Source organism: Oryza sativa, chromosome 12 (genome assembly GCF_034140825.1).
Source record: "Oryza sativa Japonica Group chromosome 12, ASM3414082v1".
Classification (NCBI taxonomy): domain Eukaryota; kingdom Viridiplantae; phylum Streptophyta; class Magnoliopsida; order Poales; family Poaceae; genus Oryza; species Oryza sativa.
The window spans coordinates 9,609,192-9,743,006 of NC_089046.1; the positions used below are offsets into that span (position 1 = coordinate 9,609,192).

Consider the following 133,815-nt stretch of genomic DNA (forward strand, 5'->3'; position numbering starts at 1 on the left):
GAAGCAATGGCTTATCTATAAATTTTATATGAATGGTCCAACTTATATAATTTTTTTAAACACCTTAAATATAACTAAGTTAGAAATATCTATTGATTAAATATGTATCATAATATATTTATAAAATATTTATAAAGGAGCTTTTTTCTCCTTTTTTTCAAAAGTTTATTTTCATATATCTATACTTTCTATATTGTTAGTACCCACTGATAATTATTACTTCATCTGTCCCTAAATATAAGGGATTTTAATAGGATGTGATATATTCTGTCCAGATTCGCTGTACTAAGATATGTCACATTCCACCAAAATCCCTTATATTTAGAGACGGAGGTAGTAAAAGCTAAACCTCAACATCCAAACATGTCACCTCATCAGCTACTAACAATGAGCATCTAAAATTTTATACGAGCATGACACATCATCTTCTCCCCCATATTATTTTCATAGCATTTTAACATCATCATTTGTACAATATTTTACATATATTCATGCATCAATTCCGTAGCAAAGCGTGAAATACCACCTAGGTATATATATGCATTTGGCTATGATTTTTGAGTAAAGTCCATCACCGGTCCCTAAACTTGTACCGCCGTGTCATCCCGGTCCCTAAACTCGCAAATCGACCGTTCAGGTCCTCAAACTTGTTCGACTGTGTCATCCGGTCCCTAAACTTACAGATCACTCGTTTAGATCCTCCAACTTGTTCAGTTGTGTCACCCCGGTTCTTAAACTTGGATTTGAATATCATCTAGGTCAAATAGGATGGTCTAAAGACTTTATATTTAAAAATAATTCATAACTTTTTCATGTGAATTCTAATGAAGACAAACTTTATATCAAACTTGTAGCCCTCGACGCGATCTACAATTTTGTAGTTGAATTTTTTTTATTTTAAGTCATTTTTTGTCCCAAAATGTAATTTTAAAATTAAAATTTTAAAATCTATAAACATGCAACATTATTTTGGGACCCTAAACAGTTTTAATTCAAAAACTTTTCAACTACAAAGTTGTAGGTCACGTCGAGGGCTACAATTTTGATATAAAGTTTGTCTTCATTAGAGTTCACATGAAAAAGTTATGAATTATTTTTTGATATAAAGTTTTTAGACCGTCCTGTTTAGGGACCGGGGTGACACAACTGAACAAGTTGGAGGATCTAAATGACTGATCTGCAAGTTTAGGGACCGGGATGACACAGTTGAATAAGTTTAAGAACCTAATCGATCGATTTGCGAGTTTAGGGACCGGAATGACACAGCGGTACAAGTTTAGATGGACTTTACTCTTTTTTTTATTACCCCCAGATCCGTCTATGTGAGGAACCACCGGCACTGTCGTCTTCTGACCGCGCCGTGGATTCCTCACCCTCCTGAAGCTCGAGACGACGTTGTTGTTCCCTCCACAGCAAGGTCAAGGTCATGCATGCGCACTATATAAATTTGTACGTACTATATGATTGACGTGCTCGCTTATCGCCTGTATACCATGTGGAACTATGTTTTCTTATATACAATAGTTCAATTTTCATAATGCAAAAACGTGCAGTCAAAAGGAGATTTCACATAGGTAATATGAAATTGTTTGTTATAGTGTTAGTAAATAGCAAATCATTTTATCACTGTATCAACAAATACTAAATAATTTGGAGATGAAACATTTTAAATATACCACATTTACTAAAGTTAATATAACTACAACATAAATCATTTTCCCAAGCGGCCGGAACATATTTTCGCAGAAGGGCAAAACAACTTCAGGTGCATAGGTGTATATGAAAATCATTATTTTCCTATGCAGGTAGTGCAACTGCTTGCAAAAATTGTATTTTTGCACGTGGGTGCGTTAAGCCTCCCGTCGAAAAAAAGTTGGCAAAAAATTAAAAATTTCAAAAACCAAAAATCCAAAAACCCTAGATCCATTCATAGGGAAAAAAATATCGCCAACACAGTCTGCGCCATCAATGTCGTGCCGAAGCTGCCTCTGTCATCACGTCAGGATCCGCAGACGTTGTCGCTCGAATCCATTGTGTCGTCATCGCTCGAAGCCACCGCCGCCGCTGTCATCGTCGCAGCTCAAAGTCAGCGGCTGTAGCGGATCCGTAGGTGAGTACGGTGGAGTGGCGGCAGGATCCACAAGGGAGGGGCACAAATCTCTAGATCTGCTCCTCCCGTCACCACCACTGGCAGATCCATGTGCATGGGGGTTATAGGCGACAGGATTCACATAGGAGAGGGAGAGGGTACGAGATCCGCCCATCCCGTGGCCGCCACTGACGGATCCAAGTGCAAGGACGTAAAGGTGGTGGGATCCACATGGTTTGAGGCGGTCGCTGCTCCCACTATTGTCGTCGCTAGCCCGAGTGAGAAGGGCTGATGGGAGTGGGATGGAGAGAGAGTAGGGGAGGAGGGGATAAGTGGGAGGAGAGGAGAGGGTGGAGGAAAAGGAGTGAGGAGACAAGAAGAAAAAAAGGATTGAAGACGAAATGGAAATGGAAATGATTACGGCGATTACCTTTTTTATATTATGGTAATACCGCATTTCTCATACTATTTCTTTATTTGATTAAGAGTTTATAGGCCCATCGACTTCTCAATTAGACATCTTACTTGAGTACAAGGTTAAAAGGAGACATTTTATAATTTACATAGTGTAACTTGAATTTCCTTATGTAAAGTTAACCGTGCGATTTTATCGTTCAATGTTTCTTATATGTTTTATCGGCTTTCGATCGATATCGATATGTTTCCATCCGTACAATCCGTTTCTGGTTTCTAATATTATTTTTTTTCTGGCTTTACTGTTTGCGATTCTGTTATATATATATATATATATGTATGTATATGTATGTATGTATATGTATGTATATATATGTATGTATATGTATGTATGTATGTATGTATGTGTGTGTGTGTGTGTGTGTGTGTATATATATATATATATATATATATATATATATATATATATATATATATATATATATATTGGATAATTTGCACCTAGGTGCATGTGCACCTACATTGGTACGTTGACAAGTGTCCTTTTGAGTTAGGATGGTGAGGGGTCATTACTTGCCAAAATGTACCTAGCCCACTTGATTCCCCTATAGAGCCTCGCAGAGCAAATAGGCATGGTACACAATGCTATTCCAGGATTCCCAGCATTACCCCTGAGTCCTGATACACGGGTTATAAATAAAAATATGCAGCTCATCAACGCAGCCCATCCCCAACCTAACCCCATAGCCTCGCAGGTCGCAGTTGCCTCTCCTTCCAAAAACTTTAACTTCTCGCAAGTCGCAGCAGTAGGGATCGACGCAGACGGGAGGCCGGCGAGTGCTTCAACACCACCGGATCTGAAGGAGCAGCAGGGACTCAGTGACTTTATAGTGGGAATCTTGGAACAGCTTCGACGGTATGGATTGTGGGTGTAGGTGTGCACGGGTGCAGATTTGCTTTTCTATATATATAGGAGTTGGATAATATGAACCAAGGTACATATGCACCTACATGGATAGTTTGACTCGTGTACATAATTCCCTTCATGGTGGCTGCAAGGTTTGGTACATGTTACAATTTTTGTGGTCAAAAATACCCTTCAAGTAGTACTAGAGTAGTTTGAACAAATATTTTTTTTACTTCATGAACAGATTAGTTGTTACTAGTTCAATATTTGTGGGTTTCCTTTTTTTTAAGTACTGTTATACATTTATTTAATATGTTGATAAAAATATATATTATATTTCTCAAAAATATATGATGTAGATTTAGTACAACATATTATGAGATGATATATGTAAATTGATATTTTATTCAAGAATAATAAATTTCCATCCCCCCCCCCAACGGTTGTACTAACTTTCTATGGGTGGATTTTGTGTTCTCTTTGTTTTGCATTTGCACTTTTTTTTTCTCATGATTGTCTAGTCAATTTATTTGGTATCAGTCTTTCAAATGTCATGCAAGTTATGAGTTTAGATAAAAATTATTATCTAAATGCTATTTAGAGATGTGTCATTTGCATGTTCCATTTTAAGAGAAATGTCATTAGTATGAACTTTGGGAGACCATTTGCACATTTATTTAGATATATAAATCATTTTCTACATGCTATTTAGAGATATGTCATTAAGAAATCATCTGCAAATTTTATATTTCATAGAAAGAAAGATATATGATATATCATTACAAACATGTTCAACAAATCTAAATATATATCACTCAACTATAAAGTGAAGAGAGATAAAAAAAATACCAATGTTTATCTGTACCAGTACAAGATAGAAATTTGCTTTGAATCAATGAATGCTTGTGCTGTGACATACTAATAGAAAAGGGCAATTAGGGAAGAACTCAAAATGTGACAGTGCCATTGTGTCTCTCCCCTATATAGTAAACCATCATCTTGTCATGGCATGGTACGTTTCACTAGCACAAATCTCAAGACCCTTCAATGTTGTAGATTGTTGGTGCATACGAAAGTTAATTCACATACCAGCCATATGAAGATGTGAAGATCGAGTGGGATTAATTTGCACAGTGAATTTGTTAGCTTGTAATGAAGTAGGAGTACTCACAACATAGTTACAGATGGATAATTATATATTGGAGTTATAAGTATAGACCATTGCCATGAGGTTATACTACAGGACATGCAATCTTTGCCGACGGTGAAATCATCGTTGGTTATCCTAGAAAACTGTTGGGAATGCTATGGCCGATAGTTTACAGTCGGGGATTTGTCAACTCGCTTATGGTGATTCTATATACCGTTGGCCATTACATTTCCAACGGAATATTGCCGACCGTAAGCCCGTCGGGCTTTCATGGATTTCCACTATGTCCTCTATAACAGATACCATGATTCCCTACAGGATAATTTGGATTACCGATAGATTGTAAACTATTGGCAATATTTGTTAGAGAAATAGTGAATAATCGATGACATTATTAGCGGTTTACATAGTATAAACCCAATATTAGCCACAATTATACATTGAGAAGCATTTTTCGGCAATTTCCCACCACTTCATCAGTATGATAAAATTGAGCAAATATTTGGCTTGATGCAATAGTTTTCTTAATGAAATTGAAGCTAATAGTTAGAATGCATGTTAAGAATATGGCTTCATCTAAGCACAACATCCCCATGATCATCACCATAGTAAGTGTGTAATAAACTATGAACATCTTCGAGTTACCTCTTGCAATAGATCTATTGCGCTCTATCCTGCTGACTCGTTGGTTCTGAAAGGAAATTAATTATAGTTAGCTAAACCATGATAGGAAATAAATAAATAAATAATCAGCTAAGCCACCACCCTCAGGTTCAAATCCTTTTGTCCATAAATTTACACACCCACAAGGTTAAGAATTCGCAGCTATTAATTTTCTCTTTAAGCAAGTTAAGTGACACATTCACGGGTGTATGTGAATGTGTCTCCCTTGTAATCATGTAAAATAAACAGACACTCTGATTGCATAATATATGAGAATTTTCATTCATTTGTTATGCTGATTTTCTTTTTCTGTATCTCTTTTTCTTTCAATCAGTTAGGCTCATCTCCACAATCCTGCAAGAGGAGTCAGGGACGCCGAAGCCGAAGGCCAAACAAATTAATCGAGGATGCAAGCCTGAAAATAAACATGCACAACTGTTGTCAGTGTCTCTACGACAGTAGATGTGTTTTCAGTTACACATATATGGGCAAATAAACTATAGTTGAGATGATGGCTCATGGGAGAAACCTCCATGGGTTCCAATCGCCGCCGATTGAGACGAAGAGCGACCGGGCTGGGGCGTGGTCGACTGGAGTCCGATTCGCTGCCAATCGGGATGAACTGCGAACCGGAGCAGCCCGTCATTGGCGAATTAAGTCAATCTGATCATGTGCCCTGTTCCTCTTCTGTTGGCGTCCGCATCTGTTCTCTTCATAACGAAGGTAGCGAGATCGTTTCCATTTGTTCTGTTCTTAGGAAGATATGATCGAGAGGCCATCTGAAGAAAAAAGAGATTGGACTGCTCGTTGAGAAAAAAAAACACGTACGGTCTGGTTGTTGAGAAAAAAAGCGTAATAGGGGCTTTATAATAAGCCCATGAGGTTAAATTTTTTATAGACAGTAATGATAGTACGATCTAAATAATCAATGGCTAAATCTTTTTAATTAATGTGCTTGTAGAAAGTGTCCAATTTTTAAAAATTGCCCGATTATTATAGGTATAGATATAGATATAAATAGATATCCCGATACTTTCCATTCAAATTTTAATTTCTTTTATTTCCTTTAGGCATAAAGACTGAATGTCCAGATATCCCGATACTTTCCATTCAAATTTTAATTTCTTTTATTTCCTTTAGGCATAAAGACTGAATGTCCGGTACTTTGATTGTGTTTAAGCAGAAATATAGGACAAACGAATAAAACGATGAGAAGAATAGCATCTACCCTATAGTTCAGCAAGTTGTTTTACTCATTACTCATTTGTCATGTCACACAACCAATGATCATCCAACGTCCCAGATCAGCGCGCGTGTCCCACGCCTCCCTCCGCATCCTCTCCCGCACCTCCCTCTGACCCTCTCTGCCGCAATCGCCGCGCCTCCTCCGCATCCGCGTGACCGCGCGCCTCTCACGAGTAGAGCACCTCCCGATCCGATCCAGAGTTCCAGACGGATCACCTCCCCTCCCCTCGGCAAATCACAGCGCCCTCCACCCCGGATCCCTCGCCTCCGCGTCGCCGGTCTGCCTTCGCGCCGCCCCCGGTCAGCGCCTGCGAGGAGGAACGCCTCGCCGGTCGCCTCTCCAGTCTCCCACCCTCCTCCCAGTCGCGCAGCTCGCGCTCGACCTCCGACGATTGCCTGTCGCCGCCGCCTCAGCTGGCATCGCCGCTGTCTCCTCAGCCTCCGCCTCAACCGGCATCGCCTCGCATCGCCGTCGCCTTGCCCTCACCGTCGCGCCGCATTGCCGATTTCTTCCCGCCTGTTTGCATCACCTCCACGGTGAGTCCGTCGCCGACCCCACGGCCGCGTTCGCCGGGGTCACCGGTTCCACGCCTCAAAGCCCGGTCGCAAAACCTTCCCTGCATCGACGCCTCAATGGCTGGCCCACGCGTCGTCGAAGCCAGGGGAGTCGGGCGCCTGAACGGTCGCAGATCATCTCCAACTGCCTCTCCGATTGATGAAGCCGCACCCTCTGATTGGTGAGTTCAACCATCGGCAGCACCATCAGCCGCCCGCGCTCTCTGATTGGACGAGGTCAGCATCATTGGCAGCAATATCACCTTAAACTTTGCTTGCATTATGTGATTTCAGCATTTCCCTTCTCTTCAGAACTAAGATTATTACTTCATGTTGAGTTTTCATATGAAGTATTCTTTATATTGCAGGTTCAAAGGCACAGAGAATCCACCATTACAAGAACATTACAAGGGGGTTTGTTTTTCAGCACAAAAGGTAGAAGCTTGTGACATAATAAGATATATGTGGAACAATTGTATAGTGTATAGGCACCAAGTACAGGGCTTGCGATGCTTTAATTTGATTCCGTTGTTATAGATCAGAAGCAGCCTGCTATAGATTAAAAGCAGTCCTACTGTCCACAAGGATCACTAGAAGATAATATGCCCTTTGAATGCTAAAACGGTCACAGTGTGACAACATGCTTTGAATGATGGCTTTCAAGGCTAAACATTTCTTTTTCAGATTTTCAGGGCAATGGTGGTCACTGGATTGAAGACAATGGAATTGTATTCTGATCTGTGAATGCAACTGAGGTACCACACTTCTTATGCAGCAAAAGTATGGTGTGATTCGTGAACCTTCCATGAACGGCTGAACTCGCAGGTCTAAACTTCATTTGTCCTGAACCTGAAGTTCTGAACTTCTACTTAAGTCAAGTAGTACTGAACTTCTTAATGACCGCTTGTTTTTTAAGAAAAAAAACTTGGTTTAATCTGTAAACTAACCGTACTTGTATGGTTATTTTGATGATTGCAGGGAGGTCAGGATCTTCAATCTCTCTGGTTTCAGGTTAGCAGAGCATATGTTTTGAGTTTTATTAAATATCGATCTTCTTGTGATATATATATGTACTCTGTATGCCTAATTTTTTCAGGAATATTATGGATTCAGTTTGGCAATCTGTTCTTCACATCTGGTACATCGGCAGGTACTCCTTAATTTCATTTCATTGAGCTTTTGTACAATGGTTCTCAGAATTTTTTTTGGTTATATTCCTTAATGGCTTCACTCAAATGCTTCTTGCAGGGGAAGAAGAGTTATATGCAGCCCATTTAATTTCTATGATTTTTGTAGACAGCATCAGATAGTACTGTTTGTTGTTTGCCATGGAGGTGCGACAGCAGGGCAGGTACGATCACATGTATACTCCATTCCAAACTTATAACTTCACTAGGCCATGCAAACTTGGATAAAATAAGTTAAGTATTGGATCGATGGAAGTTGCTTCTATCTATACTATAAAAAAACCCTTGCAGCTGATTCGGTGTGGATTGTTGTGCCCCTTGAAGGTACACTTGGCAGCCACCGTGTATTGATCCGATCCATGTGTGACCCTCTTGATCCCAGGCACTAAAAATTTATAGCGGTGACTTTTTTCGGTGGATTAATTTGTTAAATCAAATACCACATTTATTAAGGTAAGGTCAGGAAGGCTGTGGCTTCCACTTGATTGGTACTCCATAATAGTGCCAAGTAAAATCAGTCTCACTCTGTAGTGGTAGTTGAATGAAGTTCAGTTCCTTACAGTATTTGTTGCTTTTCAGATTTTTGTTTACTTCTCATTCTGTCAGACCAAATCATTCTATAGAAGAAACAATAGCACATATTTTATTAGCCTGTACAGAAACTTGCCTTTGCAGTGACATGGAATGTACTGGTACAATCAATACATAGTGTAATGAGATGTATATTTAAGATTAGGGCCTGGAATGTGTGAGAAGTAAAGTGGATTGGGACATGGTCTGAATCCAACGATCTGAAAATGAATGTTAGGGAAGATAAACATACAAATATTATACAGATAATTTTCTAAAGCTATGTTTCTTGTCATCACTTGTTCTGGATAAATAGGTATCTCACATTTAGTGATAGCATGTTTATCTTTGTCTCTTGCTGATTAGGGTTGCATTATTTTAATTAACATATTTCCTGTACATAAGAGATATGTAATAATACTGGATGGTATGTTTATCTTTGCCTCTTGCTGATCAGGGTTGCATTGTTTTGATTAACAACATATTTCCTATATAGAAGAGATATTTAATAATACTGAAACTCATTAGCTCTTTATATTAAAAGGACATATTTCTTAGAAGAGAGCTTGTCTAAGCATGGAAGCAGGGTTGAGGCCAAAAGTGGCATTGGAAGAGAGCTTGTCTATGCATGGAAGCAGGGTTGAGGCCGTGCTGTAGCGTGTAGTTTGACAACTTGACATGTTAAATGAAGGTTGTGCCAAAGTGGCGGATGCTACGACGAAACACTGTATTAAAATTAATAAAGTTGTAGCAGTAGAAAGATAATCTGATGTAATATTGTATTTTTTTTCTGTACACATGATAACTCAACTATAATCAAAGGATGTGGCTGGCTATTTATTCTTTAGATGGCTTCGATTGAACTTTTGGCTCTTGGAAGGATGTATGCCGCTGGAAAGCAGAAACATACAACAGGAATGGCTTGCAGCTTGCTGACAAATACTTAGCTTGAATGCTTGAATCAATGATAACCAAAAGAGTATTATAGTCATGGCAGAAATAATCAAAAGACAATATATGTTTCAGTAAAGGATATTGATTTAAGACATGCAAAAGAAGTAATGATAAGAAGAGTTATATATTTTGTTGTTAATACCTCCTATTATAAATATTTGAGGTTTACTCTCCGGTAGGGTTTAAAAAAAATTCAAACTTATTAGACTGGCTTGATAACAAAAATGTTTGGTTTTGTGTTTTCGGCAAGTTTAAAAATTCAAACTGACTTTAAATTTTTGACAAAATTCAACCATATTTTACCTGAAGTCAATGGTTTTTGCAGTAATCGGTTGGGTCGTTCGCGGTGCATACTTACCCAAAAAAAGATTCATACTTATCTATCTTGATTTCTCGAGGAATAGCTCAACCATTCTTTTTGGCATGGATATGCATTGTCCTCGTATAGTGTATATTGAATTGATTAGATATAATCGTTGATGATCTTGAATAAATAATTTTAAGTTATATCATAATATTTTTTTGATATATGACCTTGGACTGAAAGCTTAAATGGACAGATTTTAGGAACATTATTTTAATTGCAATCGAATTTTAATAACTTATTAAGAAAAATGTTATGACACCGTAGCGTTAGGACGGGTATATTACTAGTCACTATAAGGCCCCGTTGTAAGCGTAGTAGTCAACGGATTTTTGCTGTAAATTATTTGCACCATGCTTTTAAAAATACGATTTCTCATATTGGCCGTGGGTGATCTGTTTAGACTACTTGTTTTAAACTGTTCGTTGGCACCTTTTTGGTAAATACGTACTCAATCACTTAAATATTTACGGTGCTATGAAATATTATCAACCACCTCGACCTAGAAAAGCTCTTGATCAAGATGGGTTTAGAAAAGATAAAAACCGACTAGCAAAACTGATTTAGAGATCAAACACTTGTTTTGTGAGTAAATTGGAAGCATATCGCACTTTCACGGTGAAGGCATACGATTTACCGTGCAAATGCATAAAGATGGATGAACTATGATATTATTAGGTAGAACATAAAGTAGAAAACATGACTGAAAAAAGTTTAGGTAAAATTATGATTCGATTCATTGTCCAGTACAAGAGTCAGGAGTTAGAATCGAATCGACCGTAGCCCTTACAAAGCAGGTTGGTCTTACATCCACAAGCATTCTCCATATTAAGCATTCTCCATATTTTATTTTATTCAGAGATCAACTAGGACTAAATAAAACCTCATGTATAAGCAAACAAACACGAAAACAACCATAGTTTTGGATTTGGACTCGGGGTTGCCGGTCCGACCACTCAGACAACTAAGGTCCGACCGTCCCTATGCCGCTGGTTGGACCGACATCGTATAGAAGGCCCAGGTCCTTTAATTTCCAAATCCCGCTAAAATTTACTATATTTTGTACTTGGTGCCATATTTGGTTTTCAACACTGTTTTGTTACGTTTTTGTAACCCATGATATTTAATTTATCATCAGTAGACCATCGATCAACCTCCATCCGCGTTTCATCCAATTCAGACGCTACCTAAGAGGTTGTAGTTTCTTCGTCAACTACTTCCTCCGTTTCATAATGTAAGTCTTTCTAGTATTGCTTATATTCATATTGATGTAAATAAATCTAAATATATATGTGTGTTTAGATTCATTAATATCTATATGAATGTGGACAATGCTAGAAAGTTTTACATTATAAAACGGATGGAGTAGACAATATTACTTGGCTAGTAAACTAAGCTTGATCTGTTCTGCCATCTTCTCATATGATTTTTTTTTTCACAACTAAATGAAAAAAAAAATGCTGCTGCTAGCTACTTACAAAAGAGATATATAGCAGCCGCGTCAGCTTATTGCTGGATGAATGATGGAGAATAAGTGAAGAACTACGGTACACGCCCGTGACTTACCCCCTCCGTCCCATAAAAAATAAATCTAGTACCGGATGTGACATATTCTGGTACAATTAATATGGACATATGTATATCCAGATTCATAGTACTAGAATATGTCATATCCGGTACTAGGTTGTTTTTTTATGGGACAGAGAGAGTAGCTGTAGTTTCGATCATGTCAGACGGTCGGAGGAGCCGTTGAATTCATATTGTCAGACGTTTCCATAAACAAAAAAATCCAGCTGTGTAGGACAAATTCTTATGGTGCAAGTAAGATGTGCATGCAGATGCGGTTACTATGCCTATAGAACAGGAATAGATTAGTCTCTCGAAAGAATATCGCATTGTTTTTTCATGTTATTTAAATAGTTATAAGAAAATTAAAAAAAATTGATAAGATAAATTAATGTAGGATATATAATTCGAGAATCTATTTTATACCACTGAGTTTGTCATAGTTCAACAATTTACCATTGACATTCTCTTTTTATAATATACTGATGACTTATCAATTATTCAACAATACGCCTTTGGCCTCCTTAAAAAAATATGAAAGTTTATATATAGGTTTTATTTTTTTTTACATTTTGACATTTTTAAAATATAACTTATATGTTATATGCTATCTAAAATGCTTTTTTTTTGTGTTTTTGTTTTTAATGTAAATTATCTTTAACATGCTCCATAAGATTTTTTTTCTATTATCTCTTGTGTAAGCAGTTTGTCTCGATATACCTAAAAATATTTTTCCTAAAGTATAAAAATACCAAAAAAAACTTAAAACTTATTATATACAAACTTCTCTGTTGTGTAAGAAGGTCAAATAAAAAGTTTCATATTTTGTTTTAAATTCTAATGAGATAAATTAATTGTTAGCCTCGTATGTCTCTAAGGGTATTTTGGTTTTTTTTCTGAAAAAGGCTCAGCACAGTGGTATATTATAAAATAATTGATAAAATCACTGGTATTGTTGATTTCTAGTATCGGCAATATAATTTATAAAGTGCACTAGATCAATGAGAGATGGTGACACAAATTTATACTGGTTCATACCCTCGAGATGTGGTAATACCCTACTCAAGTTGGTGCAGATTGGATCTATGCCGGTGTGCGCAAGTCAGTGATGAAGCAGCCAATGGCGCGTATAAATGACGGAGTGTCTAACCCCTAAGGGTTTCTCCCGGCGCGGCGCCCTTTATATAAAGCTAGTGTCACCGGTAGCCAGTTGATACATGCCATCTATTTACAAGGGATAAGATTGATTTCCCTATCCTATATCTCTTTCTTAGATTACAAGTTAGCCGCATGGGCGTTGGGCACTTGGCCCATCCCATGCCGCACAGCCCAAAGGCCTTTCCTTAGGTACCCAGGTACCATGTACCCCATAGGTAATATTGTAGAAAGAGAATATTAGTAGTAAATCGTTGAATGAGATAAACTCAGTGGCATATAGGTAGATTCTCTCAACTCTATAAGCAAGCAACTTAAAATTCGATCCACACAAGTTGTAACAAAAAAAAATAATAAGGAGTATTGTGCACATACTTCAAATTCAATTTCATTCTTTTTATACTTAGAAATGCAGACTTGTAGTTATTGAACTAGGTATATTTATAAAGATTAATAATATTGTAATTTAAGTTCTTAGATTTGTTTGTTTCAAATTTTAAAAGAAGAATGAATCACAAGCAAAACATGAAACGGAACAAGTATTGAAAAAAACATAAATAAGTCTATGAATGATGGGGCTCGAACAAGTTGGTAGGAGTAAACCAATTTAACCACCGCACTAGCTTCGCTAACTAGGCAGCGGCGTGGGGTAGGGTGACCGGTGGAGAAGGCAGTGGCAATGCCCGGCGCCTACGACGGTGGTGCGACGGAGCGAGCGCGAGGGGTAGGGTAAACGGGGGAGAAGGCGGCGGCAGGTTGGCACACTCAACCGTGAGCGAAGATTCCTTTTTTTTCTTTTTCTTTTGATTGATCGGTAATTTCTGTAACCAATGTTTATGCGGAGCAGAGATTTCTAATTCCAGAGATGGATCGAACTCGTGGCATGAACCATTGGATGAAAAGATCTAAGGGTTAGAAAAGACGTGTGGATGAAACTGGTATATTTTTTTATTAGTATAGATTTGTAAAAAGCACCACATATGTCACTTGAAGTTTGATGTTCTATCCCATAAGTCCCCATAAGTCCTTTTGTTGCAAATGCTCACCTATGTAATCAAAATTTTTTTTTTCAAAAACCACCCTGGTGCATACGTGATTAACCAAATAAATATGTTTTCATATATTATGAGCCACTAATCAATATGTCTTTATCAAAATTAAATACTTCTAGAGTATAGTCTTGACATGATAAAGCCTGAGTTCCACTCGAAATACTCACGGCCATAATTGGCCCGATCTTTTGGTGAGTTGATGATAACTACGATTTGGGAGAAACGTTGACGACTCGACTACGACCGTACAACACGTTGTTGTGTTGCGCCTTACCGATCGATACACCTCTCCATGCGTTGTTTATCTTGCTGATGCAGATCAACCTTATTCCTACAAGCAAATCGAATAAACAAGTAAGAATAATAAAAAAAACAATCTGAATTACAAATATAAATTGAATACAAATGATAAGTTGGGGTTCTGTAACGAGTAAACCGGTGATCTAACCGATCACGGAATTACACGACAAAGTAAGTGAAACTAAACTTTAATCTAATCAAACCCGAGAAACGATGCAGAGGTACCTAGCTATTTAAGGTGGTGGGAGGACGACCTAGGTGCCCTAATAGTCATGATCCACCTGGCTGTGGTGCACCCTACATGGCTGGGGTGCACCCCACATGGGCCCTACTTGGGCCGGGGTCCCAGATGAAGTTACAATCCCATGAGGTCCATTATAGGCGACGCAGCATATTGTTTCTTTGATTGCGGTTATGATGGAATTTGGGAACACGACTGGATCACAGGCCAAAAACAGAGCTCGTATGCAGATTTGGCGGCAGTTTGAAGTTAGCAATGTAGCTGGTGGCCGAATCGGATTGTAATACTTGGAGGACTTGATATTGATATCCTTTTATTGATTCATGATGTGAGCACGGTTGTATCCATAGTAGCCATAGTTATATCATGACACTTTTTGAGATTCCACAAATAAAAAATGCTTATGAGAGCTTAAATGTTTTCGCACTAAGTTTCGCTATACCCAAAACAAAATTTTAATGAAACATGAAAAAAATAATCTAAGATTGAGACTTGGCTAGCTTAGCCTGTGGTAGCCCTAAAGCGATATTAGGCTGATTCACTTAAAAATATATGGACTGAGATGGTTTTTACAAGAAAACAAAGTAAGGGATGGACATTTGTAATAAAATAATAAAATGTCAAACGTCAAGTGACATATGAGGTGCTTTTACAATTTTCCCCAAATATAAGGAGGCTGTTGACCATGCTGTAACACATGTCCTAAATATTTTGGTTACTTCTACAATATGCTTTCTCCGTCCAATAATATAAGAGTATTATTTCCAATTTAGCACAAATTAAGTAAGATGAAAAAGTGCATCTAGGACTTCAAGAGTACACATTGGATCTGCACGAAGTACACTTTTGAGGAACAAACTATTGAACTTCGGCATATTAGTACCAAGTACACGTGATTTTCGCCGTGCTTTTCTCAAATGGGAACGGGTGGGACTACTGATCGTTGATGTACTGATCCTATCGGGATCGGGATAACCAAAACTTCCTATAATCCTGAACAAACGCCCGGGGTGGGGGTGGGTGTTGTGTTTAGTATGTACCACATTGGATGTTTGGAAACTAATTAGAAATATTAAACTAGACTATTAACAAGACCCATTTCATAACCCTGAACTAATTCGCGAGATGAATCTATTGAGTCTAATTAATCCATGATTAGCCTATATGATGCTACAGTAAACATATGCTAATTATAGATTAATTAGGCTTAAAAAATTTATCACGCGAATTAGCTCTCATTTATATGTAATTAGTTTTGTAAGTAGTCTATGTTTAATACTCCAAATTAGTGTCAAACATCTAATGTGACAGGGACTCCAAGTTGGTCCCTGGATCCAAATAAGATCCAAAGTTGTGTTCGGCAAGTACTCTTCCTAACTTTACTTTCTCGTTTTATGTAATCATGTTTTCTAAACTGTTAAATATTATATTTTCTACCAGAAGAAATTGAGAAATTTGTCTTAAAATTATATTAATTTATTTTTTAAGTTTTTAAGCTAATACTTAATAAATCATATATAAATAAGTAGCTCGTTTTATGTACATAAGAGATGAGTTACGACCACAGCCAAGAGACCATTATCCCCTATAGTATAGTGCTGGAGAGAGGGAGTATCTGGTTGTCGTTCTCCGGGTCAAAACAGAGGTTTCCCCTACGATTTGACAATTGTGTAAGCAAACGACACCGATCCAACAAATCATAGTGTTTCCTTGCTTGTTGCCGAGTTGTAAAAGTTCGATTTTGACAACGCAGTTGGGGAGGAACCACTAGTGTTGTGATGGTAGAGTCATGGGTGTATGACTTCACCCACCAAGATTTAAATTTCGGTGTCCATAAATATTACACACATGTTGCTAGGTTTTCAACATGACTTTAGTGACATCAGAGATGTGTTGTTGTTTTTGTCTCTTAAGCATTTAGGAGACGCATTCGTAGGGATGACTGTGGTGTTGCGTGTATAGTGGTGTGTGCGTGCGTATGTCATGTTTGCTTCTTTTTTTTTTTACATTTGATCCTTTTAGAAATTTATTTTACAAATCGGCCCTAAAAAGCTTATTATTGAAGATTCTTTTCGTGGCGTCAGTGTTATTGGCGCTGTGGTCAAATATTGTTGTGCCAATTATGTTGGTGCCATGTCCTAACCCTCCGGTGAAAGCAAAGTCACTAATGTGAAGGGGATGGCGCCAATGTTGTCGACGCCGATGACCAATTTATAATTTTTTAAAAAGAACCTATTCGTAAAAAAAAATTCAAATTATAATAAAAAATATTTACATATAGGACCCTAGAGCAATTATTGGCACCGAAGACCTATTTGTAAATACTTTTATTACAAGTAGGTTCTTTTCTGCTACGAGTACATCCTTTTTAAAATTTTACAAATATATTCTCGGCACCCAACGATAATTGGCATCGTCCCCATTCATATTAGTGACTTAACTTTTACTGGGGCGAGGGGGATGACGTCAATGTTATTGGCGCTGTTATATTGGACCACAGCGCCAATAACGTTGGCTTAAAATAAGTTTTTCAAAAGAACAGGAAGGTGAAAAATCTAGTCTGTGGTGTAATTAAAAAAATAAATTTTGACAACGCAGTTTTGCGAGCCCACAGGCCGAAATACCTGACTCACAAACTCCGGAGTAAGTTCACTTTGGGTCCCTCTATTTGTCACCCAATCTGATTTTTGTTCCTCGATCGCAAAACTGGGTATAATAGGTCCCCCAACTTACGAAACCGTTTAAATAAGGTCCCTCGGCAGTATTTGACTCCGGTTTTAGCTAAGGTGGCGCCTACATGGCAAATTTAACTCGGTCTTTGTCTGATGTGGCATTGAAGTGGCGCTTACGTGACAAATTCGATCCAAAAAATAAGAAAAACCTATGAGACTCACATGTCAGTTTCACACACACTGTAACAAGAAAATGGTGGGGTCATCCTCACTACCCCTTCTCTCTATCCACTCTCTTTATCCTCTCTCTCTCCCTCTTCTCTCTCCAGCCGGAGGGTGGGGTGGAGCAGTGGCGGTGGTGGAGCGGCGGCCAGAGTTGAGTGGGGAAGGAGCGGTGGCAACCTTCAACATAGTATGTATTTGGGGTAAAATTTGTGTGTGTGCTACCTTCTCTCCCATGACTTCTTGGATTTGGGCGACATCGCCGGAGATGCTGTGCATCACCTCGCCGGTGCTCACCTCCGTGTCAAAGAATCCGATCTCCTGCCTCAGCACCGCCTTCAGGTACTCACGCCGCATCCGCAGCGCCGACCTCTTGCCGATGATCCTCCAGCAGGTGATCTCTGCTTGCACAGAGTCAGAAACTCATAATTCGATTCAAGAGATTCCCAAGAATTGAACTTTGTCATGGTTAATTCGCAAAAATGCTCATCAAGATAGGCTCCTACGACGAGACCTGCAGCAAGGAACGCCATGTACACACTAATCTGCATCAAGCAAAAAAAAACGAAAAGGAGAAGATCGGATTTGTATCAAAGCTGAGAAATCGAAGAAGGAGAAGGAGACGTGTAGCTGTTCGTGGTTGTCGCGCGAGAAGGAGACCTCGCGGGAGGCGGCGGTGGCGGCGGCCTTAGTGTCGCTGTACCGGCGTCGTGGCCGTGCGCGGAGTAGACGGCGGAGTCGGCAACGACGCTGTCGTCGTTGCTGGCGAAGGAGGTGTTGTGTTAGGCACCACGACGATGGCGCGGCTCGCGTCGGTCACCACGCTCTGCAGCTCCAGCCGCCTGCCGCCACCGGCGACGGGTCTGTGCGCCGACGAGGAGATGTCGCGGTAGTGCGGGCGGGTGGACCGCCTCGACATGTAGTAGTCCCTCGCCGTCCGCCGAAACAGCGCGGGGCGGGGAGGAGTGGGCCAGGCACCTGATGGCGACGACGGCGGAGGGCGGCGGGGTGGAGGAGTCGGAGTGAGGAGGAGCCGGAAGGAGGCGATGCGGGCCGGCGGTTGGCGTCCGAGGGAAGGAGGCAGCCACACGGCGGCGCCAGACCTGGCACGACGATGGGCCGGGCCGAGGCAAGGGCGGTGGCCGCAGTGGTCGTCGTCGCGCTCCACCCGCCGCTCGTCGCCGCTCCACCCGCCGCCTGCCACCTCTCAGCTCCGTCGCCACCCATCTGCGCCGCCCGCCGCCGCTCGCTATTCTCAGGGGAGAGAGAGAGGGGGGAGAGAGGGAAGAGGAAGTAGAGAGAGGATAGAGAGAGGGGATAGAGAGAATGGGTAGTGAGGATGATAGGTGGTGTCCACGTGGGCCCCATCATTTATTATTATTGTGTGTGAAACTGATATTTGGGTCCTATAGATTTTATTATATTTCGGATCAAATTGCCACGTAAACGCCACGTCAGATAAAGACCGAGCCAAATTAGCCACGTATGTGCCACCTCAGCTAAAACTGGGTCAAATACAGCCAAAGGAACTTATTTAAACGGTTTCAAGTTGGGGACCTATCGTACCCGGTTTTGTGATCAAGGGACGAAAATCAGACTGGGTGATAAATAGAGGGATGCAAAGTGAACTTATTCCCACAAACTCCTATGCCCGAGAAGCTAAACAATCCTGGCCCGGCCCATTACTTTTGATGGGCCAGTATTGCGGGCCCAAAAAACAGGCCTTATCGTCTCGTGGAAGCAATCCGCCAATCACGCCTTCCTTATAAACGCCCCCGCTTTGATTCCTCTCCATTTCGAAATTTCCGACCGTTGCTCCTCCCCCTTTCCTTTCCCCACCCAACGGCATCTCGTCTCCACGCGAGGGATGGCGGCGGCGGCGAGGGAGGCGGCGGAGAGCCCGAACCCTAGGTCGGCGCCGCGGCGTGCGGCGGCGGCGGCGGCCAAGGACGCCAGCAGCTTCCTCAGCCCGCGTTTCCGGTCGGCGGCCGCGCAGGCCGGGTGGGACGAGGAGTCGCTCCTCCACGCGGCGCTCGTCGTCGAGGACACCCCCGTCCGCGAGTCCCGCCGCAGGAGGCGGGCCTCCACCACCTCCTCCTCCGCCGGCGGCGGCGGGAGCGCCGGATCTAACACTAGGTAGGTAACCCGATCCCGCCTCTGCCTTCCTCACCTTCCCCTTGGTTGGTTTCTTGTACCTTTTCTTGGTTCCGGAGAAAACGTTGCGTTGCTCCAGGAAGCGGAGGTCGTGGAGGCAGCCGCCGGGATCGATCCCGCCGGTGGTTTTTCTGCTCGACGACGACGAGAAGAAGCCGGATACCACGGCAGGTTGGCGATTGCTTCTCGCTTGCTTTGCTGATCGATCCATTTCTTGAGTGTTTCTTGGTGGGGTATCTCGAATTCTCGATCCGTTGTTAATTTGGGGGATCTGCAGATGGCAAGAAGGAGGTGAAGGAGGAAGAAAAGAAGACCGTCGTCGTTGGGGAGAAGGAGGCCTGTTCCGAGAAAGCAGCGGCAACCAGCGAGCTGCCCTGTATGGATCGCCTCCGGGAGGAGCTGTCTTGTGCTGTAAGAGGGATTTGCTGCTTTATTTTATTTCGATTGATATTTTGCTCTCGCATAGTTGATTTGACGTTCTTGGAGAGTAATTTGTCTGTTGGATTTTTTTTTCCTTTTTTGCAGATATGTTTGGAGATCTGCTTCGAGCCGAGCACCACGCCTTGCGGGCACAGGTAATTTTATACTGTACTGTTTATTCGAAAGGAAGTGGCTTAAATTCAGTAAAAAAAGTATCATGAAACAAAGCATTATTAGCTTCTGCAATCGAAAGGGATTTGGCATAGAGATGCATGTATGTATCTATCAAAAAAGCAGTGCACTGACAATTTCAGGAATTAGTATGCTTTTTGCTGAATTGTGTTGGTGTTTTGCATCAGAATAAGGCAAATTTTATTTGCAATCTGGATTTGCAGTATAGATATCCTGCAGTTTGTTGTCTGTGAGTTATGATTTTGCTAATATTTGGTCATTTTGCATTTTATTATGTAGAACAACATTACTCATCTCACTCGATAAATTGTTCCGTAAATCATTTACTCAAATCATATTTACCACTATTCAGTCATCAACTACTAAGTTCAATATCACTTCCTTGAACTTGATTAGGTCAACACATTTTAGTGGAAACTGGAAAACATGAACTGGAATCAATTTGAACATTTCCTTGTTCTGCATAACTTTTGGAACCTCGTAATAGTTGCCCTTTTCAGTTTTCACTAGTCAGCTTCTGAAAAATATGCTTAAATTTCAGGAATTAGTATTATCTTTTCTGTTTAGTGAATTATTCGTCGTCATTTGAATCTGGACTAAAGTGAAACATATTTCTAGTCCATATTTACAGTTTTGAGATACCTTGAGTTTTTTGCTTTGAGTTCGACAGGCATCTGCCTGGAAGAAAAATGATAACTTTCATCTATCATAGCTGGAGTAGACAGAACAGATACTAAATATTTCCTTAAATTTGGAATTTACCACCTTTTACAAGTGGTACTCATCTTAGTTTTCATATAACCGTTCATAAATTGTTAATTGAAATTCTCTCCCCAAATTGTATCCAATGGTACCCTGGTGTTTGATTCAGGAACAAATGTTGTGAGTGAAATGTTGTTTCCTGAGGGAAAATTCCGTTGTCATTTACCCATTTGGACCTGGATTAAAACAAATCATATTTGTCATCTAAAGATTACAGTTTAGATTACCTTCAAATCCTTGCTTTGTCTGTGTTGATAGTTTGTCAGCTGGAATACGGTAGTTAATTTTCATCCATTATAGCTGGAGTAGACAGGCTGGATACTAAATATTTGTTTAAACTGGAAATTTATCATTTTTACAGTACTACTCTTCTTAGTAATCACTACAACCAGTCATAAATTATTCCATGAAATCATCTTTATCTCCGAATTATATCTACCACTACCTGGTTAAATACTGTTTTCAACTTGACTTACAGAACAAATGCTTTCTCTCTGAATTATAATGATTTCTCTCTGAGTTTGATTGAGAGAACAAATGTGAGAGAAATGGGAGCTGTCAAATGTTTTATTATTCCTTTCTCAATGGTACAGAATTACCAAGCTCATATTTTTGTCACTAATTTTGCTGAACAGCTTCTGCATGAAATGCTTAAAACATGCCGCAGCTAAATGTGGAAAAAGGTGTCCTAAGTGCCGGCAATTAATCAGGTAAAAAGCTCTACAGTTGTGCAATGTCATTTTCTCGTAGCATGTATAGTAAAGAACTAAACGAATTGTACCCTGCAGCAATTCAAGATCTTGCACAGTCAACACAGTGCTCTGGAACACCATCCAGCTGCTATTTCCTAGTGAAACCGAGGCAAGGAGGACTTCAATCGCTTCATCCTCAGAAACCAACGACGACTTGGCGCAACAAATCTCTCAAAGAAGTAACAGCATGGCACAAGGTGGCATAAGAAGCAGCAGTTCCAATGGCATCGGCTACATCACGCAGCGCAGCACAAGAAGCAGCGCTACCAACAACAGGAGCTTCACAACAACAGGCAGCAGAAGAAGCACCTTCGTCGCACAGGAGGGCAGCAGCACAGCAACAGGGAGAGGCTTTGTCCGGGCTTCGCAGCTGGTCCCTAGTGCCAGGGTCGTCTCAGTGAGATCACACCAGTCTGATGACGCGGCATTGGCGTACAGGCTGCAGCAGGAGGAGTTCATGACGGCTTTCGAGAGCGAGGGCGAGAGGCAGCCACCTCGGAGCAGCAGCAGCACGGTGTCCGCTGCTCGAGCGAATCTGAGAGCTATGGCCTCCCGGGCCATTCGTCTCCGAGCTCGTGGCTGGCCTGTCTAGTTTTGGTTGCCTGTTTGTTCTAATCTTTTCTGCTTACTAATTGCTGATTCTTCCTCATAGTCATAGCAGAAGTGTCGTGGGGTATTCTATTGAGTGGACAGATGTAATTTGCTACGAAATAATGGTTCTTCGCTGTGTCAAGTGGCCATCATTCGTTGGCACTCACAAGGTTCAGTTTGTGTAACAGTCATATGGCATGTCAAGTTAACTCAACTTGTTCAGTGTTATTGTTCCTTGCTAATTCGAACATAGTCGGTTTAGCCTGCTAATGTGCCTGCTTAGCTTTTATTCCGTTTTGTTTTTTTTTCCCAGTCAAACTTCTTTATATTTGACCATGCTTATAGAAACATTTAGCAATATTTACAATACAAAATTAGTTACATTAAATACTATATTGAACTTGATAATATGTTTGTTTTGTATTGAAATATTGCTATTTTTTCTATAGTTTGATCGGAAAAAGTCAAAACGACTTACAAGATGAAACGGACATTGTACATTATAAGGGTAAGTGTTAAATCTTCCCTTCAACTCAACGGTGGAACCGCGCCTGGGCTTGAGACATGGAAAATTTTTGATGGTCTTATACTTAGAAATTGATCAGTACCATGCCTCAGCCCTAGGCTTAGGGAGTGTTTAGATCTAGAGTATAAAGTTTTGGTATGTCACATCAGATATTATATAGAGTGTCGCATGGGTGTTCGGGCACTAATAAAAAAACTAATTATAGAATATATCAGTAAACCACGAAACGAATTTATTAAGCCTAATTAATCTGTTATTAGCAAATGTTTACTGTAGCACCACATTGTCAAATAATGGAGCAATTAGGCTTAAAAGATTCGTCTCGTAAATTAGTCGTAATATGTGCAATTAGTTATTTTTAGCCTATATTTAATACTTCATGCAGGTGTTCAAACGTTCGATGTGATAGGGTGATTTTGGGGTGAGATCTAAACACCCTCTTAGACTGATTATTTAGACTGCTTGTTTGGACTAGTAAGAATAAACATATAGCCTAACAATCCTACAAACAAAACCATATGCTTCAGCGTCTCGTCCTCCAACTCCTAGAAGGCTAGAATCACTGTGATATAGCCGCGGCGGTGCATCCGCTTCAAGTTCCAATTCTCAATGAAACTGACTTGTTTCAAATAAACTGCAAAAGCACGCACAAACGCATCACTATACATACGAACAAACTAGCTTTATTTTTATTATGTTGTTGTTTTTTTAGAAAAAAAAACTGACTTTACTATACTAAATAATAGATATGCTTCTTTCCATCTATAGATGCGCTATAATTTATTGGGTAAATTGTAATTGCGATAATTTATTGGGTAAATTGTAATTGCGAGGATAGAATGTAGAGAGGGGTTTTATGGACCTTACATCGTACTTTTGGATAGCTTTAGTCTTTAGTTTTGAGCGCTAGGCTTAGAGAAATCCTGGCTCTGCCACTACTTCTATTCGCTCCATCGAAAAGTCTAAAACATATTTCTTTTTATACAAAGACCAATGAGCAATTAACTCATTCACCATGTGACAAAACCAATGAATATGTAACTACTCCCTTCGTCCCACAATATAAGGGATTTTCAGTTTTTGCTTGCAACGTTTGACCACTCGTCTTATTCAATTTTATTTTGCAAATATAAAAAATAAAAAGTTGTGCTTAAAGTACTATAGATAATAAAGTAAGTCACAAATAAATTAATTAATAATTTCAAAAAATTTTAAATAAGACGAGTGGTCAAACGTTGTAAGTAAAAACTCAAAATCCCTTATATTATAGGACGGAGGGAGTAATAAGCACTAAAATAGTTTCTTGGGTTCCAATCAATAATTTAATTTAGCACATTGTGACTAAAAAAAAACTTTTTTTTTAAAAAAAAACCAAAGAATGTACTCAGTCTTAAACTTTTTGATGGAGAGAGTACCTGGCAAGAAGCATTGTGTGATTAATAACTACTCCCTCCTTCCTAAATTAATCATCATATAATAGAATCCATGATTTCTCAAATATAACCGCATGGAGACACGGATTTAATCGAAATACAATTTTTTTAGCATGCTAGGGTGTAATTGGCATAGTGTCTTAAACGATGCATGCATTATGGGCCGGAGAATGTGTGCATGCTGTCTTGATTGATGTGATTTAAATTATGCTTAGTATAGGTGTATAAATATATATATATATATATATATATATATATATATATATATATATATATATGATGATTAATTTGGGAAGGAGGGAGGGAGTACTGCTCAATCATATGGTTGCTATCGGCAACAAGGAATAATTAATAAATTATGCTATTTGCAGTGTCAATGAGTTTTTGCTAGTATTTTTTCCGTCCAAAAAAGGCAATATAGAAGGGATGTGATCCCTCCTAGTACAATGAATCTAGATGAAGGGTAGTCCAGATTCGTTATACTAGGTGAAGTCACATCTTCTTCTAAGTTGTCTTTTTATTAGGACAGGGATGTAGAACTGAGTCACTGGAGCCGAGGATCGGTGAGTTTTTTTAGGGGTAATTTGGAACCATGCCATTATAATTTTGCAAAGTTTAAGATATGCCATCGGTATCTCAATGACATGTAGGACCCACATTAGTCAATGACATGTGGGTCAGGATGGCATATCTCAAATTTTGCAAAATTATAATGGCATGGTTCCAATTTTCCTTTTTTTTTTTAGCGGCCCTAAGTTATACCCTACACCATCACGCAGAAACAGTATGAAGGCCCATGTTACTACCGAGTTTGGTAATAAACATTGGGCATGCCCTATGCTTTCATGATTTAAGAATTTTGTCATGTAAACCTGGCAGCTATTTCCTGTACTCATGAAATTTCTTCTTTTATAGGGAGATCTGACCATATATCCCCTGTGACGACTGCTAGAAAACGATAGGCAAACAAATAATAAAAAACAATGGATCAATCACAGAAGACACGAGATTTAACATAAAAAACCCTTCCAAAGCAGGAGAGAAAAAACCATGGGCGCTAGCCAGCAAAATATCTTAACTATATCGGGGTGAGGTTACAACGCCGAATGGCAGCTTAAAAGAAGTATATATGAAGGTGAAACCCTAAAAGGTTAACGATCCGTACCCCCCGCAACCCCTAGGCGTCCTGGGCCTCCGCTTCGCTCCATTCGAAGTTGGCCTTTATACGTGTGCAAATGAATTTGGATCACAACTCAACAAACTCCACCTTGAGACAATTTCCTTTTTTATAGCATAAATCAATCCTTCACCCTGAACACAACAAAGAAAAAAACACTCTCGGCGCCAAATAGCCTCTTGGGCTAAACTACTATACCAACTAAGCTTGAGCAAAGCTCAAACTTAGCAATAGGAACTGGCTTTGTCATCATATCAGCAGGATTATCATGAGTGCTTATCTTGCATACCATTAGCTTACCTTGTGTGACTACATCGCGAACATAATGGTACTTGATATCAATGTGCTTTGTCCTCTCATGGAACATCTGATCTTTAGCAAGGTATGTGACAATTTGACTGTCACAAAACAAATTAATGCAAGAATCAACTCCACAATACTAAGCAAACAATCCTTTCAGCCAAACTGATTCCTTACATGCTTCAGCAATAGCCATGTATTCTACTTCAGTGGTAGACTGGGCAACAATAAGCTGCAATGTTGCCTTCAAACTCACAGCACAACTACCAATAATAAACACATAACCTGTGAGTGATCTTTACTTATACAAATCAGTAGCAAAATCTGAATCCACATAGCCAACAAGTCCCTTATCAGTCCTACCAAACTTCAAGCAAGCATCTGTCGTGCCTCGAAGGTACCTGAAAATCTACTGAACAGCCTTGCACTGTTCTTTGATAGGATTAGTCATGTATCTACTAATCAAACTTATAGCATGAGATAAATCCGGACGAGAGCAAACCATGACATACATCAAAGAACCAACAGCACTAGAATATGGAACCCTTGAGATGTATTCTACCTCCTCATCTGTACTAGCATATTGTAAAGCTGATAATTTAAAATGAGGTGCAACAGGAGTACTAACAGGCTTTGCATCATGCATGTTGAAATGCTGAAGAACCTTCTTATTGTTACTTTGCTGACTAAGAAATATCAAACAAGAATGTCGGCCACTAGTAATTTTCATACTTAGAATTTTTCTTAGCAACACCAAGATCCTTCATCTCAAACTCACTAGTCAATTGTTTCTTCAATATAGTGATTTCTTCCTTGCTCTTGGCAGCAATCAGCATATCATCAACATATAATAGTAAGTATATAGGTGATCCATTAATAAATTTAATGTATACACAACTATCATATTCAGACCTCTTGAATCCACGTGACAACATAAATGAATCAAACCTTTTATACCATTGACGAGGAGACTGTTTCAAATCATATAAGGATCTTTTCAACTTGCAAATATAATCCTCCTTACTAGGTATTATGAACTCTTCTGGCTGGTCCATGTATATCTCCTCCTCAAGCTCTCCATGTAAAAATGTTGTCTTCACATCTAACTGCTCAAGCTCAAGATCATGCATAGCAACAATACTGAAGAATGTACGAATTGAACTATGCTATACAACTAGAGAGAACACATCATTATAATCAACACCAGGAATCTGACTGAGGCCTTTTGCTATTAACCTTGCCTTAAACCTCCGAAGCTCACTAAGAGATAAACCCTCATTTCCCTTGAATATCCATTTGCAATGGATGGTCTTCTTCTGTTTTGGCAAGCGCACAAGCTCCCATGTGCCATTCTTCTCGAGAGACTGCATCTCCTCCTGCATAGCTGAGATCAACTTCTCACGATCATCAGAAACAACAGCTTCAGTATATGCAGCCGGCTCATGAGTATTCACTTGTTCAGCACAACTAAAAGCATAATAAACCATATCACATTCCTCAATTAGATGGACTAGAGCTCCACAACTCCTCTTTGTTCTGCGATGTGCAATAGGTTGATCTTGTGGCTGCAAAACAGGGGATGAGTGCTTGACAGTATCATGAACATCATTATCAACAATTTCAATTTCCTGATCATCCACGTGCTCCACTTGCACGCTGACATATTGCTGCTCCTCATCAGAACCACCTGGTATAACATCTGTGGACAAGCTCTCATTAAACATAACAGATTCATTGAAAACAACACTCTTGCACATGACAATCCTTTTAGTTTCAGGATTCCATAACTTATATCCTTTTACTCCTAAACCATAACCAAGAAACAGACACTTAATAGCTCTATGCTCTAATTTTCCATTATCAACATGAGCATAAGCAGTGCAGCCAAAAACTCTCAACTATGAATAATCAGCAGGTATACCAGACCATACCTCAATGGGAGTTTTCTTATTAAGTGGGGTAGAAGGTGACTTGTTGATCAAGGCGGTGTTAGTAGCCTCTGCCCAAAAACGCTTGTTCATACGAGCGTTGGACAGCATACAACGAGCCTTCGAGATGATGGTTCTGTTCATGCGCTCAGCCACACCATTCTGTTGCGGAGTGTACGGGGTGGTGTGATGCCTGACGATGGTTTCCTTCCTGCAGTAATCATCAAAAGCATCCGAACAGAATGCAAGAAATAAGGCCACACTTTTCTAGAGTAATTATCGATAATGGTAAGCATATAACGAGCACCACCATTAGAGGGCTTACGAGAAGGCCCCACAAATCAGCATGTACATAATCAAATATACCTTTGGTGCAATGAACTGAGGTATTAAATTTTACCCTCTTGTGCTTACCAAAAACATAGTGCTCACATAACTTCATGTTACCCTGAGTACAGCTATCCAGCAGGTTCCTCTTCATCAATTCTACCATACCAAGTTCACTCATATGTCCAAGACGCATATGCCACATGTTAGTCTTACTAGGTTCATCATTAGAAACAGTGGTAGCGGTAACAGAACCATGCAATGTACTTCCTCTAAGGACATATAACTTTGCAGAATTCAGATCACCTATCATATAAACGAGAGAGCCTTTTGATACCTTTACAACTCCACCTGAACTGGAGTATTTGTATCCTTCTGCATCAAATGTGCTGAGAGAGATGAGATTTCTCACCATCCTTGGTATGTGTCTCATATCTTTCAGCGTACGTGTCATGCCATCATGCGTCTTGATCTGAACAGAGCCAATGCCCACGATCTCACGTGGGTTATCATCTCCCATACGCACGACATCTCCATTCTGCACAAACTTGTAAGAACTGAACCAATCTCTGTTAATGCAGATATGAAACAAACATGCGGTATCAAATATCCATTCATCATGACCAGCAACACAACCAGCAAAAACAATAAGACAGTCTCCTGAATCAGAGTTTTCAGCACCGAGACGACAGAGGCCTTACCATTGGATTTCCTTTTCTCCTTATTCTACAGCTTCCAACATTCTTCAATGAAGTGATCTTTCTCCTTGCAATACTTATAGAACTTCTTACCTCTGGACTTCAAACAATCTCCACCGGTTCTGGCTCTTGCCACGATCGTTGCTGTTGTTGTAGGTTCTTTGCTCTGACCTGCAATGCTTCGCCCTTGGAGGATGACACGTCAGACTAAACCATACCTTTCATCTTCTCCCTGTTCTGGAGTGCCTCATAAACTTCCAAAAGGATTAGTTCTTCACGGCTTAATAGTATGGTGTCACGGAAATTTGCATACGAACTAGGAAGTGAGCATAACAATAGAAGACCTAAATCTTTATCATGAAACTGTACCTCGATCGACACTAGGTTGGCAACGATCTCCTTGAAGACTGATATGTGGTTCAACATAGAACCAGTTTCCTGCAACTTGTGCGAGAACAACTTCATTTTCATATGAATTTTACTGGTTAGATCCTTAGACATGCAGATCAATACCAGTTTGAGCCAAAGTTCTGCAGCAGTTTGTTCCTGCAACACTTTTGACAAAATATCATTAGATAGATGAAATTGAATCAGTAATAGAGCCTTACGATCTTTCCTCTTCTCCTCAGCGGTCCATTCATCCTTCTTCTTTTTCCCGAAGCTTTCCAGCGCCTCATCAAGATCCGAAGATTGCGTTAGAACAGCCTGTGTCGTAACTTGCTACAGCGAGAATCTCGTCTTTTAGTCTAGCAGCAGTAGATCATACTTCATCGATGCCATCCCGGAACCCTAATGTGAGAACAAACTCTGATACCACTTGTTAGGAAATGATAGGAAAACAAACAATAAAGAACAATAGATCAATCATAGAAAACACGAGATTTAACGTGAAAAACCCTTCCAAAGCAGGAGAGAAAAAACTATGAACACCAGCCAGCAAAATATCTTCACTATATCGGGGTGAGGTTACAATGCCGAACGGCGGCTTACGAGAAGTGTGTTATATATATATATATATATATATATATATATATATATATATATATATATATATATATATATATATATATATATATGAAGGTGAAATCCTAAAAGGATAAAGATCCGTACCGTGACCCCCCTAGACGTCCCGGGCCTTCGCTTCGCTCCGTCCAAAACTAGCCTTTATATGTGCGCAAATGAATTTGGATCACAACTCAACAACGGCGACATGTGGAACAGGAGAATAAATCTTCATTTCCAATCTAGAAGGAGAGTTCGTGATCAAATATCACTTGTTTAAATGATTAAGAATCTTTTCAAAATGCCCTTTAATTCGTGGCACATCTTCACACCATAGAAACTAGTACAAACTCAATTTATGCACTGTCTTCATTGAATTAATTCCTGGTAGTGAGCAACTACAATTTGAAATTGTCACCTACCTCACCCGTCGAGCAAGAAGCAGCTGTAGTGTAGGTAGCCTGGGCCCTTTGGAAACAAAAAACATGAAGGAGGGGACAATCTTTACTGTGGAATGTTCCATGACAGAATTGCACGGAATGAACATCCAGCAAATCAGTCCCGAAAGAAGTGGAAAAATAGCTCCCTGATCTTGTCTTCTTGCAGCTTGTCATCGCCTGTCACACCGCAGAGAGATCAGACAACTCATCGGTCGATCTAGTAGTCTATTACTCCGTAAAACGCTTACCAACCCACTATGCCCCGTCTGTTCCCAAAAGTTTTTCCAAAAAAACATCACATCGACATCGAATATTTAGACACATGCAAAGAGCATTAAATATATATTAAAAGAAAAACTAATTGCACAGTTAGAGAGAAAATCGCGAGACGAATCTTTTCAGTCTAATTAGTCTATAATTAGCCATAAGTGCTACAGTAACTCACATGTGCTAATAGCGGATTAATTAGGCTCAAAAGATTCGTCTCGTCGTTTCTAGGCGAGTTATGAAATTAGTTTTTTCATTCGTGTCCGAAAACCTCTTTCAACATCCGGTTAAATATCCGATGTGACACCCAAAAATTTTAATTTCACGAACTACAGGCCCTATATTTCTTCTCTGAAGAAGAAGTTTCAGACGATGGGTTCAAATCGCTTTTAAGACCAGGAAGTACAGCGGCGCCAGTCTAGATCCAAAACTTTTCTTCAAATTTCTAATTTTTTCATCACATCAAAACTTTTCTATACACAAATTTCCAACTTTTCAACTAAACTTTTAATTTTGACGTGATCTAAACGCACCCATACTGTAAGCAGCGTGAACCACTGAACTGGCGCTACGCTACATCTCTGAAAGTCCAACGTTTGTAAAATCATTGACGCTGTCCAGGAATTTTTCCATTTGACCGTCACCATTTTTCCCTTGAAGAATCATGTTGTCCGGTGCATATGAAATTTTTGGAGATATTATATTTTTTGAAGTATAAATTTAGTTTTTTTTCTTTTGGATTTATTTTTTCTTTTTTTCTTTTTTTGCCATGTGGGGGGTGGTTAGTCCAAGTTACCCAACATGTGGCTCTGTCCCTCTTTCCAATACTACAAAAGAAACACGAGCTTTTCTCCGCTACATGAAGACGTCCGATCAAAGGGGAAAAGTACTTTTTCGGCAAAATTTATAGTATTAAGCTAAAGTTTGGCGGTCATTAATCATAACAAAAAGAACCATAAATTAATCTCTAAAGTTTAAAATTCGATATAGCTTACAAGTTACAAGAGAAATACGCCACTTATTGACTTCTTTTATTCATTAGGCACCATATCCTGTACTTTTACATCGAAATCACACAGGCTTGCTTCTCTGCTTAGTCACAATATTACCAGCTCCAGCCTCCAGGTTACTTAGCAAGCACAAAACTTTAACCCTTATTATTATCCCAAAACATAATAAAAATAATAAAAATCTATCTATCGCTAATCATTACTTAATTTAACTTAAACCTCACTAAGCTCCTCTCCCTTAAACTCGTACGCGTCGCTCTTCCTGACGGCGACGAAGAGCGGCTCCTTCTTCCTCGTGGCGAGGCCGAACGTCTCGTCGAGGTTGACGTCCTCGGCGCGCACGCCGGCGGGCAGCGCCCACTCGAAGTGGTAGAGCAAGCTGGCGAGCGACACCTGCACGGTGGCGAGCGCGAACGTGTAGCCGGGGCACCCTCGCCGCCCGCCGCCGAACGGCAGCAGCTTGTAGTCCGGGTCCTTGAGGTCGATCTCGCCGCCGCCGCCGGCGCTCTCGAACCTCTCCGGCGAGTACTCCAGCGGGTTGTCCCAGATCTCCGGGTCGCGCCCCATGGCGAACGTGTTGATGAACACCCGCGTCCTCGCCGGGATGTCGTAGCCGCCCAGCGTGCACGGCGCGACGGACTCGCGCGGCACTAGCAACGGCACCGCCGGGTGCAGCCGGAACGTCTCCTTGATGATGGCGCGCATGTAGTGGAGCTCGCCGAGGTGGGACTCCTCGACGCGGCCGCTGTCGCCGACGACTCGCCGGACCTCCTCCTGCGCCTTCTTGAGGATCCGTGGGTGGCGGACTAGCTCCGTCATCACCCACTCCAGCGTCGCGAACGTGGTGTCCGTGCCGGCGACGAACATGTCCTGGTGGTTGTTGTCACGTCATGTCAAGATCAGAGGAGGAGCAACAATGGCGGCGAGTCAATTCGAGAGTTTTAATGGTGGGTATTAATGGCGTACCAGGACGAGGGCCTTGAGATTGTCGTCGGTTAGGGGGACCTCGAGGTCGGGGGATTTCTGGACGCGGAGGAGGACGTCGACGAAGTCCTCGTCGCGGTCGCCGGGGATGCGCTGGCGGTTGCCGCTGATGTGTTCGTCCACGATCACGTCGCAGGCCTCGCGGAGGTCGGCGAGGCACTTCTTGAGGCGGCGGCGGAGTCCGGTGACGGTGCTGGCGACGGGCTCGAGCTCGGGGAAGAAGTCGCCGATGGTGAACCCGGCGAAGAGGTCCTGCGCCTCGGCGAGCACCGCGCCGAGCTTGTCGCCCTCGCCGTGCGGGAACCGGCGGCCGAACGCGACGCGGCAGAGCACGTCGTTGGCGAGGTTGAGGAAGCACTCGCTGAGGTCGACGGGCTTCGCCGGCGAGGTGTTCTTGGTGAGGTGCGCGAGCAGGCGGCGGAGCTCCTTGACCCTGACGGCGCCGTACGTGGCGACGCGACGCGCCGACAGGAGCTCCGACACCACCACGCGGCGCGCCATCCGGTGGTACGGCCCCGCCGGCGCGAACGTCACGTCGGAGCAGCCGAACGACAGGAACTGGCCGGAGAGCAGGTGCGGCCGCGACGCCAGCGCGGCGTCGTTGGTGGTGAGCGCGGCGCGGGCGAGGTCCGGCTTGGAGATCACCACCGCCGGCACGCTCCCCAGCCGCATCCGGAACAGCGGCGCGCGCATGGTGCGCGCCAGCTCGGCCAGCGCGTGGTGCGGCATGCCGGACATGAGGTGGAGGTGCCCGATCACCGGCCACCCCGGCGGCGACGGCGGCAGCCGCCGTGGCTTTGACGACGACGACCGGCTCCTCCTCAACGCGACCAACACGTACGCCGCGGAGAGCACGAGCAGCGCGAGCGACATCGTCGACGCCATGGTGAGCTCCATATCGTCGAACACTTGGGGTGCACGTTTGGTCCAAGAAACTTAAGCAGCAATGGAGATGTGTTGGTATGAACTAACCGTGGTTAAGTGGGGAAGGGTTTATATAGTGGGTGGTTGGTTGGAGGAGAGGTAGATGCACACGTTGGGCACTGAAGATTTTCATTAGATTTATCACATGAGTTGAAGAGATCAACGTTATCTGAGATCAAGGTGTGGAATGCGACAGATAGTGTATACTTGTGTAGTACTCTAACTAGTAAGATGGATGTTGAAACAGCGAATTAATGTGGAATTAATTGCATCAAATTATTTATGCATAGACTACTGTAGACAGAAATATATAATCATCATGCATGATTGCATTAGTTGCTACCATCCAAGATAAGGAAATTAATATTGACGGCATGAACAGTAATGTGATAGAAAGATGGCACGTGTGAAGTGCGTATCGACCAAGCACGCTCCTCCTATACTCCTGTGTCTAGTTCGCGAAAAGAATTTTTTTAATGTCACATGGGACGTTTGACCGGATATCGGAAGAGGTTTTCGAATACGAATGAAAAAAATAATTTCATAATTTGTCTGGAAATCACGAGATAAATTTATTAAACTTAATTAATCTATCATTAGCACACGTGAGTTAATGTAGAGATCCAAAAGCCCAAACTGATTAATGAAGCAATTCAAAGCCCTAATTTCTGAAGTTTAAAATTGGTTGCCACGGCTCAGTCAAGCATGCCCCAACTACCAACCAGAGAGGTCTGACCTCTATATTTTATACTTTATATGTTCTCCCTTTGTTTTATACTATAAGCCGTTCTTTTCTAAACAACCGTAGTTAGGTTTCACTGAATTTATAAAAAAAATTAACAACTTCCACAACACCAAATTATTTCTTTTAAATATAAAATTGAATATATATTTTGATAATATGTTCGTTTTACGTTGAAAATGTTACTATATTTTTCTATAAAAAATTATCAAACTTAAAAAGTTTAGCTAGAGAAAAAAATCAAAACAACTTACAATATTAAACGAAGGGAGTATAATATGCCCACTTTACAGTCACAGATGTTACATATAAAGCACAAAGGCTTTGTTTAGATCCCAAACAATTTTGGCCAAAAACATTACATTAAATGTTTGGACACATGCATGAGGCATTAAATGTGGGGAAAAAACCAATTGCACAATTTGCATGTAAATTACGAAACGAATCTTTCGAGCCTAATTACGCCATGATTTGATATGATGCTACCGTAAATATTTGCTAATGACGGATTAATTAGGTTTAATAAATTTGTCTTGCAGTTTACAAGCGAAATCTGCAATTTTTTTTTGTTATTAGTATATGTTTAATACTTCAAATGTGCGTCCGTATACTTTAAAAACTTTACACCCAAAGAACTAACCACACCCAAAAGAAATAAAAATCATGCACAGATGTCATTTGAGAGGAATATATAATGTGCCCGCTGCACTTTGACTTAGTGAAACGGACAAATGGACAATACTGCAGAAAAGTCAACCCCCATAAGGGCTGTGCTTAGTTCACACTAAAATAAAATTGAAAGTTTGGTTAAAATTAGAACGATGTGACGGAAAAGTTGAAAGTTTATGTGTGTAGAAAAGTTTTAATGTGATAGAAAAGTTAAAAGTTTGAAGAATCTAAACACGGTGAAGGTTCAACAATCTACCCAGAAGCCAGATCCGGAGTCAGAAAATTTGGTTTTCCATTATTTTATTAAAAAAGTAGAGAAGAGTTTTGCCTTTCAAATATCACCAGCAAATAGGTACAACGGGAGTAGAACGTTTGCAGTATGAAATGCGCACCGGGTGGAGATATTTCATCATTTGTGTTAATTAGCATTTTGAAAACTAACCTTACTTAAAAAACATAATAGAACTTAAATACATGCATGAGTGCCGTACATTAATATGGAAAACAAAAATAATTTGACATGTTGAACATTCTTGATATAATTAAGGGTTAATTGGATTGGTGCCAATATAACTTTAACGGTTTTCAAATACATCGTTACTATTTAACAATTTGTAATCATGCCATTATAATTTCCCTATTATTTGATATATGTCATTACGTACCCTTTAGACCATTCTACAATTTTTTTTGGACTAAAATGCCCTCGTCTTCCTCCTCCACCCTCCTTTCTAAACTTCATCCCTTCTCCCCTTTCTTCTACTGGCTGCAGCTCAGCTTCTCTCCTCCATCTCTCCATCTCCTCCATCCCTCTCCAGTCTCTCCAAGCTTGAAAAACGTGTGGCACTCGCAGCGTCGCCGCTAATTCATGTGCACGCGCTGTGACTTAAGAGCATGGAAGGAGGTGTCGGGAAGGCCAATGTTATCAAATGACAACAGCGTTCAGATGTACTGTGTGCGTGGAAGCTGAATCACTTGGACTTCGGTGGCACTGCATGCACGAGTTAAGTTCGCTGCCCCCGAAGTAGCAGCCACTTTGAATACACCATGAAAAGACAAACATTTAAATACCACAAGTTCAGTGGTACGGAACCATATTTGAATTCCATGTGGCATATATGTCACATCAATATTACGTAAGATTATGAAGGGATCCCTGCAATCTTGGATCGAAATGACACACTTTATATTGGTGGAGAAATCATCTTTGATCGGTCTGGCAAAATCCACTTTATACAAGATTGTTTTTAGTCCCAGTTATAAAAATTTTGATCTTTAGTCCCGGTTGGTAATCTTTAGTCCCGGTTCATCCCCTGTCAAATATATGTCAGGGGGCCGAGGATCTTTAGTCCCGGTTGGTGTCAATAACCGAAACTAAAGATCACCACTTTAGTCACTGTTGGTATTACCAACCGGGATGATCTTTAGTCCCGGTTGATAAATTGAACACGTATATATAATCCCTATCACTTATCCTCTCCTCCACAGTTACAACTTAGGCAGATCGAATCTCGCCCCCTCTCCTCAGATCTATCCTCTCTAACTCTCTTCCTCATCCCCTTTCCTCCAACTCCTCCCCTTCCTCCTCCCCTTCCCATCCGGCGGGCGGCGGCTAGCGCGGCGGGAGGTGGGGCGAAGGCCGGCGGGGCCGCGCCCAGCGGTCGTGGCGAGCGGCGGCAGTGGCATTGTTTTTTCTTTTTTTAAAAAAAAAATTGTGATTCACTAAGATGTACAAATTTATGATTCATTGTTTGGATTTGTGATGTATTTGAGTATTTTTTAGGATATTGTGATGTATTTGATTTGTGTGTATAAGTAACTTTATGATTTGTGATGTGGATTTGGTGATGTGAATTTGGGACGTTACTTTGATTTGGGGATTGATTTGGGGATTTGCCTAATTGATTCGCGAGAAAATAAAAAGAAAAAAAGAAAAAAAAAGGGGACCATCTGGTACCGCCGCTATTATCTCTTTAGTCCCGGTTGGTAACATTAACTGGGACTAAAAGATCCTCTCTCTTTAGTAGAACTAAAGATCCCTATTATTTCAACCGGGACTAAAAATAGACATCTTTAGTTCCGGATCCTTACTCCCGGTTGAAAAACCGGGACTAAAGAAGGGTTTCCAACCGAGAGTAAAGATAGTTTCTCCACCAGTGTTAAGAAGTTTAAATAGCTGTATCTATAAGAGTTTTAGAAACTAAATGACATGGCCTCAACTTTAGATAGCTAGCGTACTTCACTCATAATATATTCGCAGTATATCAATAAATATAAAACAACATCGTACGTTGTATTCGATCAGGAGGAGCACTGAAGTACAGTGACGAATCCAACATGAGGCAGGTGTGCTTGAGCCCCCGCTACATACTGTTCAATTCTTCCGGATAAATAAGTTGTTAGGGAAGAAAAGGATAAATAAATACAAGATCACTATTAATTTCATAAAGATGCTTATATGTAAATATTAGATTTATTTTATATTTAGTCAACTTGGAATATATTTAGTCAATGCCATTCTTCTCCGGAGGAAAAGATGCCGCATAATGTGTACCCTAAAATTTAGTTCTACGTTTGCCGATGCTGAAGTACGGTGTACGAGACTACATAAACAACATCGTTGAAGTATACTCCCTCCGTCCAAAAAAAACAAACCCTAAATTTCCGTGTCCAACGTTTGACCGTCCGTATTATTTGAAAAAAATATAAAAAAAATTAAAAAGATAAGTCACGCATAAAGTATTAATCATATTTTATCATCTAACAACAATGAAAATACTAATTATAAAAAAATTTCATATAGAACGGACAGTCAAACGTTGGATACAGAAACCCAGGTTTCTCTTTTTTTTTTGGATAGAGAGAGTAAACTTGAATTGCACTAGAATATAATCATTCATCAATAAATTAAGCTCATGTACATTTTTTTTATCTTTTTAGAGAAGGGTAATTTTTACCCGGCCTCCACATCCAACTGGATATATACGGCCATTGAAATAGAGAACTTAGCACCGTAAACAACCCAATCTAAAATTCGCTCCTACGAAGATTTGAACTCAGAACTTTAAGGTACTACTCGGATAACTGCAACCACTGTCTCTCGTAAGCTCATGTACATACATGTATGAAATAGCTTAAAAGTTAAAAAGATGAAAAGAACAGAAGTTGCGCCGTTCGTTCACTGGATCCCCCAAACAGTCAAACGTCGGGAAGGACATGCGACGTGTTCCTCTTACGACGTGTTCGGTTCATAGGCCGTTCCTCTTACGACGTGTTCGGTTCATGCCTGCGAGACTTTCGTCGGTTAATCCCTCCTCTAAGAAAATCAACAGGATTTATCTTGTTTCTATTATATGTGGAATTAATCCCTTCAATTCGCTTATATTAGAGATTAACCGACCAAAGAATGAGCAAACTAATTAAAGGATTAACTAAATAAACTTTAGTGAGGTTAATTTGGCAGTAGCATGCAGGTCCGGGAGGTCAGCCACGGAATCCAAGGTGCCGCGGCGCCCATCGATTTCGATTCTATTCGATTTGACCGGGACAACCCGATACTACTCTCTCCGTCTCGAAAAAAACAAATTCTAAGTTTCCGTGTCCAATATTTAACTATCCATCTTATGTTAATCTTTTTATAATTAGTATTTTAATTGTTATTAGATGATAAAACATAATTAATATTTTATGCGTGACTTATCTTTTTATTTTTTTTAATGATTTTTTAAAATAAAACGGACGGTCAAACGTTGGATATGGAAACTAAAGGTTTGTCTTTTTTTTTTTTACGGGGGAGTACGCTTCAAACTACTGTAGTATCTACCAACCTAGCGGTGAGCTTAGCCAACGCCGGGGTTTTTTTGAGAACAGCCAACGCCGGGGTTGACCAGGCGTTTCCTGGCTTGGCTGCTCGCTCGCTCGCTCGACGACGATGACCTACATGACCGACCAATCGCGCACGGCGTCGATCCGGCCGCACAGGCTTACGTATACACACGCATATTCGGAAAAAGCGGTTGGAAAGGGTGACATGTCGTAATCGCTACGGTGGGCACACGCACGCTCGTGCCCATTTCCTGAATTTCAGGCATCTAAATATTTATAAATTTTCAGTCACCTAGAAACTACTCTCTCCGTTTCATATTATATGTCGGTAAGCTTTTTTCTTAGTTACAATTCTTTAGATTTGACGAAATTTATATAGAAAAAAAGTTAGCAAAATTTACATCACCAAATTAGTTTAATTAAATTGAACATTAAATATGTTTTGATAATATGTTTATTTTGTGTTGAAAATATTAGTATATTTTTCTATAAATTTGATCATACTTTTAAGGTGGTGTTTGAATCTCCTGAAGATAAATATCAAGATAAAGATTAAGTGTTTCACGCAAAACGAGTTGGTAATAACGTGTGCTTAATTGAGTTTTAGTTATTACAAACTTGAAAAATAGATTAATCTAATATTTTAGAATAACTTTTATATAGAAAGTTTTCGCACGAAACGCACCGTTTAGCAGTTTGAAAAGCGTGCCATGAAAATCCAAAACTTCATCCGGTATTTCTAGTGAAAACGAATGGGGCCTAAGTTTGACTAAGAAAAAACCAAACAACTTATAATATGAAATAGAGGAAGTACATGGTATTAAAATTTCATATCAACTGAAAAAATTGGTACAGTGGGAGTGGTGATTTGTAACGATTGGGACAGTGCCATATATTTTATCGTGCCGAGCGTGCCGATGTGCTGCTAATCTGAACTAAATCTTTAGTTACGGTTATTTTACGTGGGACTAAAGATAGCCATATTTAATTTTAGATTCATGGTCCTGGTTTGCAACCCGGAACTTTACGAGAGTTGCAAACCGGGACGGTTTCTCCACCAGTGAGACCCGGTGGGGGAATTTGGGATCACTAAACTGATGATTAAAACTGATTCACTGAAGGTGACAAATATGTGCCTCAAATAGAATTCGATAAATGATTTAGGACGTGAAAACAATACTAAATGGATTCCCATAATCAAAGGTGGTGTGGACTCGGCGCTCGCCGAATAAAGTTAGTCATATGTTAGCTGAAGAAGATGTTTTTGTAGAGGTGTTTTATGACATGGGTTTCGGTTTCTCCGGAATTCATTTATTAATGTTTGGCAGATGACTGTAAGCCCGATATACATGTTAATAGAGCTAGGCCCGATTTATTATATTAAATCTCAAAGGCCCATAATAAATGTTAAGAATAATAATGCCACCTCAGGAATTAAACGAGGAGTATCTCAACTTAAATAGGGAGTTATTGGAGGCTCCCTGTTGACCGGTTGAGGTGGAAATCGGAAAGCCACACGCGCGCCGGGGCGAGGGCGTGGCGTGCGTTGTGTCTGCCTGCCTCTATCCTTTTTGCAACGACCGATCCCACGATTGCCTCCGTAACGGCCAGGCGATTCAATTCCAATTATCGCGTCGGTCGATATCAGTCCTGCGATATAAGGAAACCGCTAATCCGATCAGATCTCTCTCGCTTGCTTTCCATCTCTGGTGTTCTTCCTCCTCCGCGCGCCTGTGCTGCCTCTGTTCTACCTCCCCGCTTCTGATCGTTTGCGCGCACGAGAGATCGGAACGAGCAGGGCCTCCGGAACCACACCTTCGCCTGAGATCTGCACCGGATAGGCGGGTGATCAGGTTTTTGGGGAGTGCTTCCGCCGCCGCCGTCGCCGTCCCTGGAGCCGCTGCCGCCGTCCCTGGAGATGGCGCGCCAGGAGCCGGAGCCGCTACAAACGTCAACGTCAACGAAGGCAGTTCTGCCTCACAATCCAGCGGAGGGACATTCTCGGGGTATATCTTTCTCCTACTGTTAACTCATTCTTTGATACCTCTGTTAGTCGTGTTAGTCGCAATTCTATTGCGTTTTTGGTATGTTCATGATGCTTATTATACCTTAAACATGCTCCTGGTTATATTTGATTTTATCACTAGATCACCCCACATTGTTCATGCCATGATTATTGTCTTAATATTTTGGATTAAAATATGCCGATATATGACTATATTTCCAACAATCCAAAAACCTGATAGGTCATTTTCGGTAGTTGGCTTTGCTGCTGCACTAAAATCATATGCATTTGATGGTTCTAACTATAAGAGGTGGAAAGCACGTACACTATTGTGGTTGACAGCGATGCAATGCTTCTATGTTTCACGGGGTAAACGAAGTGAACCACCTCTCTCTCCTGAGGAAGAGGTTAAGTTCGAGGCTTCGGATTGCCTGTTCCGTGGAGCATTGATCAGTGTACTGGCTGACAACATAGTGGACGTGTACATGCACATGCCTTCCGGGAAGGACATGTGGGATGCACTTGAGGCCAAGTTCGGAGTTTCCGACGCCGGCAGTGAGTTGTATGTCATGGAGCAGTTCTATGACTACAAGATGGTCGATGACCGTTCTGTAGTAGAACAAGCTCATGAGATTCAGATGCTGGCTAAGGAGCTTGAGAACAACAACTGTGAGTTGTCGGACAAGTTTGTGTCAGGTGGCATTATTGCCAAATTGCCACCTTCTTGGTCGGACTTTGCCACTTCTCTAAAGCACAAGAGACAAGAGTTCAGTGTTTCTGATCTTATTGGGTCTTTGGGTGTTGAAGAGAAGGCGAGGGCAAAGGACAACCGGGGCAAAAAGGTTGAGGGAGGTTCTAGTGCCAATATGGTACAGAAGAAGAACCCTCATGCATCCCACAACAACAAGAAAGTCAAGCCTGATGTCAAACCCAAGGCTACAACCAATTTTAAGAAAAAAGGCAAGGGAAAGGCAAAGGGAGACTGCTTTGTGTGTGGCAAGTCTGGGCATTGGGCCAAGGATTGTCCTAAACGCAAAGACAGAAAGTCTGCCAACATGGTCATTAGTGAGAGCGGAGGAACATCGGCGTACGGTAAAATATTACCTATAGTTCTCTCTGTTTTTCATTCACCTGATTGGTGGGTTGATACTGGTGCTAATATTCATGTATGTGCTGACATTTCTCTGTTTTCTTCTTATCAGGTCGGGAGAGGTTCCTCCTTGTTGATGGGAAACAGGTCGCTTGCGGCTGTTCATGGTGTTGGTACGGTCGATCTGAAGTTTACTTCGGGAAAGACCGTGCAGCTGAAGAACGTGTAGCTTGTCCCTTCAATCAAGAAGAATCTTGTTAGCGGCTCTCTATTGTGTAGAGAAGGTTTTAGACTTGTGTTTGAATCCAATAAATGTGTCGTATCTAAATATGGAACTTTTGTTAGAAAAGGTTATGACAGCGGAGGCTTGTTCCGCTTTTCTTTGGATAACATGTGTAATAATCATAATTTTGTGAACCATATTAGCGACAATGATGAGTCTAATGTGTGGCATTCGCAACTTTGTTATGTGAATTTCAGTTGTATGACGCGCTTATTTAACATGAGTTTAATTCCAAAATTCACTTTAGTCAAAGGTTCTAAGTGCCATACTTGTGTTCAATCGAAACAACCTCGCAAGCCTCACAAGGCATCTGAGGCGAGGAATTTGGCACCTCTAGAACTTGTTCATTCCGATTTGTACGAAATGAACAGCGTGTTGACTAAAGGGGGAAAGAAATATTTCATGACACTGATTGATGATTGCACTAGATTTTGTTATGTGTATCTATTGAAAACAAAGGATGAAGCATTGCATTACTTTAAGACCTATAAAGCTGAGGTAGAAACCAACTTGAAAGGAAAATCAAACGGTTGAGATCTGATAGAGGTGGGGAGTATTTTTCCAATGAATTTGCATCCTTTTGCAAAGAGTTTGGAATTATTCATGAGAGGACGCCTCCCTATTCACCCCAATCAAATGGGGTGGCTGAAAGAAAGAACCGTACTCTAACTGAGATGGTGAATGCCATGTTAGACACTGCGGGGCTTTCCAAGGAATGGTGGGGTGAGGCAGTTTTGACTGCATGTCATGTCCTGAATAAAATTCCAATGAAGCATAAGGAAGTGACACCATTCGAGGAGTGGGAAAGGAAGAAATTAAATCTCTCATACCTACGAACATGGGGCTGTTTGGCCAAGGTAAGTGTACCTATAGCCAAAAAGCGAAAACTTGGACCAAATACTGTTGATTGTGTGTTCCTTGGTTATGCTATTCATAGTGTGGGTTATAGATTTTTAATAGTAAACTCTGGAGTACCCGACATGCGTGTTGGTACAATTATTGAGTCCAGAGATGCTACATTCTTTGAGAATGAATTTCCCATGAAACATACACCTAGCACTTCTAGTCAAGAAATTGTCATACCCCATGAGCATTTTGCACCGATAGAACACAATGATCAAACGCCTGAGGGAAATCCTAAGGAGGACAACATTGTAGATACTCGTAAGAGTAAGAGACAAAGGTTTGCAAAATCCTTTGGAGATGACTACATTGTATACCTCGTGGATGACACCCCAAGAACCATAGAAGAGGCATATTCGTCTCCTGACGCTGACTACTGGAAGGAAGCAGTACGCAGTGAGATGGACTCGATTATGTCTAATGGTACTTGGGAAGTCGTTGAGTGTCCATATGGGTGCAAACCTGAAGGATGCAAATGGGTTTTCAAGAAAAAGCTTAGGCCTGATGGTACAATTGAAAAGTACAAGGCAAGGCTTGTGGCCAAGGGTCATACCCAAAAGGAAGGCGGGGATTTTTTCGACACATACTCACCAGTTGCTCGCTTGACCACGATTCGATTACTACTTGCTCTGGCAACCTCTCATGGTCTTCTCGTCCATAAGATGGACGTTAAAATAGCTTTCCTAAACGGAGAGCTGGAGGAGGAGATCTATATGGATCAACCAGACGGGTATGTACTAGAAGGTCAGGAGGGAATGGTGTGTAAACTGTTGAAATCCTTGTATGGCCTTAAGAAAGCACCTAAGCAATGGCATGAGAAGTTTGACACCACACTTACATCTGCTGGCTTTGGTGTGAGCGAAGCTGACAAATGTGTGTACTATCGCTATGGTGGGGGAGAGGCAGTGATCTTGTGCTTATATGTCGATGACATATTGATCTTTGGAAATAGCCTCAATGTGATTGAGGAGGTTAAGGACTTTCTGTCCAAGGGTTTTGAAATGAAGGATTTGGGAGAGGCTAATGTTATCCTTAACATTAAGCTACTAAGAGGAGCTGAGGGTGGGATTACACTTGTGCAATCCCACTATGTGGACATGGTTTTGAGTCGCTTTGGATATAGTGACTGCAAGCCAGCTCTTACTCCTTATGATCCCAGCGTGCTATTAAGGAAAAACCGAAGAATAGCAAGGGATCAACTGAGATACTCTCAAATCATTGGTACATTGATGTACTTGGCTAGTGCAACGAGGCCTGACATCTCATTTGCTGTAAGCAAGCTGAGCCGGTTTGTCTCAAATCCGGGAGATGATCATTGGCAGGCTCTGGAAAGAGTAATGCGCTATCTAAAGGGCACTATGAGCTATGAAATTCACTATACCGGGTACCAAAAGTACTAGAAGGGTATAGTGACTCAAACTGGATATCTGATGCTGATGAGATAAAAGCCACAAGTGGATATGTGTTCACACTTGGAGGTGGCGTTGTTTCCTGTAAGTTTTGCAAGCAGACCATCTTAACAAGGTCAACAATGGAAGCAGAACTTACAGCACTAGATACTGCTACAGTTGAGGCCGAGTGGCTTCGTGAACTCCTAATGGATTTGCTGGTGGTTCAAAAACCAGTGCCAGCTATCCTAATGAACTGTGATAATCAAACAGTGATTATTAAAGTGAACAGTTCAAAGGACAACATGAAGTCATCTAGGCATATCAAGAGAAGACTGAAATCTGTCAGAAAGCAGAAAAACTCCGGAGTGATATCATTGGACTATGTCCAAACGGCTAAAAATCTGGCAGGTTAGTTTATCAAGGGGCTACCACATAATGTGTTAGACAGTGCATCGAGGGAAATGGGCTTGATACCCACCTAAGGTTGCACAATAGTGGAAACCTGTCCATTGTGATCGGAGATCCCGTGAATTTGGATGGTGAAATAAACTATTGTGTGAATGAGAGAAGAGACCCTTGAAAATGGCTCATTTTCATGATGTACTTCTCTTCTTTTCTGCATGGTAGGATGGCTGATGCCTTAATGTGATCCGAGTGGCTTTTCTAAGCAGAGATGTTGACCTGCAGAACATCTCAAAAGGAACACACCTATATGAGTTTGACTGCTAGTCACAGTCTATGAGATTTGGGCGATCTCTAGATACTCATGAAAAGGCCTGTAGTTTGACTTATATGCTCCAAACAGAGGGGATGCGAACGGCAGCCCAGTACCAGTCAAGGGTTTGAGTGAAACCTAATCACACAAGACTGATAATTCAAGGCATAGTCCATTGTTCAGTTGTGGTTTGATGTAGCTCATTTCCTAGGTGGAAGTTCAACTTAACAGTCTCCACCAAAACACTGGTATATCAAACAGTCACAACCTTGAGAACATTTCTTGTGAGCCTTGAAACTTGGTGGGGATTGTTAGAATAATTGGGCTAGGCCCGATTTATTCTATTAAATCTCAAAGGCCCATAATAAATATTAAGGATAATAATACCACCACAGGAATTAAACGAGGAGTATCTCAACTTAAATAGGGAGTTATTGGAGGCTCCCTGTTGACCGGATGAGGTAGGAATCGGAAAGCCACACGCGCGCGTTAAGGTTGTCACGACCGGAAATAACCCAACGGGCGTTCCTTACGTGCGTGCATTATTCCTTGTTCCAGGAGGCAAGGTACACCAAAAGTTGATACAGTTCAGAGTTTAACAAGCGGAAGCGTAAATAGTTAATTTATTACATGGGCGGCGAAGGCCCAGCACACACAAAGACAAACGGGAAACAGTGGAAGACTAGGGCGACGACCACAGGCGCTTGACGGTAGGCACGAGCTAGACACCAAAGCCTTCATCTTCCAGGGGCTCCTCTTCTGGGTTTGGGAAAAAATTGAGCAAGACTGAGTACAACCACCGTACTCAACAAGACACACCCACAAGTGCAGGATAAATGTAAGGGAGTACAAGGGAGTTATAATATAAAGGATTAGGGTTTGCAGTAAACAGCATTAAAAGACACTTAGTTGCTCAAAGCTATTTTGCAAACACGATTCTAGAGCTATACAATATTATTAATCAAGGCCGTGAACCCACACGAACCTGCCTTAACCCAAGGCCTACGATGATTCAGACCGAACTGGCAACCCGACCCTGAGTCCCAGCTCGTCCCAAGCCAACCCAGGCCAACCATTCCACATTTTAGTTGTTAAGCATGTTTTAAGAATTAAAACACTAACTTGGGTACATTGCTCGGCTTTCCCATAACCGAAGGCGCGGCTATTCGAATAGATTATACTCTGATCAGAGGTGTACATCTTTACCCACAAGACACATCTTCCTCACGTGTAACTACGTGCCACATACCACCACGGTATACGGCCGGAAGATGTGACATAGTTTCCAACCCATCCTAGCCATAGACAAGAGTACCAACCCAATCCCACCTACGGCCGGAAACCCCGGGACAGGTAGGCAGGACTGAGCCCCTAGCAGCAGGACACCGGCCCTGTGCCATGACATCTCGACTACCGGGCCGCAGCTTGTGTAGCCTTCATTTGTCCTAGAGATGTCCATCGACCCCCGACTTCGTCCATCTCTATCCGTGTACTTTTGTTTATAACCAGACTGAGCCACAAACTAAGCCTTACCCACTAGACTTGTGGAAGTACGGTAGTGCTTTGCAACAGAGGCCCGAAGACCGGTCCTTATATGGCCGAGGTGCTACTATCAAAACCATACACCCCGAGCCCAGCCTAAAACCATTTGGAGGATTTTGAATAGAGGGGGAGGTGTGAATCCAATTCCACAATAATCCAACCATTCCATAGTGTCCAGGTGATAAGAATATCCCAAAGTCTAGAGTTGTAAAACCACCTAATGTTGCCTAATTAACCAGCGAAGCATCTACCTAAAATCATACTAGTGGTACCATGAGTAGAGTGTCCACTAGTTGGGGTTTTGTTTATTCTAGGGTGAACAAGGAAATAATAACAATAACAATAATAAGGTCATAATAAAGGTACATAGGCATGGCTAGATAAAATAGTGATAACGCGGGAATTTAAATAAAGCGATAATGCAATAATTTAAATCAAAATAATTTTATAAACTGGGATTCAATATGTTCAAGGATGATGTGACTTGCCTTACTCGCTTTCCCAAACATCGGCTTCAACCTCCACGAAGAGCGGATCTTCCGAAGCTGCAGCGTCTACACGACCAACGGAAAAGAAAAGGCTTTTACTCTAATAAACTCCATATAACAAGCAGAAACAAAGCACAAAAATGGGTTCTTGACTTCTTAAGGAAAAATTAGAGACTTGAACGGTCCAATTCCGAGTTCAAATGGCCAAGTTATGGTCATTTGAAGTTTATATGCTCTTTAAATGAATATTTGCGAATTTCTTCATTTAAATTTTAATTTTAAAAGGGTTTATTGCGTCAGCCGAGGGGAGGGGGCGCGCGGACCGGGTCCACGGGAGTGGGGCCCACGCAGCAGCCTCACGGTCCACGGTGGACTGGGCGCACTCGGGCTCGCACCGGCCAGCGCCGTGGGTCCCACGCGTCAGCCGCACCTAAGGGCGCGGGCGGCTGATGGCCGGGCCCCACGCGGCAGCCACTCGGTGCGCCCGAGGGCAGCCAAGCCGGCGCAGCCGGCGGGAGGCGGCGCCCGCGCCCCTATGGTCGCCGGCGGTGGCCATAGGCACGGCGGAGCGGTGGCCGAGAGAGGGGAAGGGAAGAGGGAAAAGAGGCGGCGGTCCACGGCTCACCCTAGGTCGACGGCGACGACGAAAAAGGCGGCCGGAGCGAAGGAAGGCGGCGGCGCGGCTCGGGTCGACGGGGTCGACGGAGTTCCGGCGGTCGGCGAGCGAAACGGAGGGGTGGACGAGGTCGGCGAGGATGCGGCGAAGCCGAAGGAGGCGGCGCCGAGGTGGGAGGTGGTCCGGGGCGATGACGGCGGCGGACCGGAGCTCGACGACGACGGCGGAGAGAGAGAGAGAGCGATGGCGCGAGCTTGATTCCGGCGAGGAGGAAGGGCGGCGAGAGGCGGAAACGGACGGAGGAGGTGCGGGGAGGGTTTAAATAGAGCCGGGACGAGAGAGGGCGGCCGGGGAAGGAAGGAAACCGGCGCGGGAGGTCGGCCGCCATCAATGGCGCCGGCGAGATTTGCGGGGGCAAATCTGCCCGTTTGAACGCGGGAGAGAGAGGGAAAAATGGGGGGAAAGGGAGAGGGGATCACGGGGAGTGATTTTCCCCTCTTTATTGCACGCGGGGACGGCGGGATTCGCGGCGGCGGTGGCGCTAGGGCGCGGGCGAGGCGGCGGGAGCGGCGGGAGGAAGGGGATGACGGGTGGGCCCCACCCATCAGCGAGGGTGGCGGGCGGGCCCGCCCGTCAGCGGCGCGCGCGCGGGGAGAGGCCGGATGGGCCGCGGGGAGAGGAGAGGGAGGGGGAGGGAGATGGGCCGAGCCGGCCCAAGAGGGAGAGGGAGGGAAAGGGGACTTTTTAGAGTTTTTCTTTTTATAAAATCATTTTAACTTTGTTTATTTCTTAATAATTATTATTTGTGCTCTGAAAATTCCACTAAAATTTATTTACGCATTTTAGGCTTTTAGGAAATATACAAAAATCCTTCAAGCCTTATTTGACTTTTAACTTTGCACATTTTAATTGTTGGAGGCTTTCACACGGATTTTAATTATTCTAGGTATAATTTAGAGGATGTATTTTAGAGTCGTTTTGAGACGCGACAAAGGTGGGCATGGGCGAGGGCGTGGTGTGCGTGCGTGCGTTGCGTCTGCCTGCCTCTATCCTTTTTGCAACGGACCGATCCCATGATCCCACGATTGCCTCCGTAACGGCCAGGCGATTCAATTCCAATTATCGCGTCGTTACTATGGCAACTGGCGGATATCACTCCTACGATATAAGGAAACCGCTAATCTGATCAGATCTCTCTCGCTTGCTTTCTATCTCTGGTGTTCTTCCTCCTCCGCGCGCCTGCTATGATATAAGGAAACCGCTAATCCGATCAGATCTCTCTCGCTTGCATTCCATCTCTGGTGTTCTTCCTCCTCCGCGCGCCTGTGCTGCCTCTGTTCTGCCTCCCTGCTTCTGATCGCTTGTGTGCATGAGAGATCGGAACGAGCAGGGCCTCCGGAACCACACCTTCGCCTGAGATCTGCACCGGGTAGGTGGGTGATCAGGTTTTTGGAGAGTGCTTCCGCACGACTGCTCTCGACTTCTGCTCTATTCGTCGTCGTCTCGTCATCCACCATGTTTGCAACTGGAGCCGCCGCCGCCGCCGCCGCCGCTGCCGCCGTCCCTGGAGATGGCGCGCCGGGAGTCGGAGCCACTGCAAATGTCAACGTCAACGGAGGCAGTTCTGCCTCATAATCCAGCGGAGGGACATTCTCGGGGTATATCTTTCTCCTACTGTTAACTCATTCTCTGATACATCTGTTAGTCGTGTTAGTCGCAATTCTGTTACGTTCTTGGTATGTTCATGATGCTTATTATACATTAAGCATGCTCCTGGTTATATTTGATTTTATCACTAGATCACCCCCACATTGTTCATGCCATAATTATTGTCTTAATATTTTAGATTAAAATATGTCGATATAAGACTATATTTACAACAATACATCAATCTGTTATATACTAAAGTCCATTAAAAATCGTACAAATGTTCCTGTGACATCTTATGGTACTACTACAAACGATCTAAACCATCATGTGACGTTCTAATCTCTATCTCTACTATTATAAAAATTCAAGGTGTTTTTTTCAAGGATTTTTAGTACGTCACTAGGAGATCATGTCGGACACAGTTATCGTAAACTTCAGACGTTCCCATTTCTTTCCGTTTTTTCGTCTGTTGGAATCGCTCGCGTCGGATGTGAGAATCATGGAGCGAAGGAGACAACCCGGCTGCTCACGAAGATACAATAAAGTGGCGAGCCCACAGGCCCCAGCCCACCACCGCACGGCCCCTCTAGGTGATGAGCGTGTACAGGTAGGCATTGAGGCTTACAGCCGGCCAGCGATATTCAACGGAGAGGTGAATCAATCTACTCATTTATCCTTCTTCGATCCATTGTGCCTTGGGTTGTGTTTGTATGCTCGGTGTAGATACCATACTTCTGCAGACCTGGCTACCAGTTCCAGCCCATCTTAAATTCAGGAAGTTGTTGCGGTGCATATCTATATATCTATATACCTAATAAAAATACGCAATGACTCCGGTGAAAATTTTCGTCCGTCCTCACCTAAATTTTTTTTCGTTCGTAACATCTGAGTTCAAGAAACAAAATCATCTAGAGTCTGCGTCAAATAACACAAAAAAATTAAATCAATTCGTGTTACATCCCAAATACATGAATTGAAAAATGGCAAACGAAGGAAAAAAACAATCGAACAAAAATCTAGCCACCGGACCTCACCGGAAACACGAGTGGTACGAGTTTGCCACCGTGGAGCTCGAAGCCACCGTCGTCGCCTTCGAGCTACTGCCACTGCCTCCCAAGGCCAGATCCGGTGAGGAGGAGGCACGGAGTGGCCGCCGGTGGTGGCTTGGTTGAGTTGTCACTGCCGCCCGCCACCGTCTCCCAAGGTTAGATCCGGTGAGCCTCAAGCCTGATTTGGCGAGGAGCGGGTAGCGTTGGCACCCTGACGAGGAGGAAAGGGGCTAATTGTGGGGAGAGGGAGAGCGCCGGTGAGGGGAGGGCGAGGGGGAGCAGTGCCGCCCGTGAGGAAAGGGGAGGGAGGGGGAGAGGCGCCGCCAGTGGAGAGAGACGGCCCACGGCATAGAGAGAGCGGTGACGCCATTGGGATTAGGGTTTTGGCGATTCCTGGGCGACCGGGAGACGCCGGCGATATCCCACATTGTGGGATGGCTTAGGATGGAGTTCTTCTCCGATCCGGTTACGTCGTTTGCAGGGTTTTCGCCTGCCTTGTTTAACATCATGGAGGGGTTTTTGTCTCGGGATCTTACGTCCTTGGGACAGGTGATTGGTTCTCGACTCGGAGGCCAGTTCAAGAAAATTAGTTTTTGCTACGATAACTTAAGGTTGGTAAGTTTTTTTCACATCTATGATCCATACATATCCCCTATCAGACTCCGTTTCAGGGATGTTAGGATCCGGAAGGGGAAGAAGTGCCATGTTCAATCTAATCTGTTGGAGTCTGTCTCGGTCAAGGACTCTGTCGTTCAGTGCTATAAATTGGAGAGCCTAGGGCAAGGATCTGCACCCTGTACAAGTTCCCTGAAGACAATCTTGCAAAGCCGCAATTCCAATCTGCGTCTCTCCTGCTTGTTTGGTGTTCTCATGGCGTAGTCTGCCGGTGGGGGTGATAAAGGGATCATCACTGCGATGGTTGCCCACCCGAAGCCGGCCGGGGGAGGTGAGATCGTCATGGCGAATCAAAGGGAGGAGGTTCTGAATAAAGGTACTTTAGCAATCGGGGTAGCAACACCAGATGAAAACCAAACCACGATGGAAGGTGCGGGTACTGCTGTTGAGGTGGACAGTACGACTCATCAGGGGCCAGCAGCTTTCATTGAGGGGGAGGTTGTGGAGGAGGATGAGGACGCAATCGAAGTGGTTATAGAGGAAGAGGAAGTGCAGAAGGCTGGCCAATGGACTATATTAGCAAGATTCTATTCCTTGAAGTCTCCAAATCTTGCCGCTCTCTTTGAAGACATGCGTCGTGCTTGGCGGCTGCGATCAGACATGACTTACAAATCGCTGAGGGATAACTTGTTTATCATATCTTTTGGTGCTGAGGGGGATTATAGGTTTGTTATCCAAGGTGGTCCATGGATTCATAGGGGGGATGCCCTGTTGGTGGCAGAGTTTGATGGCATCACCTGTCCGTCAAAGGTTACTTTGGATGTGATTCCAGTATGGGTGCGGATTTATGATCTTCCACTGGTGCTAATGACAAAGGCAAGGGGTGAGATATATGGTAGCAAACTGGGCAGAGTACGGGAGGTGGATGTTGGGGACGATGGCCGCAATAAACATGACTTCTTCCGTATTCGTGCTGATCTCTCAGTCAAGCGACCACTAAAGGATAAGTTAACCATCAAAATCTCTGCACAAGGTAGAGTGGAAACAAGAAGTTTTGCACTTCGATATGAAAGAGTGCCACACTTCTGTTTCATATGTGGCTTCATGGGGCATGCTGATAAGGACTGCGATAAGAGAGGTGCAAATGTGGAGAATCCCTTTCGCTTTTCAGCTGATTTGAGATGCTCACCCTTAAAACCGTTTGAGCGAAAAGTTAACAAGGTCAGAGCAATGCAGAACACTGGAGCAGCTCGCAATCTGTTCTTCCGTGGAGCTGGAAGTGCTGGCTCATCGTCCTCAAAGCAGAGAGATGTGGAACAGTGGGATGAAGCCATTCCACCCAGAGTGGATGCTCATGATAATTTTGATGACAAGGAGAAGGAGGGGGATAGTTCAGTAGATGAGCAATTGGCTCTGCAAGCCAATCTGATGAATATGGCAGGGACAGAAGGGATAGACAAAGAGCATGATGATAGTCAAGGTCCGAAGTTAAAGAGTGGGTCTAATGTTGTGGCCCTGGCTGGATCAACAGGGGAGGCCATACCCTCAAAAGAGATGATTCATGCTATTGCAAATCTTCAGCAACAAGCCTCCTTTGGGGATGGGTCGTCAGATGACTGGAGTGGCGGGAATAGGAAGAGAACGCAAGACACGACAGAAATTAACAAGCCGGGGCGGGTCCAGCAAGCGCTGGTAATATACCAGAGTGCAACGGTGAAGGATGCGGCGGATAGTAGAGAAGCCGGCAAGGACACAAGAGCGCTGAAGCGTTCCAGGAAGACGGAAGGAGGTTCGGAGGTGTCTAATTCGGAGGCAACCAGCCATGGGGCCGCTGGTAAACTGACAGGACCTATGATAGGGTCTCGTCAGGAGCAATGAATTGCTTGGCATGGAATTGTCGTGGTATTGGGAATGCCACGACAGTTCGTGATCTCATTGCCTTGGTGAAAGAGGCAAATTCCCAGGTGGTTTTCCTCAGTGAAACGAGACAGAAGATTGAAAGAATCCGCAGACTTCGTTCTAGATTAGGTTTAAAAGGTTTTGTTGGATGTAATAGTGATGGTTTGAGTGGTGGTCTTGCTCTCTTTTGGCATGAGTCTATCTTTATGGATGTTAAGAGTGTGAATGAAAGATATGTTGATGCGTATATGCGTTTGTCTCCGGAAGATCCTCTATGTCATGTAACCTTTGTGTACGGAGAACCGAGAGTGGAGAATAGACATCGTTTATGGTCTCGGCTCCTGGATCTCAAACAGTCCTCCCCCCTCCCTTGGATGATTATTGGAGATTTCAATGAGACTCTTTGGCAATTTGAACATTTTTCTGTTTCTAAAAGAGGTGAGGCTCAGATGAGAGCTTTCCGAGATGTGTTACAAATATGTGAGCTGGTTGACTTGGGCTTCTCAGGGGTCCCCTATACTTATGATAACCGAAGAGAAGGTAGATCAAATGTTAAGGTGCGTCTAGATAGAGCACTAGCTGATAATAGTTGGAGAGACATCTATAGTAATTCCCAGGTTGTGCATCTAACCTCGTCCTGTTCTGATCACTGTCCAATTCTCCTGAAGTTTGCTGCGGACAGTAGACAGTCTAACCGAAAGAAGTGTTTCCACTATGAGATTTGCTGGGAGCGTGAGCCGGCCTCCACTGAGGTGATTTCTTTGGCCTGGGCTGAAGTAGGAGAAAAAAGAACCTTAGGGGACATTAATTTTACCCTCGGAAAGGTAATGGGAGCACTTCAGGGGTGGAGCAAGGTAAAATTTAAGAACGTTAGCCGTGCTATAGAAAAGGCCAGGAAGGATTTGGCAACCCTTGTTAGCCACAATGCTGACTATAGTGAGATCAGGCGATCCTCTGATGTCTTGAATGAATTACTTTATAGAGAAGAGATGCTTTGGCTGCAAAGATCTAGAATAAGTTGGTTGAAAGAAGGTGATAGAAATACCAGATTATATCTAAATTGCGTGGGCCTGATGGTACCGTAGTGAAGTCGACTCATGAAATGGAGAAAATAGAGACAGATTACTTCAAGGATATGTTTACAGCTGACCCCTGTATTGATCAGTCAAGAGTATCCCGTTTGTTCCAGGAAAAGGTTTCCCCGGAGATGAATGTGGATCTTTGCAAAGATTTCACTGAGCAGGAAATTGCAGATGCTTTATTTCAAATTGGACCGATCAAAGCCCCTGGGCTAGATGGTTTCCCAGCTCGTTTCTTTCAAAGAAACTGGGATGCCATTAAGAAGGATGTGGTTTCAGCCGTTAAATCTTTCTTCGAAACATCAATCATGCCAGAGGGTGTGAATGATACTGCAATTGTGCTTATTCCAAAAGTGGATCAGCCTATGGAACTAAAAGATTTTAGGCCCATAAGTCTGTGCAATGTGATCTACAAGATTGTTTCTAAATGCCTGGTTAATAGACTTAGGCCAATCTTGGACGAATTGGTCTCACAAAATCAGAGTGCCTTTGTGCCCGGTAGGATGATTACAGACAATGCTTTGCTAGCTTTTGAATGTTTTCACTTCATCCAGAGAAATAAAAATGCGAATAAGGCAGCGTGCGCCTATAAACTTGATCTTTCAAAAGCCTATGATAGGGTGGACTGGGTGTTTTTGGAGCAGACAATGTGTAAGTTGGGTTTCGCTCCCCGGTGGATTAAATGGATCATGACATGTTTGTCCTCGGTGAGATATTCAATCAAATTTAATGGAACCCTTCTGGATACTTTTGCTCCCTCGCGGGGTCTTAGGCAGGGAGACCCCCTTTCGCCTTTCCTCTTCTTATTTGTGGCTGATGGATTCTCGAGACTAATGGAAGAAAGAGTAGCTGCTGGGGATATTACGCCGGTCAAGATATGTCGAGGTGCTCTAGGCATCTCTCATCTACTTTTTGTGGATGATACTCTGCTGTTTTTTAAGGCTGACTGTGAGCAGGCAAGACTGATCAAAGGGGTGCTTAATGAGTATGCTTTAGGCACAGGACAGCTAGTGAATCCGAACAAATGTTCCATTCTGTTTGATGATACTTCCCATGCTGAAACACAGGACGCAATAAAGAATTTACTGCAGATTGTGTGTCACAACTTTGAAGACAAATATCTGGGGTTCCCCACCCCGGAAGGAAGACTGAACAAAGGTAAGTTTCAGAGTTTACAGGAGAAAATGTGGAAAAGAATCATCTTATGGGGAGAAAACTATCTGTCCAGTGGAGGCAAAGAAATCATGTTGAAAGTTGTGATCCAAGCTATTCCGGTTTATGTGATGAGTATCTTTAGACTACCAGAGTCGGTATGCGAGGATCTGAACAAACTTGCTCGCAATTTCTGGTGGGGAGCAGATAAAGGAAAAAGGAAAACTCATTGGCGGGCCTGGAGCTGTCTGACAAAACCGAAACACAATGGTGGCTTGGCTTTTAGGGACTTTCGTCTCTTTAACCAAGCGTTGTTAGCAAGACAGGCCTGGCGTCTGCTTGATAAACCAGATAGTTTGTGTGCCCGAGTTATGAAGGCTAAATACTATCCAAATGGATCCTTAGTGGACACGGCTTTTGGGGGGAATGCTTCCCCGGGATGGAGAGCTATTGAGCATGGCTTAGCCCTTTTAAAGAAGGGCATCGTCTGGAGGATTGGGAATGGCCGGTCTGTTCGCATCTGGAGAGATCCTTGGATCCCCAGGGACCATTCTTGTAGACCAATAACTACTAAAAGAAATTGCAGGGTGAAATGGGTTTCTGATCTGTTGGGACAGGATGGATCTTGGGACGTTCAGAAGGTTTCCCGGGTTTTTTTGCCGATTGATGCTGATGAAATTCTCAAAATTAGGACATCGGTGCGGCTGGAGGAAGATTTCCTATCCTGGCATCCGGATAGGTTGGGACAATTTTCGGTGAGAAGTGCTTATAAACTGGCAATATCCCTTGATTATGCAGATGAAAGTTCCAGTTCCTCTGGACAGAATCCACAGAAGATATGGGATCTGATTTGGAAGTGCAATGTGCCCCAGAAGGTGAAGGTCTTTTGTTGGCGTGCTGCAAACAACTGCCTTGCTAATCAGGAAAATAAGAAGAAACGTAACCTGGAGCGTTCTGAGATCTGCTGCATTTGTGGGAATGAAACGGAGGATGTCAGTCACGCTCTAAGTCGATGTCCCCACGCAGTCCACCTCTGGGAGGCCATGAAAGCTGCAGGGAGCCTATCCCTGAATGTTGCCGGAAATGCTACAGGAGGCTCCTGGTTTTTCGACCAAATTGAGAATACACCAGCTGAGGAAAGAATGATGTTGTGCATGATGCTGTGGCGGATCTGGTTTGTTCGCAACGAGTTATACCATGGTAAAGTACCGCCCCCTATTGCAGTCTCGAAAAGGTTCTTGGAAAGTTATTGCAGTTCTCTGCTCGAAATAAAACAGCATCCTCACGCTGATGTCGTCAGAGGGAAGCATGTGGTTCAGCAACCCACGCGGATGAGATCGGAAGCAAATCATCTGCGTCGTGTGGTGCCTGCCCGCTGGGAGAAACCACAGATGGGGTGGATGAAACTAAATGTTGATGGGTCATATGATTCGAACTCAAGTAAGGGAGGCATAGGTGTGGTGCTCAGAGACAGTGTAGGTACTGTCATCTTCTCTGCTTGTGGTTTTCTGGAAAGATGCAGTAGCCCTCTCGAGTCTGAACTCCTGGCCTGCAAAGAAGGCATCAACCTAGCCCTGCAATGGACCCTGCTTCCGATCATTTTAGAATCGGACTGCCTGATCGCTGTCAACATGATCCAGTCGGTAAAGAAGGAAATGTCCCAACTTGCTTACTTGGTTAGGGATATTCGTGAATTGATGATGGGTGGCAGAGACATCAGGGTCAGCAAGATCTAGCGTAGTCAGAATAATGTTAGCCATTTCCTGGCAAATAGAGGCCGAACAATTTCTTGTTCAGTTTTTTGGCCTGATGAAAGCTGTAATCTTATATCCCAAACTGTTCATGATGAGGCTTTAGCCGAGTAAGTTATTTCAGTTTTCCCCCGCAAAAAAAAAAACACAAAAAAATTAAATCAATTCGTGTTACATCCCAAATACATGAATTGAAAAATGGCAAACGAAGGAAAAAAACAATCGAACAAAAATCTAGCCACCGGACCTCACCGGAAACACGAGTGGTACGAGTTTGCCACCGTGGAGCTCGAAGCCACCGTCGTCGCCTTCGAGCTACTGCCACTGCCTCCCAAGGCCAGATCTGGTGAGGAGGAGGCACGGAGTGGCCGCCGGTGGTGGCTTGGTTGAGTTGTCACTGCCGCCCGCCACCGTCTCCCAAGGTTAGATCCGGTGAGCCTCAAGCCTGATTTGGCGAGGAGCGGGTAGCGTTGGCACCCCGACGAGGAGGAAAGGGGCTAATTGTGGGGAGAGGGAGAGCGCCGGTGAGGGGATGGCGAGGGGGAGCAGTGCCGCCCGTGAGGAAAGGGGAGGGAGGGGGAGAGGCGCCGCCAGTGGAGAGAGATGGCCCACGGCATAAAGAGAGCGGTGACGCCAATAGGAGGGGACAGGGAAGGGAAGCACCAAAGGGGGAGATGCGGCCCGTCATGAGGGTAGGGGAGGGGAAAAAGTGAATCTAGGTTATGGTTTTTTGCGCATCGGCGGTTTTGATGGATTCGGGACCGATTCAAGCCGTCCATCAAAATGAACGACTCGATTGATCCCGTGTCAGGCCGATCTCCATCCCCGGGCCGTAGTGGGCTGTGCGCGTGAATGCCCTAGCAAGCCGATGGGGTCCAACGGGGTCTTTTTCTAAAAAACTTTTTATTTCTTCAGGAATATATTTTCTTAAAGCGCTCGTATCATAAATAAACTATACCCTAATATCTAATATTTTTATATATTTATTATAATTTTAGTTTTCACGTTGCAACACACGGGTATTTTTTCTAGTAGATTAAAAAATCTAGCCCTCGATTTTCATTTAAATAGGTGGGTCCTTTTTTCAAACTGTTAGATTAGATTGATTGAAGAATTTAGTGCCTTTGTGTCCTCTCTCTCTCTCTCACGTACGTACGTACGTCTCCCACTCCACACGTATGAACGTAGCACTCACCAATTTTCCTTTCCATTTACCCCTTTATTTTTTTTATTTGAGATACCCCTATCTATATCTATATATACCTAATTAAAAAATAGGTAAAGCTTCAGAAACGGAAAAAAAAAGAGAGAAAGCTAGCAAGCAGCCCAACCAAAGCAGCAGCAGGCCGGCCCAACAAAAAGCAAACGCAGCCTAGCAGTCAGCCCACATAGCAAAGCAGCAGCCCAGTACAGTACTGTGCGATACTGTAGCAACCAGGAAAAAGTTCACTTTAGATCCCTTAATTTATCATCGAATATGAAATCCATCCCTAAATCAAAATACCATGTATACCTCATCCTTTAACTTACAATACCGTCAATTTCAATTCCTCGGTAGTATCGTAGCTAGTTTTAACTGACGTGGCAAGTGAGCCCCACATGGGTCATATGTCAGTGCACAAATAATACCACCTTTTGCCTAGCTTGGGCAGCACTAGCTTAAATAGAAGGCTTGCCCGAGGCTACTACACCAAAAAAGGTTGGATCCACGTCTACCAGGAATCAGATAAAAATAAGGAGCAATTTTATTAATTTAAAAAATAAAAAATCACATGTATTTTTTTTAAAAAAAACATGTGATCACCAACAAAATGAATTATTTACTACAAAATAAATTATTTTTAGAAAATAGAAAACAATCACATGTCTTTTTTTTAAAAAAAAATGTAATCACCAACAAAATGAATCGTGTTTACATCCAATTTTTTTTCTATTCATTGTATGATTTCCGTCAAATTTTTTGAGTGAAAACTATTATGCGATTGGAGTGCAGTGAGGTTGATCTGATAGATAGCGAGAAACATTTCTTATACTATTGCTACTCTTTACAATATGTCAAAAAAAGATGGTTATCAATATCAAGTACCAAAAAATAACCATGCATTGCAACCAACTCATAATAATACATCACAAAAGTCAATACTTTTTGGGTTACAAACTTTAGTCTATAATACATAATTTTATTTTAAAGTGGTATTAATAGTTTTCCTATAATCATCCATGTCAATGGATTTAGATCAACAAATAATTATGTCATGTTAGCGTCTTACTTGCACCGGAAAGATTCGATTTGCTCCTACACACCCATTACTATTGTTCTTTTATGCTTCACCCAATGCAACGCATGGGCATTTTGCTAGTATAATATATGTATATTACCTTTATTTTTATGTTATTGAATTTTGAATATATTTTTTATCATTTGTCTGACTAAACATACGTAGTTATAACTTATTTTGTTGTGATTTTACATTGATGACTTAGGTTGGTTATGTTTTAGTGCAAAATACATTGCAATGGATGACGTTGACATGTAATAAATAATTCCATAATATCTTATTAAAAATAATTCGCATCATATTTATGGTTTCAAATATTACTTAAGAAATATAAAACACTAATTTTAATCTACGTATGTAAAAATGCAAACAATATAATTAGTCGTGTGATTTCTCAAGTAGATATGGCATAAATTTTAATTTGGGTGAGATTAAGATTCACAAATAGATTCCTACGAATGCTTCTAGGCCGCCACGTGTCCCACTAATAAATTAGAAAAAATCATAAAAATTTTAGGAAAAAATACAAACATCTATCTAAATATTTTCATTTAAATCGGTAGGTGTAACACCCTGAAAATTTTGGTTTTAAATTTGCAAAATTAAAATTCAGGTTAATCAAAAAAGTCTTTTCCAAAATCCGTCGTGCTGGATTTTATTGGATTTCACTTCCCATTTTCTATTGCGCTTAGACCACGAGGATGAAAATCTAGGGACAAAATTTATTTTAGATTCAAATATTATTTGTTAAAAGAACCATGATTATGGAAAATATTAATTAAGAAAATATTTGTAAATACCATTTGTCTTTCTAAAAACCCTTTTCTATGAATTAGAACCTATTTGTGGTATTTGTTTTATAAAGAAAAACTAGAGTAAATTTACTAGCAAAACGCTATTTATGAACTAAAATCTTAAAAGAGTTTATCTCAAAAATTCACGGAAAAGTCTAGTTTTCCTCCTTGGAAGGCCTAGCCCATCCCACATAATGGGATTGGTGTTAATTGTGTGCATTTATGCGTGCCCAAGATCTTGGTTAATCCATCCATACTTGTGAATCTCGACTCTTGTCGTATTTCCTCCGGATTCAAATTCCGTTGTTCGATCCTCCCCAATCGAACCCCTCCCAAACCGATTGTTCCAGTGTCTGGAATTACTCGAACCCAGTAGTTCTTCTAGAATCGCCTATGAGGGTAAAATCCCTTCTAGGTTCTCTCAACCCTCCTATACAATTGCTATACCCCCGTCCTTTCCTTGAACCGTTGGGATACCATAGTTAAATCGATCCACCTAACATATGTCTTGATCCACCTAAAGGATGTCCTCCCATGGACATCCTTCCTCGTCCCCTCTCCTTTCTGACAGTTTTGTCAAGCGCTTTGATGCTAAGCAAATCGAAGTCCCCAAAACCCCTTTATTTTGTTGCAATATCGTTTCTTTCCTCAAACTCGTTGAACACTAAGGATGAATCCAAACCCGCTTCGTCTTTTCGACTCGGCCTCCCTCGGATTCCCTTCTCCCCTTTTTCCCTCTACTCAAAACTCTCGAGTTTGGCCTTTAGCTTGAAACCTTAAAACCGTTTGACATATTTATCTGTCGTACATAAATTCAAATATCCACCGTTCTCTATTTCTACCTTTGAACCTCACCCCGTTGAATGGTGTTGTATTCAACAGTGTTGTATGCCATACACTGCTCCTAAACCTATCGTCTATAGCACCCCTACCTCTGAAACCCTACCGCAACCAATGGATTCGTATGCCAAGCGTCGTTTCGAGAAATCGTCGATATGGTCGTCTTTTCGTCCAAGCGGTCGCAAAGAAATCTTGAGTCGAATTCTTAGGTGGCTAAGGTAGTGTTTGGTTGCTGGGATGGGATGGGATGGGATGGGATGAACCCATTTTTAGGGGTGTTTGGTTCAGGGGTGAGTGGGATGGGTTGGTCCCTACAGAGGAATATTCCTCTCAGATCCGGGACCAATCGGTCCGGCCAAAACTGGCGGACGAACTCGTCCCACCTGGGACGAGCGACGGCGTGAAACCGCCGCTTTGCTCGCGCGCTCTTCCTCGGGAGACGGCGGCGGGCTCGGCGACGGCGGCGGTGGGCTCGGCAATGGCGGCGGTGGGGGGCTCGGCGACGGCGGCGGTAGATGGCTCGGGCGACGGTGGCGGCGGTGGGCTCGACGACGGCGGCGGCGGCGGGCTCGACGACAGCGGCGGCGGGGGGCTCGGTGGTGGCGGATCCATTGGTGGGGAGGGCGGCGGCGGCGGATCCGGTGGTGTGGAGGGCGGCGGCGGCGGATCCGGCGATGGGGAAGGTTGTGGCGACGGATCCGGAGGCGGGGAACTCGGCGGCGGGCCGACCGTGTGTGGTCGAGCTTCTCCGCCCGCCCGACCACGATGGTGGCCGTGCTCGCCCTCCTCTCCACCGGCCTCTCCCTGTCCCTCTCCCGCGCGGACCTCGCCGCCGTCGTCGTCGCTGAGCCGCGGCTGCTCTACGCGAAGGCCGACCGTGCGTCGTCGCGCTTCTCCGCCCGCCCGACCGCGATGGTGGTCGTGCTCGCCCTCCTCTCCACCGGCCTCTCCCTCTCCCTCTCCCGCGCGGACCTCGCCGCCGTCGTCGTCGCTGAGCCGCGGCTGCTCTACGCGAAGGCCGACCGTGCGTCGTCGCGCTTCTCCGCCCGCCCGACCGCGATGGTGGTCGTGCTCGCCCTCCTCTTCACCGGCCTCTCCCTCTCCCTCTCCCGCGCGGACCTCGCCGCCGTCGTCGTCGCCGAGCCGCGGCTGCTCTGTGCGAAGGCCGACACCATCGCTGCCAGCGCTCGGTTGGGTCATCCCGTCCGTCGTCGTCGCCGAGCCCACCGCCGCCGACGTCGCCCGAGCCCGCCGCCGCCGCTGTCGCCCGAGCCGTCTACCGCCGCCGTCGCCGAGCCCCCCGCAGCCGCTCATCGACGCCATCAAGGAGGCCGGCGGCGACCACGTCTGGAGGTGAGGGCAGAGGCGGCGTCGGCCATGGTTGTTGCAAACGGCGTTGTCGGTGGTTGTAAACGGCGCTCATCCCATCCCTCCCTCGTTCCTTGAACCAAACAAAAAACTGGGATCATCCTATTCTACAAACCAAACACCCGAATGGAATCATCCCAATCCTCAAATCAGGGATGGTTTCATCCTATCCCACCTAGTCCCAGAACCAAACACACGCTAAGTGGCCGAATCAAATCCGATCTTTCCAACCCAAATACCCAATTAAATAGTCCGAGTACAGAGCCAAATTAAGTGTCAAAATATACAGCTGAGAGTCCATATACACAGTCCAATTACAATTATACACTCCCATTACATGTTTGCAGTCCATCTACAAATTTCAATTACAATTGGAATGTACAAATTCTATTTCCTTTTTCCCTCTCCCTCAGCCCAGCTTTCTTCCCTCTGTCGGCCCAGCAGGAGGTCTGCTTCTCCTCCCTTTCCCTCAGCCAGGCAAAGCCAGCACGCACGCAAGGTGTTGGGTGAAATGCCTGCAAGCCATGCCATCCAACCAAGCCACAGCACGTGACCCTACCAACTCGAACGAATGTTGGTGTCGGCCTTCAAGTCGTGGGTCCAGCCACGACAACCTCTCTCCCCTCTGCACCCAAACATCCAGCTCACAGGAGCCCTCCCCAAAAATCGGCAACACAGTGAGAGGAAGCTCACACCGAATGCAAAGCCGAGTACACACCGAAAATGGGAGAGCAAGCGCAGCATGAAGCTTACCTTATACAGTACTCCTCCCTCTGTGGATGTCGACCTCGTCGCCATCCATCCCATCCGCCGCCGACACGTGCTCGGGGGAAGCCTTTGACCGACGGTCACAACGCCGCCTCCCCAAGCCGCTACTCCTCGTCCACACGCTCGTCCTTGTCCTCCACTGCTCATAGACGGGCGTCCACGCTGCACGCCACCACGCCGCCACTGTGCCCCACCGCGATCCTTCTCCTCGAAGCCATTGGCATCACAAGCAAAACCAACGCCAGGAGCGACTCTTCCTCCTTGTGCCGCTCTCTCCCCTCCGCCGCCAGCCACCTCTTTCCCCGCGCGAGCTCCGCCTCCACGGCCACGCCGGCCCGCGCGACGGCCTCCCCTTCCATCGCCGCCGCCGCCGCCGGCTGCCTCCCCAACCGGCGCCCGACCACCTCATGCCCGGCGCAACTCCCCCACTTCCCTCCTCTGACTGGCGCTGCCCCCGCAACTCATTGTATAGCAACGTTGGCGCTGCCCCCGCAACTCATTGTATAGCAACGTTTGTTAAAATATATAACAAGTAAATTTAATATAAAACATATGCACATTTGGTTGATTACATGGTTATATCTGAGCTATTGTCTCCTCATCACCTTCTTCCCCATCCACCCGACCTTCTCCCCCATCCACCCGACGCCCCCTGGCCGCCCTCAGATCGCCGCCCAGCCGGGAACGGCCGCGCCGACGCGGGCCGCTCCGAGCACCGCCCACGGCAGCCTTCTTTCCCCTGCCGCCGAGCTCCTCTCTCCCCACCTCGCCGGCCATCCTCCCTCGCCGCGCCGCCGTGCCGCCTCCTGCCGCGCCGCTCGGCCCGAGCCGCCGGCGCCCCAGCCTCCTCTTCCCCACCAACGCCGCTCCCTCTCTCCTCTCTCCTTTCCCCCACCGCCACCCTGTGCCAGGCCACCATCGCCGGCGCCTGTCTTCTCTCGGGCGCGCGTGAAGTGAAGGAGCCGAAGGCAAAGAAGAGAACGAGAGAGAGAGAGAGAGAACACAGGAAGAATCGGGAAGAGGGGAAGAAACCGGAAAGAGAAGAAAAGGATAAGAAAAGGAAAAAGGGAAGTGGCACCCACAGCGGGGCCCACTGTCTTGACTCATCTCGGTGGAACACTTTGACTCACCAAAAGTCTATATCACTACCCTCTTGCTCGCCTCCACTAAGAAGTTGGAATAAGTTCACTTTGAGTCTTTCTATTTGTCTATTTGTCGTCCAGTTTGATTTTCGTCCTTTAATTGCAAAACCGGTACGACAGATCCTTAAACTTACAAAACTGTTAAAATAAGGTCTCTTAGCAGTATTTGACCCCGGTTTTGGGTGAGTTGGTGCTAGGGGTGGAAACGAGCCGAGCCGAGCCAGGCTCGGCTCGGCTCGTGGAAGCTCGCGAAATGCCAGGCTCGGCTTGGCTCGGCTCGGTTCTCCAACCGAGCTGTACATTAGGCTCGGCTCGGCTCGTGGTCTGGCTCGAGCCGGCTCGAGCTGGCTCGTGAGCTTTGCAATAGCAGCAGTTGTATTGCCAGCAGCAGTTGTGTTGCTTTGCAATGACTTAGTTATTCAGATAATAACTCTCAAGTCCCTACAAAGATAATTAGGTATATTGTATGCAGCCAACATATAACAAATTGATGGGCTTTTTTGGTTTTCGGCCAGAAGTCTTTCTATTCAAACCGAGCCTACTAAGCTCGTGAGCTGCTCGCGAGCTGGCTCGGGCTCGGCTCGGTTCACAAACGAGCTAAAACCCAGGCTCGGGCTCGGCTCGTTCAGGATTCGAGCCGAGCCAAGCCAGGCGAGCCCGAGCCGAGCTTGAGCCGAGTTCACGAGCCCGAGCTATTTGTCCAGCCCTAGTTGGTGCCTATGTGGCTAGTTTAACTCGGTACGTGGCATTGACGTAGCGCTTACGTGGTAATTCGATCCGAAAAATAATAAAACCTATGAGACCCACATTGTCAGTTTTACACAACAATAATAAAAAAAAATGGTGGGGCCCACGTAGACCCCACCTGTCATCCTCATTACCCTTCTCTCTCATCCTCTCTCTCCCTCTCTCTAGCCGGAGTGGCGGGGAGGAGTGGCGGCGGCCGGAGTGGGGCTGGGAGGAGCGGGTCGGGCACCCGACGAGGAGGCCAAAGAACAGGCGGTGCGCGGCCAGGGCGACGGAGGCGGCCGCCGCGGCGCCGCACGCCACGACGAGGCACTCCTGAGATATCTTCCTGATGGCCCTCACCACCTTTAGCTTCCTTGCCACCTTCCTGTGGCTCGACTTGATGCCGCGAAGAATGGACGAGTACATGTCGTGGACCCGCCGGAAGCTGCTCCGCGTCGCTGAACGGGTTGCTCCGCACGACGGCGGCGGCGCCGCCGTCGTCGCTACGGCGCCATCGGTGGCGGCGACGCTGTCGGAGATGGTGGCGAGGAAGCAGCCCATGGATATGTAGTTGCTCTGTGCGTTCTTGATGTTCGTCAGGAATTGCCTGCAGATCTCAGACGCCTCGTCGCTGAAGTTGAAGTAGCCTACCATCGCCAGCTCGATCTCTGACGACGTCCTCCGGTGCATCATCCGCTGCAATTCCGCGGGGACGACGCCTCTGGTGCAGCGTGCTGATGCACTCCTCCTCAATGCTCATGGATTCCATGGCTGTGTTCCAATACAAACCAGAATTTCTCTGCATTATTGATGGCAAAATGAACTGAGTAACGGACACACAAGAACAGATAAACAGATGACGAAAAGCTCAATGTTCTATCTCTTTTTTTCTTCTCTCTACTGATCTCACCATGGTGTGATGGGCACATGAATTGTCCCCATTCCAAAACTCAATTTCTTCGAGTTTCTTGATCTTTTGGGACAAGCACTGTTTGCTTTCTTGGAGTTCCTTGATCTTTTTGACAAGCCCATCCTAGGATAAGTCCATTATACCTCCTCCCGTCCAGAGGATACCCTTGAGAATATTTCTCCCAAAATTAAAGGAAGCCTCTTCCAAATTTTGGGTATCCTTTTTCCTCGGTATATATAAATCCATATGAACTTCAGAAATTCATATCTTGCGAACTCCGATTGGCTCCGTTCAACTTCCGTGATTCTCCTAAAATTGAGATCCATCCAATGGCACTACGGGTCTAGGATGATTGTTACTTTATTTGGAGGATTTTGTATGGTTTTCTTGTATTGATCGCATATTAATTAAATATTCGAATAGTCGTGCTCATGGATATTGAGCGCCGGGACTTGTACTACTCTTGGCTAGCCTCATAGATTGTAATCTTGCTTAGATTAGGAATTGAGGTGTGACCTTGCCCGATGGGCGGGAAGGTCATTATGATGTTGGGAATGTGGAAAACTGAATGGGAGGGTAAACCGGACCAAGCGAGGCTTGGGGAAGATGGATGAACCCTCGCGGATTAATGACAACTTCAACTTAACGTTGTTTTTCAGTTAAAACTGCTAGGTCATAGGTTTGTGAAATGAATTATGAAAACTAGCTTTATGCAAAGAAACCAAGCCATCCTTTAACCCCTGTGTGCACTAAAGGCATATGTAGTGGCGGCTTGCTGAGTACGGTTGTTACTCACCCTTGCTTAACTAAATCTTTTAGATAGGAATTGGAGTTGACCATACATGCACTATGCTGATGAAGAGATGTCGAAGACGGTGGAGTCAGACCTAGGTTCACCAGTCGATGCCTGTGGAGTATATTAGACCACCGCTGCTTCGCTTCCTCTATCTCATCTATTTGTTTTGGTACTTTGTAACGTACATGATCATGCTCGGTCTATTTGGATCCTGTTTTGGCTACCTTGTATTATTAATTTATAAATTAACCTGTGTAACGATGTCAGCCTGTGATATTCAACTGTGCCATGTGTGTACTATCTACGGATTCAGAGAATGGTAATGTAAAACACATGGGGTTTTCGGTGTACAAAACCGAAGGCCCATGGTAGGCCTATTATTTTTAACCATTAGATCAAATTTAAAAAAGAACAAATAATTTCTGCCTCTACCTCCCTCTCTGTAGGTGACAGGTTAGATCAAACTTAAAAAAGACATGTGCATGATGTCTCCTCGGGTACGTATATACGTACTCTCCGTCCATTACACTGGTGGAGAAACCATCTTTCGTCGGTCGGCCGATTTCCACAATAGTCCCGGATGCAATAAAAACCGGGGCTAAAGATGATCTTTAGTCCCGGTTCAAAAGGGTAACGGGCATATTTGATCTTTAGTTCCGGTTTGTGTTACCAACCGGGACTAAAGATCATCTTTAGTCCCGGTTCGAATGCTGTCAGGGCCTGTCAGGCCCCCCCGGGATCTTTAGTCCCGGTTGGTAACACCAACCGGGACTAAAGATCGTAACTTTAGTCCCGGTTGGTATTACCAACCGGGACTAAAGATCCCGGTGATCTTTAGCCCCGGTTGGTGCTACCAACCAGGACTAAAGTCCCACCCCTATATATATGTCTTTTTCCTCCTCCAGCTGCCCGAGCAAGCTTCAAAATTTCTTCAAAAAAGAGGGGAGGTCATGCCAAAATTTCTATTGAATTTATTTTGGTGATTACATACAAATCGGAGGTGCCTAAAAGGTTTGCAACTTCATCCTCCAATGTTTTTTTTGTCATACTATATTTGCACCTATGTTTTGCACACTTTTTTTGTCTCCAAAATTTAGTTGTAAGTTGATGAGAGAGAAAATGTGTGTGGGGAAGAAAGAATATATAGAAATTTAGTTCATTTGCTAAACAAGGTTTTATAAAATAGTTGAGAAGGAAAACTCTAGTGAAAGTTAATCTTAAATAATAGAAAACAAACTAAAATGAAAATTAAAAGAAGTAAAACACATTAAAATTAGTTTAAAACTTTACAAATAGTTTTTAAGAATTATTTGGTGTAATATTTTATGATTTTTGTATGAATAAAGATATCTTATAATTATTGTATGACTGTCATTATTGTAAGAATAATTATTTGTGTACGGTTTTTTTGACTTATGTAGATGGATCGGCAATGGATGTACGCTGACCGGCGGTCCAAAGAGTTTATTGACGGCGTACACTATTTTTTGAGAGTGGCCGAAGCTAACAGGCAAAGGGGTTTTATTTGTTGTCCATGCAATAAGTGTAAGAATCAGAAGGAGTATTCTGCATTCAGGACTATTCATTTCCACTTGTTTGAGTCGGGGTTCATGCCAAGCTATAATTGTTGGACATCCCACGGAGAGCAAGGTGTTGAAATGGAAGAAGATGAAGTGGAAGACGACAATATTCCGGACTTTGCTCAGTATGTTGGATTTGAAGGAAATCAAACGGGCGAGGAGGAAATAGCTGCTGATGGTAACGACGTTGCGGATGATCTTGGTCAGATATTGCAGGACGCCAGGGAGGACTGCGAAAGTGAAAAGGAGGCCCATAAATTGGACAAGATGTTGGAGGACCACAGAACTTCGTTGTACCCAGGTTGCGAGCAGGGGCACAAAAAGTTGGATACCACTCTGGAGTTGTTGCAATGGAAGGCAAAAAATGGGGTTAGTGACAAGGCATTTGGCGATTTATTGAAACTCGTCAAGAACATTCTTCCGGGGGAAACAAATTGCCCGAGACAACGTACGAGGCTAAGAAGATAGTCTGCCCGTTAGGACTGGAAGTTCATAAGATTCACGCATGTCCGAACGATTGTATCCTATATCGCGGTGAGGAGTATGAGAACCTAGAAGCATGCCCTGTTTGCAAAGCACTACGATACAAGATTAGACAGGACGATCCAGGAGAAGTTGACGGGCAGCTAACAAAGAAGAGAATTCCTGCTAAGGTGATGTGGTATTTCCCTATAATACCACGGCTAAGGCGTTTGTTCAGGAACAAGGGGAATGCTAGAATGTTGCGATGGCACGCTGAAGAGCGTCAACAGGACGGGATGCTGAGACACCCCGCCGATGGTTCGCAGTGGCGAAACATCGACAGAAAATTTAAAGAATTTGGAAAGGACGCACGAAACATACGGTTTGGTTTGAGTACGGATGGCATGAATCCTTTTGGAGAGATGAGCAGCGGCCATAGCACTTGGCCCGTTACGATGTGTATCTACAACCTCCCCCCTGGCTATGCATGAAGAGGAAGTACATAATGATGCAGATTATTATTCAAGGCCCCAAGCAACCTGGTAACGACATCGACGTGTACCTAAGACCACTGGTCGAAGATCTTAAACAGTTGTGGAAGAAGGAAGGTGTCCCCGTGTGGGACGAGGACAAACAGGAGGAGTTTAACCTACGAGCGCTGCTGTTCGTAACCATCAACGATTGGCCTGCACTTAGCAACCTATCCGGACAGTCCAACAAGGGGTACAAGGTTTGCACTCACTGTATGGATGAAACAGAAAGTACGTATCTTAAGCACTGTAGGAAGGTTGTATACATGGGTCATCATCGATTCCTTGCAGCAAACCACCCGGTACGGAAGAAAGGCAAGCACTTCGAACATAAGGCCGACCACCGTACGAAGCCTAAACATCACAGCGGGAAAACAGTGTTTGCTATGGTTAAAGATCTTAAAGTAGTGTTCGGAAAGGGGCCTGGAAGCCAGCATATAGAGAGCGAAGATGGTCACGCGGCGATGTGGAAAAAGAACTCTATATTTTGGGAGTTACCATATTGGGAATTCTTGGACGTACGCCACGCAATCGACGTGATGCACCTCACTAAGAACCTTTGCGTAAACCTTCTTGGCTTCCTAGGTGTATACGGAAAGTCGAAAGATACACTGGAAGCACGTAATGATCTGAAGCATATGGAATAACGCGGCGACCTTCACCCGGAACCAAAGGAGAAAGGAAGCCATTACTTGAGTCCAGCCAGCTACACTCTTAGCAAGGCAGAGAAGGAAAGTATGTTTGAATGCTTGGAGAGCATAAAGGTACCGTCTGGATACTCCACGAATATCAAGCGAATAATAAGCACGAAGGAGAAGAAGTTCACAAACCTAAAGTCTCATGACTGTCACGTGTTGATGACACAACTGCTACCAGTTGTAATAAGGGGTATCCTTCCAGACAATGTCCGGGCAACAATAACAAAGCTATGTGCATTCATGAACGCAATTTCGCAGAAGGTCATCGATCCGGATAGATTAGAAGCCCTTCAGAATGAAGTGGTGCAATGTCTCGTCAGTTTTGAGTTGATATTTCCACCTTCATTTTTCAATATAATGACGCATCTGCTTTGTCACCTTGTGAAAGAGATCCGTATTCTCGGGACTATGTACCTACACAACATGTTTCCTTTCGAGAGGTACATGGGCGTTCTGAAGAAGTATGTTCGTAACCATGCTCGTCCAGAGGCAAGCATCGCCAAGGGTTTTGGAACAGAGGAGGTCATCGAATTTTGCGTAGAATTTATCGAAGACCTTCGCCCAATTGGGGTACCTGAATCACGCCATGAAGGGAGACTACGGGGAAAGGGAACTCTCGGAAGGAAAGCAATAACGACGGTAGACAACAATTTATTCCGTAAAGCCCATTTCACTGTTCTGCAACACTCTTCATTGGTAGCTCCTTACATCGAGGAGCACTTGGCTCTAGTTCGCGCCAGGAACATCGGTAAGTCCGATGCATGGATTACACGGCATCACATTGATGCTTTCCCCGCGTGGCTACGACAACATCTCATGGGTAACGAGTCGATCAACCAACAACTTGCCTTCCTGGCGAGGGGACCGTCTGGGTCGATCGCGACATTCCAGGGATATGAGATCAATGGGTACACATTCTACACGAGAGCCCAAGACATGAAGAGCACGAACCAAAACAGCGCTGTTCGTGTCGATGCCATGGGACACGATGGAACAACTGCCACGTATTACGGTGCCATCGAGGACATATGGGAACTTGACTATGGTCCTCTCAAGGTTCCTCTGTTCCGGTGCCAATGGGTTAGGTTGACTGGTGGAGGCGTAATGATTGATGACAGTGGGATGACAACTGTTGACCTTAACAAGGTTTGGATACTCGAACGAACCTTTTGTCCTTGCCAATGATGTAACGCAAGTCTTTTTCGTGAAGGACATGTCTAGCAAAGGAAAGAAGGGCAGAGGGCCTGATGAGCCTAAGCGTCAAGTGGTTCTCCCAGGCAAAAGAAAAATCGTCGGAGTTGAGGACAAGACTGACGAGGATTACGATCAGTTGGATGGGCAACCCCCTTTCACGGTGACGATTGACCCTAGCATCCTCCTATCAAATGAAGACACCCCTTACTCACGCAGCGATCACAAGGAGGGAACAATAGTGAGGAGAAAGTACGTGCCGTAATTATTGTGTACACGATGTAAACTATTTTGGATGTATTGATTATCCATATAAATCAATTGATGTATGGCATATGTTAATTACGCACGATTATTAGAGGTTTCAACAAGTTTAAATCATGTATATGCTAGTTATATCTGATACTTACAATTTTTAAAAGTTTTAAATCACACAGGTGGCAATTTCATATGTATGTTAATTAGAGTTTTTAATATTTAATTTACTAGCATTCATATGCTAATTATAATTGACTAGATGATTTTTAAAAGTTTTAAATCACGCAAGTGGCAATTTCATATGTTAATTAGAGTTTTTAACATTTAATTTACTATCATTCATATGCTAATTATAATTGACTGGAGAATTTTTAAAAGTATTAAATTTAATATATTTTTAAAACTATCATTCATATATTAGAGTTTTTCACAATTTAATTTACTATCTTTCATATGCTACTTATATATGACTATTCGAATTTTTAAAAGGTTTAAATCATGCATGTGGCATTTACATATGTTAATTAGAGTTTTTAGCATTTAATTTAATATAATTCCTACGCTAAGTACATATGATGATTACAATTTTTATTAATTTTAAATCATGCAGTATGTACATACATATCTTAATTAGAGTTTTTACCAATATAATAATATCATTCATATATATGCTAAGTATATATGATTATTGGAATTTTTATTAATTATATTTGCTTATTACGATTTATCTACTTAATTTATCACAGACAAAAATAATTTTTCGAAGTAATTGTCATTAATCTTTGTACTTTAAATAATGTTAATGCATTAACTTCTATTTTATAAACACATATGTAAGCGAAAATCATATGCAGTGCTATAATCTTTAGTCCCGGTTCTTAACCCTAACCGGGTTTAAAAAGAATTTCGAAATAGCGGGAAAAGATATTTACTCCCGGTTGTTGAGAACAACCGGGACTAAAGATATCTTTAGTCCCGGGACTAAAGATATCTTTAGTCCCGGTTGTTCTCAACAACCGGGAGTAAAGATCCGGGGGTATATATATTCCCGGTGCGCCCTCGTCTTCTTCACCAACACTTAGACGTTTTCGGCCGATCGATCTCTCTCGGCCTCTCTCCTTCGCCGCCACTGCCTAGGGCAAATCCCCGCGCCGACGCCGCCGTATCTCGCCGTCGTCTCGAGCTCGTCGTCCTCGCCGCCGCCTCCGCCTCCTCCGCTGCCGCCGCATCTCTGGGGTGAGAGCCGCCGCCGCCAGATCTCCCTTCATGCATCTCGATCTCTCCGATCTCGATCTCTCTCCATCGCGCCGCCCGCCACGAGACGCCGCGCCACGACGACGACGCGCCGCGACGACGACGCGCAACACCGCCGCCTTCGCTGCCGCGCAACGCCGCCGCCGCATGCCAACGCCACGCCGCCGCCGCCGTCGCCACGCCGCCGCCGCCTTCGCCGCCGCGCGCGCAATGCCGCCGCCGCCACGCCACGCCGCCGCCGCCACGGCCCCGCAACGCCACGCCGCCGCCGCCGTCGCCACGCCGCCGCCGCCGCCGCCACGCCGCCGCGCCAACCGCCACCCCGATGCCGCCACACCGCCGTTAACGAACGAGAACGAGAACGATCGAACGACCGAGAGCGAGAACGAACACGTCAACGTACGTTGCCGGGAGAACGTGAACGAGAACGAGAACGATCGAACGAACGAGAGCGAGAACGAGAACGATCGAACGAAGACAAGCGAGAACGAGGGAACGAACGTGAATGAGAACAAGCGAACGAACGTGAATGAGAACGAGCGAACGAACGAGGACGAACGTTAACGTGAAATGCAATATATATATATATATATATATATATATATATATATATATATATATATATATATATATATATATATATATATATATATGTTACTTCGCATTTATCCTAATACATCTTTTTGTATCTTGCAGAAAAGACGTGTTGTCGGAGTCGTCCGTCAAGCCTGAGTGGAAGAGCTAGCCCTAGAAGGAATTGGAGCAGGCAAGTGACGTAATAATATAAATGATTGTTATATTTGTAATGCAATTAATTAAGATTATTAGACCTGTAATTAGACTTATCATATAAGATTGTGTAGTGTTCTAATATTATTTGAGTTTTAATATAAGATTATTTTATTGCAAATTAGACTTAGTATGACATTATTGACTACGGAATTGGTGCGACTCCTAGCAATTGACTATTGTAGTCTTAATTAGACTTAGCATATACGCACGAAACACTTAGCATACATGACTATTTTAGTCTTAGCATGTAATATTATTTGAGTTTTAATATAAGATTACTTTATTTGTAATTAGACTTAGTATGTAATTATTGACTACGGAATTGGTGCGACAAGTAGCAATTGACTATTGTAGTCTTAATTAGACTTAGCATATACGCACGAAACACTTAGCATATACATGACTATTTTAGTCTTAGCATGTAATATTATTTGAGTTTTAATATAAGATTATTTTATTTGTAATTAGACTTAGTATATAATTATTTACTAGCTAGGGTTGTATAATATACGTCACCTAGACTTAGCTTATATCACGATTTGTAATTAGACTTAGCACGTAAGGTTGTGTAGGGTTCTAATGTACGACATTTACACTTAGCATACATGACTTAGATTGTTAAAACATAAATGTCTCGTGACTTAGCAGATGTTTCTTGTATCAACAGATGGCTGACCGCGATGAGGAACATATATTGTACGATACAATCGCGGAGGGAAGCAGCCAGTACTGGAATGAAGAAGAGGGGAACGAGGATCCAAACCAGTACTTGAACGAGGAAGGGAACGTGGAGAGGGATGCGGAGGGGAACCAGCAGGGGCACGTGGAAAGGGATGTGGAGGGGAACCAGGAGGAGGAGGCTAGTGGTAGTCAACCCTCCGTTGGACAGAAGAGGGCACGCGGGCAACGAGGTGCAGCGAAGAAGCTTGAGGGTCGGCACATCATAACGGAAGTGGAAGAAGATGGACGTCTTACTGCCCCGGCCGAAGCCGCCAAGAACTATGTACGTCACAGCGGTTAGGTTGTGCGGGATAACGTGCCTGTCAGTACGGTGTACTGGCGAAGAACAAGGGCACGCGGAGATCATGAGAGCTTTGTCCCAGATTCGGAGAAAGAGATGCTGTGGACCACAATGCTCGAGACATTCACCCTTCCTGCGGGTACAGAGGACAAAGTGAAAAGGTGGACTCTGAAGAAAATGGCAGAACAGTTTCAGAGGTTCAAGGGAGATATGTACCAGAAGTATATACTGAAGGGGCAGACACCGAACTTCGACACATTCCCAAAGCTAAGGGATCACTGGGACGAGTTCGTTGCATATAAGACAGGTGAACAAGGGCAGGCGATGATGGAAAGAAACAAAGAAAATGCCGCCAAGAAGAAGTACCATCACCACTTGGGGTCAGGAGGCTATAGCGTCGCGATGCCGAAGTGGGAGCAGATGGAGGCTAGCTTGATTGAGAGGGGTATCGAACCGGCAACAGCCAATTGGCCGGAACGGTCGAAGTTCTGGTACTATGCTCACGGTGGAACGCTCAACCCAGCTGATGGCTCACTGGTCTTCGGCGATCAGATACGAGAGGCTGCGCGACGACTAACAGATGCAGTGGAAGCCTCCTCTCAGGGCACGTTCCAACCAGACAGAGATAGGGACGAGCTGACACTCGCCCTGCAGACTCCAGAGCATCCAGGACGAACACGAGGGAAAGGGGTGATTCCTTGGAAGATTGGTTTCAAGGAGGACATCCACACGTACAGGAGTCGGATGAGGAGCAAGAGAAATACCGAGGCGAAGATTGCAGACCTAGTGTTCCGGGTATCAAGCTACGAACTCAACATGCAAGAGGAGGTGGCAAGGAAGGTTGATGAACGCATGGCCGCACATCGGTCCCATGATCCCCAGCCGACCATTCCTCCTGCAATGGTGAGCCCGTCAGGAAACCGTAGCAGCTGCGCCTCAACGGGGCAGGTAGGATCACAGAGCATGGACGCCATGCAAACACAGGACGAATCGACCTGTCCCGTTGATGACATCACTCAGCGGACACCATGTGAGCTGCATATTCCTTTCAAGAACTTATCAATAAAGGTAAGATTTAGCCATTCCGCTAGTTGCTGCTTATATATGTTGATTACTAATAAATAATCTCTCACAACATGAAGGTGGCATCGGGCATGGCCATCCCAACGGACCCTTCAGGTACTTACCACTGCAGGCCGATTCCAGCAGGATACTCGAAGGTCGAAGTTGAGTTGGTCGAAGGCGCGTACGAGGACCTCGAGCTGGATTACCCTGGAGGAGACGGTGAGACGCATCTACGAGACACATACCATGCCATTATTCTATGGCGCAGGCGGTACATCATCCTCCCTGGGCGACAAGCGGCGTCTCATGCACCATCTCCTCCGGCTCCGCCATCTCCTCCTCAGGATCCTGCACCGTCTCCTCCTCATGCTCCGCCAGCACCGTCTCCACCTCAGGCTCCAGCATCGACTCCTCCTCAGGATCCTGCACCGACTCCTCCTCGTGCTCCTACACCTACTCCCCCGCAAGCTCCTCTTCCGGCACCTTCAAAGTCAAGGGCCCCCCCAGCTCCACCGCCTGCCCACACAAGGGCAACGAAGAAGGCGAAAGTTGACGCCGCCAAGAACAAGGACCCGGGGTACGATTGCACGCAAGAGGAGCTTGACGCTTACGTTGCATCAGAAGTCAAGAGACAATTCAAGCCTCGAAGTCCAGAAAAGAAGATTCCTATAGACCCTAGTGTCAGGAACTTCTTCAGGGGTATGTCTGCATCTGTCAAGGAGGCCATCAAGCTATCGGACTATGAGCGAACGCTGAAGAAAGCATCTTCTGGAAAGTCAAAACCAGTCCCTCAGCTTGGAGAGCAACCAAACCAGGAGATCGAGCCGTTGGTGACCGGTAAAGAAATGACGATAGAACAATTTATTACTGACACCGGTCTAACTACGAATCAATTGCTAGGAGTCGCACCAATCGAAAAGGCGGAAGTGAAATACAAGTACGAACTCGGTAAACCGCTTGTCAAGCCTGAGCTGCTGCAGTCCCTACCCACACAAATGTACAAGTTCCATCAGTTGTACATGGAGATGAACGCCACCGGTAGAGAGATGATCGGAGCGAGGATCAGGGACACAGACTTCTTGCAAGGAGATGACATTCTCTGGATCAATTTCAGGGGAATCTACGAACTATACCAGCTGGACGCCCTCGACGTCTCTATTATGAGTTGCTGGATTTTGTAAGTATATCGTTCAGTTAGATTTCTTACTATACGTCTCCTTTAATTAATTAGGTCCTTGTATATAAGTAGACTATAGAAAATAATATACTCCCTTTTATCGTTGTAGAATGGAGATTCAAAGGGCCCGACGGCGGAGGGTTTTCGATACTGGATTCATCGACCCTCGGAAAGTAAACGTTGCAATGCTCGACCAATATCCACAAGAAACAGAGGACAATCTCGTCCATCTCCTGAAGGCGCAGCATTACAAGACGTTCATACTGTTGCCATACAACACAGAGTTAGTTTAATTTTACTGTCTTCCTACATACCAAATTTCATTCCCGTACGAACTTGCTAAGTGTTTCATATGTAATGCATCCCACGCACATTGCAGATTCCACTGGGTGCTTTTACTCTTCGACCTGGAGGCCTGCACCGTCAACGTATATGACTCAATGGATAAAAAAGAGTCTACGTTTGACAAGGTTTTCGAACTTATAGACAGGTACCGTCATAAGTTCCTTTGTTAATTAAGAAAATCTTGTTATGTTAATTGCTATTACGAATCATAGCTTTAAACTCCATGTAGGGCTTGGTATCGGTTCCGTCATTTGGTCCGCGGCAAATGGAGAGAAAGACTTAGGCGGAAGTTCAAATTTCCTGTGAGTACACATCCTCTACATTTATATTTCTCCGATTCAAATACATACAAGTGTATATTAATTAGATCTCTCGTTGTTTGTCATTTATTTGTAGTGCGCAAAGCAAAAGCAGGGAACTAACTTGTGCGGCTATTACGTGTGCGAGTATTGCCACTGCCTTGCAGACCAAATCGTCACCACAAGAGAGCTCGATGTACGTACAAATAAATTCAAAATTTCATTACGTAGCGATTTCTTGTTTAATTACTAATCAATTTCATACATTCATATAGTTTATTCGCATGAGGGATAACCTGACCACACACAAGGAATTTATCGCGGCGGTTCAAGAACAACTCATGGGATTCATCAACGAAGAAATCCTTGATCCCAAGGGTGAATTCTACTACGACGGAAACACAATTCACCGGTCCTTAGCTTCTGAGCTAGCAGCGAGTACTACCACGTCGAAATCGTAGCTAGCTAGGACATATAATGGATTGTAATTAATACATGACTACATATGTTTCTATATGCATGTGTACACATTTTCTATAATGTAAATATATTTTGGTCATATATATATCTATATACATATGCATTTGCATAACATATATATGTATAAATACATATATATTATGCATGTATATACATATAATATAATATAATATATATATATATATACATATATATATATATATATATGTATGCATATATATGTATTGAAACATATATATGCATGGTTTATATATATATATATATATATATATATATATATATATATATATATATATATATATATATATATATATATATATATATATATATATATATATATATATATATATATATATATATATAAACCATGCAGCAACAGGGCCATGCAAAAAAAAAAGGTCAGCTCGATCTTTAGTCCCGGTTGGTAACACCAACCGGGACTAAAGATGGCTCAGCCGGCCACGTGGCTGAGCCATCTTTAGTCCCGGTTGGTGTTACCAACCGGGACTAAAGATCGATCTTTACTCCCGGTTATTTCACCCGGGACTAAAGATAGCGATCTTTAGTCCCGGATTGGTACTCCCGGTTTGGAAACCGGGACTAAAGGAGGGTTACGAACCAGGACTACAAAGGGTTTCTCCACCAGTGTTACATGTGTAGAATTAGATAGTTCTACTGCCATAACTTTTAAGCAATATCTCCGTTTTCGAATTTATTGGAACTATTATTAAATTTATTATTAAACCAATAATATGGGATCAATATTACTCATATTATGATAAATACAAAAATACGTCACCTGGATAACACCTATTCTTTGCATGATAATCAAATACAACGAAACACTATAATATCAATATTACTGATAATATATGCTATATATGGAAATATGTCATTTGGACATAATACCTCCGTTTTTTAATACTCCGTCCATCCCAAAATAAGTGCTGCTTTGCACGGTTCATATCCAACGTTTGACCATTCGTCTTATTTGAATTTTTTTTATGATTAGTATTTTCAATGTTATTAGATGATAAAACATGAATAATACTTTATGTGTGACTATGATGAACGGTCAAACGTTGGAGACCCACGGCTGCACTTATTTTGGGACCGAGATAGTGTATGATACTGTTGACTTTTTTATAAATGTTTGACCATTCATTTTATTTAAATTTTTTTGTGTAAATATAAAAAATTGAAGTTATGCTTGAAGAAAATTTGACGATAAATTAAGTCATACAAAATAAATGATAATTAAATAAATTTTTAATAAGAAGAATGGTCAAACATATATCAAAAGGTCAACGGAGCGATATATTAAAAAAGGGAAAGAGTAGAACCCTATTCTTTGCATGCCAACCAAATATCAGTGGAACATTGTAAGAAATTGAAAATAAATTTATCATTGTAAACATTTACAAGTATAAATTAGATCGATGGTGTGGAAGGAAATAAAAAATTATAAATTCAACATGACATAAAATCATAGCTGCACACCATACTCCAACATTTTACATGTCATTCAAATTTCCATAAAAAAACATGTGACCGTGCGATAGATGATAATTTTCTGTCATGTTGAATTTATAAGTTGGTGACCATAAAAAAGCATGTGTCATGTCCACAATTCAAATACCACAAGCTGGTGACCATACATAGGACTCAGCCAAGCACAACAAAAACTTGTACAAATGGACGCTGTGTGCCGCCGACATGCGCAACAGCAGCAGGTAGTTACCGTCGAGCATGGAATAAAAATGGCGACATGCTGAGGTGTGATAGGTTTGCTAATTAAGATTGAAGATAATAACATCATTGCTAGCCAGGGAGCATCGAGATGTAAAGCACCTGGAGCACGGCTTAGAATGGGGATTATCTAAGAAAATCTTAAAAGCTGAACTCATTTAAACCAATTGTCCTATACTTTATACTTTAGGACCATTATATTAGATTGATCTAAACTAATAAATCGGATCATAAGTGATCAAGTCCGACCTTTGCTCCTCCTTTACAAACCGACTCTGAATATTGTTGGGTGACGCTAATGGGCAGGTGATCGCTGTGGGCGATCACCCCTCATCCCCCTCCTAACACGTTCCTCTCCCCCCTTCCTCCTCTCCTTCTTCTCTTCCTACTATATCATAAATTTAAAAAAAAAATAAAAAAACAAAGTTAGAAAAATTTATGTATAGAAATACTATATATAAAAAATATTTGAATTCAAATTCAAATTTGAATCGGGTATATAAACTTTTGACTTATAAACTTTGGGTCTATAAACTTTAGGTGTATAAATTTTAGATGTAAAGAAATACTATATATATACAATATTTTTAGTCAAATTCAAATTTGAATCGGATATATAAACTTTTGGCTTATAAACTTTGGGTCTCTAAACTTTACGTGTATAAATTTTAGATGTATAAACTTGAGGTGTAGAAACTTTAGGTGCATAAATTTACTAGAATAGGAAAGTAATACGGTGAAAAAAAAAAGGGAAACCAAGTGGAGGAGGGATCGATCGCCATTGGGCTTTTTGGGTCCCATGTGATTACGTGAATAGTCGAGCAGTGGAAGATATCGTTTTTCTGTGTATGTGCTTTGCCTTAAAAAAATATAAATATACTTTTTGTCGAACGATTACATGTGAATATACCTTTTTTTTAAAAAAAATCACAGAGATATAGATGACTCACCTGGGAGAATGGGAGATACCTTGCTGGCACACTGTCATCGCCACGAGGAGAGGTGAGACCAAGCTGTGGGGCACGCGCCTTGACATGGTGTTGCCTCAAGGGCACACACACCAGCATGGTGTCACCAGCTTGCCAAGCGCGAGCGATCTGCGAGCGACCACGTCCACTCACTGTTTAACCCGTCATATGTCTCTATACATGAATAATCACCTCACTCTATTTAGAAAGAAATAGATTGCTATGTCCAGTAGATTAGATGAAACACCTCAAAATTTATTACTATGTCCTAAAATACATTGTCACGCCCGGAATTTCTATCCAAAATTCCGAACGCTTACATGTGTGTAAACCCTCGTCCAGGAATCAGCCGAGGCACACAATAACAAATTGATAATAGAGTACCATTATTACTCTAATTAATAAGCGAATAAAATGTCATTACAGAGGTAGATAGTTCCTCTCAATCAATAAAGATCTAAGCAGCGGAAAATAAGATAAACGGCGCAGACAACTCCACTCCACAGGCAGCTTGACCAGGGCTACATCTAATCCTCCACACCATCAGCATCATTGTAGAACTCTTCCTCTGATGAATGATTGCAAGGTGAGTATATGACATACTCAGCAAGCCACGCAGCAAATATGCAAGTGCACAGGATAACAAAGGATGGCATAGTAGGGTTTCATTTGCATAAACAGCATTTAATAAATATCTCAGAATTTAATAAAATAGTTAAGTAATAATTAAACAATATTAATCCAACGCTATACAACATACCCTGTTGCATAGGCCCAACCATACTGAACAACCATCCCGGCTGTACAGTTCTATCTCCAAACCAGGAATATACCATTCCAAACCAGGAGCTAACCAAATTATTACCAATTAAAGCATCTTTTATTATGATGAGAGGTGTGAGACTAATCATGAAAGACATTGTTAGACCCGCCCATGACCGCGGGTACGGCTATTCGAAGAGTTTTACTCTGGCCAGAGGAGTACCACTGTACCCACAAGACACGATTTCACACATGTTGCCATGCCCCGAAGTACCACCACGGCACTACAAAGGGGGAAATCGTGACAATACCCTTCGCACAACACAACTCACCACAGTGCACCATTCCTGGATCATAATCACCCCCTTATAAAACAAGGCATGGACTCCCCAGCGACCCCCGTGGGCTTATCTCCGCCACTTCTCAGTCTGGTGCCCCGCAATGAACCATGCTATACAAAAGGTAAAGCCGTTGCCCACGCTGGCTTGTGGTTGGCACGGTTAATGTTTCACAACCGAAACTCGTGAACCGGTCCTTAATTGTCATGAGCACGTCTCTCAAAACCATGTGCTCACAACCCACCATTATCATATTTTAGTTGGCAAGTAATTAATTAACCAATCACGATTGACCATCGTGAACTATCATTAAGCCATCATTAAATAATAGTGAGTCATAAGTTATCCCAATAGTGTGCTAATGTTTCTAAGCATGGCTAAGCAATCATATCTAATATCTAGCTGAACCAATATATATAGCCCAACTAGTCAAGTTATAATAACCCAAGGTATCAAGGAATAAAGTAATCAAGAACAAAAGGGCTATAACAAACAATAGGTTAATTCCACCTAATGACATTCGAAAATAAATGCAATAGTTGAATAGAAACAGTAGCTTTAAACGGGATCAATATGCTCAAAGGGTTGTTTGGGATCTGTGTGAGTTGCCTTGCTGGCCTTGGAACTCTTCAAATTCTTCTCCTGCGAAAACGGACTCTCCGGAAACGACGGAATCTAAACAGAAAAGAGCAAAATCACCAAAACAGCACATAAACAAGCATGAACAGTACATGTGGATATTTTTAACATGTAGATCTCAATTTTAGAAAAATTTAGAGACTTGAACCAACTAAATCCGAGCTAAGATGAATTAGTTATGAATTTTTGAAGATTTAATCGGATTAAAACACTTATATAGATTTTAATTGAATTATGACGCAATAATGAATTATTTTTGAAAAGGAAAAAGGATTTATTGCGTCAGCGGCTAGGGTTTGCGGTGGACCGAGCGCACGGCGGCGGTTCACGGGAACGAACGGCCGAGATCGATCCATCCAAATCGGACGACCGAGATCCATCGGTCCACGACCGGACCACGACGGACGGCAACGATGACGTCAGCGGTGACGTCACCACCGGCGGCGGCTCGGACGGCGCACGCTCGCCGGCGAACAACGGCGCGACGACGAGAACGGAGGGCACCAGGACGTAGAGCGCGACGCGGCGAACTCACCGGTGACCAAAGAAGCGGCGGAAGATCAACGGACGGCGACGGCGACGAGGAAAGGCGGCGCAGATCTTCGGCTTGACGACGACGGCGATGCTCCGGCGGTCAACAGCGACGGCGAAGGGGCGGACGAGAACAGCGACGCGACGGTGACCACGATGGCGATCTCCCCGAGCGACGGCGACGACTGGAACGGCGGCGGCGCACGGCTGGAGCGGCGGCGACGACGGCGGCTCGAGGTTACACGGCGCTAGGGCGCTACGGACGACGAGAGGCGAAGGCGAGGGTGGCGACGGGTAGCGGCGACACCGGGGATCCTTTTAAAGGGGTTGGAGAGCGGCGGCGAAGGCCCACGGCTGCCGGCGACGAGAAGGAAAGGTCGGGGTTCGGAGGAAAGAGGCCGATCCGAATCGAACTCGAATCCACGAATTTCCAAACGATTTTAGCCGGTGATTCCAAAAGAGAAAAGGTAGAGGAGATCCCGAAGATCATTTCCCCTCTATTGATTTCACCGGAGAAGGAAAGACGCGGCCGAATTTGGAAACAGACGGCGGCGCGGCTCGGCTAGGGTTTCGGGCGGCGGCGGCGCGACGAAGACGACGACTCCGACAGGCGGGACCCACCTGTCAGCGACAGCGAGCGCGCGCGCGGGCGGCTGCGGACTGGGCCGACTTGGGCCGGGGAGAGAGAGAAGGTTTTGGGCCGACTTTCGGCCCAAAGCCAAAAGAGACTTTTAAAAACCTTTTTCAATTTAAATTATTCATGAAATGCAATTCCATTTATTAAAAATACTTCCTTAACTCAAATAAATCCCAGAAAAATCTAGAAATTATAAAGTATTTAATGAAATTTTATCTGGCCCCATTTTATATTGGAATTTATTAATTAAAATTAGATCTTCTCTTCTAGGCTTTTTAAAATCATTTCTAAAAATTCCAATTAAACAACAATTTATATATTTTGAATTTTTAGGGTGTGACAAACCTACCCCCCTTAAACAGAATCTCGTCCTCGAGATTCGGAAGAACTGGCGAACAAATGCGGATGAGCTGACTTCAATTCATCTTCTCGTTCCCAAGTTAATTCTTCTTCCGAGTGATTACTCCATTGGACCTTGCAAAAACGGATAACTCGATTTCTGGTTCTTCTCTCATCTATTTCCAAGATACGGATTGGTTTCTCAACATAGGTCAGATCCTCTTGGACTTCTATCTGTTCAAGATTAGCTTCTTCGGTAGGTACCCTTAAACACTTTTTCAATTGCGACACATGGAACACATTATGGACTCCTGCCAAAAATTGAGGTAACTCCAACTGATAAGCAACCTCTCCTCTTCTACTGACAATCTTATAAGGTCCCACAAAACGCGGTGCCAATTTTCCTTTGGTGTGGAAACGATGAACTCCTCGAAAAGGCGTGACACGAAGATACACATAATCTCCTTCGTCAAAACTCAAATCTCTGCGGTGATTGTCGGCATAACTCTTATGACGAGACTGAGCCACACGCAATCTTTCTTGAATGATCTTTACCTTTTCTTCTGCTTCCCTTAGGATATCCGTCCCGAAAACCTGACGTTCTCCCGTTTGATCCCACAAAAGCAGAGTGCGACACTTCCGACCATACAGTGCTTCGTAAGGAGCCATCTGAAGACTAGCTTGATAACTATTGTTGTACGAAAATTCTGCATAAGGTAGATTCTTATCCCAACTTCCACCGAAGTCTAAAGCACAAGCTCTCAACATGTCTTCCAAAATCTGATTCACCCTTTCGGTTTGTCCGTCTGTCTGCGGATGATAAGCAGTACTAAAGTTCAGCTTAGAACCCATCTCTTCCTGAAGCTTCTTCCAAAAATTTGAAGTAAACCGACTGCCTCGATCAGACACTATTTTCTTAGGGACGCCATGCAAACACACAATCCTTGCCATATACAATTCCGCCAACCGACTTCCGGAATAGGTTGTCTTTACTGGGATGAAATGAGCCACTTTGGTAAGTCTGTCGACTATCACCCAAATAGAGTCATGGCCTGATGACTTTCTGGGTAAACCAGTGATGAAATCCATACCGATTTCCTCCCATTTCCATTCAGGAATCTTCAAAGGCTGCAACAAACCGGCGGGTTTCTGATGTTCTGCCTTGACTCGCTGACAAACATCACATACTGCTACGTATTCTGCGATTTCACGCTTCATACTTGCCCACCAAAATCTTTCCTTGAGATCCTGGTACATTTTGGTACTACCAGGGTGAATGGAGTATAATGTATCATGAGCTTCTTTCAGAATTGCATCTTTTAAATCTTTGTTGTCGGGGACGCAGATTCTCTCACCCAACCATACAGTTCCTTGCTCATCCTCCATGAAACCGATAGCTTTTCCTCTTCTCATATTCTTCTTGATTTCTTGAATATCAAGATCATTAATTTGGGCTTCTCTAACTTGATCAATTAGAGTGGGCTTCGCTTCTAAGGCTGCAACGAAACCTCTTCGGACAATTCCCAAATTTAATCTTTCAAATTCCTTGCATAATTCCAATGGCAACTGTCGTCCTTCCGTAGCATTGCAATAGCCTTTCCTGCTAAGAGCGTCTGCTACAACATTAGCCTTTCCCGGGTGATAATGAATTCCCATGTCATAATCCTTAATTAATTCCAACCATCTCCGTTGTCTCATGTTCAGATCCGGCTGAGTAAAGATATACTTTAAACTCTTGTGATCGGTATATACCTCTGTACGAGTACCGAAAAGATAATGACGCCAAATTTTCAACGCATGAACTACTGCAGCTAATTCAAGATCATGAGTAGGGTAGTTCTTCTCATGCGGACGTAACTGACGAGATGCATAGGCAACCACCTTCCCATCTTGCATCAGAACACAACCTAACCCATGTTTGGATGCATCGCAATACACTTGGAAACCCTTCTTTGGATCAGGCAAAATCAAAATAGGAGCTGATATTAAGCGATTCTTCAACTCTTGAAAACTCTGCTCACATTCTTCTGACCACTTGTACTTCACATCTTTCTGAAGCAATCGTGTCCTGGGCTTAGCAATCTTGGAAAAATTCTCTATAAACCTCCGATAATAACCTGCGAGGCCTAGGAAACTACGAATCTCTGAAACTGTCTTTGGTTGTTTCCAGTTGGTTACGGATTCCACATTACTAGGATCAACGGCAACTCCTCCGGCTGAGATGACGTGACCAAGGAACTTCACTTCAGACAACCAAAATTCACACTTGCTAAACTTAGCATACAGTTGATGTTCTCGTAGCTTCTCTAGTACAAGGCGAAGATGTTCTTCATGCTCTTCTTTTGTTCGAGAGTAGATAAGAATGTCATCAATAAAGACCAACACAAACTTGTCTAGGTATTCCATAAACACCTTATTCATCAAGTTCATGAAGAAAGCGGGGGCAATGGTAAGTCCAAAAGACATAACAGTACATTCGAACAATCCATACCTAGTGGTAAAAGCTGTCTTAGGTATATCTTCCTCTTTAATTCTCAACTGGTGATACCTTGATCGAAGATCTATCTTGGAGAAAACGGTGGCACCTTTAAGCTGATCAAACAAATCATCAATTCTGGGTAGCGGATACTTATTCTTGATAGTCACATCATTTAGTGCACGATAATCCACACACATCCTCTGGGTATGATCTTTCTTTTCCACAAAAATAACCGGAGCTCCCCATGGAAATGAACTCGGTCTGATGTACCCTTTCTGAAGCAAATCGTCTACTTGCCTCTTGACTTCTGCTAATTCATTGGCTGCCATTCTATAAGGTCTCTTATGGATCGGAGTTGTTCCTGGTACCAAATCTATTCTGAACTCTATATCCCTTTTAGTCGGCATACCAGGTAAATCGTCTGGGAACACATCGGGATACTCCCGGACTGTAGGAATCTCTTCCAAAGTTATTTGGTTCAGACTTGGCCTTAAAGACTCAGATGACAATGCATGAATAGTTACAACTCGTCCATCATTGCTGGTGAGAGTTACTTTTCTGTTAGCACAGTCTATCACACCTTTATGTCTGGCTAACCAGTCCATCCCTAGGATGACATCAAGGTCTTTGGATTCTAATAGGATAAGATTGGCCAGAAAGGGTACTCCTTGAATTTCTATTCTGACAGAGGGACTATGCTGCAAAGAGAGTGCTTGATTACTTGGGGTACTAACCATCAAATGACGTCTAAGATCTTCTACTTCCATCCCATCATTTCCCGCAAAACTCATAGATAAGAATGAATGTGTAGCACCAGAATCGAAAAGCACTGTTGCAGGAACTAAGTTAACAAGAAATGTACCCAAAATCACATCTGGAGCATCTTGAGCTTCTGCAGCAGCGACATGATTGACACGAGCCTTTGATGCTGGTGCGGTAGAGTTGCTCTGGGCAGGGACAACCTTCACGCGTCGGGGCTTCGGACACTTGTCAGCATAATGTCCTGGGTCTCCACAGTTGAAACACACTACGAGCTTGCTGCCTTGCTCCTTCTTGGCAGGTTGTTGTTGTGTTGGAGCTGCAACAGGGCGTGGAGCTTGATTACGGATGTTGTTGCCCGCGTTATTGTTGAAGAACTGACGCTGCGGACGAACAACAGACGAAAAACCTCCCTGTGGCATAGACTGGGGTCCTAAAGTAAGACGCGGCTTCTGATTATTCCCCTGTTGTGTCTTGAATTGAGCAATCCGGCGTTTCTTCTGCTCCATGCGATTGTACTTGTCCTCCTGACGAATAGCCTTATCCACCAACTTCTGGAAATCAGGATAATCCCCAGTCATGAGTGGGTAAGAAAGCTCATCATTAAGTCCTTCCAAGAACTTCTCTTGGCGCTCTTCATCAGTGTGCACATCTTCTGGAGCATAACGAGCCAGACGATTGAACTCGTGCAGATACTCCGTAACAGAGCGAGACCCCTGAGTGAGCGACCTGAATTCCTTCTTCTTGAGAGACACCACTCCCGATGGTATATGCGTCTTCCGGAAAGCAGCGGTGAATTCAAGCCAAGTGATAGGTTCAGCAGTAGTCCTATTCAGGCGGAAGTGATCCCACCATTCAGAGGCAGGGCCATGCAACTGGTGTGATGCAAATGAGACCTTCTCCTGATCCGTGCATTGAAGCATATCCAACTTCTTCTCTATGGCATGCAGCCAATCACCAGCTTCAACAGGATTAGTGGTACTAGAGAAAATAGGCGGCCTCACACGAAGAAATTCTGCTAACTTGTTCTGGGGAGGTGCATGGTTATTTCCCTGGTTCTGCTGGTTCTGGAGTTGCTGCATCATCATGTTCATAAGCTGTGTTTGTTGAGCCAGGACTTGGGCAAGTGTGGGATTCTCTCCATTGTTGTTGTTATTATTGTTGTTGTTGGGGCCATTCCCGTTGCTGCGAGTGAGCACCATCTGGCATGGACAGGAGCACAAGAAGAGAAACCGGGGAAAACTACTTAGGACAGGGAATTAATTTAACTTTTATTGATCTTAAATGAGTTTCGTTATTACAAAACTAAAGACTCTCACACCACTAAACTCACCAACTACCTAACACTCGAAAGCAAACAAACGCATGCACTTACATCCCACCACTGATGTAAATCACATGCGAGACACACGCAACCAAACTTAAAACAAGCAAACTAACACAACGATCTAAGACAACGACTTGACATGGCACTCTAATTCTTCCGGGGATCGGAGTTGATTGAAGGCTCGTTCGGCTCGTCTTCATCATCTTGAGTTGCTCCCCACTCAATCTTGGAATGAGTGTGCTTGGATTCTTCTTCTTCATCATCACTTATGTTGATGACCGGAGGATCCGCTAGGGCTGGGGTAACTTCTTTCTCCACCACACGGACCTTTGGCGCCAATTGGTAGCGAGGGACAAATAGAGCTCTCTTCCTTGCGGTAAGACGAATCCTGGCCTTCTGCGGCGGTGCTTCTCCCTTTAATGCGGCTAGTTCCTTCTCCAAACGATCCACTTTGTCCTCTAGCTTGCAAATCTTACCACGATTCCGGTCTTCACGATCTTGAGCCGCTAACACAGTCTCCGCACGGGTTTCATCCATAGCCCACAGCATCTCAACCAAATGCTTTGTGGTAGCATCATTCTCAATTCCCTCGGTCTCTAGGTAGCTGCCACGGTCACTTCCCTGTGGTTGGCGAGGATGGTAGCGATACTCACTGTCGGCCAACTGATCACTGTAGCGATCGCGGAGCTCTCCTATGGCGATCCTTGCCACCTCCTGACATGCATGGATGTAGTTTCTTCCTCCAGCCTCGAACATCACTGAGGGGATATCTTCACTATTACTGTTCAAGGTGACTTTGACTCGGCACTTCTCTTCGTGACGATCATGAGGAATCTGGGCATAAAAAGGGGCAGTCCCAAATCCTATGACAAAGGACATCGTACGCAACTTCTGAACAAATCCCTCAACACCAAACAAGTACTCAGGCTTGTAGCGCGACATCTAAAGACAAGTGAAAGGAGGGAGTTAAGACATTTATCCAATTAATAGCACAAGTTTTTGGATTAATTTGAATAAAGTTAGAAAATCAAAGTAAAAAGGTAAGTAAATAAAATAAACCAAGCTTGCAAGATAAGTTGAAACAGTTGGAAACAAGGTTACAAATTTTGTACTTTTGAACATCGGGTTCCAAAAGAAATAAAAGAAAGTTATAAAATTAACATGCTAAATTTATTTTATTGCAGCAAGATTAAATAAAACAATATTGTAAAACTTTTGCGGGTAAAATGAGCCATTAGTACAGTAATAGATGTACAGTACTAATAACACTGAAATAAATTTTGAATGAGAACCACTAAAAAATATCATGAAATGCATGTGCCATTAGTTTGGTTTAATTAAAAGAGAAGGAGAGGAGAACAGTTCTACTTTTGCAATGGGTAACCATTTGGCATAACCTAGGGTCAAGGGGGCTCTGATACCAACTTGTCACGCCCGGAATTTCTATCCAAAATTCCAAACGCTTACATGTGTGTAAACCCTCGTACAGGAATCAGCCGAGGCACACAATAACAAATTGATAATAGAGTAACATTATTACTCTAATTAATAAGCGAATAAAGTGTCATTACAGAGGTAGATAGTTCCTCTCAATCAATAAAGATCTAAGCAGCGGAAAATAAGATAAACGGCTCCACTCCACAGGCAGCTTGACCAGGGCTACACCTAATCCTCCACACCATCAGCATCATTGTAGAACTCTTCCTCTGATGAATGATTGCAAGGTGAGTATATGACATACTCAGCAAGCCACGCAGCAAATATGCAAGTGCACAGGATAACAAAGGATGGCATAGTAGGGTTTCATTTTCATAAACAACATTTAATAAACATTTCAGAATTTAATAAAACAGTTAAGTAATAATTAAACAATATTAATCCAACGCTATACAACATACCCTGTTGCATAGGCCCAACCATACTGAACAACCATCCCGGCTGTACAGTTCTATCTCCAAACCAGGAATATACCATTCCAAACCAGGAGCTAACCAAATTATTACCAATTAAAGCATCTTTTATTATGATGAGAGGTGTGAGACTAATCATGAAAGACATTGTTAGACCCGCCCATGACCGTGGGCACGGCTATTCGAATAGTTTTACTCTGGCCAAAGATGTACCACTGTACCCACAAGACACGATTTCACACATGTTGCCATGCCCTGAAGTACCACCACGGCACTGCAAAGGGGGAAATCGTGACAATACCCTTCGCACAACACAACTCACCACAGTGCACCATTCCTGGATCATAATCACCCCCTTATAAAACAAGGCATGGACTCCCTAGCGACCCCCGTGGGCTTATCTCCGCCACTTCTCAGTCTGGTGCCCCGCAATGAACCATGCTATACAAAAGGTAAAGCCGTTGCCCACGTTGGCTTGTGGTTGGCACGGTTAATGTTTCACAACCGAAACTCGTGAACCGGTCCTTAATTGTCATGAGCACGTCTCTCAAAACCATGTGCTCACAACCCACCATTATCATATTTTAGTTGGCAAGTAATTAATTAACCAATCACGATTGACCATCGTGAACTATCATTAAGCCATCATTAAATAATAGTGAGTCATAAGTTATCCCAATAGTGTGCTAATGTTTCTAAGCATGGCTAAGCAATCATATCTAATATCTAGCTGAACCAATATATATAGACCAACTAGTCAAGTTATAATAACCCAAGGTATCAAGGAATAAAGTAATCAAGAACAAAAGAGCTATAACAAACAATAGGTTAATTCCACCCAATGACATTCGAAAATAAATGCAATAGTTGAATATAAACAGTAGCTTTAAATGGGATCAATATGCTCAAAGGGTTGTTTGGGATCTGTGTGAGTTGCCTTGCTGGCCTTGGAACTCTTCAAATTCTTCTCCTGTGAAAACGGACTCTCCGGAAACGACGGAATCTAAACAGAAAAGAGCAAAATCACCAAAACAGCACATAAACAAGCATGAACAGTATATGTGGATATTTTTAACATGTAGATCTCAATTTTAGAAAAATTTAGAGACTTGAACCAACTAAATCCGAGCTAAGATGAATTAGTTATGAATTTTTGAAGATTTAATCGGATTAAAACACTTATATAGATTTTAATTGAATTATGACGCAATAATGAATTATTTTTGAAAAGGAAAAAGGATTTATTGCGTCAGCGGCTAGGGTTTGCGGTGGACCGAGCGCACGGCGGCGATTCACGGGAACGAACGGCCGAGATCGATCCATCCAAATCGGACGACCGAGATCCATCGGTCCACGACCGGACCACGACGGACGGCAACGATGACGTCAGCGGTGACGTCACCACCGGCGGCGGCTCGGACGGCGCACGCTCTCCGACGAACAACGGCGCGACGACGAGAACGGAGGGCACCAGGACGTAGAGCGCGACGCGGCGAACTCACCGGTGACCAAAGAAGCGGCGGAAGATCAACGGACGTCGACGGCGACGAGGAAAGGCGGCGGAGATCTTCGGCTTGACGACGACGACGATGCTCCGGCGGTCAATAGCGACGGCGAAGGGGCGGACAAGAACGGCGACGCGATGGCGACAACGATGGCGATCTCCCCGAGCGACGGCGACGACTGGAACGGCGGCGGCGCACGGCTGGAGCGGCGGCGACGACTGCGGCTCGAGGTTACACGGCGCTAGGGCGCTACGGACGACGAGAGGCAAAGGCGAGGGTGGCGACGGGTAGCGGCGACACCGGGGATCCTTTTAAAGGGGTTGGAGAGCGGCGGCAAAGGCCCACGGCTGCCGGTGACGAGAAGGAAAGGTCAGGGTTCGGAGGAAAGAGGCCGATCCGAATCGAACTCGAATCCACGAATTTCCAAACGATTTTAACCGGTGATTCCAAAAGAGAAAAGGTAGAGGAGATCCCGAAGATCATTTCCCCTCTATTGATTTCACCGGAGAAGGAAAGACGCGGCCGAATTTGGAAACAGACGGCGGCGCGGCTCGGCTAGGGTTTCGGGCGGCGGCGGCGCGACGAAGACGACGACTCCGACAGGCGGGAGCCACCTGTCAGCGACAGCGAGCGCGCGCGCGGGCGGCTGCGGACTGGGCTGACTTGGGCCGGGGGGAGAGAGAGAAGGTTTTGGGCCGACTTTCGGCCCAAAGCCAAAAGAGACTTTTAAAAACCTTTTTCAATTTAAATTATTCATGAAATGCAATTCCATTTATTAAAAATACTTCCTTAACTCAAATAAATCCCAGAAAAATCTAGAAATTATAGAATTAAGCAAAGTATTTAATGAAATTTTATCTGGCCCCATTTTATATTTGAATTTATTAATTAAAATTAGATCTTCTCTTCTAGGCTTTTTAAAATCATTTCTAAAAATTCCAATTAAACAACAATTTATATATTTTGAATTTTTAGGGTGTGACATACATAAAGACATCTATGGTATAAAAAAAAGTATTACTTGATGTTTGAAAACTCAAAAAAATATGCTAAATGATAAGGATATCTCTCCTTCAGATATACACAACAATTCTCCACCGTTCATTCAAGGACCAATCACAAGAGCTTGCGTGCGACAATTAAATTTAGAGGTGAGCTCATTCCTATTTTCTTTCTTATATGATTTTGAGAATAGATTGCTACCTAATTATTATATTAAAATTAGGAACAATGGAGAGGACAAGGAGACACTTAGAGAGGGACTTAGAGGCATGGAGGATCAGCAAAGGCGTCCAAGTCAAGATGGAGGCCCAAGCCAAATCGACTTCGAGTACGTCTCGGAGTCTAGGACTAGTCTGCAGTAAAACGGGCTTCTAGGTCGCATACGTACTCGGATTGGGGCGTTCTTTATATGGATGGAAAGCTAAGAAGATAGCCTTTCCAATGGTTCTTGTCCCATATCCAAATTCTTTCCAAGTAATCGGGAATCAACCGAAAAAGTTGACGTATAGAATTTGTTCCGTATTATGGCCTTTGAGCCGTGTATCGTGTTGGAGCTCATTAGAGTTGCTCAAGGGTTGTTTGCATGACCCTAAACTCTATATATTAGTAGCCACCACCACCTTTAGGTTTTGGGTTTTGCTTAGATTAATCTGTCAAGAACAGTTTCGCCGATCCTTCGGTTTATAAGACTCCAACGTGTGAGCTTAATCATTCCTCTGCAATTTGGTTGTATTTTTTCTTGTTCTTGTTTGTGTTCTTCGATTCGCAAGCAGGGATTAGCCTTCTCGGCGAGGTCAACTGGGTTTCGACACGGTTGATAATTAGAGGAGACGTGGTGTTGCGATTGCGGGGCTCAAGAGCGTGTTCGTTCAGAAGCCGGATTGATTTGTGTCGTGACTCTACCAAATCAAATGTTTATCACAACCTTCGGAAGGTTGGGAACCCTAGTCCACATCACTAAATATTTTTTAAAAAAGAAACACATGGTTGAAAATAGATAGGAATCAACTTCTTTATTGTAACATAATATTTTTTTTAATAAATTCAATACTAGACGGTTCTAAATAATTTTATAGTTTAAAATTTATATGTTGTAAGGGTAATTAGTAGAAAATCATAGTCAATGCCCAAACAAATAACTAAGAAATACATATTTCAAAAGGAGTCAAATAATATTTAGTAAAAAATATCACCCGGATATAAACCATTGTAATAAAAATATAAGCAATATTAAATAAGATGTCCATACATGTGCGCGAGCTACTTTCGTAGTTGGATAAATTTTGCTACCAGCTTCCACTCAAAAAGTACAACACTTAAAATTATGGTGCTATAAATGTACAATTTTTAGTTTCTTTTAATTGTAACTTTATTTTATTTTTATCTATTTAACTTTTTTCATGTAATTTTGTAATTTTTTTGAGTTATAAGTTTGTTCCTTGTAATTTTGTAAATTGTTTACGTCATAATAGTTCACGTATAATAGTTTATTGTTCAATCACTGGAGTGAGTGATAGCTAATAAGTAGCAAGTTAGATCAGAAAAATTGGATTATCATCAAAGGGACTGGAATTAATGAAAATTTCATGCCGTCAAAATTTAGACGCTTCCGTATAAATTTTCTGAGCGGACAGATATATGCACACGTACGTGCACACATATCTAATATTGACACAAATAGACAATAGATAAGAAGTTTATAGTCGAGAAAAATATACGTCTCTTTTAGGAATGAATGGTGAATCTACCACTCTCAAGGAGGAACTAAGTCTACATTTACCTAAGCTTAGATTAGTTTCCAGACCTTATCTTCAAACATGGATTGACAATCTATAATCTCTCTTGTACAATTTTTGTTTTTATTAAATGAAAATCACCCTGGGGCTTCCCCTACTCTTTCCACGTAAAAAAAAGGTGAATCTACCACCACTCTCATCACGAATTACCTACTCTTTGAAAAAGAAAAAGGACGTGTTGGCCACCAATTACCTACTCTTGTGTCGAAACAAGATTTCGGCAATACTAAAAGGGGTGGCTATTAAGCTGGAAAAGTGGATGGGTTTAGAGACAAGGAATTTTATACAGGTTCAGGCCTTCTTAATCAAGAAGTAATACCCTACTTCTGTCCGGGGATTGATCCGCCGAGTGTATTATTGATCATATGATCTGGGAGAAAAAACGTGTCCCTAGAGGGATTCGGACCCCTCCTTATATAGCGGAAGGGGTCCGTATTACAAAATACAGCCCATATCCCTAACGGAATATGTAATTACAGATAAAATACAATCGTAACCAACTAGAATCTCGGATATTTCCTTGACATACAAGTTTAAACTTAACCCGAGTCCTCTTGAAGATATTCTATCTATACATGGTACCTTGTACCCAGTCGGACTATACATGCCGTGTAGATATGGGGTATCCATAATCTCCACAGTAGCCCCCGAGATCTTTGCAGTCGACGAAATAGCCTTCTCTTGGAACATAAAGTAATAATCCGAGTGCTTCAATTTCTTCTGTATAGATCTCCGAATACCAAAACCAAAGACTGTGAAGGTTTAAAATAGAAAAAACCGGGTGCATCGACTAGATGCACCTAATTAGGTGTAGCCCCAGACTATGTGGTTAGTTAGAAAACTAAACATATAGTCAAGAACCAAGTGGTTTTACAACCAAACATCATATAACAAAGCATATGCGGCATTCAATAAAACATCCAGCCGACTGCTTTTAGCTTTAACATACCAAGAACGGAAATATGAGAAAGCCCGAGTGATAGACACTCCTAAGGTCCATAAATAAACATATTTGACAAGAATCCGAGTAAAAAACTCTTAAGATGATCCACCAAATATGATAAGAATCATGGCAATTAACGAGTCTAAACAGCTTAGGCTATGACTCTCACCATAATCAAAATAAGCATATAACATGCTAAGAGAATGACCATGAGAAAACTAATCATCTCGAATCAACCCAAACAGCTTTTGCAGCCTAAAAAAGCTTACAAAAATAGTATAACACTTTTCTGTTGGGTACCTTTTTGTTCGCATCGTAGTGATTCCAAAGGATCATCTAACTGCATTAAAAAGGATTTTAACAGCATCGGGCCACACCATTGTGAGCACAAATTGCCAAAGCAAAAAATGCCTAATTCCCCAGGGATCACAACAAGCCACGCTGAAAATAGAATTGGGCTGAAGTACTGTTTTTAGGCCCAAGCCCATTAGTACTCCTGATACCCTAATAACGCCAAAGAGAAATAAAACGTCTCTTCGTCTTCCTCGCCGAGACTCTCGCCACTTTCCCCATTTCCTGCTACAGTGCAAAATTGCGCCGGCAAAGCTAGGGTTCATCGATCTGCTCCAATCCATCCTCCAAAACTCCACAAAAAACCTTCCGCGCAACCACCGCACTGATCCCTCATCCACTCTCTGCCATTTCCAAAGCAAATCGCATCACCCAATTCGCATCCATGGCGGAGGAGAGAGAAAGCTTCGAGAGCCAATGGGCGCCCTCCGATGTAATAGAGGAAAACCTGAAGGAAATGGTGGCGCACGGCGTTCTTCCGGCGAAGGAAATCATTGGGTGGCGTCCAGCATTCGACGAAGCGTTCCCGACCCCCGACACACATGAAGTTGTGATATTTTCTCATTTCTTCTATGGCGGATTTTCTCTTCCAACCTCAAGATTCTTCCGGGGAATTCTGAATTTCTATGGGATTAGCCCGCATCACTTAAACCTGAACTCCATAGTTCACATTGCCAACTTTATTCACGTCTGCGAAGGTTTTTTGGGCATTAGGCCACACTTTGCCCTATTCCGTCGCATCTTCTTCCTCAAGCCCCAACCAAACAAAAGTAAGCCATGCGTAGTTGGGGGAGCTGGATTCCAACTAAGGGGAACTCTGAGCCAAAAGTATTTCTCCATGCCGTTTAAAACTTCAAACAAAGGCTGGCATGCGAATTGGTTTTATGTACAAAACCCCGAGCCTGCACTCCCCGAGTACTCCTGTCTCCCTCCAGTTTATCAGGACACCTGGAATTCACTTCAAATGGGAGAAGAAGCCACCCAAGCGCTCGCCCTGATGGATCACATGCTAAAGCTAAAGGAGCAAGGTCTGCAAGGAGAACAAATCACCCGGCACTTCATCAAGAGCCGGCTAGCTCCTATCAAAGAAAGATCTCGCACAGCCTTTGAATTCGACGGCAAACATGACCCTAACCATGAAGATCCCGAATCTCTTGAATTCAAGGTCATGAAGGAGAGGATGTATAAAATCTTCTCCAATGCAATTGTAGTCAGCTATTCGCACTTGCTGCCTGTGGTGCCATACAATGCCTTCAATCCCCCTCCACCGGTATGTATTTAAAATCCCAGCTCGTTTCTAAGCATTCTTTCATTATCTGCAAGGTTGATAAAAAGCTTGAATCATCATACCCAGGAATTCGCCTTGATGAAATCAAACCCTCCGATTACCCAACGCCGATCACCTCGCCAGCAGACTGGTCAGGCAAGCGGAGGACCAAAAATCCGGTCTGAAACCCAATCAAACATCTCAAAATCAACCATCCTATCGGACTCGCGCAAGAGGAAATTGGTCCTGAGTGATGATGAAGGCGATGATGCTGGAAAATCCAGCAATAAAGGGGCAACCAGAAAACTGCCAAGGCAAACCAACCCTAAGAAGAAAACATCTAGTCGTCCAATACCAAAGATCAGGAAATCTTCTAGGTACAAATTGTTTGACTACCTCCCTCGTAGCGCTGCTCACCCACTATTGAAGCAATAATAATGGCGTAACTCAAACTTGTAGGAAGCCATCTGACATAGATCCTTCTGGAAAAGATTCTGAACCAACTGACATGGAGACGGGTCCTTCAAAAGAGACCGAGCCGACCGCAGAAGATCACCCAAGTAATAATCAGCCGGATCCCGACAATGTAAAACCCAGCGACGAGCCCCTGACTGGAAACCAGTCGGCCGAAGCTAGAATCGGGGTTAATCAGGTGCCCCCGACTGGAAACCAGTCGGGCGCAGAACCAAACTGAGAGATCCCTGAAGTTGGAACTCAAACGGACAGCCCTCCGAGAAATGATACCAGTAATGACCCAGGGTCCAGTTCTCCTGTTAAAGTACAAAAGACTACTCGTCCCCGACCGGAAATCATCACAGGTAAACATATTCTTTGAAATCATTTTGATCTAACAGACTTCATTCGATTGTCTCACCTTTATTCATGAATATACAAGGGCCAATGATTGGTGATGAAGAAAAAGTCCTCCGGATACGAGCAGCTGAAGATTCTCGCCTTCCCATTCTAGTCAAGTGGTGGGATGACGATATGCAACCTTAGAGAATCGTGATAAACAAGCAAAAAGAAGATGAGGAAGTATGCCTACTGAAAAAGGCACTCAGCCAGGCTACTCGCATTGTAAACGTAAGTTCCCTCATGCACGGCCTCAACAATCCTGTTTGCCACTCAGCTCAAATGCCGATAAAATTGTATTGCAGAGAATCCATCTCAGGAACGAAGCGAAAACTGCAACTCTTGAGAGGTTAGTTCCCCACCTTGGAACCCTTGAGGCTACCAGAAACCAGCTACACGAAGCTAGGGAGCTCGCTAGGAAAACTGAACATGTTCTGAGAGATCGGATCGCCGAGCTGCAAGACTCCAACTTCGAACTGAGTGGCTCCTCAAAAGGTACACACAATCTCTGTCCAACTTATTTATGCTGCCATCTTTGTAATATCAATTAACCAGAGGCAATATAGTGCAAGCTGCCAAGATATCTCAACTGGAAAAGCAGATCCAAACTCTGGAAAATGACAAGGCTGAATTGGCAAGGCAGAGGGACTCGGCTTTGAAAGACGTTGAAGGTACCAGCAATCAATACTCCAAAAGCCATTATCCTCTTTATGCTTGCTCATTGATATGGATCTGTTTATGCAGACCGCAAAATCAAGTCGCAGGCCCAATTCGATGTCTTAGTCAACAAAATCAAGAGGCTTGAAGGAGCCAGGGATGAAGTCGCCAACGCTGCTACCCCACTCGTCCAAGCCATGTTCTTCAATAACAATGGTCCGAGTACATTTGATGCTTCCGAAATCTTCGACAAGCTGAGAGTTACTCTGGATACATATTTTAAGAATATCAAAGAGGCTGGAAGTATGGGGGCAAGCCTGGCGTTGGCAATGACCAAGTCCTTGTACCCGAAGATCGACATTGACGCCATTGATGGCTTTGTAGATGGGACGAGCGAAGAAGCTGCTCTTGACCTCATCAATGATGCGCAGAAAGCCGCTGATAAGATAGCATTTGATGTAGTTGAAAGATTCCAGGACAACGACCTTCGGCCGACTGGATCTGATAACTCTGATGATGAAAAAACTGATACCGATTGATGTTATGTCATAACAATGATTCTGATGATGATGATGATGGAGGAACAATTTGTACAATACTGATGAATTTATGCTGTGCTCAATATTTTGAACTTAGCTTCTGATTTCTTAAAAGCTTTTGTCAAACCTTATTGAGCCTAAAACCAGCAAAAGCTATTAAAAAACTTTCAGTCCTCACTGACTAAGCCAAAAAATTAATCAAGGCAATGATAAATCAAGTAAGCAAATTGAATTGATAAAAATCATACTCCATTATTATTATAGTAGCCCCCGACTGATAACTTCAAGGGAAAGCTTGATGTTAGCAGTCAAAATAGGGAAATACAAAAGTAATGCTTAAGCATAAAAACGATGAAGATGTTCGATATTCCAGGAGTTGTCGATAGAAGTACCGTCTTCACGCTTGAGTCGATAGGAACCTGGCCGAGTGACTTCGGAGATTATAAATGGACCTTCCCATAAGGGGGATAACTTGTGCCGATCTCGTGTAGTTTGAATTTTTCTCAGAACCAGGTCGCCGACTAAGAATGCTCGTGATCGAACGTTGCGATTATGATAACGGCGCAATCCTTGCAAATATCGAGTCAACTGAATTAAGGCTGCTTCGCGGGCCTCTTCCAGTCGTTTCAGATCATCTACTCGGTCTGCTCCGTAGTGCTCCTCGCAAAAGTTGCGAAAACGTAAAGATTTGAATTCCACCTCACTAGACAACATTGCTTCTGCCCCGTAAACTAGGAAGAATGGCGACTGGCCCGTGGCCCGACTGGGAGTAGTGCGCAAGGACCAAAGTACAGGCGGCAGCTGTTCCACCCACTTGCCGGCATAAGGATTCAGTCGGTCGAAAACTCGTGCCTTTATTCCTTGGAGTACCATTCCATTGGCTCGTTCTACCTGTCCATTGCTCATGGGGTGTGCTACGTAGGCATAACAGATTTTAATGCCGAAGTCTTCACAAAAGTATTTAAATACTCCGCTAGTGAATTGAGTGCCATTATCAGTGATGATCCGATTAGGTACCCCAAACCGGTGCACAATATTTATGAAGAAATCTCTAGCCTTGTCTGCCGTGATTGTGATGACCGGTTTAGCTTCAATCCACTTGGAGAATTTGTCAACAGCTACAAAGAGATGAGTATAACTGCCGATTGCCTTTTTAAACGGGCCGACCATGTCAAGGCCCCAAACCGCAAACGGCCAAGACAACGGGATAGTCTATAACTCTTAAGCTGGAAGATGAGTTTGTCTGGCAAAAAATTGGCAACCCTCACATGTCCGCACAATTTTGTCGGCATCGGACACAGCTGTGGGCCAGAAAAAACCTTGCCGGTAAGCCTTGCCAACAATGGTCCGTGCGGCAGCATGATTGCCACAGATGCCGGAATGTATATCGTTTAACAATTGTCTCCCCTCCTCTAAGGACACGCAGCATTGCAAGATTCCTGATGGGCTTTTCTTGTACAGCTCGGTCTCATGAATAATATAGAGCCTACTGCGCCTAGAGATTCGCTCGGCTTCATCTTTATCTTGAGGGAGTTCTTGTTTGGTCAGAAATCGTATAAGGGGCTCTCTCCAGTCGGCTTCAATCATTGCTACATCTTGAGTGTCCATGGTGTCACGTCCTGATAAATTCATCCCGAAATAAAAATCATTCCCTAAAAGGAATAATAGAATAAATTAAAATTCAAAAAGAAATTGGCAAACACTAAAATACGTATAAGAAAAATTCGAATGTGGCCCGGAGAATTTTTGTTAAATTCTCCTTGGTCTAAAATGAGCCCTCAAATTTTACTTGAATTTTCAGAGCACCGGAAATATTTATTAAGCAACAAAAACAATTATCAAAGCTTAATAAAAAGAAAACCTAAAAATAATCCTCCTTTTCCTTTGGGCCAAGTCTAGCCCAAAGCCTCCCTCTCTCTCCCCAGGCCCGCGGCCGAAGTCATTCCCTCCTCCCTTTCTTTTTCCCTCCCCCTCCCGGCCCACTCCCTCCTCCTCCCTCTCCCTCCCGGGCTGCCTCTCCCTCCTCTCCTCCTGGGCCGCCTCCGGGCCCAAGCCGAGGGGCGCCCTCCCGACCGTGCCGCGCACGTGCACGCGCTGACCGCGCGCCCGCGTGGGGCCCACGCGCCAGGTCGTCGTCCTCCTCCCGCCCAGCCTCCTCCTACTCCGTGAACCCTAGCCATTTCCTCCCTCAAATCCGCACGATTCAAACCGGGAATTCCAAAATTGATTAGGGGGAATTAATCCCCTTTCCCTCCTCTCTATTTCCCCCTTAATTCCCCCTTGAATGGCGCCTCCAATCGCCGGGAACGGACGCGCCAACTCCGGCCGCTTTCCATGGCCGCCGGCCGCCATTTCCGCCGCCGTTCCCCGCTCCTCCCATGCTCGGCTCGCTTCCCTCCGCTATAAAACGGAATCCTCTCGCTCCGTTCTATCGTTTTAGCCCCCTCCCGCGATCTCCCGTGGTCCCTAGCCACCTCCCCGCCGTCGTCCCCTCTCTCCCGTGCCGCCGGCCGTCTTCAGCCGCCCCTGCCGCCGTATTAGCACGCCGGCCGGCCGTGCCGTCGCCTCCTCCAGCGTCGCAGCCACCTCCTCTTCGCCGGCATGCCCTCTGTTTCCCGCGAAGACCTCCGGACGTGCATCCCCGCCGGCAACAGTGGCGTTGCCGCCACTGTTCCGCCTCCGGCCGCCTCTGCCGCGTCCCCTGTGCGCCGGCCGACGTTGCCACCACCTCTCCCGGCATCGGAACGCCATCCTCTTCCCCGGCCAAGCCACGGCGTCGCCCGTATTTCGTCGGAACGCCGTCGCGCGCGCCGCCTCTCCCTCGGTCTCGTCGGCACCCACTCCGGCAGCCCCTTTCGCCGTGCCAGTGCACCGGCCGACGTCGCCGTCTCCACCTCCGGCATCGCAGCGGCAAGGTCGCCCTCGGCCTCGCCTCCCCTTCGACCGAACCCCTCCGCGGTCCATCGTCGTCGTCTCCGTTCGTCCTCGTTGACGACTCCTTTGGTCGGTCGTTCGTCCTCGCCGGCTCGTCGTCTCGCTGCGCCGCCACCCTCGTCGTCATCGTAGCGGCGTGTTCCGTGCCGTCCTCGTCTCTGTGCAGCTGCTGCCGGCTGCCCTCATCGCCTCCTCGCCGGTTCCTGTCGTCGTCCTCTCGTCGTTCCCGGCCGTCTCTGGCGCGCCCGTTCGTCGTTGTCGTTCCCTCGCCTCGTCGCATGGTGGTAAGGATCTCTCCTTCGCTGCCCCGTCCTTGTCCTTTCGGTGTCACCCGTGCCCGTTGTGCGGTTGTCGACCCCGGTACCCGTGTACCGGTGTCGGTAGTCATTCGCTTGTGCGTGTGGTGACCGTGTTAGTGTGCCCGCTCGGTAGCCGCGTGGTTTCCACGTGTGCAGCCCGTGTAGTGTCTAGTGGAGTCCGTTTATCGGCCACTCGCCTCGGTTGACACACGGGATCTGCTTCTGTCGACCCGTGGACCGTCTCTGTGTACTCGGTCTACCGCGGTCCTTTAGGTTGACATGTGGGGTCCGCATGTCAACGGCGCAGCCTTCCTGTCTTTTCCAGGCTAGCGCTTACACATGTTTTATAGCTGCAAAACCTAATTATAATAATCCGCAAATCTCCATGTAACAGCATTAAACTTCGGATGATCATATCTTGGTCATACGAGCTCCGAATCGATCCGTTCAAGTCTCCTAATGTTTGTTATAACCTAAAGAACCCTGTGCTTTCTTTTTATGTATTGTTATTGCTTCTTTATAGGCTTGTAGCTTTGCTTGTGTGCTTCGCGTAGTCTTCGTCGTTCTGGAGGTTCCCGAAGCGTGGTTTGTGGTCGTCGCCGAAGGTTCGGAAGGCCGTTATCTCTGAGCAAGGCAAGTCACATCATCCTTGAACATATTGAATCCCAGTTTATAAAATTATTTTGATTTAAATTATTGCATTATCGCTTTATTTAAATTCCCGCGTTATCACTGTTTTATTTAGCCATGCCTATTTACCTTTGTTATGACCTTATTATTATTGCTATTGTTATTATTACCTTGTTCACCCTAGGATAAACAAAACCCTAACTAGTGGGTACTCTATTCATGGTTCCACTAGTATGAATTTAGGTAGATGCTTCGCTGATTAATTAGGCAACATTAGGTGGTTTTATAACTTTAGACTTTGGGAATTCTCATATCATTTGGACACTATAGAATGGTTGGCTTATGTTGGAATTGGACACACACCTCCCCCTCTATTCAAAACCCCCAAAATGGTTTTAGGCTGGTGTCACAGCCTGAATTTCCGTTTCAGGATTTATAAATTATTTAATAAATTATTAATCGAATTTATATTAACTGTTCATTAATTTACAAGTGAAGTTAAATGTGGGAAATAAAATTTCCTTAATTTAAAGCATGGATGGATTTAATTTGTATTAAATTCTCCATGATTAATTATACTCTCTGGAATATTCTCGGATTTTTCGGAGCTCAATTCCTAATTTTAATCATACAAAGAGCATTTCAGTAATTACCCACATATTAAATTAATAATTAAATGGTCTAATTATAAATTTTTTAAGTACTTTGAGTGTCCAAGTATTTTCAAGATTTTTCTTGAAATTATTTGAGCATTGGAAGTATTTTTAACAATTCAAAGATCATTTAAGTGATTATTTTAATTGGAAAAGAAATAAAATTCTCCTCCCTTGTCTTAGGCTGAATCGGCCCATTCCTTTCCTTCCTCTCTCTTCCGCCGGCCCAACCCGAGCCTGCATCCTCTCTTTTTCTCTCAGCCAAAGTCTGGTTTTGCTCCCTCTTCTAATCAGGCTGAGAAAAGACAAGCCCGGCAAGAAGTCTACATTCCCTCCCTGAGCTACTGTTCATCTTCCAGCTCTGGACAGAGCCAGAGCCAGAGCCGTGCCGTGCCTGTTGCCGCCGATCCCCTTCCAAAATCCAACCTCTCCGTTGCTCTTATTTCCGAATTGGTTGCGGGAATGGAATCCTCTCAATCTCCTCTTCCTTGTCCCCAAGAAATCCCCAAAAGTTTATATGGAAATCCTTTCCAATTTCGCGGTTCAACCTTTCCTTTTTCCGGCGAAGATCTAAATTTTCCTGAGTTTTTCCCGTCGTTGTGGGCTCGATCCCGGCCTCCCATGGCTATATATAGGACGCCCTAGTCCTCCTCTTTCGTTTGCCCCCTCTCCTGTGATCTCCCGTGCCTCGTAGCGCCGCCGCCACGTGCTCCACCCCGCCGTCATCGCCGGCCGAGCTCCATCCGCGTCGCGCCGCCGCCTCCGTCGTCGCCGCCGGTCGCCGTCACCACCGTTAGGTGCGCGGGAGAGTGGAGAAGCTCGGCCGCTCCCTCCCCGCTGTCGCCAGTCACCGGAGCCCCGTCGCCGCCGTCGACCGAAGCCGCGCCGCCGCTAGACCTCGTCGCCGGCCGTCGTCGTTCGTCGTTTGGTTCGAGGGTGAGTACCGTTGGGTTCGTCTCGTCATCCTCTACGTGTTCATGTCCTCCAAAGTCGCAGCCGACCATCCCATCTCCGGCGAGGTCGCCATCTTGGTCCGGCCATTGATGAGGTCATCATGACGTCATCATCGTTTTTCTTTTTCCTGTTTTTCAAATAGATTAAATCTTCGGAAATTCATAACTAAATCATCGTAACTCGGTTTTGAGTGGTTCAAGTTGCTAAATTCATCTAAAATCATGATCTACATGTTAAAAATATCCACATGTACTGTTTATGCTTGTTTTTTACTGTTTATTTGGTTTTTATTAGTCTTTTTCTTCGTTTTGCGTGTTAGCTTGTCGTTTCCGTCGTTGTGAAGGTTCGTGAGTGCGTCGGGAGTGTTTAGAAGATTAATTGAAAACCGATTATTGCAAGGCAAGTCACACAGATCCTAAACCCAATCCTTTGAGCATGTTGATCCTATATTTAAATTCTCTATTTATTTCAACTGTGCATTTATTTTCGAATGTCACTGGGTGGTGTGAATCTATTCCTTTGTTATGGCCTGTTTGCATTGATTACTTTATTCTTTGATACCTTGGGTTATTATAACTTGACTAGTTGAGCTTTATATATTGGTTCAGCTAGATATTACATATAATTGCTTAGCCATGCTTAGAAACATTAGCTCACTAATGGGATGAATCATATATACTACATTATTATTTATGGTTATATTTAATGGTAGCTCACGATGGTTAATCGTGTTATGATAATTAATTGGTAATTAAAATATGATTAATGGTGGGTTGTGAGCACATGGTTTTGAAGGTCGTGCTCATGGCAATTAAGGACCGGTTCACGAGCTACTGTTGTGAAACATTAACCGTGCCAACCACAAGCCAGCGTGGGCAACGGCTTTACCTTTTGTATAGCATGGTTCATTGCGGAGCACCAGACTGAGAAGTGGCGGAGATAAGCCCACGGGGGTCGCTGGGGAGTCCATGCCTTGTTTTATAAGGGGGTAATTATGATCCAGGAATGGTGCACTGTGGTGAGTTGTGTTGTGCAGAGGGTATTGTCACAGCCTCTATTTGGGTACTTTCCAGTATCGTGACGCATGGTAGACATGATGTTGAGGCTGTGTCTTGTGGGTACAGTGGTACACCTCTGGCCAGAGTAAAACTATTCAAATAGCCGTGCCCGCGGTTATGGGCGGGTTGAGCAATGTTTTTCGTGATTAGTCTCACCTCTCACAATAATTATGGATGTTATACCTGGTAATAATTTGCTTAGCTCCTGGTTTGGAGTTAGATCTGTACAGCCGGGTATGGTTGTTCAGGATGGTTGGGCCTGTGCAGCATGGGTGTGCTATTCAGTGTTGATTAAAATTTCTGATTAATTACTCCACTGTTTTACTTCTCTTAAATGTTTTGCTAAATGCTGCTTTTGCAAATGAGCCTATATTATGCCATCCTTTGGTATCCTTGTGCACTTGCATATTTGTTGTGTGGCTTGTTGAGTATGTCATATGCTCATTCTTGCAATAATCAATCAACCTCAGTTGAAGAAAAAGGATCCAGAAGGAGAAGACGTTTGGCTTATACCCCAGTTGAGCTGCCTGTGGGAGTGGAGCTGAAGCCATCGCTAGACCGTTAATTCCGCTGTTGTTTTTCTTTTTTTTTTAAGTATGTAACGTTATTATTATGATGGATTTGTATATTAAATTGTCAGTTTGTGTACCTCGGCTGATTCCTGGACGAGGATTTTATGCACAAATTAGTTCGGAAATTATTAGTGAATTTCCGGGCGTGACAGCTGGGCTCGAGGTGCGTGGTTCGGTTTTGTTAGTCGTACCTCGGGTACTATAAGGATTAAGCTCGGGCCACTGTTGCAAAGCACTACCATACTTCCACATGTCTAGTGGGTAAGGCTTAGTTTGTGGCTCAGTCTGGTTATAAACAAAAGTACACGGATGGAGATGGACGAAGTCGGGGGTCGATGGACATCTCTAGGACAAATGAAGGCTACTCGAGCTGCGGCCCGGTAGTCGAGATGTCATTGCACAGGGCTGGTGTCCTGCTGCTAGGGGCTCAATCCTGCCTGCCTGTCCCGGAGGTTCCGGCCGTAGGTGGGGTTGGGTCGGTACTCTTGTTTATGGCTAGGATGGGTTGGGAACTATGTCACGTCTTCCATCCGTATACCGTGGTGGTATGTGGCACGTGGTTACACGTGAGGAAGATGTGTCTTGTGGGTAAAGATGTACACCTCTGATCAGAGTATAACCTATTCGAATAGCCGTGCCCTCGGTTATGGGCAAGCCTAGCAATGTACCCAAGTTAGTGTTTTAATTCTTAAAATTTGCTTAACAACTAAAATGTGGAATGGTTGGCCTGGGTTGGCTTGGGACGAGCTGGGACCTAGGGTCGGGTTGCCAGTTCGGTCTGAATCATCGTAGGCCTTGGGTTAAGGCAGGTTCGTGAGGGTTCACGGCCTTGATTAATAACACTGTGTAACTCTAGGATCGTCTTTATAAAATGGCTTTGGGCAACTAAGTGACTTTTAAATGCTGTTTTCTACAAACTTAACCCCTATATTATTACCCCTTGTACCCTCTTGCATTAATCATGCATCTGCCGGTGTGGCTTGCTGAGTACTGTGGTTGTACTCATTCTTGCTCAATCATTTCCCCCCACCCTTCAGTAAGAGAAGCTTTGGAGAAGAAGTCTTAGGTGGAGTCCTGGCTTATACCCCAGTTGAGCGTCTGTGAAGATGGAGCCGTAGGCCCGCTAGTCCGCTGCTGGTTATTTTTTTATTGTCAGGCCTTAAGTGCCTTTGTAATAATGTAAATATTATCGATATAATAAAGATGTGTCTTTTATATCATGTTTGTGTGGTGTACCCCGGCTTTTCCTGGGATAGGGATTAATACACTAGCGTTCGGGAAAATGTATTTTTCTCGGTCACGACACATGGCCTCAGCTGTTTCTTTTCTTGGTACGGTTGGTTCGTAAAGATGTTCGACAAACACGTCGGAAGGAGTTGCTTCGCGTTTTGATCCAAAATTAGCTAGTCTGTCAGCTGCTTCATTATTGTGCCGAAGAACATGGGTGAGTTCAAGTCCATCGAACTTATCCTCCAACTTGCCTACCTCTTGTCGATAAGCGGTCATGTTGTCATGAAGGCAAGACCACTCTTTCATAACTTGATTAACAACCAACTGTGAATCTCCACGAACTGTCAAACGCCTAATTCCCAAAGAGATTGCAATCCGTAGTCCGTGAAGGAGCGCCTCGTATTCCGCCACGTTGTGAGATGCAGAAAAATGTATCCAGAGCACGTAGCTCAGTCTTTCTCCAGTCGGGGAAATTAAAACAACCCCAGCTCCAGTGCCCGAAAGTCTCTTCGACTCATCAAAGTGCATGGTCCAATACTCCATCTTCTCCTCGGGCATATCTTCTTGACACTCGGTCCACTCGGCGACAAAGTCAGCTAAGGCTTGGGACTTGATCGAAGTTCATGGCTTGAACGATATGTCCAAGGACATCAGTTCTAAGGCCCACTTTGTGATTCGTCCATTTGCTTCACGATTATGAAGTATATCTCCGAGTGGGAACGATGTAACCACCGTGACCGAGTGACCTTGGAAGTAGTGAGATAATTTCCTGACGGTAATTAAAACACCATATAATAGCTTCTGGACCTGAGGATATCTCGTCTTAGAGTCGGCCAAAACCTCGCTAACGAAGTAGATTGGTCGTTGGACTTTCTGAACATGGTCTTCTTCTTCACTCTCAACAACCAGGACCGTGCTCACAACCTGAGAAGTTGCCGATACGTACAACAATAGCGGCTCTTGCGGATGTGGTGAGGCCAAAACTGGTGGAGTGGTGAGTAGTTTCTTGAAGTCTTCAAAGGCTTTCTGCGCTTCGGGTCCCCACTGGAAATTGTCTGTTTTCTTTAATAGCTTGAAGAAGGGCATCCCCCGCTCGCCGAGTCGTGAAACGAACCGACTGAGCGCCGCCATACAACCAGTCAGCTTTTGGACATCTTTCTGGGAGCTCGGCGGTTTCATGTTGAGGATGGCATTGATTTTCTCTGGGTTGGCTTGTATGCCTCTATGAGACACCATAAATCCAAGTAGCTTCCCTGACGGTACTCCGAAGGTGCACTTTTCAGGGTTTAATTTCATCCTGAAAGCGCGGATGCTCGCAAAGGTTTCTTCTAGGTCCGTGATCAAATCATCTTTCTGCTTGGTCTTGACAACTACATCATCCACATAAGCTTCAACGTTGCGACCGATCTGAGTTGAAAAACATCTCTGGATCATGCGTTGATAAGTTGCTCCTGCGTTCTTTAATCCGAAAGGCATGGTGATGTAGCAGTATGCCCCGAAGGGCGTGATGAATGAAGTCTTTAAGCAGTCGTATTCTTTTAGTCGGATCTGGTGATAACCTGAGTAGCAATCCAAAAAGCTGAGTAGCTCGTAGCCGGCCGTTGAGTCAACTACCTGGTCAATGCGAGGCAACACAAAAGGATCTTTGGGGCAAGACTTGTTGAGGTCGATATAATCGACACACATGCGCCATTGCCCGGTCTTCTTCCGAACTAGGACTAGGTTAGCCAGCCAGTCGGGATGAAGGACTTCTTTGATGAAGCCTGCTGCTAACAGCTTGGTCAATTCCTCCTTGATCGCGTCCTTCCTGTCTTGTGCAAAGCGGCGGAGTCGTTGTTTGATGGGTTTAGCGTCTTCCTTAACGTGTAAAGAGTGCTCAATCACCTCTCTAGGAATACCAGGCATATCGGATGGTTTACACGCAAAGATATCTTTATTATTTTGAAGAAAGGTGATAAGCGCGCTTTCCTATTTACAATCTAACTCAGCGCCTATTACAGCAGTCTTAGTAGGATCAGAAGGATCTAAAGGAATTTTCTTGGTCTTGGCTTCGCTTTCTCCACTCTTTGAGACCTTGGTTGCAGGCACTTCTCCTTCGCTTGCCGTGGTTGCAGCCAGTCGGATGTCTTCTCGGGCGATCGCGATCTCTCGGGTTTGGGCCATCTCGCAGCTTTCCTTGTCGCATGTGATGGCTTGTTTGATGTCGCTCCGCAGGGATATGACTCCTCGAGGACCAGGCATCTTCATCATCATGTAGGTATAGTGCGGGACAGCCATAAATTTGGCTAACGCCGGGCGCCCGAGTATGCCATGATACGCTGTCTCGAAATCAGCAACTTCAAAGCAGACGTTTTCTGTGCGGAAGTTTTCCCGAGTACCAAAGGTGACCGGAAGAGTGATCTGGCCGAGTGGCGTAGCAGACAGCCCTGGGATGACTCCGTGAAAGGGTGCATTACTCAGTTTCAATTCCGTGCGAGGTATCTGCATGTCGTCCAGGGTCTTGGCGAAGAGGATGTTGAGTGCACTGCCGCCATCAATGAGGGATCTGCGAAGCTTGACGTTGCGAACCACTGGGTCTAGTACCAGGGGGTACCGCCCCGGGTGGACCACTCGGTCTGGATGATCCGAGCGGTCAAACTTGATTGCTGTCTCCGACCACCGAAGATATTGGGGCGTATCGGGCTGAACAGCGTTAATCTCCCGTTCGGTCAGCTTTTGTTTTCTTCTAGACTCATAAGCCAGAGGTCCGCCAAAGATGTGGTTGAGCTCCTTGCAATGGTCTTGAAAACCTGTCGGGGCATCATCGTCGTCATCCTTCTTTTTTGACGTGCTTTGATCTCTGTCGGAGGCCTTCCGTGCATTTTTGGCGTATTGTTCTGCAAACTGTTTGTATACGAAGCAATCTTTGGCTGAATGATTGGAGTTGGGATGATGCGGACATTGGGACTTCATGATCTTGTCAAAAGTATTGACGCGTGAACATTGTCGGGAGGAGGGTGTAGTAGTCGCAACAAGTTCCTCGGGCTTACGCTTACGGTCCTTGTGATTGGTACTTCCACCCCCTCCCGTAATCAGCGCATCTTTCTTTGGCTTCCAAGTGGTACCCGACTGCTTGGACGCGATGATGGCATCTTCGGCTTTGGCATACTCGTTGGCTTTCTCGAACATCTGCTTGACCGTCCTGGGAGGCTTGCGCCCGAAGTTGCCGACTAGATCCTCGTGACGAATCCCCTTGGTGAAAGCGGCAATGATGACGTCATCGGTAATGTCAGAGATCTTGTTGCGTTGTTCAGAAAAGCGCCGGATATAATCTCGAAGGGATTCTCCAGACTTCTGAATGACGTTGTAGAGATCAAACTGTGTGCCAGGGCGTTCAAAGGTGCCCTGGAAGTTGGCGATGAAGTGGTCGCGAAGTTCCGCCCATGATCCGATCATGCCACGGGGTAACCCATGAAGCCAGGATCGGGCAGAATCCGCTAGAGCCACAGGCAAGTAGTTTGCCATGGCTTTGCTGTCTCCTCCTGCTGCGCGAATTGCGAGACCGTAGACGGTGAGCCAAGACTCCGGATTAGTGGTGCCGTCATACTTCTCGATTCCAGTTGGCTTGAAGCCGGCTGGCCAATCCACTCGACGCAGGTCATTAGTAAAGGCAGCAACTCCATCCACGTCGTCGTCATAGCCATCCGGTGAGTGGCGGTGGGCGTAGCCTCGTGCTGCGCGGCGCTGGTTGATTGTATCACGAAGATCGACGGGGCGCCTACGAGGTGGGGAGCGAGGCCGTTCAACTCGGCGCTCCCTGTGTCGTTCGGGAGGCGAGTGGACCGATCGCTCGTCGTGACCCCTGCTCCTGCGGTTGGATCCCGCGCCGGCGATGCTAAGGCTTGGCTGGTGATAATCTTGAGATCGAAGATGGGGGACTCGGCTGCCAGTCGGTGTGCGGACGCTTGCGGAGTTAACCGGGACCGAGGCGGCAATCATGGTCTTGGTCTGGTTCAAGAAGTTGACGACGTGATCGGCTTGGTTGAGTGTGTCTTCCTTGAGGAGGGTGTCGAGGAGAGTGATCGCCGCAACCGCGTTCTGTTGGGGGGTGCGGAAGACCGCTGTCCCCTCAACGTCTTGCTGCCCGATAAGTTCTCGCGCTCGTCGCCCTGCGTCTAAGGCTCTTTGTCATCGGTCCTTAGCCTCCTTTGCAGCCCGTTCACGTTCCTGTTGCTCACGCTGCAGCCATTCTTGCTCTTGTGCTTGGCGCTCCTCTTCCAGTCGGCATTGCTCGGCCTCCTGTTGTACGCGTCGTCCTTCTGCTTCTCGGGCTTGGCGCTGTTCTTCCGTCTCGTTGTCGGCCATGAAGACGCCGAAGTAGAGAGGGGTGTAGTTATCTTCAAAGCTTTCGGCGAAGTCGTCGAGGTTGTGGTCGTCGTAACAATAGCCGAATTCATCATACTCTACGATCTCTGTTGGTTGTGAGTCGACACCGGGGGAGCTGAAGTAGCCTTCCAATTGATCCGTCGAAACCGTGCCGAGTGGCTGGAGTATGATGCCGACTTCCCTAGAGCTAGGCCGGATCGGTGCTGAAGCCGGATCCTGCCTAGGCCTACGGGGAGAAGACATCCTTGTAATAAAGACGGCAGCCAGATCATCGGGGAGTTTCATCAGGATTGGCGGGTAGGACCTATCGTCTTGATCTGGTGGCGTTGAAGTAGATTGGATCTCGTCCGAGTGGTTTGAAACCGACTCGTCGGAGATGACCTTGGGGTAGATCTCGGCCGAGTTCGGGATACCGAACAGAGCGGAGATCCGGCCTCTTCCCGACTGGTTCGAATCCGAGTCGAGGAGAGAAATCTTGCCGAAGTCGTTGGTGATGAAGTCTAGACTGCCGAACCGGAACGCCTGCCCGGGAGAAAGACGAAGTCGTCGATGCCGGAGACGGAACCCATCGCACTTAATCGGCGAAGAACTTGATGCTACCCCTACCTGGCGCGCCAACTGTCGAAACAAGATTTCGGCAATACTAAAAGGGGGTGGCTACCAAGCTGGAAAAGTGGATGGGTTTAGAGATAAGAAATTTTATACAGGTTCAGGCCTTCTTAATCAAGAAGTAATACCCGACTCCTGTCCGGGGATTGATCCGCCGAGTGTATTATTGATCGTATGATCTGGGAGAAAAAACGTGTCCCTAGAGGGACCCGGACCCCTCCTTATATAGGGGAAGGGGTCCGTATTATAAAATACAGTCCATATCCCTAACGAAATATGTAATTACAGATAAAATACAATCGTAACCGATTAGAATCTCGGATATTTCCTTCACATACAAAAAACTTAACCCACCCGAGTCCTCTTGAAGATATTCTATCTATACATAGTACCCTGTACCCAGTCGGACTATACATGCCATGTAGATATGGGGTATCCATAATCTCCACATCTTGAAAAAGAAGAAGGACGTGTGGGCCAACAGACACCCCATCACAAACTCTCTACATTTTATAAAAAAGAAAATGATTGTAGAACGGGCCAAAGGATTTAAGATAATGTATGCATAAAATAATAGTAATAATGAGGTAATAATAGTTTTCTTTAATTAAAATCCCGATGCAACGCATGCCCAATATGCTAGTCTCTAATATGTGATAGTTACAGTAGATATTCTGGGGCACTTTAACAACCTCAGTGTTTCACTTATACATATACATACTAGGACTTGATTGAGCTCCTGATCATTATTCCAGTTCCTGACCTGGTTGTCGGCCTCGAACACGCACTTCTACATGAACTATTTTTTCGGACGGTCAAATTCATTTTCCCGTGTGGGGATTTTGCCTGTCTGGAGGCAGTCGTCTGGAAAAATAAAAATTTTTATGTGCACTGGTGGAGAAACAATCTTTCGTCGGTCGGCCGATTTCCACAATAGTCCCGGATGCAATAAAAACCGGGGCTAAAGATGATCTTTAGTCCCGGTTCAAAAGGGTAACGGGCATATTTGATCTTTAGTCCCGGTTTGTGTTACCAACCGGGACTAAAGATCATCTTTAGTCCCGGTTCGAATGCTGTCAGGGCCTGTCAGGCCCCCCCGGGATCTTTAGTCCCGGTTGGTAACACCAACCGGGACTAAAGATCGTAACTTTAGTCCCGGTTGGTATTACCAACTTTAGTCCCGGTTGGTATCCCGGTGATCTTTAGCCCCGGTTGGTGCTACCAACCGGGACTAAAGATCCCGGTGATCTTTAGCCCCGGTTGGTGCTACCAACCGGGACTAAAGTCCCACCCCTATATATATGTCTTCTTCCTCCTCCAGCTGCCCGAGCAAGCTTCAAAATTTCTTCAAAAAAGAGGGGAGGTCATGCCAAAATTTCTATTGAATTTATTTTGGTGATTACATACAAATCGGAGGTGCCTAAAAGGTTTGCAACTTCATCCTCCAATGTTTTTTTTTGTCATACTACATTTGCACCTATGTTTTGCACACTTTTTTTGTCTCCAAAATTTAGTTGTAAGTTGATGAGAGAGAAAATGTGTGTGGGGAAGAAAGAATATATAGAAATTTAGTTCATTTGCTAAACAAGGTTTTATAAAATAGTTGAGAAGGAAAACTCTAGTGAAAGTTAATCTTAAATAATAGAAAACAAACTAAAATGAAAATTAAAAGAAGTAAAACACATTAAAATTAGTTTAAAACTTTACAAATAGTTTTTAAGAATTATTTGGTGTAATATTTTATGATTTTTGTATGAATAAAGATATCTTATAATTATTGTATGACTGTCATTATTGTAAGAATAATTATTTGTGTACGGTTTTTTTGACTCATGTAGATGGATCGGCAATGGATGTACGCTGACCGGCGGTCCAAAGAGTTTATTGACGGCGTGCACTATTTTTTGAGAGTGGCCGAAGCTAACAGGCAAAGGGGTTTTATTTGTTGTCCATGCAATAAGTGTAAGAATCAGAAGGAGTATTCTGCATCCAGGACTATTCATTTCCACTTGTTTGAGTCGGGGTTCATGCCAAGCTATAATTGTTGGACATCCCACGGAGAGCAAGGTGTTGAAATGGAAGAAGATGAAGTGGAAGATGACAATATTCCGGACTTTGCTCAGTATGTTGGATTTGAAGGAAATCAAACGGGCGAGGAGGAAATAGCTGCTGATGGTAACGACGTTGCGGATGATCTTGGTCAGATGTTGCAGGACGCCAGGGAGGACTGCGAAAGTGAAAAGGAGGCCCATAAATTGGACAAGATGTTGGAGGACCACAGAACTTCGTTGTACCCAGGTTGCGAGCAGGGGCACAAAAAGTTGGATACCACTCTGGAGTTGTTGCAATGGAAGGCAAAAAATGGGGTTAGTGACAAGGCATTTGGCGATTTATTGAAACTCGTCAAGAACATTCTTCCGGGGGGAAACAAATTGCCCGAGACAACGTACGAGGCTAAGAAGATAGTCTGCCCGTTAGGACTGGAAGTTCATAAGATTCACGCATGTCCGAACGATTGTATCCTATATCGCGGTGAGGAGTATGAGAACCTAGAAGCATGCCCTGTTTGCAAAGCACTACGATACAAGATTAGACGGGACGATCCAGGAGAAGTTGACGGGCAGCTAACAAAGAAGAGAATTCCTGCTAAGGTGATGTGGTATTTCCCTATAATACCACGACTAAGGCGTTTGTTCAGGAACAAGGGGAATGCTAGAATGTTGCGATGGCACGCTGAAGAGCGTCAACAGGACGGGATGCTGAGACACCCTTTCGATGGTTCGCAGTGGCGAAACATCGACAGAAAATTTAAAGAATTTGGAAAGGACGCACGAAACATACGGTTTGGTTTGAGTACGGATGGCATGAATCCTTTTGGAGAGATGAGCAGCGGCCATAGCACTTGGCCCGTTACGATGTGTATCTACAACCTCCCCCCCTGGCTATGCATGAAGAGGAAGTACATAATGATGCCGATTATTATTCAAGGCCCCAAGCAACCTGGTAACGACATCAACGTGTACCTAAGACCACTGGTCGAAGATCTTAAACAGTTGTGGAAGAAGGAAGGTGTCCCCGTGTGGGACGAGGACAAACAGGAGGAGTTTAACCTACGAGCGCTGCTGTTCATAACCATCAACGATTGGCCTGCACTTAGCAACCTATCCGGACAGTCCAACAAGGGGTACAAGGCTTGCACTCACTGTATGGATGAAACAGAAAGTACGTATCTTAAGCACTGTAGGAAGGTTGTATACATGGGTCATCGTCGATTCCTTGCAGCAAACCACCCGGTACGGAAGAAAGGCAAGCACTTCGAACATAAGGCCGACCACCGTACGAAGCCTAAACATCGCAGCGGGAAAACAGTGTTTGCTATGGTTAAAGATCTTAAAGTAGTGTTCGGAAAGGGGCCTGGAAGCCAGCATATAGAGAGCGAAGATGGTCACGCGGCGATGTGGAAAAAGAACTCTATATTTTGGGAGTTACCATATTGGGAATTCTTGGACGTACGCCACGCAATCGACGTGATGCACCTCACTAAGAACCTTTGCGTAAACCTTCTTGGCTTTCTAGGTGTATACGGAAAGTCGAAAGATACACTGGAAGCACGTAATGATCTGAAGCATATGGAACAACGCGGCGACCTTCACCCGGAACCAAAGGAGAAAGGAAGCCATTACTTAAGTCCAGCCAGCTACACTCTTAGCAAGGCAGAGAAGGAAAGTATGTTTGAATGCTTGGAGAGCATAAAGGTACCGTCTGGATACTCCACGAATATCAAGCGAATAATAAGCACGAAGGAGAAGAAGTTCACAAACCTAAAGTCTCATGACTGTCACGTGTTGATGACACAACTGCTACCAGTTGTAATAAGGGGTATCCTTCCAGACAATGTCCGGGCAACAATAACAAAGCTATGTGCATTCATGAACGCAATTTTGCAGAAGGTCATCGATCCGGATAGATTAGAAGCCCTTCAGAATGAAGTGGTGCAATGTCTCGTCAGTTTTGAGTTGATATTTCCACCTTCATTTTTCAATATAATGACGCATCTGCTTTGTCACCTTGTGAAAGAGATCCGTATTCTCGGGCCTATGTACCTACACAACATGTTTCCTTTCGAGAGGTACATGGGCGTTCTGAAGAAGTATGTTCGTAACCGTGCTCGTCCAGAGGCAAGCATCGCCAAGGGTTATGGAACAGAGGAGGTCATCGAATTTTGCGTAGAATTTATCGAAGACCTTCGCCCAATCGGGGTACCTGAATCACGCCATGAAGGAAGACTACGGGGAAAGGGAACTCTCGGAAGGAAAGCAATAACGACGGTAGACAACAATTTATTCCGTAAAGCCCATTTCACTGTTCTGCAACACTCTTCATTGGTAGCTCCTTACATCGAGGAGCACTTGGCTCTAGTTCGCGCCAGGAACATCGGTAAGTCCGATGCATGGATTACACGGCATCACATTGATACTTTCCCCGCGTGGCTACGACAACATCTCATGGGTAACGAGTCGATCAACCAACAACTTGCCTTCCTGGCGAGGGGACCGTCTGGGTCGATCGCGACATTCTAGGGATATGAGATCAATGGGTACACATTCTACACGAGAGCCCAAGACATGAAGAGCACGAACCAAAACAGCGCTGTTCGTGTCGATGCCATGGGACACGATGGAACAACTGCCACGTATTACGGTGCCATCAAGGACATATGGGAACTTGACTATGGTCCTCTCAAGGTTCCTCTGTTCCGGTGCCAATGGGTTAGGTTGATTGGTGGAGCCGTAATGATTGATGACAGTGGGATGACAACTGTTGACCTTAACAAGGTTGGATACTCGGACGAACCTTTTGTCCTTGCCAATGATGTAACGCAAGTCTTTTTCGTGAAGGACATGTCTAGCAAAGGAAAGAAGGGCAGAGGGCCTAATGAGCCTAAGCGTCAAGTGGTTCTCCCAGGCAAAAGAAAAATCGTCGGAGTTGAGGACAAGACTGACGAGGATTACGATCAGTTGGATGGGCAACCCCCTTTCACGGTAACGATTGACCCTAGCATCCTCCTATCAAATGAAGACACCCCTTACTCACGCAGCGATCACAAGGAGGGAACAATAGTGAGGAGAAAGTACGTGCCGTAATTATTGTGTACACGATGTAAACTATTTTGGATGTATTGATTATCCATATAAATCAATTGATGTATGGCATATGTTAATTACGCACGATTATTAGAGGTTTCAACAAGTTTAAATCATGTATATGCTAGTTATATTTGATACTTACAATTTTTAAAAGTTTTAAATCACACAGGTGGCAATTTCACATGTATGTTAATTAGAGTTTTTAACATTTAATTTACTAGCATTCATATGCTAATTATAATTGACTAGAGGATTTTTAAAAGTTTTAAATCACGCAAGTGGCAATTTCATATGTTAATTAGAGTTTTTAACATTTAATTTACTATCATTCATATGCTAATTATAATTGACTGGAGAATTTTTAAAAGTATTAAATTTAATATATTTTTAAAACTATCATTCATATATTAGAGTTTTTCACAATTTAATTTACTATCTTTCATATGCTACTTATATATGACTATTCGAATTTTTAAAAGGTTTAAATCATGCATGTGGCATTTACATATGTTAATTAGAGTTTTTAGCATTTAATTTAATATAATTCCTACGCTAAGTACATATGATAATTACAATTTTTATTAATTTTAAATCATGCAGTATGTACATACATATCTTAATTAGAGTTTTTACCAATATAATAATATCATTCATATATATGCTAAGTATATATGATTATTGGAATTTTTATTAATTATATTTGCTTATTACGATTTATCCACTTAATTTATTACAGACAAAAATAATTTTTCGAAGTAATTGTCATTAATCTTTGTACTTTAAATAATGTTAATGCATTAACTTCTATTTTATAAACACATATGTAAGGGAAAATCATATGCAGTGCTATAATCTTTAGTCCCGGTTCTTAACCCTAACCGGGTTTAAAAAGAATTTCGAAATAGCGGGAAAAGATATTTACTCCCGGTTGTTGAGAACAACCGGGACTAAAGATATCTTTAGTCCCGGTTGTTCTCAACAACCGGGAGTAAAGATCTTTTCTTTAGTCCCGGTTGTTCTCAATAACCGGGACTAAAGATATCTTTAGTCCCGGTTGTTCTCAACAACCGGGAGTAAAGATCCGGGGGTATATATATTCCCGGTGCGCCCTCGTCTTCTTCACCAACACTTAGACGTTTTCGGCCGATCGATCTCTCTCGGCCTCTCTCCTTCGCCGCCACTGCCTAGGGCAAATCCCCGCGCCGACGCCGCTGTATCTCGCCGTCGTCTCGAGCTCGTCGTCCTCGCCGCCGCCTCCGCCTCCTCCGCTGCCGCCGCATCTCTGGGGTGAGAGCCGCCGCCGCCAGATCTCCCTTCATGCATCTCGATCTCTCTGATCTCGATCTCTCTCCGTCGCGCCGCCCGCCACGAGACGCCGCGCCACGACGACGACGCGCCACGACGACGCCTTCGCCGCCGCGCAACGCCGCTGCCGCATGCCAACGCCACGCCGCCGCCGCCGTCGCCACGCCGCCGCCGCCTTCGCCACCGCGCGCGCAATGCCGCCACCGCCACGCCACGCCGCCGCCGCCACGGCCCCGCAACGCCACGCCGCCGCGCCAACCGCCGCCCCGATGCCGCCACACCGCCGTTAATGAACGAGAACGAGAACGATCGAACGAACGAGAGCGAGAACGAACACGTCAACGTACGTTGCCGCGAGAACGTGAACGAGAACGAGAACGATCGAACGAACGAGAGCGAGAACGAACACGTCAACGTACGTTGCCGCGAGAACGTGAACGAGAACGAGAACGATCGAACGAACGAGAGCGAGAACGAGAACGATCGAACGAAGACAAGCGAGAACGAGGGAACGAACGTGAATGAGAACAAGCGAACGAACGTGAATGAGAACGAGCGAACGAATGAGGACGAACGTTAACGTGAAATGCAATATATATATATATATATATATATATATATATATATGTATATATATATATATATATATGTATATATATATATATATATATATATATATATATATGTTACTTCGCATTTATCCTAATACATCTTTTTGTATCTTGCAGAAAAGACGTGTTGTCGGAGTCGTCCGTCAAGCCTGAGTGGAAGAGCTAGCCCTAGAAGGAATTGGAGCAGGCAAGTGACGTAATAATATAAATGATTGTTATATTTGTAATGCAATTAATTAAGATTATTAGACCCGTAATTAGACTTATCATATAAGATTGTGTAGTGTTCTAATATTATTTGAGTTTTAATATAAGATTATTTTATTGCAAATTAGACTTAGTATGACATTATTGACTACGGAATTGGTGCGACTCCTAGCAATTGACTATTGTAGTCTTAATTAGACTTAGCATATACGCACGAAACACTTAGCATACATGACTATTTTAGTCTTAGCATGTAATATTATTTGAGTTTTAATATAAGATTACTTTATTTGTAATTAGACTTAGTATGTAATTATTGACTACGGAATTGGTGCGACAAGTAGCAATTGACTATTGTAGTCTTAATTAGACTTAGCATATACGCACGAAACACTTAGCATATACATGACTATTTTAGTCTTAGCATGTAATATTATTTGAGTTTTAATATAAGATTATTTTATTTGTAATTAGACTTAGTATATAATTATTTACTAGCTAGGGTTGTATAATATACGTCACCTAGACTTAGCTTATATCACGATTTGTAATTAGACTTAGCACGTAAGGTTGTGTAGAGTTCTAATGTACGACATTTACACTTAGCATACATGACTTAGATTGTTAAAACATAAATGTCTCGTGACTTAGCAGATGTTTCTTGTATCAACAGATGGCTGACCGCGATGAGGAACAGATATTGTACGATACAATCGCGGAGGGAAGCAGCCAGTACTGGAATGAAGAAGAGGGGAACGAGGATCCAAACCAGTACTTGAACGAGGAAGGGAACGTGGAGAGGGATGCGGAGGGGAACCAGCAGGGGCACGAGGAAAGGGATGTGGAGGGGAACCAGGAGGAGGAGGCTAGTGGTAGTCAACCCTCCGTTGGACAGAAGAGGGCACGCGGGCAACGAGGTGCAGCGAAGAAGCTTGAGGGTCGGCACATCATAACGGAAGTGGAAGAAGATGGACGTCCTAGTGCCCCGGCCGAAGCCGCCAAGAACTATGTACGTCACAGCGGTTGGGTTGTGCGGGATAACGTGCCTGTCAGTACGGTGTACTGGCGAAGAACAAGGGCACGCGGAGATCATGAGAGCTTTGTCCCAGATTCGGAGAAAGAGATGTTGTGGACCACAATGCTCGAGACATTCACCCTTCCTGCGGGTACAGAGGACAAAGTGAAAAGGTGGACTCTGAAGAAAATGGCAGAATAGTTTCAGAGGTTCAAGGGAGATCTGTACCAGAAGTATATACTGAAGGGGCAGACACCGAACTTCGACACATTCCCAAAGCTAAGGGATCACTGGGACGAGTTCGTTGCATATAAGACAGGTGAACAAGGGCAGGCGATGATGGAAAGAAACAAAGAAAATGCCGCCAAGAAGAAGTACCATCACCACTTGGGGTCAGGAGGCTATAGCGTCGCGATGCTGAAGTGGGAGCAGATGGAGGCTAGCTTGATTGAGAGGGGTATCGAACCGGCAACAGCCAATTGGCCGGAACGATCGAAGTTCTGGTACTATGCTCACGGTGGAACGCTCAACCCAGCTGATGGCTCACTGGTCTTCGGCGATTAGATACGAGAGGCTGCGCGACGACTAACAGATGCAGTGGAAGCCTCCTCTCAGGGCACGTTCCAACCAGATAGAGATAGGGACGAGTTGACACTCGCCCTGCAGACTCCAGAGCATCCAAGACGAATACGAGGGAAAGGGGTGATTCCTTGGAAGATTGGTTTCAAGGAGGACATCCACACGTACAGGAGTCGGATGAGGAGCAAGAGAAATACCGAGGCGAAGATTGCAGACCTAGAGTTCCGGGTATCGAGCTACGAACTCAACATGCAAGAGGAGGTGGCAAGGATGGTTGATGAACGCATGGCCGCACATCGGTCCCATGATCCCCAGCCGACCATTCCTCCTGCAATGGTGAGCCCGTCAGGAAACCGTAGCAGCTGCGCCTCAACGGGGCAGGTAGGATCACAGAGCATGGACGCCATGCAAACACAGGACGAATCGACCTGTCCCGTTGATGACATCACTCAGCGGACACCATGTGAGCTGCATATTCCTTTCAAGAACTTATCAATAAAGGTAAGATTTAGCCATTCCGCTAGTTGCTGCTTATATATATTGATTACTAATAAATAATCTCTCACAACATGAAGGTGGCGTCGGGCATGGCCATCCCAACGGACCCTTCAGGTACTTACCACTGCAGGCCGATTCCAGCAGGATACTCGAAGGTAGAAGTTGAGTTGGTCGAAGGCGCGTACGAGGACCTCGAGTTGGATTACCCTGGAGGAGACGGTGAGACGCATCTACGAGACACATGCCATGCCATTATTCTATGGCGCAGGCGGTACATCATCCTCCCTGGGCGACAAGCGGCGTCTTTTGCACCATCTCCTCCGGCTCCGCCATCTCCTCCTCAGGATCCTGCACCGTCTCCTCCTCATGCTCCGCCAGCACCGTCTCCACCTCCGGCTCCAGCATCGACTCCTCCTCAGGATCCTGCACCGACTCCTCCTCGTGCTCCTACACCTACTCCCCCGCAAGCTCCTCTTCCGGCACCTTCAAAGTCAAGGGGCCCCCCAGCTCCACCGCCTGCCCACACAAGGGCAACGAAGAAGGTGAAAGTTGACGCCGCCAAGAACAAGGACCCGGGGTACGATTGCACGCAAGAGGAGCTTGACGCTTACGTTGCATCAGAAGTCAAGAGACAATTCAAGCCTCGAAGTCCAGAAAAGAAGATTCCTATAGACCCCAGTGTCAGGAACTTCTTCAGGGGTATGTCTGCATCTGTCAAGGAGGCCATCAAGCTATCGGACTATGAGCGAACGCTGAAGAAAGCATCTTCTGGAAAGTCCAAATCAGTCCCTCAGCTTGGAGAGCAACCAAACCAGGAGATCGAGCCGTTGGTGACCGGTAAAGAAATGATGATAGAACAATTTATTACTGACACCGGTCTAACTACGGATCAATTGCTAGGAGTCGCACCAATCGAAAAGGCGGAAGTGAAATACAAGTACGAACTCGGTAAACCGCTTGTCAAGCCTGAGCTGCTGCAGTCCCTACCCACACAAATGTACAAGTTCCATCAGCTGTACATGGAGATGAACGCCACCGGTAGAGAGATGATCGGAGCGAGGATCAGGGACACGGACTTCTTGCAAGGAGATGACATTCTCTGGATCAATTTCAGGGGAATCTACGAACTATACCAGCTGGACGCCCTCGACGTCTCTATTATGAGTTGCTGGATTTTGTAAGTATATCGTTCAGTTAGATTTCTTACTATACGTCTCCTTTAATTAATTAGGTCCTTGTATATAAGTAGACTATAGAAAATAATATACTCCCTTTTATCGTTGTAGAATGGAGATTCAAAGGGCCCGACGGCGGAGGGTTTTCGATACTGGATTCATCGACCCTCGGAAAGTAAACATCGCAATGCTCGACCAATATCCACAAAAAACAGAGGACAATCTCGTCCATCTCCTGAAGGCGCAGCATTACAAGACGTTCATACTGTTGCCATACAACACAGAGTTAGTTTAATTTTACTGTCTTCCTACATACCAAATTTCATTCCCGTACGAACTTGCTAAGTGTTTCATATGTAATGCATCCCACGCACATTGCAGATTCCACTGGGTGCTTTTACTCTTCGACCTGGAGGCCTGCACCGTCAACGTATATGACTCAATGGATAAAAAAGAGTCTACGTTTGACAAGGTTTTCGAACTTATAGACAGGTACCGTCATAAGTTCCTTTGTTAATTAAGAAAATCTTGTTATGTTAATTGCTACTACGAATCATAGCTTTAAACTCCATGTAGGGCTTGGTATCGGTTCCGTCATTTGGTCCGCGGCAAATGGAGAGAAAGACTTAGGCGGAAGTTCAAATTTCCTGTGAGTACACATGCTCTACATTTATATTTCTCCGATTCAAATACATACAAGTGTATATTAATTAGATCTCTCGTTGTTTGTCATTTATTTGTAGTGCGCAAAGCAAAAGCAGGGAACTAACTTGTGCGGCTATTACGTGTGCGAGTATTGCCACTGCCTTGCAGACCAAATCATCACCACAAGAGAGCTCGATGTACGTACAAATAAATTCAAAATTTCATTACGTAGCGATTTCTTGTTTAATTACTAATCAATTTCATACATTCATATAGTTTATTCGCATGAGGGATAACCTGACCACACACAAGGAATTTATCGCGGCGGTTCAAGAACAACTCATGGGATTCATCAACGAAGAAATCCTTGATCCCAAGGTGAATTCTACTACGACGGAAACACAATTCACCGGTCCTTAGCTTCTGAGCTAGCAGCGAGTACTACTACGTCGAAATCGTAGCTAGCTAGGACATATAATGGATTGTAATTAATACATGACTACATATGTTTCTATATGCATGTGTACACATTTTCTATAATGTAAATATATTTTGGTCATATATATATCTATATACATATGCATTTGCATAACATATATATGTATAAATACATATATATTATGCATGTATATACATATAATATAATATAATATATATATATATACATATATATATGTATGCATATATATGTATTGAAACATATATATATATATATATATATATATATATATATATATATATAAACCATGCAGCAACAGGGCCATGCAAAAAAAAAAAAAAGGTCAGATCTATCTTTAGTCCCGGTTGGTAACACCAACCGGGACTAAAGATGGCTCAGCCGGCCACGTGGCTGAGCCATCTTTAGTCCCGGTTGGTGTTACCAACCGGGACTAAAGATAGATCTTTACTCCCAGTTATTTCACCCGGGACTAAAGATAGCGATCTTTAGTCCCGGATTGGTACTCCCGGTTTGGAAACCAGGACTAAAGGGGGGTTACGAACCGGGACTACAAAGGGTTTCTCCACCAGTGGTGCGGACAGCCCAACCGCATGGGATAATCCATTTCCCGTGCGGTCAGGTTAAGTGGACCACACGGGATAATCGATTATCCCGTGCGGTCAAATAATACTAACCGCACGGGAAAAAAAAGGAACAAAAAAAAATTGAAAAAAAAAAACCTAACCCTAGCCGGATTATCCCGTGTCGGCACCGCTCGTCGTCGTCGTCGTCGCGCCCGACGCCGCGAGAAACACGCTGCCGCCGCCCGAGCTCGCCACTCTGGCCGGATCCGTGCCGGCACCACCCGGTCCTCGTCACGGCCGCCGCCGCCCGCCCGGGCTCACCGCTGCTGGATCCAGGGCGGCGCCACCTCGTCATCGTTGTTGCGCCCGCCGCCGCGCCTCGTCGTCGTCGTCGTCACGCCCGACACCCCGAGAACCACGCCGCCGCCGCCCGAGCTCGCCGCTCCGGCCGGATCCGCGCCGGTGCCACCCGCCCGGGCTCGCCGCTCCTGGATCCGGGCCGGCGCCGCCTCTTCGTCGTCGTCGCGCCCGATGCCGCGAGAACCACGCCGCCGCTGCCCGAGCTCGCCGCTCCGGCCGGATCCTCGCTGGCACCGCACGGTCGTTGTCGCGCCTGCCGCCGCCCGCCCAGGCTCGCCGCTCCTGGATCCGGGGCGGTGCCGCCTCGTAGTACGTCGTCGTCGTCGTCGCGCCCGCCGCCGCGCCTCGTCGTCGGCGTCGCACCTCGTCGTTGTCGTTCGCTCGCGGAGCCGCCGCCGTGCGTCCGCCAGCAGCCGCCGCGCCGCCTGGGAGACGGTGGCATAGATGGCTTTGACTGTGTGGGCAGCGGCTGCTCGGATAGTTTTGTTGGTGGTGTTCTTGACTGCGTTCTTTGGCTTGATGGGTTTATCCACTTATCGATCTTTGGACCACCGGCAGTTAGCGCTCACTTTTGAGATTCTTTCTCAGCCATTGGCCTCTTTGAGCTTGGTTAATCGGTAGAGGGGATGGCTGACCATTTGTGAGATTTCTTTTCCCTATGCTGATGGTAGAGGAGTGTTGGAAATGAGGACTGCGAATTCCTTCAGAAAACATCAAGAAGACATTTAAGCTATCATGACTTAACAAATAAATAAAAGGTTTGAAGTAAGATTACTTAGCATTGGAGTGTATGACACATCACATGTAGATTGTAAAGGGCCTTTCGCACCGCAAAAGCTAGCCATTGAGGTGAGGGGCTCTCCCCCACTTATATCTTAGGTCCTTTGCCCTTCCACAACTAATGTGAGACTATTCAACAATCTCCCCCTTCACACATTGGTGTCCCTTAGCCCTTCACCGCCCCTTCACCGTGTATAGACCCCACACTTATATCTTAGGTCCTTTGCCCTTCCACAACCAATGTGGGACTATTCAACAATCTCCCCCTTCACACATTGGTGTCCCTCAGCCCTTCACCGCCCCTTCACCGTGTATAGACCCCACAGAACAGGTCCACGGTCCATCAAGTATACGAGCCCCGCAGGCACCCACGGTCCATCAGATCTTCACACACTGTGTTCATCGGGTCAGAGATGTTAACCTAGTCAGACTCTGATACCAATTGTAGTATCGTAAAGGGGCTTTCACACTTCAAAAGCTAGCCATTGAGGTGAGGGGCTCCCCCACTTATATCTTAGGTCATTTGCACTTCCACAACCAATGTGGGACTATTCAACAATTAGATGTAATTGGGCACTGATGATAACCTTGTGGCGGAATAATTTTTTCATCCGTCTATAAGGAGCCCCTTTCTCATTTTTGTTGGGTGTCTCCCAAGTGGGATTAGGTTCTCCCTTGTGTTCACATGCTAGGTGGACACGATCTTTCAAACCCTGGGTCTGACGGAGTGTCACATCCTGGTTTTCGTTTCAGGATTTATAAATTATATAATAAATTATTATTAGAATTTATATTAAATGTTCATTAATTTACTAGTGATGTGGGAAATCAAAATTTCTAAATATAAAGCATGGATGGATTTAATTTTTATTAAATTCTCCATGGTTAATTATACTATGTGGAATTTTCTTTGATTTTTTGAAGCTCAATTCTTAATTTTAATCATACAAAGAACATTTCAGTAATTATTCACATATTAAATTAATCATTAAATGGTCTGACTATAATCTTGTTAAGTACTTTGGTTGTCCAAGTATTTTCAGGATTTTTGTTGAAATTATCTGAGCATTGAAAGTATTTTTAACAATTCAAACATCATTTCAGTGTTTAATTTATTTGGAAAAGTAATTAAAATCCCCTTTTCCTTTTCGGGCTGAAACTCGAAAAGTTCACCTTTAGTCCTCGGCCCATTCTCCCTTCCTTTCAGCTGGCTTTATTCCTCCTCTGAAGTCCATTTCCTGTCCCTCCTTCAATCGGGCTGGAGAAAAAGAACCCCAGTCAAAGTCTAATTCGCCTACCTGCTACAGTGTGGTCTTCAAGCTTGGACAGAGCCCGTGCAGCCGCCGAGCCGTGTGTGACGCTGCCGTTTCCTCCGCCCGATTCGCTCAATTCTCTCGACTGTTTCTAAAATTAGTTGAGGGGATTTGTTTCCCTTATCCTCCTCTAACTCTTCCCCCAAAAATCCTATTTTATCCCTTTGAATTCGGCGCGAATTTGGATTCGTTTTTGAGTTTATCTCTCCACCAAACCCTAGGTTTTCCCGGCGCGATTCCCTGCGTTCCACGCCCGATCTCTCTCCCGTGGCTATAAATAGAGTCCCCTCCCTCTCCTCTTTTGTTTGCCACCCTCGCCCGAGCTCGCCGTCGGCCGTAGCGCCCTAGCCGCGTCTGTCCTAGCGCCGTCGTAGCCGCCGAGTTTCAAGCCGCGCCGCCTTTGCAGCCGCCTTCTCCGGTCGCCGTCGCCACCATCGGGTTCGCGAGAAGGAGCTGCACACCGTCCACCACTTGGCCGAAGCCGAAGCCCGCCGGAGCGCTGCCGACGCCGTCAAGCCGATCTGCTTCGCCTCCATCCGCGCCGTGCCGTCGCCTCGGTCGTCCCCGACCTGTGCCGCCACCTCCCTCGGCATCGCAGCACCGAGGAGAAGCCCGTCCACCCCTTCGTTGCCGCTGCTCGTCGCCGGAAAGCCGCCGTCCTCGTCGTCCCGACTTCGCCGCCGTTCGGAGCTCGTCGTAGGTCGTCCTTCGTCGTCGTGCCGCCCCTTGGTGAGTTCGTCTCGTCGTCCTCTTCGCGTAGATGCCCTCGGTTGGTCCGGCCGAGTCCTCTAGCGCCGGCGACAGTGTGGTCCCGTGCCTTGTTCCGGCGATGACGTCATCAATGATGTCATAAAGCCCTTTTCTTTTCTAAAATAAATCATTAATCCTTTTTTTATAAGGCTAAAATCAGTTTAATCTTGTAAAATTCGTAACTAATTCATATGAACTCGGAATGAGGCCGTTCAAGTCTCTAAATTCATCTAAAATCATGATCTACATGTTTTTTTTTTACTTTTTATGTATTGTTCATTTGGTTTTTATTAGTCCTTTTTATTCGTTTTGCGTGTTAGCTTGTCGTTTCTGTCGTTGCGAAGGTCCGTGAGTGCGTCAGAAGTGGTTTAGAAGACTATTTGAAGACCGATTGTTGCAAGGCAAGTCACACAGATCCCAAACACAATCCTTTGAGCATGTTGATCCTATATTTAAATTCTCTATTTATTTCAACTGTGCATTTATTTTCGAATGTCACCGGGTGGTGTGAACCTATTCATTTGTTATGGCCAATTTGCATTGAATACCATATTCCTTGATTCCTTGGGTAACAAATTGATTAGCTTGAACCTTATATATTGGTTTGGTTCAGCTAAAAGCTATATATATGTAATTGCTTAGCCATGCTTAGAAACATTAGCTCATTAATGGAATGGATCATACTACATTATTATTTATGGTTATATTTAATGGTAGCTCACGATGGTTAATCGTGTTATGATAATTAATTGATAATTAAAACTTGACAATGGTGGGTTGTGAGCACATGGTTTTGAAGGTCGTGCTCATGACAATTAAGGACCAGTTCGCGAGCTACTGTTATGAGACATTAACCGTGCCAACCACAAGCCAGCGTGGGCAACGACTTTACCTTTTGTATAGCATAGTTCATTATGGGGTGCCAGACTGAGAAGTGGCGAGAAATCCGTGGGGGTCGCTGGGGAGTCCATGCCTCGGTGATTATAATCCAGGTATGATGCACTGTGGTGAGTTGTGTTGTGCGAGGGGTATTGCCACAGTTCCTTTCCGAGGTATCATGGTGGTATTGAGGTGCATGGTAACATGTTGTGGTGCTGTGTCTTGTGGGTACAGTGGTACACCTCTAGCCAGAGTAAAACTATTCGAATAGCCGTGCCCGCGGTCATGAGCGGGTTGAGCAATGTTTTTCGTGATTAGTCTCACACCTATCACAATAATTATTGATGCTATAACTAGTAATAATTTGTTTAGCTCCTGGTTTGGAGTTAGATCTGTACAACCGGGTATGGTTGTACAGGATGGTTGGGCCTGTGCAGTGTTGATTAAAATTGATAATTAATAACTCTACTGTTTTACTACTCTTAAATGTTTGCTAAATGCTACTTTTGCAAATGAGCCTATATTATTCCATCCTTTGGTATCCTTGTACACTTACATATTAGCTGTGTGGCTTGTTGAGTATGTCATATGCTCACTTTGAAATAATCAATCAACCTCAGTTGAAGAAAATGATCCAGAAGGAGAAGACGTTTGGCTTATACCCCAGTTGAGCTGCCTGTGGGAGTGGAGCTTAAGCCATCGTTAGACCGTTAATTCCGCTGCTGTTTTTCTATTCTTTTGTAAGTATGTAACGATGTTATTATAATGGATTTGTATATAAAATCCTCGGCTGATTCCTGGACGAGGATTTTATGCACAAATAAGTTCGTAAATTACTAGTGAATTTCTAGGCGTGACACGGAGGACGATGATGCAGGCGATATGAACACATGTTAGACCATTCTTTTCAGATCAACCATCATAGAGAAAAGTTTATTGACCTGGATCATCTCGTCAATAGAAATTGAGAAGGTCCAGGATTCCTATACTCGGGGACGGTGCCCAAATATAGAAGGGAGAGAAACGCCATTGTGATGTTTGATAATTTTCAAATTTAAAGGCATGGTCTGTAACGTCCCGCTTCTCCCAGGCTGAGCCCGGTTACATCTGGCAGCTTTCATAGGTCATAGATTGCCCTCACAAACCAACACAAGCCTTTCGGTCACCCATCCCGAAATTGCTTCAGGCTAAGCACGCTTAACCTCAGAGTTCTTTCGAGATCGGCTTTGATATGAGTATTCTAGTAATTCTATTAAGCCCTAGGCCGAGAAGTCACATCCTCACCCCCTTAAGACACCGCCGGGAAGTCACATCCTCACCCCCTTAAGACATCGACGACCTCGTCGGTCACCCCGGGCCAGGAACGTCCCCTTTTGGCCACGTCCGTGTGTCCAGTGCCAGCTCATGTGCCATGCTGTGTGACCATCCTGGTCCACACCAGCCATGCGCACCATGCCTGCGTAACTACGACACACGCGCCCGTGAAACCGCAAGAGTCGGCTCTGATACCACTTTGTAACGTCCCACCTCTCCCAGGCTGGGCCCGCGTAACTGCGACACACGCGCCCGTGAAACCACGAGAGTCGGCTCTGGTACCACTTTGTAACGTCCCGCCTCTCCCCGCTTACATCTGACAGCTTTCATAGGTCATAGACTGCTCTCACAGACCAACACAACCCTTTTCTGCACACTTTGTCCTCACTCGTACGCACCCGTAAAGAATTTCCCGGTGGGTCACCTATCCCGAAATTGCTCCAGGTTAAGCATGAAATTGCTCCAGGCCAAGCATGCTTAACCTCGGAGTTCTTTTGAGATCGGCTTTAGGAAAAGAAGTTGCAACTTGTTGATATGAGTATTCTAGTAATCCTATTAAGCTCTAGGCCGGGATGTCACATGGTCGTGGAAATATCAACTTATAGTTTTAAAATATTAAGAATTATTGCCTTAATAAAATTCAGCAATGCTTATTAGTTTCATTTGATGGCCATCACACTGTCGATACATATTGATTTCATTTGTTTTCACCTAAAGTCACAAAATATAGCTGCTGCTCTGCCTTGAGAGTGAATAGGTAGGCATTTCGTTTTTTACTGGTATCGTTGATGACCGCCGTGATACAATCGGTCCATGGTTTGATGCTAGCAAGGGGCTATTTTCATTTATGTTCTTCCTCCTAATGACATTTCGTTCTTACATCTAGGACAGTGAGAAAAATCTAGCTAGTTCTATAGGCAAATTGTTGTCAATACGTGTTAGCTGAACTGTTATGAGAAACAATGTCTTCTCAGTCACGATTTCGTTTTCTTTTGTGATTTTATTTTCTAACGTGTTTTTTAACTCCTCGGCAAAATAAACGCAAGCTAATCTTTCAGATTTTTCTCCAAAGTGGTCATAAAATCGATGACGTTCTTAAAGGCTATAATAAGATTTTTGTCACAGAAAGTCTAAACTATTGTAGTATTAGACATGTCGTCGTAAAGGCACTTTACTACATATCTCATTTAAACATAATACCTCTGTAAGGATAAATCCTAGTACATTGTTGAAATTAATTATGATCACCGTCTACTATGGTTGTATTTACAACTTTACAATGTGTCCCTACATTCGGTTCTAAGCTACTATGGCTACACGACGTGAACGGAGTGTGTTAAGCAGGTCAATCTTTTCATTTCGATCAGAACAGAGTCAAAACGCATTTGGCAAATAGTATATACCCTATAACGTAATCCTACACCATATAAAACATGCCCAACCTATAGCGGTTATAAATCCACTATTCAAAATGTAAGTATCGATGGGACCATTTGCCATATCATTGTTAATTCAATCTTACCTTGTCACCGAAACAAGACGCTCCGCGTAACATGAAGTTAAATTTTCATATTTGAAGGCCTGGTCGCGGAAATATCAATTTATAAGTTAAAAACATTAAGCATTGCTGCCTAAATAAAATTCATATATGCTTAATAGTCCACATTAATGCCCATGCATATCGGTTTCATCTGTTTTCACCTAAAGTCACAAAATATAGCCGCTGCTCTATCCTGAGAGTGAATAGGTAGGCATTTCGTTCTTTGCTGGTATCGTTGATGACCGCCGTGATACAATCGATCCATGGTTTGATGCTAGCAAGGGGCTATTTTCATTTATGTTCTGCCTCCTAAATGTCCTTTCGTTCTTCCATCTAGGACCGTGAGAAAAATCTAGCTAGTTTTATAGGCAAATCGTTGTCAATACGTGTTAGCTGAGCTGTTATGAGAAATAATGTCTCCTCTGTCACGATTTCGTTTCCTTTCGTGATTTTTTCTCTCTAACGTGTTTTTTAACTCCTTGGCAAAATAAACGCAAGCTAATCTTTCAGATTTTTTTCCAAAGTGGTCATAAAATCGATGACGTTCTTAAAGGCTATGATAAGATTTTTAACACGGAATGTCTAAACCGTTGTAGTATTAGACATGTCGTCGTAAGGGCACTTTACTACATATCTCATTTGAACGTAAGCAGTTATTGATAACTAATATATTTTTCATAACTCACTTTACACATACAAATATCTGTCTGGATATATCATGAAAGTTCCACGCGCCCTTGACATGTAAAGTGCATTTGTAAAACAATAGCTTACAATACATAACAAACTTAGTTTGAAAATGACAGCAATCCATGTGTCACACCCTGAAGTTTCCCCCCTTTTTCTTGCTTTAAAAATTGGTTAAATAAATTGCCCGAAGAAATTATCTTAATTAACCTAGAGCTAAATCCCTAGTTAATAAATGCAATTAATAATCGGAAATAGCGTGGTGGAATTTTTCTTGAGTTCCCCATGCTACAATGCATTAACAAGATTTTTAGTGGAATTTTCAGAGCCTTGGAAATAATTTTAACCAATTAAAAATGAGCAAGCGCAATATTTTTAAAATCCCAGGAAAAATCCTTTCTTCTTTTTCTTTTTTCTTTTCCTTCTTTTTCCTCTTTTGGGCCATCGGCCCACTCCCTCCCGCGCTCGGCCTCCTTCCTTTGGGCCGGCCCATTCCCCTTTCCCCTCCCCGAAGTCCTCCCTCCCTCCCCTCTCTCCGGGACGCTGACAGGTGGGGCCCACCTATCAGGTCGTCCCCTTCCTCCAGCCGCCCGCCCCACGACGGCAACCGCCGCCGAAACCGTCCGCGCCGCCGCCTTCTTCGCTCCTCCCGCGCCCACGCCGCGCCGCTCCCGCGTCCTCCCCACGTCGCCACCCTCTCCCCCGCATCTCCCGACCCTTGCGCGCGCTCGCAAGGGGCGGGATTCGAATTTGAATCCCCCCCATTCTCTCTCTCTCCACCCCCACGTCGCCAGCCAAATCGGCCACCTCCCCGGCCACGTCCGCCCCCTCCCGCACCTATAAATCACTCCCCACGTCCCCCTCTCTCGTTTTTCGCACTCGCCGCGCCCTCCCGTGCTTCCTATCGTCGCCGCGCCGCTCGCCCCTTGCGCCGCCGCCTACCGCCGTCTCCGGCCGCGCGCCACCGCCGCTAGAGCCGCTGCCGCGCCATGAAGCCGCTGTCGTCGCGCTCGCGGGTGCCGTCCGCTCCTCGGCCGCCGCTTGGTTGCCGCCAATCACCCCCGAAGCCCCGTTTCCCTCGCTCGCCGGTGAGCTCTCCTTTTTCATCCATCTCCGGCCGGCCACATTGGTCGTTGCGGTCGTCCTCTCCACCCCTAATCCCTCTCCTCCTTTCCTATAGGTGTCGCCTCCGCCCGTCCACCCCTCCTCGTCGCCGGGTCACCGCCGCCTTTCATCCTCCGCTCTGGTCGCCGTGCTCGCCGGTGAGGCTCCCCTCTGCTCCCCTTTTTCCCTCTCTCCCGTGTGCGCCGCCATCCTTCGCGCGTGCGCCGTCGCCTTCGGCCGCTGCTGCCGCTTTTCGCGCCGCCCGCCGCCGCCTCCCACGCCGCCGGTTGCCGTCGCCAGCGACCGCATGCCGCCGCCGTTCGCCATGCTTGCCGGCCGACTTGAAGCCGAGGCCGAGCCCGGTGGCTGCTCCCTGCATCGTCCGATCGGCTTGGGCCGATCCGGACCCTTGGTCCCGTGGACCGGCCGCCTTGAGCCGCTGACATGCGGGCCCCGCTTGCCGGCGCCGCCCCCTCCTTTGATGACGTCAGCCCTGGGTATTATTGCGCAATAAATTGATTAAGGACTTTTCTTTATTAGTAAAAACACAGTTTATCTTCTAAAATTCATAAGTAATTCATCCGAGCTCTGTTTAAGTCCATTCAAGTCTCAGTAAATTCATAAAAATGCAAAGAATCCATTAAAAATGGTTTTGTTTCCTGTTTCAGTAGTCTTATAGCATGTTTTGCTTGTGTGCTTTGTTTGTCACGTAGATTTCGGCCGTTTCGTCGATCCGCGGTTTCTCAAAGACGTTGCTGTGGTCTCATTAGTTCGAGAGCAAGGCAAGTCATGCA

The 133,815-nt window shown here is 44.3% G+C and overlaps 2 protein-coding genes, 4 long non-coding RNA genes and 1 pseudogene across 10 annotated transcripts; 4 read left to right on the plus strand and 3 right to left on the minus strand.

The window, feature by feature from the left end:
• The first annotated feature begins 6,589 nt into the window (after positions 1-6,589).
• LOC9272277 (uncharacterized) lies at positions 6,590-9,627 on the plus strand. Of its 4 annotated transcripts, XR_010738684.1 has the most exons (8): positions 6,590-7,260; positions 7,392-7,458; positions 7,708-7,848; positions 8,002-8,034; positions 8,120-8,173; positions 8,272-8,374; positions 8,535-8,663; positions 9,325-9,627. It is a non-coding gene; the product is annotated as an uncharacterized lncRNA (long non-coding RNA). The 4 variants fall into 4 exon arrangements; XR_010738683.1 differs by lacking the exon at positions 8,535-8,663; XR_001541820.3 differs by lacking the exon at positions 9,325-9,627 and having other exon boundaries at positions 8,535-8,981.
• Positions 9,628-17,210: 7,583 nt separating this feature from the next.
• Positions 17,211-18,596, minus strand: LOC107279553 (uncharacterized). 2 transcript variants are annotated; one of them, XR_010738501.1, is made up of 3 exons: positions 17,967-18,596; positions 17,821-17,851; positions 17,211-17,707 (listed from the first exon to the last, which is right to left on the minus strand). It is a non-coding gene; the product is annotated as an uncharacterized lncRNA (long non-coding RNA). The 2 variants fall into 2 exon arrangements; XR_001541741.3 differs by lacking the exon at positions 17,211-17,707 and having other exon boundaries at positions 17,750-17,851; positions 17,967-18,256.
• A 508-nt stretch (positions 18,597-19,104) lies between these two features.
• LOC4351944 (uncharacterized) lies at positions 19,105-22,447 on the plus strand. Its single transcript, XM_015762796.3, has 6 exons — positions 19,105-19,442; positions 19,540-19,631; positions 19,738-19,871; positions 19,986-20,035; positions 21,470-21,544; positions 21,623-22,447. Exons 1-6 carry the CDS (start codon positions 19,174-19,176, stop codon positions 22,176-22,178), a joined length of 1,176 nt encoding a protein of 391 aa, XP_015618282.1. The 5' UTR covers positions 19,105-19,173; the 3' UTR covers positions 22,179-22,447.
• An 8,764-nt stretch (positions 22,448-31,211) lies between these two features.
• LOC4351945 (tryptamine 5-hydroxylase-like) lies at positions 31,212-33,479 on the minus strand. Its single transcript, NM_001423452.1, has 2 exons — positions 32,252-33,479; positions 31,212-32,155 (listed from the first exon to the last, which is right to left on the minus strand). The coding sequence occupies exons 1-2, from the start codon at positions 33,164-33,166 to the stop codon at positions 31,499-31,501; spliced, it is 1,572 nt and encodes a 523-aa protein (NP_001410381.1). The 5' UTR covers positions 33,167-33,479; the 3' UTR covers positions 31,212-31,498.
• A 7,593-nt stretch (positions 33,480-41,072) lies between these two features.
• On the plus strand, positions 41,073-56,642 carry LOC136354525 (uncharacterized; annotated as a pseudogene).
• A 5,539-nt stretch (positions 56,643-62,181) lies between these two features.
• On the minus strand, positions 62,182-63,720 carry LOC136354624 (uncharacterized). The gene is made up of 2 exons (XR_010738181.1): positions 63,279-63,720; positions 62,182-63,189 (listed from the first exon to the last, which is right to left on the minus strand). It is a non-coding gene; the product is annotated as an uncharacterized lncRNA (long non-coding RNA).
• Positions 63,721-126,726: 63,006 nt separating this feature from the next.
• Positions 126,727-129,291, plus strand: LOC136354849 (uncharacterized). The gene is made up of 3 exons (XR_010738698.1): positions 126,727-127,476; positions 127,818-127,898; positions 128,997-129,291. It is a non-coding gene; the product is annotated as an uncharacterized lncRNA (long non-coding RNA).
• Positions 129,292-133,815: the final 4,524 nt, after the last annotated feature.

Coding starts and splice junctions, on each gene's coding strand:
- LOC4351944 (XM_015762796.3), top strand. CDS start 19,174: ATGGCGGCGGCGGCGAGGGAGGCGGCGGAGAGCCCGAACCCTAGGTCG. Junction 19,872..19,985: donor GGGAGGAGCTGTCTTGTGCT/GTAAGAGGGATT, acceptor CCTTTTTTGCAG/ATATGTTTGGAGATCTGCTT. Junction 21,545..21,622: donor AAGTGCCGGCAATTAATCAG/GTAAAAAGCTCT, acceptor TGTACCCTGCAG/CAATTCAAGATCTTGCACAG.
- LOC4351945 (NM_001423452.1), bottom strand. CDS start 33,166: ATGGAGCTCACCATGGCGTCGACGATGTCGCTCGCGCTGCTCGTGCTC. Junction 32,156..32,251: donor ATCTCAAGGCCCTCGTCCTG/GTACGCCATTAA, acceptor AACAACCACCAG/GACATGTTCGTCGCCGGCAC.